The sequence below is a fragment of the Symphalangus syndactylus genome, chromosome 17, assembly GCF_028878055.3.
Source record: "Symphalangus syndactylus isolate Jambi chromosome 17, NHGRI_mSymSyn1-v2.1_pri, whole genome shotgun sequence".
NCBI classification, from domain to species: Eukaryota; Metazoa; Chordata; class Mammalia; order Primates; family Hylobatidae; genus Symphalangus; species Symphalangus syndactylus.
In genome coordinates this window covers 12574413-12695942 of record NC_072439.2, presented here as the reverse complement: position 1 = coordinate 12695942, position 121530 = coordinate 12574413, and the positions used below count along the sequence as shown (strand labels likewise).

At 48.6% G+C, this 121530-nt stretch overlaps 3 protein-coding genes, 2 long non-coding RNA genes and 1 pseudogene across 13 annotated transcripts; 3 read left to right on the top strand and 3 right to left on the bottom strand.

Moving 5' to 3' along the window:
* Positions 1 to 30461: 30461 nt before the first annotated feature.
* ZNF77 (zinc finger protein 77) lies at positions 30462 to 42895 on the top strand. Of its 6 annotated transcripts, XM_055247185.2 has the most exons (6): positions 30739 to 30764; positions 33996 to 34167; positions 35890 to 36008; positions 37256 to 37382; positions 39729 to 39909; positions 41279 to 42895. In XM_055247185.2, the coding sequence occupies exons 4-6, from the start codon at positions 37349 to 37351 to the stop codon at positions 42603 to 42605; spliced, it is 1542 nt and encodes a 513-aa protein (XP_055103160.1). In that variant the 5' UTR covers positions 30739 to 30764; positions 33996 to 34167; positions 35890 to 36008; positions 37256 to 37348; the 3' UTR covers positions 42606 to 42895. The 6 variants fall into 6 exon arrangements, with proteins under 6 accessions (XP_055103159.1, XP_063476735.1, XP_063476737.1 ...); XM_063620665.1 differs by lacking the exons at positions 30739 to 30764; positions 35890 to 36008 and adding an exon at positions 30510 to 30646; XM_063620667.1 differs by lacking the exons at positions 30739 to 30764; positions 33996 to 34167 and adding an exon at positions 30550 to 30646.
* Positions 42896 to 46230: 3335 nt separating this feature from the next.
* LOC129465317 (uncharacterized) lies at positions 46231 to 60352 on the top strand. Of its 4 annotated transcripts, none has more exons than XR_010116524.1 (4): positions 46231 to 47191; positions 55800 to 55962; positions 57701 to 57866; positions 59032 to 60352. It is a non-coding gene; the product is annotated as an uncharacterized lncRNA (long non-coding RNA). The 4 variants fall into 4 exon arrangements; XR_008651928.2 differs by having other exon boundaries at positions 46231 to 47247; XR_008651927.2 differs by having other exon boundaries at positions 46231 to 47259.
* Positions 54489 to 73123, bottom strand: ZNF57 (zinc finger protein 57). The gene is made up of 6 exons (XM_063620664.1): positions 73087 to 73123; positions 72810 to 72955; positions 62624 to 62705; positions 57345 to 57471; positions 56717 to 56888; positions 54489 to 56043 (listed from the first exon to the last, which is right to left on the bottom strand). The coding sequence occupies exons 3-6, from the start codon at positions 62636 to 62638 to the stop codon at positions 54678 to 54680; spliced, it is 1680 nt and encodes a 559-aa protein (XP_063476734.1). The 5' UTR covers positions 62639 to 62705; positions 72810 to 72955; positions 73087 to 73123; the 3' UTR covers positions 54489 to 54677.
* Positions 73124 to 75331: 2208 nt separating this feature from the next.
* On the bottom strand, positions 75332 to 90036 carry LOC129465795 (uncharacterized). The gene is made up of 3 exons (XR_008652033.2): positions 89042 to 90036; positions 82588 to 82636; positions 75332 to 75478 (listed from the first exon to the last, which is right to left on the bottom strand). It is a non-coding gene; the product is annotated as an uncharacterized lncRNA (long non-coding RNA).
* A 9389-nt stretch (positions 90037 to 99425) lies between these two features.
* Positions 99426 to 103609, bottom strand: ZNF556 (zinc finger protein 556). The gene is made up of 2 exons (XM_063620682.1): positions 103400 to 103609; positions 99426 to 102521 (listed from the first exon to the last, which is right to left on the bottom strand). The coding sequence occupies exon 2, from the start codon at positions 102347 to 102349 to the stop codon at positions 101465 to 101467; it is 885 nt and encodes a 294-aa protein (XP_063476752.1). The 5' UTR covers positions 102350 to 102521; positions 103400 to 103609; the 3' UTR covers positions 99426 to 101464.
* LOC129465963 (large ribosomal subunit protein eL33-like) lies at positions 103610 to 104737 on the top strand (annotated as a pseudogene).
* Positions 104738 to 121530: the final 16793 nt, after the last annotated feature.

The window sequence follows — 121530 nt, the reverse complement described above, 5'->3', positions numbered from 1 at the left end:
GGGAGGCATAGGTGGGTGGATCACCTGAGGTCAGGAGTTCGAGACCAGCCTGGCCAACATGGTGAAACCCCAGCATGGCCGGGTCACACCTGTAATCCCAGCACTTTGGGAGGCCGAGGCGGGCAGATCACAAGGTCAGGAGATCGAGACCATCCTGGCTAACACGGTGAAACCCCATCTCTAATAAAAAATACAAAAAAATTAGCCGGGCGTGGTGGTGGGTGCCTGTAATCCCAGCTACTGAGGAGGCTGAGGCAAGAGAATGGCTTGAACCCAGGAGGCGGGGCTTGCAGTGAGCTGAGATTGTGCCACTGCACTCCAGCCTGGGCGACAGAACAAGACTCCATCTCAAAAAAAAAGAAAAAAAAGAAACCACAGCTCTACTAAAATACAAAAATTAGCCAGGCATGGTGGTGGGCACCTGTAGTCCCAGCTACTCTGGAGGCTGAGGCAGAAGAATCACTTGAACCTGGGAGGTGGAGGTTGCAGTGAGTTGAGATCGTGCCACTGCACTCCAGCCAGGGTGACACAGCAAGACTCTGTCTCAGAAAAAAAAAAAAAAAAAAAAAATCACCACATCAGGCCAGGCTTGGTGGCTCACGCCTGTAATCCCAGCACTTTGAGAGGCTGAAGCAGGAGATCACTTGAGGTCAGGAGTTCCAGACCAGCCTGGCCAACATGCTGAAACCCCACCTCTACTAAAAATGCAAAAATCAGCTGGGCACGGTGACGTACATGTGTAATCCCAGCTACTTGAACCTGGGAGGCAGAGGTTGCAATGAGCCGAGATGGCGCCATTGCACTCCACCCTGGGCGACAGAATGCTCTGCCTCAAAAGAAAAAAAGAGGGCCGGGCGCGGTGGCTCACACTTGTAATCCCAGCACTCTGGGAGGCCGAGGCGGGCGGATCACGAGGTCAGGAGATCGAGACCATGGTGAAACCCTGTCTCTACTAAAAATACAAAAAAAATTAGCCGGGCGTGGTGGCGGGGGCCTGTAGTCCCAGCTACTCGGAGAGGCTGAGGCAGGAGAATGGCGTGAACCCGGGAGGCGGAGCTTGCAGTGAGCCGAGATCGCGCCACTGCACTCCAGCCTGGGTGACAGAGGGAGACTCGGTCTCGAAAAAAAAAAAAAAAAAAAAAAAAAGAGTTCATGACCAGCCAGGCCAACATGGCAAAACCCCATCTCTACTAAAAATACAAAAGTCAGCTGAGTGTGGTGGCAGATGCCTGTAATCCCAGCTACTTGGGAGGCTGACCCAGGAGACTCGCTTGAACCCGGGAGGTGGAGGTTGCAGTGAGCCAGGATCGTGTCATTGCGCTCTGGCCTGGGCAACAAGAGTGAAACTGTCTCAAAAAAAAAAAGGAAGGAAGGGAGGGAGGGAGGGAGGGAAAGAGGAAGGAAGGAAGGAAGGAAGGAAGGAAGGATGGATGGATCTCATTGAAGAGACCTCCCAACCCTCCCTTCCCTTCCCTATATTTCCCTTTCTTTCCTCTTTTTTTTTTTAATCAGAGGGCGAGGAGGAGGGGAGTCTCAGTACGTTGCCCTGGCTGGTCTTGAACTCCTGACCCCAAGTGATCCTCCCACCTGCACCTCCCAAAGTACTAGGGATTACAGGCATGAGCCACTGTGCCGCCACCGGGCCTGTATCTCCCTTTCTTATTTTATTTTTCTCCAAATGTGGTTTGGATTGCAGCTAATCTTGTAATCTCAGTGGCTCCTGTGGCGGGAGCCTCCCACGATAGCTCTACCCCTGCATGTTTTAAATGCAGAGAATACTGTCAGGATTCTCCTACAGAGACGCCTCCCATCCTCTGACCTCCCCATGTGACACAAACGCCCGATAGGGTCTGCTGACTTCAGATCCAAACCCAGCCAGAGAAACTCTTCCCCGTTTTCTGTTCTGTGCTCTCTCGCTGCGGGGAACTGAGGGTTTCAGTGCTGGGACAAGTAGCCCCCAAAGGTGGTGATGTGCACACAGGACTTGGGTTTTGCAGCTGGTCCATGGAGGACAAAGGGAGGAGCTGTCATGAAAGAGCTGCAGAAAAGGTTCCCAGCCACAAACCTTCCACTGTCCCATAATTATTGTTATTTTTAAATTTTTATTATTTATTTTTTTTTTGAGACACAGTCTCGCTCTGTCCCTCAGGCTGGAGTGCAGTGGCGCGATCTTGGCTCACTGCAACCTCCACCTCCCAGGTTTAAGCGATTCTCCTGCCTCAGCCTCCCAAGTAGCTGGGACTACAGGTGCCTGCCACCACACCTGGCTAATTTTTGTATTTTTAGTGGAGATGGAGTTTCACCATATTGGCCAGGTTGGTCTCAAACTCCTGATCTTGTGATCCGCCTGCCTTGGCCTCCCAACATGCTGGGATTACAGGTGTGAGCCACCACGCCTGGCTATTATTATTATTATTTTTTGTGACAGAGTCTTGCTCTGTCGCCCAGGCTGGAGTGCAATGGCACCATCTTGGCTCACTGCAACCTCCGCCTCCTGGGTTCAAGCAATTCTCCTGCCTCAGCCTCCTGAGTAGCTTGGATGACAGGCACCCACCACCACCTCCAGCTAATTTTGTATTTTTAGTAGAGATGGGGTTTCACCATGTTGGCCAGAATGGTCTCAAACTCCTAACCTCAAGTGATCCACTCGCCTCGGCCTCCTAAAGTGCTGGGATTATAGGCGTGAGCCACTGCACCCAGCCCCATAATTAAAGTGTGTTTTATTTATGGTCCAGCCTCCTCATACGGGCTTTGCTTTTTCCCCTCGAGTGTAGACTTTCAGCTGGGCACGTTGCTTTATCCAGGACTGTGTTGTCTCACAGGGTATCCACTGAGCATACTGCCTGCATGTCAGGCGTTCAGTCGTCACTGGTGTCTGGGGGTCACCATACTGGACAGCGAAGATCTAGAACATTCTGTCATCACGGAATGTCCCAGTGGACAGCACTGATTGGAGGCTCTTAGGAAAGAGAAATTCCTCCAGGGTCCGTGTAGAAATCGGAAGCATTTTCAGTAGTCATTCATTCCATTTCTACTCTTTTTTTTTTCTGAGATGGAGTCTCACTCTGTTGCTCAAGCAGGAGTGTAATGGTGCAACCTCAGCTCACTGCAACCTCCACCTCCCGGGTTCAAGTGATTCTTCTGCCTCAGCCTCCTGAGTGGCTGGCATTACAGGCACGTGCCACCACGCTCGGCTAATTTTTGTATTTTCAGTAGAGACGGGGTTTTATCATGTTGACCAGGCTGGTCTCGAACTCCTAACTTTAGGGGATCCACCCACCTCGGCCTCCCAAAGTGTTGGGATTACAGGTGTGAGCCACTAGGCGTGGCCCATTTCTCCCTGTTTTAAAACCCCGTGGGTGGGTTTGGAGGGAATTCCCTGGAGTGTGGTCAGCCTGGGTCCTTCCCTTTGGCTGTGCCCTGGCCACTCCAGCCTGGCGAACAGGGAGCAGTCTGCCTTGACCCCTCAGGGAGGACACAGATGACACAGCAGACAGGAAGGGAGGAAGCCAGTATTTCCTCCTTGTTCTTGGCTTTTGAGTTGTTTGGTTGACTTGGAAACTCAAGGTCTAGAAGGTTTGAGACAAAAGGCATTTGCATTCCAAATACTTTGGAGTTTTTGTTTTACACCAGCAAACTACCTTGCTGAGTGCCGTGGCTCCTGTCTGCAATGCCAGCACTTTGGGAGGCCGAGGCAGGATGATCGCTTGAGCCTGGGACTTCAAGACCAGCCTGGGCAACAAAGTGAGACCCCCATTTCTATAAAAAAATAAAAAATTAGCCAGGCACGGTGGCACACACCTGTCCTCCCAGTTGCTCGGGAGGCTGAGGTGGGAGGATCACTTGAGCCTGGAAAGTTGAGCCTGCTCTGAACCGAGACTGCACCACTGCACTCCAGCCTGGGCAACAGAGCAAGACCCTGTGTCAAAAAAAGAATTGCGGCCTGGCGCGGGGACTCGCGCCTATAATCCCAGCACTTTGGGAGGCCGAGGCGGGTGGATCACCTGAGGTCAGGAGTTTGAGACCAGTCTGGCCAACACGCTGAAACCCCGCCTCTACTAAAAACACAAAAATCAGCCGGGCATGGTGGCAAATGCCTGTAATCCCAGCTACTCAGGAGGCTGAGGCAGGAGAATCTCTTGAACCCAGGAGGCGGGGGTTGCAGTGAGCCAAGATTGCGCCACTGCACTCCAGCCTGGGAAAGAAAGAAAGAAAAAAGAGAATTGCTTGAGTAGATCCTGAATTCCAGCAGAACAGCTGACACCAGCCAGTTTGAAGGCCCCCACAGAGGAGCAGGATGAGCATGAGAACATAGCTTCTCCCTCCCCCGCCCCAGAACTTCACCCTGCAATCTTCAACCACTCAACAGGCGCCACACTCCAAAACTTTTTTTGTTCGTTTGTATGTTTCAGACAGAGTTTCATTCTGTCGCCCAGGCTGGAGTGTAGCGGCATGATCTCAGCTCACTGCACCCTCCGCCTCCCAGGTTCAAGTGATTCTCCTGCCTCAGCCTTCCGAGTAGCTGGGATTACAGGCACCTGCCACCACGCCCTGCTAATTTTTGTATTTTTAGTGGGTGGGGGGGGTGGTCTCACCACGTTGGCCAGGCTGGTCTCGAACTCCTGACCTCAGGTGATCTGCCTGCCTCAGCTTCCCGAAGTGCTGGGATTATAGGCGTGAGCCACCATCCTTGGCCTTTTTTTTTTTTTGAGACAGAGTCTTGTTCTGTCACCAAGGCTGGAGTGCAGCGGCGCCATCTCGGCTTACTGCAACCTTTGTCTCCCAGTTTCAAGCGACTCTCCTGTTTCAGCCTCCCAAGTAGCTGGGATTACAGGTGCCCGCCACCACGCCCAGCTAATTTTTGTATTTTAAGTAGAGACGGGGTTTTCCCATGTTGGCCAGGCTGGTCTCCAACTCCTGACCTCAGGAGATCCGATCCACCCACCTTGGCCTCCCAAAATGCTAGGATTACAGCTGCAGGCCACCATGCCCTGCCCTGTTATTGTTTTTTTAGAGACGGAGTCTTGCTCTGTTGCTCTGGCTGGAGTGCAGTGGTGCAATCATAGCTCGCTGCAGCTGTGACCTCCTGGGTTCAAGCGATCCTCCCACCTCAGCCTCTTGAGTAGCTGGGACTACAGGCGTACACCACCATGCCTGGCTAATTTTTAAATTTTTTGTAGAGATGAGGTGTGGCTCTGTTGCCTAAGCCGGTCTCATACACCTGGGCTCAAGCAATCCTCCTGCCAGGGCCTCCCAAAATGTTGGCATTACAGGAATGAGCCTGGCCAGCTTAAGCAATTCTTAAACAGAAGTATTTTGCTTCTAACGTCAGAGATCGTATCTATGTGGTGCAAATGGTCAGTGGCTAGTGCAATGTGCTTTTCTGTTACAAGGAAGCAGGTCAGAGTGCAGCCAGATTAATGCTTCATTTTAATTTTAATTGTTTTTATTTTTTTCAGATGGAGTTTCGCTCTTTTTGCCCAGGTTGGAGTGCAGTGGCGCAGTCTTGACTCACTGCAACCTCCACCTCCCGGGTTCAAGCGATTCTCCTGCATCAGCCTGCCTAGTAGCTGGGATTACAGGCGCGCACCACCACACCCGGCTAATTTTTTGTATATTTAGTAAAGACAGGGTTTCACCATGTTGGTCAGGGTGGTCTCGAACTCCTGACCTCCCGTGATCCACCTGCCTCGGCCTCCCAAAGTGCTAAGATTACAGGCGTGAGCCACCAGGCCCAGCCTAATGCTTAATTATAACTATATGTCTGTACAGAATTCTTGTTAACCCTGTGAGGACAGCTTCACCCCCACCCTCAGGCTCCACACCAACCCCCTGGCACAGGAAGAGTGAGTTTCTGGAAGTGGCTACGATTGATGAGGTTTGCCTCCTGCCACCTGGTAGAAAGAAGCTGATATTTGTTTTCTGTAGCTGCTGTAACAGATGACTGCAAACCAGGTGGCTTCAGACAACAGAAATGTATTTTCGCACAGTGACGGAGGCCGGGATCGAGGTGTGGGGAAGGGCCACTGTGCTCCCTCTGAAGGTTCCAGGGGAGGGTCCTCCCTGCCTCTTCCAGCTTCTGGTGGCGGCCAGCAGGCTTTGGTGTGACTTGGCTTCACTCCGATTTCTGCCTCCATCACTGCGTGGCTTTCTCCCGTTTGTCTCTGTGTCTGTGTCCAAATTTCCCTCTCCTGATAAGAACGCCAATTATTAGATTTAGGGGCTGCCTTGAGAATCGCTTGAACCCGGGAGGCGGAGGTTGCAGTGAGCCGAGATGGCGCCACTGCACTCCAGCCTGGGTGAGGGAGGGAGACCCTGTCTCAAAAAAAACAAAACAAAAACAACAACAACAAAAAACAACAGATTTAGAAGCTGCCTTAATCCAATGTGACCTCATCTTAACTAATCTTTTTTTTTTTTTGACTTGGAGTCTCGCCCTGTCGCCAGGCTGGAGTGCAGCCATGTGATCTCGGCTCACCGCAACCTCTGCCTCCCAGGCTCAAGCGATACTCCTGCCTCGCTCTCCCGAGTAGCTGGGACTACAGGCATGCCACCACCATGCCCAACTAATTTTTGTATTTTTAGTAGAGATGGGATTTCACTCTGTTGGCCAGGATGGTCTCCATCTGTTGCCCTTGTGATCTGCCTGCGTTGGCCTCCCAAAGTGCTGGGATTACAGGTGTGAGCCACCACACCCAGACTTTTGCCCGGCCTTTTTTTTTTTGAGACAGGGTCTAGTTCTGTTCCCCAGGATGGAGTGCAGTGGTGCGGTCTTGGCTCACTGCAGTGTCTGCCTCCCAGGCTCAAGTGATCCTCTTACCTCAGCCTCCCAAGTAGCTGGGACTCCAGGTGTCTGACACCATGCCTGCCTAATTTTTGTATTTTTTTGTTGAGGGGAGTGTTGGCATGTTGCCCAGTCTGGTCTCAAACTCTTGGCCTCACGTGATCCACCCACCTTGGCCTCCCAAAGTGCTGGGAGTACAGGAATGAGCCACTGCATTTGGCCATAACTAATCATATCTGCAATGACCCTATTTCCAAATAGGGTCACATTCCCAGGTACAGGGGATGCAGGGGGCTTTTGGACTTCAACAGATATTTTTGGGAGACAAAGTTCTACCCACTATAAGGCTCAAAAAAGAAACTGTCAACCTAAATAACAAACAAGGAGAAGCTCTCTAAAACAAAACGATGTTTATTTGGAAATAGGGCTTTGCAGTGGAAAAAAGACTCACTATAGTAAGTAAGCTATGTGTGTATTGAGGGAGGTAATAGAAGACAAAGATTTCTAAAGGAGAATGGAGGAAGATGACATAACTATTTTGAGATAATTATCCTTGGCTACAAGGATCAATAACAAGGGTAGGCGAGGCACGGTGGCTGATGCGTGTAATCCCAGCACTTTGGGAGGCCGAGGTGGGCGGATCCCCTGAGGCCAGGAGTTCGAGACCAGCCTGGCCAACATGGAGAAACCCCATCTCTACTAAAAATGCAAAAATTAACCGGGTGTGGTGGTGGGTGCCTGTAATCCTAGCTACTTGGGAGGCTGAGGCAGGAGAATCACTTGAACCCAGGAGGCAGAGGTTGCAGTGAGCTCAGATCCCACCACTGCACTCCAGCCTGGACCACAGAGTGAGACCCTGTCTCAAACAAACAAACAAAAAACAAGGATAAAGCTGGTCTTGCTGAAAAGATGTCCTGTAGAATAAGGTTGTGACAGAAAGTTTGATGCGGCCTGGCGTGATGGTTTACACCTGTAATCCCAGCACTTTCGGAGGCCGAGGCAGGCAGATCACGAGGTCAGGAGATCGAGACCATCCTGGCTAACACGGTGAAACCCCATCTCTACTAAAAATATAATAAATCAGCTGGGCGTGGTGGCGGGCGCCTGTAGTCCCAGCTACTCAGGAGGCTGAGGCAGGAGAATGGCATGAACCCGGGAGACGGAGCTTGCAGTGAGCCGAGATCGCACCGCTGCACTCCAGCCTGGGTGACAGAGCGAGACTCCATCTCAAAAAAAAAAAAAAAAAAAAGTTTGATGCAAATTTATGGGGTTTGCAGTCTTTTTTTTTTTTTTTCTTCTTTTTGAGACAGGGTCTCATGCTATTGCTCAGGTTGGAGTGCAGAGTGGCCCAGTCATGGCTCACTGTTGCCCCAACCTCCAAGGCTTAAGGCATCCTCCCACCTTAGCCTTCTGAGTAGCCGAGACTACAGGCGTGTGCCACCATGCCTGGCTATTTTTTATTTTTTATTTTCTTGTGGAGGCAGAGTCTGGCTATGTTGCTCTGGCTGGCCTCAAATTCCTAGGCTCAAGTGATCCTCCTGTCTTGGCCTCCCAAAGTGCTGGGATTACAGGTGTGAGCCCTGTGCCCAGCCATGCAGTCTTTTGTGATACTTTCTTGTTATCAGGCATTGATGCATGAGAAGCCACCATTCAAAGCTGTCCCTGGCTCTATTTGTCACTTTGTTGTTGTTGTTGTTTTGTTTTGAGACAGAGTTTCTCACCTTGTCGCCCGGGCTGGAGTACAGTGGCGCAATCTTGGATCACTGCAACCTCTGCCTCCCAGGTTCAAGCAATTCTCGTGCCTCAGTCTCCTGTGTAGCTGGAATTATAGGCACCTGCCACCATGCCCAGCTGATTCTTTTTGTATTTTAGTAGAGATGGGGTTTCACCATGTTGCCCAGGCTGGTCTTGAACTCCCGAGCTCAGGCAATCTGCCAGTCTCAGCCTCCCAAAGTGCTAGGATTACAGGCATGAGCCACCGCACCTGGCATCTTTTTTTTTTTTTTTTTTTTTTGAGGTGGAGTCTCGCTGTGTCACCCGGGCTGGAGTACAGTGGCGCAATCTCGGCTCACTGCAAGCTCCGCCTCCTGGGTTCACGCCATTCTCCTGCCTCAGCCTCCCAAGTAGCTGGGACTACAGGCACCCGCCACCATGCCTGGCTAATTTTTTGTATTTTTAGTAGAGACGGGGTTTCACCATGTTAGCCAGGATGGTCTCGATCTCCTGACCTCGTGATCCGCCCGCCTCAGCCTCCCAAAGTGCTGAGATTACAGGCATGAGCCACCGTGCCCAGCCTTTTTTTTTTTTGTTTTTAACACAAGTCACTCCATTTTGATTCTGACAACTTTCTTTCTTTCTTTTTTTTTTTTTTTTTGAGACGGAGTCTCACTGTCACCCAGGCTGGAGTGCAGTGGCGCGATCTCGGCTCACTGCAAGCTCCGCCTCCTGGGTTCACGCCATTCTCCTGCCTCAGCCTCCCGAGTAGCTGGGACTACAGGCGCCCGCCACCTCGCCCGGCTAATTTTTTGTATTTTTAGTAGAGACGGGGTTTCACCGTGGTCTCGATCTCCTGACCTCGTGATCCACCCGCCTCGGCTTCCCAAAGTGCTGGGATTACAGGCGTGAGCCACTGCGCCCGGCCTCTTTCTTTTTTTTTTTTTCGTTCACACAGAGTCTCGCTCTGTCTTCCAGGATGGAGTGCAATGGCACAATCTCAGCTCACTGCAACCTCCGCCTCCCAGGTTCAAGCGATTCTCCTGCCTCAGCCTCGCAAGTAGCCGGGACTACAGGTTCAGGCCACCACACCTGGCTAATTTTTGTATTTTTAGTAGAGACAGGGGTTTCACCGTGTTAGTCAGGATGGTCTCGATCTCTTGACCTCATGATCTACCCGCCTCGAACTCCCAAAGTGCTGGGGTGACAGGTGTGAGCCACCGCGCCCAGCCTGATTCTGACGACTTTCATATGAGTAACTATAACAACTCACTTAATGCTTTCATGAACCGCTAAATCCCATTTTACATAGGAGGAAATTAAGTCCCAGAGAAGCTAAGTGACCTACTTAGGACCACACAGTTGCTAAGTAAACTAGGATTTTATCCCAGGCAGTCTTGCTCCAGGAGGTATTTCCATAACCCTTATGCCATCATACAGAGATCCAGTTAGGATCTGCTCAGGTAGTGGCATTCGATTGGACCTCCTCATGAACCCAAGCTTGGAGGCAGGGGCACCCACATCCACTCCAAAAGTGGGTTTGAGGGCCGGGCACGGTGGCTCATGCCTGTAATCCCAGCACTTTGGGAGGCCGAGGTGGGCGGATCACCTGAGGTCAGGATTTCAAGACCAGCTGGGCCAACATGGTGGAACCTCATCTCTACTAAAAATGAAAAAACTAGCTGGGTATAGTGGCACGCACTTGACTTGTAATCCCACCTACTCAGGAGGCTGAGGCAGGAGAATCACTTGAACCTGGGAGGCGGAGGTTGCACCACTGTACTCCAGCCTGGGCGTCAGAGTGAGACGCCATCTAAAAAAAAAAAAAAAAAAAAAGTGGGTTTTGAATCTCCTGGACCTGGCTTTCCCCTCAAAAGAAATCCAGAGACATTAGTTAGCTATTGCTGTGTAACAAATTGCCCCTAAACTTGCTGGGCCATTTACATGAATTGTTGAAACAATCAATATTTATTTTCTCACAGTTTCTGATGGTCCAGAATCGGGGCAGCTTTGTTGGTTCAACATAGGGTCATTGATCAATAATTATTCATGTTCAAGCCTCTATTTTTTTTTTTTTTTTTTTTGAGACAGGGTCTCAGACTCACAGGCTAAGTGCAGTGGGGTGATCACAGCTAACTGCAGCCTCAAACTTCCAGGACCGAGCGATCCTCTGGCCTCAGCCTCCTGAGTAACTGGAACTACAGTCCCTTGCCACCACGCCCAGGTAATTTTTGTTTGTTTTTGTAGAGACAGCGTCTCCCTATATTGCACAAGCTGATCTCAAACTCCTGGGTGTTTGAGTCTTTCTTTATCCCCTCTTCAATCGAACACCCTCTGTCATCCAGAATTCAATTAACAAATCTCTTCTCAGTGATGTTTGTCTTACTGTATTTATTTATTTATTTGTTTGAGACCCAGGGTCTCTCTCTGTTGCCCAGGCTGGAGTGCAGTGGCGTGATCTTGGCTCACTGCAACCTCTGCCTCCTGGGTTCAAGTGATTATCCTGCCTCAGCCTCCTGAGTAGCTGGGATTACAGGGGCACACTACCATGCCCAGCTAATTTTTGTTTTGTTTTGTTTTTGAGACGGAGTCTCGCTCTGTCACCCAGCCTGGAGTGCAGTGGCGCAATCTGGGCTCACTGCAAGCTCCGCCTCCCGGGTTCACGCCATTCTCCTCCCTCAGCCTCCCGAGTAGCTGGGACCACAGGCGCCAGCCACCACGCCCGGCTAATTTTTTTTTTTTTTTTTTGTATTTTTAGTAGAGATGGGGTTTCACTGTGTTAGCCAGGATGGTCTCGATCTGACCTCGTGATCCGCCTGCCTTGGCCTCCCAAAGTGCTGGGATTACAGGCGTGAGGCATCACGCACAGTCTATTTTTTTTTTAGTTGAGACGGGGTTTTGCCATGTTGGCCAGGCTGGTCTCAAACTCCTGACCTCAGGTGATTCCCCCTGCCTTGGCCTCCCAAAGTGCTGGGATTACAGGTGTGAACCATCGTACCCAGCAGACACTTCTCTGATTTAAATCACTCCATCTTTCCCGAGTTTTCCTAATCGTCCCACCATCTTGTGATATTTTGTTTGTTTCATTCTTCCTTGTCTGTCCTGGATGGGCTCTGTAAATTATTGCTAGAAGGAGATGACTGAGTGGGGAGAACTTTTTTTTTTTAAGATGGAGTCTCACTCTGTCACCCAGGCTGGAGAGCAGTGGCGTGATCTCGGCTCACTGCAGTCTCCGCCTCCCAGATTCAAGCAATTGTCCTGCCTCAGCCTCCTGAGTAGCTGGGATTACGGGTGCGCACCACCACGCCCCGCTAATTTTTGTATTTTTAGTAGAGGCGGGGTTTCACCATGTTGGCCAGCCTGGGCTTGAACTCCTGACCTCAAGTGATCCACCCGCCTTGGCCTCCCAAAGTGCTAGGATTACAGGCGTGAGCCATCACGCCTGGCCAGAGTGGGGAGCACTTTAACCCACCCACATGCATGTCTTTTGGTGTCTGCTTTCCTTGGATGTCTCAGTTGCGAGGGTCCACGCTAGCTTTGCCCCTATGGCATGCCTGGGCCTGATGGGGCCCTGCACTTCCTCTGGACACTGGTTCCCATCAAGGCCAGGTATGGTAGCTCACACCCTCAGTCCCAGCTACTCTGGAGGCTGTGGCAGGAGTCTCGCTTGAGCCTAGGAGTTCGAGACTAGCTGGGCAACATAGCAAGATCCCATTGAGAGGATCCGGGCAAGGATCAGATTACACCGGTCGCGGTCAAGAGATCTTTATTGGAGGTGTCGAGCGGAGAAGGAAGAGAAGAGAAGAGAGAGAGCTGCTGGTGTGCTGGGTTTTATATCCCTTGGGCCTACGTGGGACGGGCCCAAGGGAAGGCGGGAGATGCTTCTTTCTGATTGGCCCTCCTTTGGCGGGTTCAGACAGTGCCCGGTCAAGGAGGGGAGAAGAACCCGGAACCGGCGCCATTAAGGTACCCCTGTTGCCTAACACCCATCTCTACAAAAAAAATAAATAAAAAACAAAAAAAGAAAGAAAAGGATTGGAGTCTTTTGAAGGTCAACCTATGGATCCTAGTTTACATTTTACCCTGTAAGAACCATCCCCTCGGGCCAGGTGCGGTGGTTCACGCCTGTAATCCCGGCACTTTGGGAGGCTGAGGCGGGTGGATCCCCTGAGGTCAGGAATTCAAGACCAGCCTGACCAACAAGGTGAAACCTCATCTCTACTAAAAATACAAAAATTAGCCGGGTGCAGTGGCAGGCACCTGTAGTCCCAGCCACTTGGGAGGCTGAGACAGAAGAATTGCTTGAACCCAGGAGGCGGAGGTTGCAGTACCCAAACTTATGGTCTCTGCTACCCTCTACAGGTCAAATGTTATATGAGCGCTTCGTTGACGTAATTTACATAAGATGACGTCATACATTTAAAGCATATTGTTCAATGACTTTTAGCAAATGTGTCCAACTGCACAGCCATAACCACAATCCAATTTTAGAAAATTTCCATCACCAGGCCGGGCGCGGTGGCTCACGCCTGTAATCCCAGCACTTTGGGAGGCTGAGGCGGGTGGATCACGAGGCCAGGAGATCGAGGCCATCCTGGCTAACAGGGTGAAACCCCGTCTCTACTAAAAATACAAAAAATTAGCCGGGCATGGTGGCAGGAGCCTGTAGTCCCAGCTACTCGGGAGGCTGGGGCAAGAGAATGGCGTGAACCCAGGAGGCGGAGCTTGCAATGAGCTGAGATGGCGACACTGCACTCCAGCCTGAGTGACAGAATCCGTCTCAAAAAAAGAAAGAAAGAAAATTTCCCTCATCAGAAGAATGTGCCTCTTGTCTGTTTTTTGTTGTTGTTGTTTTGAGACGAAGTCTTGCTCTGTCGTCCAGGCTGGAGTGCAGTGGTGCGATCTCGGCTCACTGCTACCTCCGCCTCCCGGGTTCAAGTAATTCTCCTGCCTCAGCCTCCTGAGCAGCTGGGATTACAGACAGACGCCACCATGCCTGGATAATTTTTGTATTTTTAATAAAGACAGGGTTTCACCACGTTGGTCAGGCTGGTCTCGAACTCCTGACCTCGTGATCCGCCCATCTCGGCCTCCCAAAGTGCTGGGATTACAAGCATGAGCCACCACGGCCGGCCTGTTGTCTGTTTTTGTTTCTCTTTTTGTGAAGATGGGGTCTCGCTATGTTGCTCAGAGTGGCCTTCAACTCCTGGCCTCAAGGGATCCTCCCACCTCGGCCTCCCAAAGACTTTCATATCTTTAAGTCAGTGGTTCTTAAATTTGAGTGTGCATCAGAATTACCTGGGGAGGGTTGTTGAAACTCAGATTGTGGGCCCCCAACCTAAGAGTTTTTGAGGCACCAAATCTGGGCCTGGGGCCTGAGAACGTGCATTCCTAGCAAGCTCCCAGGCGACAACGCTGCTGCCACAGCTCTGGAAACCACAGTTTGAGAACTGCTATTCTCAATACTAAAGCTCAGGCCGGGTGCAGTGACTCACGCCTGTAATCCCAGCACTTTGGGTGGCTGAGGTGGGAGGATCACTTGAGCCCAGGAGTGGCCAACATGGTTATCAGCCTGGCCAACATGGTGAAACCCCGCCTTTACTGAAAATATAAAAATTAGGGCCGGGCACGGTGGCTCACACCTGTAATCCCAGCATTTTGGGAGGCAGAGGCAGGCGAATCATCTGAGGTGTGGAGTTCGAGACCAGCCTGGCCAACATGGTGAAACCTCATCTCTACTAAAAATAAAAAAAACTAGCCAGAAGTGATGGTGCGAGCCTGTAATCCCAGCTACTCGGGAGGCTGAGTCAGGAAAATTGCTTGAACCCAGGAGTCGGAGGTTGTAGTGAGCCAAGATTGTGCCACTGCACTCCAGCCTGGGTTACAGAGTGAGACCTTGTCTAAAAAAAAAAAAAATACTAAAGCTCAGCGTTCTATTTTTGGATTTGCAATGGTGGAGATTTTTGATTCCATGCAATAATAGAGGACGGAGCTTTGTTACACCCCCACCCTGCCCCCCATCTCGCTACCTGCTCTCTGTCTTCTCATTTGAGACAGGGTCTTGCTCTGTTGCCCAGGCTGGAGTGCAGTGGCACGATCATAGCTCACTGCAGCCTCGACCTCCAAGGTTCAAGCAATCCTCCTGCCTCAGCTCTGCCTGAGTAGCTGCAACAACAGGCGTGCACCACCATGCTCCGCTAATTTTTGTAGAGACTCAAAAAAAAAAAAATTAGGTAAGATCCCGTCTCTCCTCTGCTGATATTCCTCTTACGGCCCCACTCACTCAGAGGCAAAACTGAAATCTTTGGAATGGCTTTTGAAGGGCCCTTGGGGTCTTTCCTTTTCCTTTCTTTCATTCTACAGAGTCTCGCTCTTGTCACCCAGACTGGAGTGCAGTGGCACTATCTCAGGTCACTGCAACCTCTGCCTCCTAGGTTCAAGTGATTCTCCTGCCTCAGCCTCCTGAGTAGCTGGGATTACAGGCGCACGCCACCACACCCAGCTAATTTTTGTATTTTTAGTAGAGACGGGTTTCACCATGTTGGTCAGGCTGGTCTTGAACTCCTGACCTCAGGTGATCCGTCTGCCCTGGCCTCCCAAAGTGCTGAGATTTCAGGTGTGAGCCACCGCATCTGGCCTGCTCTTTCTCTTTTTCTTTTTTCTTTTTCTTTCTTTTTCTTTCTTTCCTTCTTTCTTTCTTTTTCCTTCCTTCCTTCTTTCTTTTTCTTTCTTTCTTTTTTTTTTTTTGACACAGGATCTTGCTCTGTTGCTGTGTTGTGGAGGCTGGAGTGCAGTGGTGCAATCATAACTCACTGTGACCTCTGGGCTCAAGAGATCCTCCCACCTCAGCCTTCCAAAGTGCTGAGATTATAGGCATGAACCACTGTGCCCAACTGGGCTCAATTTTTGTACCAATCCTCTCTTCAGCCCTGGAGTCAGTTGGGCATCTTATTAAGTATGCAGATTTCTGACCCCAGCGTTGGGCTTCTAGCTCAGCAGACTGGGGAGTAGAACCTGGGGGATCCCTAGGAGACTAACATCTTTTTAGGGAGCTTTCTGATGGGTTTGGGGGATGGGAGCGTTAGAGGAGGTGTGTGTGATTGTAGAAGGATCTCAGGGGACATCGTTGTGGTGCGGACAAAGTTCTGTACCTTGACTGTGATGGATACACAAACTTACCCAGGTTAACTTCACACACACACACACACACACGTGTACACACACACACACGTAAAATGGGGCCATGAGAAGAAGATGGATAGATTGTAACAGCGTCAATATCAGGGATGTGGTAGTGTACTTTAGTTTTGCAAAATGTCACCATTGGAGGAATCTGGGCCAAGTATAGAAAAGATGTCTGTAGGGCAAGACTCAGTTTCAAAAAAAAAAAAAAGATCTGTCTGTATTATTATTATTATTTGTTATTATTATTATTTGAGACTGAGTCTCGCTCTGTCCTCCAGGCTGGAGTGCAGTGGCATGATCTCTGCTCACTGCAAGCTCCGCCTCCCGGGTTCACGCCATTCTCCTGCCTCAGCCTCTCCGAGTAGCTGGGACTACAGGCGCCCGCCACCACGCCCAGCTAATTTTTTGTATTTGTAGTAGAGACGGGGTTTCATCGTGGTCTCGATCTCCTGACCTCGTGATCCGCCCGCCTTGGCCTCCCAAAGTGCTGGGATTACAAGCGTGAGCCACCGCGCCCGGCCCTGTATTATTATTATTATTTATTATTATTATTATTTGAGACTGAGTCTCGCTCTGTCCTCCAGGCTGGAGTGCAGTGGCATGATCTCTGCTCACTGCAAACTCTGCCTCCCAGGTTCAAGCAATTCTCCCGCCTCAGCCTCCTGAGTAGCTGGCATTACAGGCGCCCGCCACCACGCCCGGCTAATTTTTTTTTTGTGTGTGTGTTTTTTGTAGAGATGGGGTTTTGCCATGTTGGCCAGGCTGTTCTCAAACTCCTGACCTCAGGTGATCCACCTGCCTCAGCTCCCCAAAGTGCTGGGATTACAGGAGTGAGCCACCGTGCCTGGCCAATGTCTGTATTATTTCTTAGAACTGCGTGTGATTCTACAATTATCTCAATAACAATTTCAGTGAAAAAAAGAGACATGCTAATAGAAGTGTAAGAAAACCATGTTCTGATGAGAATACCAATAGCGTTGGAAACCAGAAAAGAAAAATAAACGGATACATTGGCTGCAGCTTGCAAGCAATGGTCATTTGGAGCTAAATGAATGAATTTTCCCTGTCATTGTCCAATTACAATGCTTTACCGTGATAAATTTAAGAATAACATCCAGGATTAAATACAAAAAGAAAAGAGCTTCTGGGTGATTCAGGTTAGCAGCTTTGTTTTAGATGACCTGTCTTCAACTGCCAACAGACTATTCTAAAATTCCTCAAAGGTCTAGGCGCAGTGGTTCCTACACCTGTCATCTCAGCACTTTGGGAGGCCAAGGCAAGAGGATCACTTGAGACCAAGAGTTTGAGACCAGCCTGGACAACATATAAAAAATTGAAAAATTAGCCGGGCGTGGCTGGGCACCGTGGCTCACACCTGTGATCCCAGCACTTTGGGAAGCTGAGGCGGGCGGATCACGAGGTCAGGAGTTCAAGACCAGCCTGGCCAAGATGGTGAAACCCTGTCTCTACTAAAAATACAAAAATTAGCTGAGCGTGGTGGCAGGCGCCTGCAATCCCAGCTACTCGGGAGGCTGAGGCAGAGAATTGCTTGAACCTGGGAGGCGGAGGTTGCAGTGAGCCAAGATCACACCACTGCACTCCAGCCTGGGCGACAGAGCAAGATTCCATCTCACAAAAAAAAAAAAAAAAAAAGAAAAGAAAAAGAAAAAAGAAAAATTAGCCGGGCATGATGGCGTGTGCCTGTAGTCCCAACTTCTCAGGAGGCTGAGGTAGGAGGATCACTTGAGCCCATGAAGTCAAGGCTGTAGTGAGCTATGAGGCTGCAGGTGCATGCTGCCACACTGGCGAATTTTCATATTTTTTTGTAGAGATGGGGTCTGGCTATGTTGCCCAGGCAGATCTCAAACTCCTGGGCTCAATCGATCCTCCTGCCTCAGCCTCCCAAAGTACTGGCATTACAGGTGTGACCCACTGCACCCAGCCCAACTTTTTACTTTGATATAACTTCAAACTTACAGAAAAGTTGGAAGAATAGTACCAAGAACCCCTGAACGCATCTTTCCCCGCGCTTCCTCCATGCTATTTTTGTGCCCTCTGTTGCTTTATCCTTCTCCGTGTGTGTATGGACATGCGTGTTTAATATATGCATATTCTCCCCCTTAACTCAGAGCAAATAGCATTCTTTGCCTTCTGTGAACATTTCCACAGAACAGCAAAGTGGTGGGCTGGGTGCGGTGTTCACGCCTGTAATCCCAGCACTTTGGGAGGCTGAGGCGGGTGGATCACCTGAGGTCGGGAGTTCGAGACCAGCCTGACCAACATGGAGAAACCCCGTCTCTGCTAAAAATACAAAATTAGCCGGGCGTGGTGGTGCATGCCTGTAATCCCAGCTACTTGGGAGGCTGAGGCAGGAGAATCGTTTGAACCCGGGAGGCAGAAGTTGTGGTGAGCCGAGATCAGATTGATCGCGCCATTGCACTCCAGCCTGGGCAACAAGAGCGAAACTCCGTCTCAAAAAAACAAAACAAAAAAACCCACAAAAAAACAAACAGCAAAGTGGGACGTTTTGGGAGTAAAAGTGCGCCCTCTGGTGGTCATGCAATTTTTCCATTGACGTAATTATATATTCTGGATACAATAAGTATAATTGATTCTCGGTATCTGCGGGTTCCTTGTCCTCGGGTTCTGTATTTGTTGCTTCCATACCCGTGGATTCAGCAGAATCGAAAATATTTGAAGCCAGGCATGGTGGCTGCACCTGTGGTCCCAGCTACTCTGGAGGCTGAGGCAGGAGGATTGCTTGAGCCCAGGAGTTCAAGGCTGCAGTGAACCGCCATCCCACCACTGCACTCCAGCCTGGGTGACAGGGCGAGACCCTGTCTCAAAATAAAAAATTTTAAAAAAAGGAGAGAAAAAAACAGAAGAAAGCATTTGAAAAAAATTAAAATAAAAATAACAATACAAGAAGAAAAATAATGCAAAGTTTAAAATACAGTATAACAACTATTTACATAGCGTTGATGTTGCATTAGTTATTATAAGTAACTTAGAGCTGATCTACAGTATATGGGAGGGTGTGTGGAGGTTTTACACAAATACTGCACCATTTTATTTCATTTTAATTAATTAATTTATTTATTTATTTTGTTTAAGACGGAGTCTTGCTCTTGTCACCCAGGCTGGAGTGCAATGGCATGATTTCAGCTCACTGCAACTTCTGCCTTCTGGGTTCAAGTGATTCTCCTGCCTCAGCCTCCTGAGTAGCTGGGATTACAGGCGTGAGCCATCACACCCAGCTGCACCGTTTTATTTTATTTTATTGAGACAGGCTCTCACTCTGTCCCCTGGGGTAGGAGGCAATGGTGTGATCTCAGCTCACTGCATCCTTGGCCTCCCGGGCTTAAGTGATCCTCTCACCTCAGCCTCCCGAGTAGCTAGGACCACAGGCCCCAGCCACCACACCCAGTTAATATTTGTATTTTTTGTAGAGATAAGGTCTCACTATGTTGGACAAGCTGGTCTCAAACTCCTGAGCTCAAGCAATCCTCCCACCTTGGCCTCCCAAAGAGCTGGGAATATAGGCGTGAGCCACTGCGTCCGGTTACTGCACCATTTTATATCAGGGCCTTGAGCATCCACTGACTTTGATACCTGCAGGGATTTTGCAGTCTCCTGCAGATATTGAGGGACAACTGCATGTATACATTTCACAAATATTTTTTCTTTTTTTGTGGGGGGATGGAGTCTTGTTCTGTTGCCCAGGCTGGAGTTCAGTGGCGCGATCTTGTCTCACTGCAACTTCCGCCTCCTGAGTTCAAGCAATTCTCCTGTTTCAGCCTCTCGAGTAGCTGGGATTACAGGCATGCGACACCTTGCCTGGCTATTTTATTTTTTTTGTATTTTTTTATTTTTATTTTTTAGTAGAGATGGTGTTTCACCATGTTGGCCAGGCTGGTTTCGAACTCCTGACCTCAGGTGATCTGCCCTCCTCGGCCTCCCAAAGTGCTGGGATTACAGGCATGAGCCACCGTGCCCGGCTGGGATATATCTATTAACATGCTATTTATCAACATGGTTGACTTTCTGTCCTTCCCTACTGGAATCTAAAGGATATGGAGAAGGATATCTGTGGTGTTTACTGCTGTGTTTCCCAGTGCAGAAAACAGAATCTGGGATATAGGAGATGCTTTATGAGTATTTATTAGACAATAGGCACACATTTTTGCCAGCACACACACACACGTCTTTTTTTTTTGAGATAGAGTTTCACTTTTGTTGCCTGGGCTGGAGTGCAATGGTGTGATCTTGGCTCATGGCAACCTCCGCCTCCCAGGTTCAAGTGATTCTGCTGCCTCAGCCTCCCAAGTAACTGGGATTACAGGCATGTGCCACCATGCCCAGCTAATTTTTTGTATTTTTCTTAGAGACGGGGTTTCTTCGTGTTGGTAAGGCTGGTCTCAAACTCCTGACCTCAGGTGATCTGCCTGCCTCGGCCTCCTCGACCTGCCATGCCCGGCCTTTTTTGTTGTTTTTGAGACAGTATAGCTCAGTCACCCAAGCTGGAGTGCAGTGGTGCGATCTTGGCTCACTGCAATCTGTGCCCTCCGGGTTCAAGCGATTCTCCTGCCACAGCCTCCCGAGTAGCTAGAATTATAGGCATGCACCATCATGCCCAGCTATTTTTTTTTTTTTTTGTATTTTTAGTGGAGATGGGGTTTCACCATGTTGGCCAGGCTGGCCTCGAACTCCTGGCGTCAAGTGATCCTCCTGCCTCGGCCTCCCAAAGTGCTGGGATTACAGATGTGAGCCACTGCGCCTGGCCAGGATTTTGCATTTCTGACAACCAGATGGACACCCCTGGCCCATCCTGTGGCCTCCACCCGGAAGTGGACTCAGGGCATGAGGGCCGTGTTCCACATCCCTATGATCCCATCCCCAACTAGCCAGCAGCACCTAGACCCTAGCCTCCTGACCACCAAACTATCTTTGAAAAACCTCTGACTGGGTGCAGTGGCTCACGCCTGTAATCCCAGCACTTTGGGAGGCCAAGGCTGGTGGATCCGTTGAAGTCAGGAGTTCAAGACCAGCCTGGCCAACGTGGCAAAAACCCATCTCTACTAAAAGTACAAAAAAAAAAAAAAAATAGCTGGGCATGATGGTGCATGCCTGTAATTCCAGCTACTCAGGAGGCTGAGGCAGGAGAATCACTTGAACTTGGGAGGCGGAGGTTGCGGTGAGCTGAGATCACATCACTGCACTCCATCTTGGGCGACAGAGCCTTCAGGGAGCTTGGTTTCAGTAATGACTCCGTTTCCTGCATGGCATAGCCGGCCTCAGGCCAACTAAACTCTCTTTACTGCAATGCCATGGTCTTTGTGAATCGATTTTGTTTGTGCAGTGAGCAGGAAGAACCTGTTGGGCAGCTACAACTGTTGCTGGTGGGCTGGGCAGGCTCTTGGCTTCACTGCACAAATAATTTGAGAGCAGGCCCAAAGTGTGAGTAAGCAAAGAAATTTATTGCAAAATGAAAGTACTCTCTGACAGGCAGAGCAGACTGTTCACAGGGAGAGGCAGCAGCTAGTGCCTTAAGATACATTCCTTTTCGAGGGCTGTACATACATAGTCAGAAAATACCGGTGAGGTCAGGTGTGCAAAGGTGGACCTGCAGTTGGACTCAGCATCTGCATGCTCTAACACACATTGCATGTATCAATAGCATACAAAATCTCCACCTGGGGTGGGTTTTGTTTTTGTTTTTGTTTTTGTTTTTTTCAAGACGGAGTCTTGCTCTGTTGCCCAGGCTGGAATGCAGTGGCATGATCTTGGCTCACTGCAACTTCTGCCTCCCAGGTTCAAGCAATTCTCCTGCCTCAGCCTCGTGTTGTTGTTTTTTTTTTTTAACTATTAAAATGAGGAAAAGGTTGGCCGGGGGTGGTGGCTCACACCTGTAATCCTGACACTTTGGGAGGCTGAGGCGGGCAGATCACCTGAGGTCAGGTGTTTGAGACCAGCCTGGCCAACATGGTGAAACCCCATCTCTATTAAAAATACAAAAATTAGGCAGGTGTGTTGGCAGGTGCTGGTAGTCCTAGCTACTTGGGAGTTTGAGGCAGGAGGATCGCTTGGACCCAGGAGGTGGAGGCTGCAGTGCGTCGTGATTGTTCCACTGCACTCCAGCGTGGGCAACAGAGTGGGATTCTGTGGGTGGCAAGCCACCCAGGCACCGAGGCAAGAGACCAAGGACACGAGCTGTTCCAGTATAATAAAATATAAAATAAGAATAGTTGGCCGGGCGCGGTGGCTCACGCCTGTAATCCCAGCACTTTGGGAGGCTGAGGCGGGCAGATCACGAGGTCAGGAGATCGAGACCATCCTGGCTAAAACGGTGAAACCCCGTCTCTACTAAAAATAGTAAAAATTAGCTGGGCGTGGTGGTGGGCGCCTGTAGTCCCAGCTACTCGGGAGGCTGAGGCAGGAGAATGGCGTGAACCAGGGAGGCGGAGCTTGCAGTGAGCTGAGATCGCACCACTGCACTCCATCGTGGGTGACAGAGCGAGACTCTGTCTCAAAAAAAAAAAAAAAAAGAATAGTTATACCAGATATAGATCTTAGATGTGATTATCTATGAATATCATTAATCATTAGTTGGTAGTAATTACTCTTTATCCCAATATTATAATAATCCTCGCTCTATAATCATAACCTAGGAAAATCCAGGCCATACAGAGATAGGAGCTGAGGGGACATAGTGAGGTGTGACCAGAAGACAAGAGTGCGAGTCTTCTGTTACGCCCAGACAGGGCCACCAGAGGGCTCCTTGGTCTAGCGGTAATGCCAGCGTCTGGGAAGACGCCCGTTGCCAGGCGGACCGTGGTCTAGCGGTAGTAAAAAGTGTCAAGGAAAAACACCGGCTACTTAGCAGACCAGGAAAGGGAGTCTCCTTTTCCCCGGGGGAGTTTAGCGAAGACTCTGCTCCTCCACCTCTTGTGGAGGGCCTGACACCAGTCAGGCCCGCCTGCAGTTATCCGGAGGCCTAACCGTCTCCCTGTGATGCTGTGCTTCAGTGGTCATGCTCCTCGTCCGCCTTCATGTTCCATCCTGTACACCTGGCTCTGCTTTCTAGATAGCAGTAGTAAATTAGTGAAAGTACTAAAAGTGTCTGATATGCAGAAATAATGGTGTAAGCTGTCTTTCTCTTTGTCTTCTCTCTCTCTCTGCCTCGGCTGTCAGGCAGGGAAGGGCCCCCTGTCCGGTGGACACGTGACCCACGTGACCTTACCTATCATTGGAGAAGACTCACACTCTTTACCCTGCCCCTTTTTCTTTGTATCCAATAAATAACAGCACAGCCAGACATTCGGGGCCACTACTGGTCTCCGTGCATTGGTGGTAGTGGTCCCCCGGGCCTAGCTGCCTTTTCTTTTATCTCTTTGTCTTGTGTCTTTATTTCTACACTCTCTCGTCGCCACACACGAGGAGAGACCTGCCGACCCTGTGGGGCTGGTCCCTACAGGATTCAATCTCAAAAAAATAAAGTACAATGAGGAAAAGGTTACTATTAGCTAAAACTTGACTCTAGCTGCACATGTGGGGCCTGGAAGAAGTCCCTGGCCCCTTTTAAAGCAGGAATTTTTTTTTTTTTTTTTTTTTTTGAGATGCAGTTTCGCTCTTGTTGCCCAGGCTGGAGTGCAATGGCACAATCTCGGCTTACCACAACCTCCACCTCCCGGGTTCTGGTGATTCTCCTGCCTCAGCCTCCCAAGTAGCTGGGATTACAGGTATGTGCCACCACGCCCAGCTAATTTTTGTATTTTCAGTAGAGACAGGGTTTCACCATGTTGGTCAGGCTGGTCTCGAACTCCCGACCTTAGATGATCCACTTGCCTCGGCCTCCCAAAGTGCTGGGATTACAGGTGTGAGCCACTGCACCCGGCTTTAAGGCAGGAATTTGTAGCTAATAGCTTCTTGGGCTTTTTGGTGTTGATTGGCTGGAGGTTGGGGAAGCTGCATCAGGAATAAGGGAACTTTGTTCTCTTTCGTGGGCTGTACCGGATATGAGGAACTTGTAACCCATCTGGTGGTCTGCTGGTATCCTTCAGGACTGCTTACCTTGGGAAAGAGATAAGTGCTCAGGCATGGGAATGCAAGGGATGTGGAGCCCGCTGGGCGTCACACAAGGGGACAAGTCAGGATAGCCTTCTAATCTTACTTATCCTGCCTCACAATGGAAGGAAAAGACTCCTGCATTTTTCCTGTGTTTAAACTCTAAAGCCAACTTCTCCAACTCAGGGACTGCAGGCCGGATGAAGCCCAGGATGGCTTTGAATGCAGCCCAACACAAATTCATAAACTTTCTTAAAACATTATGAGATTATAGGCCGGGCGCGGTGGCTCGCGCCTGTAATCCCAGCACTTTGGGAGGCCGAGGCAGGCGGATCACGAGGTCAGGAGATCGAGACCATCCTGGCTAACACGGTGCAAACCCCATCTCTACTAAAAATACAAAAAATGAGCTGGGCGTGGGGGCGGGCGCCTGCAATCCCAGCTAATCGGGAGGCTGAGTCAGGAGAATGGCGTGAACCCGGGAGGCAGAGCTTGCAGTGAGCCGAGATTGCGACATTGCACGCCAGCCTGGGAGACAGAAGGAGATTCCGTCTCAAAAAAGAAAAAAACCATTATGAGATTATTTTGCGATTTTTGTTTAGTTTTAGCTCATCAGCTGTAGTTAGTGTTCTTGTATTTTATGTGTGGCCCAAGACAATTCTTCCAATGTGGCCCAGTGAAGCCAAAAGATTGGACACCTATGTCTAAAGCAGCACAACAAAATATCCGCGAATTTGAAAATGTGAGCTACGTGGCCATCTAGTGGCCAGAAGGGAACATCACAACGCACTCATTAATAAGTCACTTGTAAATACGTAAAAATGACCTTATTTCTGGAAGAAATGAGAGACATTCAAGGAAGAAAAATCCCAACAATGGGAATATCTTTGTGCAGGAGTATATTAGCACGAAGAATGTGTTGGCTGGAGGAAATGAGCATTTATTACTTATTTTAGCGTTTATTGTTTATGAGGGTAATTGTGGGCGTTGGAGGATTGCGCGAAAGACCACGCCCCCAGCCTCGTCCCGGGACCTTGGTCTGGTTTTAGCCACGCCCTGGGGCGGATCCAGTACAAGCCACGCCCACAGCGCCATTTTGACCTGAGACTTGCTCTCGAGGGGCGGATCTGCCAAAAATGCCAATCACCTCCCAGAGGGCGGGAACTAGCTTTTCCTGCTCAGCGACTGGAGGACGCAGGTCGTCCCTCCTACCTTTGACGCTCCACCAATCCCAAGCTCATTACTAGCCCACTTTCCCTCTCCCAGCCGCCCCGGAACCGGAAACGGAAGCATCCGTCTGTAACCCGTGGCGGCTGTCTCCCTTAGTGGCCGCAGCGCCTCCCGTGGGAGCGGTTTCTTCTCCCTCTACTGCTAGACCTGGCCCCGTATCTTGGTGGCAGAGGCCAAGCGAGGGGACTCCGGTGCCGGGACATAGGGGGGTTTGGGTCAAAGGATGGGGGCGGAGTTCAAAGTGCAGGGGGCGGGCTTGTTTAATGGCGAATTCCTGGCACAGCGCCCCAGGGAGGAGGCTCCGGAGGCCAGTGGAACCCCGCTGGGCTTCAGGGGTCTTGGTTGGCGATGCGGGGCGTTTTGACCCCCTAGGCCTGAGGACCTTAGGCCTGAGAACCCATCGGATTTGGAGAGAAGGGTGGGGTTTAGGTGAAATGTAAATACTGCGTGGTTTCCATTTGGCAAAGAGCAAGCTTGTAAAGGGGTCATCCTCGGGTCTGGGCTGCGAAGTGCAGCCGGGTCCTGTTTCCTTGGGAACCACAAGATAAGACCGCTGTAGATTGTTATGTCCGGAAACCCCTTATCAGAGCCCTGCACCTGGGTTGGAAGTGGAGACGGATTCTCTGTGTCCAAGGAAATCAGACCCTCCGGCCAGAGAAGGGAAGTTTATTCTTACTGATGAAATGTCAATCACTGTGTATGATTGTAATAGGCAAGGCATTTAGCGAGCTAGAAGACACTGATGGCTCAGAAAAAGGTGTCCTTGGCAAAAATACTGTTTTCTGTTAATTTTCCAACTGATATTATCTGGGTCTGCCCTCCCAGTCTGATGAATGTGTAGGCAGATACTTTCTCATTCGGAGTTGATTTTTATTATCTGGATCGCTGCATGCTGTGCACAGAGGTTTTCTGCTCAGCTGGGCTTCATCCTGGGGTCCCAGTCCTGGCCCCAAGCCTTAATCAGCTCTCGGGTGATATTAGGCAAGTTGCCAAGCCCCTCAGTGCCTCCGTTTCCACATCTGTAAAATGAAAGTACGGAACATTACCTGCATTTGTCAGATAATGAGTGCTGTGTGTGGATTATTATTGGCAGCTCATCATCACCATTATCACCCTCCTGTAAACGTCTTGGACCCCTTAAGTGAAGACAGCAGGGTTACGGCGGATAAAATGATGGACTTCGGAGAAAAGACTCTTTAAGACCAAATGAGTCTAAAGCAGTGATTATCAAAGAGGGGAGGAGAAGTTTTACGCCCAGGGGACACTGGACGATGTCTGCAGACTTGGTTGTCACAACCGGGGATGAGGTTGGGGCTATTGGCATCCAGTGGATGAGGAGGTCTAGGGTGCTGCTCAACACCCTACAATGAATAGCACGCCAGTCATTTTGAATTTGAGCCCACCTTAATCTCATTTTAATCAAATTACCTTTTTAAAGGCCTATCTCCAAATACCTTCTGAGGTACTGTGGGTTAGGCCTTCACCTGATGGATTTGTGGGGACGCAATTCACCCCTTAACACTATACATACACAAAAATTCATAGAATACACCTCAAAAGAAAAATTCAACATGACCATACAATACTATAAGATAAAAGAAGGTGCAATACTTGGTTTGGGGTTGGATCTTCGGAGGACCAGCTATAAAGAACATTTTGGGTATAATTGAAGGAAATATGATTATGGGCTAGGTATAAAGGAATGATTGTTAAGTATATTAAGTGTGAATATGAAGTGTAGACTTTTAGATAAAAATACAGATTTTTCTCTAAAATAGCATTTGGGAGGTATTTAAGAGCAGAGTGTTACAGTGTCCTCAATTTACTTTTTTTTTTTTTTTTTTGAGATGGAGGCTTGAGGTGTCGCCCAGGCTGCAGTGCAGTGGTGCGATCTCGGCTCACTGCAACCTCCACCTCCCGGGTTCAGGTGATTCTCATGCCTCACCCTTCCGAGTAGCTGGGACTACAGTTGCCTGCCACCACGCCCGGCTAATTTTTGTATTTTTAGTAGAGATGGTGTTTCACCATCTTGGCCAGGCTGCTCTTGAACTCCTGGCCTGGTGATCCGCCCGCCTCGGCCTCCCAAAGTGCTGGGATTACAGGCGTGAACCACTGCTCCCGGCCACTCAATTGACTTTGAAATCTTTTTTTTTTTTTTTGAGACAGAGTTTTGCTCTGTTGCCCAGGCTGGAGTACAGTGGCGCGATCTCGGCTCACTGCAAGCTCTGCCTCCTGGGTTCACGCAATTCTCCTGCCTCAGCCTCCCGAGTAGCTGGGATTCCAGGCATTTGCCACCACTTCCAGCTCATTTTTGTGTTTTTAGTAGGCGGGGTTTCTCCATGTTTGTCAGGGTGGTCGCGGACTTCGGACCTTAGGTGATCTGCCCACCTTGGCATCCCAAAGTGCTGGGATTACAGGCGTGAGCCACCGCGCCCGGCCTATTTATGTGTTTCTTAATGATTTAAGGTGAAAAGCTGTGCTACTGTTTACTTCTTCAGGGACTCCGATAATAGGCATGTTTTTCTTTCCTGTCTTTTGTTCCCACTACTTCCTCTCTGACAGTTATTCCATTGTTTTCCTATCACTTCCAATTTCTTTGTGGTTTCCTTGTCTCTTTGACACAATGAGTAGCCTAAGCTTCATTAATATCCATTGATGAAGGCTGAGGCAAGCAGATCACTTGAGGTCAGGAGTTCGAGACCAACTTGGCCAACATGGTGAAACCCATCTCTACCAAAAAATACAAAAATCAGCCAGGCATGGTGGCGCAACATAAGACAAGCTTTGAGTAGCAAAAGATTGGAAGGCCGGGCGCGGTGGCTCACGCTTGTAATCCCAGCACTTTGGGAGGCCGAGGCGAGCGGATCACGAGGTCAGGAGATCGAGACCACAGTGAAACCCCGTCTCTACTAAAAATACAAAAAATTAGCCGGGCGTGGTGGCGGGCGCCTGTAGTCCCAGCTACTCGGAGAGGCTGAGGCAGGAGAATGGCGTGAACCCCAGAGGCGGAGCTTGCAGTGAGCCGAGATTGCGCCACTGCACTCCAGCCTGGGCGACAGAGCGAGACTCCGTCTCAAAAAAAAAAAAAAAAAAAAAAAAAAAAAAGATTGGAAACAAGTCCGCTGTCTATTTAGAAAGACCTTGTTACATCAATTTATATCATCTTACACACATCTGTATGGAGTAAGGAAGTCACCTGTTAAGATGAAGAGAGTTGGAGGATTTATTTTTTTCATTGAGCCACGAAAACAATTGTAATGCAGTGTGTACACCATGGTACTTTTTAAACATAATAAAGCGGGGGGAAGCAAAACGTGTCGTTCAAATGGCATTTTTTTGTTTTTGTTTTGAGACGGAGTCTCGCTCTGTCGCCTAGGCTGAAGTGCAGTGGCGCAATCTCGGCTCACTGCAAGCTCCGCCTCCCGGGTTCATGCCATTCTCCTGCCTCAGCCTCTCCGAGTAGCTGGGACTACAGGCGCCCGCCACCACGCCCGGCTAATTTTTTTGTATTTTTAGTAGAGATGGGGTTTCACCGTGGTCTCGATCTCCTGATCTCGTGATCCGCCCGCCTCGGCCTCCCAAAGTGCTGGGATTACAAGCGTGAGCTACCGCGCCCGGCCCATAGAAGTTTAAATAAATTTGAACTGAACGTGAAAATTCTGAATACTTTTATTCAGTTGAGCCACAAGTCCTAAAGCCTGGAACACGACTGCTCATCTCCGAAAAGACCGTCCAGCTTGAGACAGAGTAGAAGTATAAACTCTATATCGCTTGCCATTTTACATACGAACACAATTGTCATGATTCGTGTTTTTACTGTGTCGACCTAAATAACAGGCTGTCTAAAAACGGTGGTAACAGTTCACTGCAATGGGAATATGCGCGGCATAGCAAACTATGTGCTTATTCAGGGAGGTAAAGGAAGACAAAGGTTGTTTTTGGTTTTTCGTTTTTTTGAGACGGGGGTCACTGTTGCCCAGGCTGGAGTACAGTGGTGAGATCACAGCTCACTGCAGCCTCAATCCCCACGGGCTCAAGCGATCCTCCTGCTTCGCCTACCAAGTCATTGGGACCATAGGCGCACTCTCCTTTATTCCCAGCTAATTTTTGTATTTTTTGTATATATGGGGTTTTGCCATGTTGGCCAGACTGGGACAAAGGTTTATAAAGGAAAAAAAATTTTTTAAAGTGGGGATTACATCATTTTTCAGAAATAATTATCCTTGTATACAAAGATCAGTAACAAGGGTCACACCAGTCTGAGTGTCCCTGTAAAAGTATTTTTTGTTTAAGCCTGTGGTTTTGTGGTTTTTGTAGAGTCTTTTTCATTATTAAACATATAAATGTGAGAACTCTCTCTTCATGACCTTCCGTGGTTCTATTTCTGGGAGGGCTGCCTTTTTTTTTTCTTTGAGACTCAGTTTCGCTCTTGTTGCCCAGGCTGTATGTCGTGATCTTGTCTCACCGTAACCTCCGCCTCCTGGGTTCAAGCAATTCTCCTGCCTCAGCCTCCCGAGTAGCTGGGATTATAGACATGTGCCATCACACCTGGCTAATTTTCTTATTTTTAGTAGAGACAGGGTTTCTAAAAATTATTTAGGAACACATTCAAACTCAGACCTAAAAGGTATTTCCCCCTACCCCCACGGCCAAGTGTACACTTGGAAGTTTTCTTTTCTTTTTTTTTTTTGGAGACCAGTCTCGCTCTGTTGACCAGGCTGGAGTGCAGTGTCCTGATCTTGGCTCACTGCAATCTCCGCCTCCCAGGTTCAAGCGATTCTCCTGCCTCAGCCTCCCGAGTAGCTGGGACTACAGGCGCCCGCCACCGTGCCCGGCTAATTTTTGCATTTTTAGGAGAGAAGTGGTTTTCGCCATGTTGGTCAGGCTGGTCTTGAACTCCTGACCTTTGGTGATCCGCCGGTCTCCGCCTCTCACGGTGCTGGGATTACCGGCGTGAACCACCACGCCCGGCCGAGAGTTTTAAAGAAACACAGGGAGTGCCTGGTGGGGTCCGGCCTCCTGTGCCCTCGTCGCCTGGTCTCGGGATCTCCAGGTCTCTGGACCCCAGGCGTCCGCGCCAACGCAGGACAGCACGGTGACGTCACGCACGCGGGTCCCGCCCCCACGCAGGACTCCGCCCCATGGGACTCCTAGCCCTTCCTCTTCTCCCCGAACAAGGGGCCGTTCCGAGGGGAAACTGAGAATGGAGTTCCCGCGCAGTCAGGAAGGAGGACGCCGCACCCTCCCCGGACTGGAGCGAGTTCTCCCAGATCGGCGTGTCCCGGGCTGGAGGGTCAGCCACGCGTGTTCTCGACGAGCCCGTCACTCAGGAGAGAATTATTCAATCAGGACAGGTAGGGGCGGGGCCCAGGGAACTGTCCAATGAGAGACATTAAGCCGAAGTGGAGCCCTGTCCAATCAAGGGCGCTAGGGGGACGGACTGGGGAACTCTCCAATCAGGGGTGCGGAGTCGACAGTACTGTCCAATCAGAGTCGCGACTTCCAGAGATCTGTCCAATCAGACCGCGAGGACGGTAAGCCGAGTTCCCGTCTGCCGTGCGCGCTTCTCCGCCTACCCCGAGCGGCTCAGGTGTCCTGTGGTGTTCACCTGCGCCGGCCGCTGGACCGCGGGGCGCTAACCCTGGAGATCCCAGGAGCGGGCGGGACATGGTGAGTGCGGGGCGGAAGCCGAGCCCGGGCCCAGGGCGAGGTGGGGCGGCAGGAACCGGCGTCCCCCCGAGTTCGCAGCCGGAGGAAGCTGAGGGGACGCGGTCACAGCGGCCGAGCGGTAGGGCTGGGGGCAGTCTGGGGAGACTGCAGAGGCGGTCAGGGGCTCGAGGGGTAGTTTCTGGGGACAGTAGAGGTCAAGAGTTTGGGGAGAGCTTGTGGGGACAGCAGAGGTGGTCAGGAGCTTGGGGCAATTTAAGTGGACAGTAGAGGTTTAAGGGGCACGGGGGCAGTTTGCGGGGACAGTAGAGGCGGTCAGGGACTCAAGGGCAGTTTTGGGACAGTGGAGGAGGGGAGGGGCAGTGTGCGGGAACAGACATGGTCAGGGGCTCGGCGGCAGTTTGGGGGTTCAGTAGAAGGGAGTCAGGCTCAAGGGCAGATTAGGGGGCCAATAGCAGCGGTCAGGAACTTGGGGACAGTTTGTGGGGGCAGTAGAGGCGGTCATGGGTTCGAAGGGGCAGTTTTGGGGGACAGGTGATCGGGGCTGGAAGGCAGTTTAGGGGGACAGTAGCTGCAGTCGGGAGTTTGGGGGTAGCTCGAGGGGACAGCAGAAGAAGTCAGGGGCTCAGGAGCACTTTAAGGGGGCAGTAGAGGCGGTCAGGGGCTTGAGGGCAGTTTGGAGGGACAGTAAAGGGAGTCGGGCTCGAGGGATGTGTTGGGGGACAGTAGAGGCAGTCGGAGGATCGGGGAGAGTTGGAGGAGAGGGCAGGGGCCGTCAGGGGCTTGGTGGTCAGTTTGGGAAGGTCTGCCAAGGAGGAGGTGGTGCCCTGTCCTGGAGCCTGTGAAATAAAAATAAAATCCTGGGCCGGGCGCGGTGGCTCACTCCTGTAATCCTAGCACTTTGGGAGGCCGAGGCGGGTGGATCACCTGAGGTCAGGAGTTCAAGACCAGCCTGGCCAACATGGTGAAATCCCATCTCTACTAAAAAATACAAAAATTAGCCGGGCATGGTAGTGTGTGCCTGTAACCTCAGCTACTCGGGAGGCTGAGGCAGGGAGAATTGCTTGAACCCGGGAGGCAGAGGTTGCAGTGAGCCATGATCACACCACTGCACTCCAGCCTGGACAACAGAATGAGACTCTATCTCAAAAAAAAAAAAAAAAAGTTTGCTAAAAAAAGTTTTTCTTTTCTTTCTTTCTTTTAGTCAGGTCTCACTTCTAGACTGAAGCAGGCCTCCTGCCTCAGCCTCCTGAGTAACTGGGACTACATGCATGCCTCACTGCACCCAGCTGATTCTTTTTCTGAGACAGAGTCTTTCTCTATCGCCCAGGCTGGAGTGCAGTGCCCAATCTCGGATCACTGCAATCTCCACCTCCTGAGTTCACAGCATTCTCCTGCCTCAGCCTCCCGAGTAGCTGGGACTACAGGCGCCTGCCACCACGCCCGGCTAATTTTTTGTATTTTTTAGTAGAGACGAGGTTTCACCGTGTTAGCCAGGATGGTCTCGATCTCCTGACCTCGTGATCCGCCCACCTCGGCCTCCCAAAGTGCTGGGATTACAGGCATGAGCCACCGCGCCCAGCCCCAGCTGATTCTTAAAAAAAAATTTTGTAACAGCCAGGTGTGGTGTCTGACACCTGTCATCCCAGCACTTTGGGAAGCTGAGCCAGGATGATGCTTGAGACCCGAAGTTTGAGACCAACCTGGGCAATCTAGTGAGACCTTGTGAATTTTTTCTTTTTCCTTTTTTTTTTTTTTTTTTTTTTTTTGAGGCAGAATCTCACTCTGTTGCTCACTGCAAGCTCTGCCTCCCGGGTTCATGCCATTCTCCTGCCTCAGCCTCCCGAGTAGCTGGGACTACAGGCGTCCACCACCACGCCCGGCTAATTTTTTGTATTTTTAGTAGGGACAGAGTTTCACCATGTTAGCCAGGATGGTCTCGATCTCCTGACCTCGTGATCTGCCCACCTTGGTCTCCCAAAGTGCTGGGATTACAGGAGTGAGCCACCGCACCTGGCCTTTTTTTTTACTTGTAGAGAAAAATATGTTGTCCAGGCTGGTCTTGAACTCTTGGGCTCAAATCATCCTTTCCCCTTGGCCTGCTAATGTGATGGGATTACAGGCATGAGCTATTGCACCTGGCCTTGAAGCAGTTTTTTGCTTTGTTTTGTTTTTGAGACGGAGTCTAGCCCTGTCACCCATGCTGGAGTGCAGTGGCGTGATCTCAGCTCACTGCAACCTCCGCCTCCTGGGCTCAAGAGATTGTCCTGCCTCAGCCTCCCCAATAGCTGGGATTACAGGCTTGGGCCACCATGCCTGGCTAATTTTTGTATTTTTAGTAGAGACGAGGTTTCTCCATGTTGGTCAGGCTGGTCTTAAACTCCAGACCTCAGGTGATCCGCCTGCCTCGGCCTCCCAAAGTGCCGGGATTACAGGCGTGAGCCACCGCGCCTGGCCAATTTTTGTATTTTTATTAGAGACAGGGTTCACTGTGTTGGCCAGGCTGGTCTTGAACTCCCGACCTCGTGATCTGCCTGCCTCAGCCTCCCAAAGTGCTGGGATTACAGGCGTGAGCCACTGCGCCTAACCTAGTGAATCATTTCTGTTGACAACGAATGGGACTTCAGAGGGTCTGAATCTGACCTTGTCATCTGCGTGAATCTTGTCTAAGTCGTATGGGAAGGGAGGGTCCTGGCTGTGCCCAGTTCCAGAGCACAGCAGGATGGGGTTTCACCTTTGCTGGTTTCCAGGAGCACAGAGCTGAAGTCAGTTCAACATTGTCACCTGACAGCTGTGAACAGCCTCGTCTGTGTCCACCTCAGCACTGGTATTGTTCCTATTTCAGCCCCAAGTTTTAGTAAATGTAAAATAATGAGGCTGGCCTTGGGGATACGCATCTGTGGTCCCCTGTGGTCCCAGCCAATTGAGAGGCTGAGGGGGAAGAATTGCTTGAGCCCATACCACTGCACTCCAGCCTGGGCAATAGAGCTAGACCCTGTCTGGAAAAAAAAAAAAAAAAAAATGCTGGGCGCGGTGGCTCACACCTGTAATCCTAGCACTTTAGGAGGCCGAGGTGGGCGGATCACAAGGTCAGGAATTCAAGACCACCCTGATTGACATGGTGAAACCCCGTCTCTACTAAAAATACCAAAATTAGCCAGGCGTGGTGGCAAGTGCCTGTAATCCCACCTACTTGGGAGGCTGAGGCAGGAGAATCGCTTGAACCCGGGAGGGGGAGGTTGCAGTGAGCTGAGATCATGTCACTGCTCTCCAGTCTGGGTAACAGAGCTAGACCCTGTCTCAAAAAAAAAAAAAAGAATAAATGCTTTTTGCCTTTTTTTCTTGTCCTTAGCGAGGGCAGTCAGTGTCTCGGATGTGTTCTTTGCCTTCTGCCACTGCCTGGTGTTATACCATGGCTTAGCCCGAGAAGCCTGCTGTGGAAAAACTCTCAAACTCGGAAAACGTTGCATGTTCCATTAGGACGAGGGGAAAGGCGCACACACAGCCCCATGCCTTATTGTGAGGTAGGCAAAGGTGTGGATTGAAAACATTCATGAAACTAGCACTGACTTAGGCAGGGTGCAGAGTTTGTGACAATGTGTGACCCTGCTCCGTCTCCTGTTAGTATCTGTACAGCAGATGGATGCGCATTCTGTAAAATACGACCCACAGTACTGAGACCCACAGTACAGAGAAGCGGCAATTCCGATTAGGGGCTTGACGAAGAATTTATCATAAGGATAATCATTAATTGATACCTGTTTTCTGCATGGACCCTAATCATTAACTGATAGCTGTTTTCTGCATGGGACCCTTTGTGGGATAGAAAAACTTCTAGATCTTCTAGAATCCACCACTCACCCCTTTGTCCTTTAACACGGGCTGAAAGTGGTGATTTGGCTGGCTCTTACTTATTTTTATTTTTTTTTTGAGACAGTCTCACTCTGTCACCCAGACTAGACTGCAGTGGCTTGATCTCGGCTCACTGCAACCTCTGCCTCTGGAGTTTAAGTGATTTTCCTGCCTCAGCCTCCCGAGTAGCTAGGATTACAGGTGTGCATCACCACGCCTGGCTAATTTTTGTATTTTTAGTAGAGGTGGGGTTTCACCATGTTGGCCAGGCTGCTCATGAACTCCTGACCTCAAGTGATTCTGCCGCCTTGGCCTCCTAAAGTGCTGGGATTATAGGTGTGAGCCACCTAGCCTGGGCTTTTTTTTTTTTTTTTTTTTTTTTGAGGTAGGGTGTTTCTCTGTCACCCACGCTGGAGTGCAGTGGCGACATCTTGGCTCACTGCAGCCTCAACCTCCTGGGCTCAAATGATCCTCCCACCTCAGCCTCCGGAGTAGCTGGGACTCCAGGTGTGCACCACCGTGCCTGGCTAATTTTTGTATTTTTTGTAGAGACAGGGTTTCACCATATTGCCCAGGCCGGTCCCAAGCTTCTGGGCTCAAACAGTCCTCCCACCTCAGTCTCCCAAAGTGCTGGGAGTATAGGCCTGAGCCACCAAGCCCAGCTGCTGATAGCATTTTATTGTAAAATAGAACACATGTAGAACTTTTGTAAGACAATTACAGAGTCAACGGAAACATCCTAAAGTGAGCAGTGTGTAACGACACCCAGGCCGTGCCTTGAGAGAAGCCTTGGCATCCAATTTGAAATGAGACGTAATGGTAGGCTTCTCCCTCCAGATCAGGCCAGTATTCTACATTCTTTTTTTTTTCTCTTTTGAGATGGAGTCTCACTCTTTTGCCAGGCTGGAGTGCAATGGCGCCATCTCAGCTCACTGCAACCTCTGCCTCCTGGGTTCAAGCGATTCTCCTGCCTCAGCCTCCTGAGTAGCTGAGACTACAGGTGCCTGCCACCACGCCCAGCTAATTTTTGTAATTTTAGTAGAGATGGGGTTTCACCATGTTGGCCAGGATGGTCTCGATCTCTTGACCTTGTGATCCGCCCGCCTCAGCCTCCCAAAGTGCTAGGATTATAGGCGTGAGCCACCGCACCTGGCCTATCCTAAATTCTTTTAGCCTTTTTTTTTTTTTGATAGAGACAGGGTTTCACTGTGCTGTCCAGGCTGATCTTGAGCTCCTGAGCTCAAGTGATCTGCCTGTCTCAGCCTCCCAAAGTGTTGGAACTACAGGCATGAGCCACCACACCTGGCTAATATCCTAAATTATAAGGAAATAATCTCCTTGCTTTTCTTCATAGTTGTATTTTTAAAATTAATTTAATTTTTTTTTTTTTTAAGAGACAGGGTCTTCGCTCTGTCACCCAGGCTGGTCTTGAACTCCTGGCCTCAAGCAATCTTCCCACCTTGGCCTCCCAAAGTGCTGATATTATAGCTGAATAAGAAATAATAAAATTTCAGTAAGTCATGTCAATTTCCATGTCACCTGAATGATGGATTTATTTTGTTTTTTTGAGAGCGGGTCTCACTCTGTTGCCCAGGCTGGAGTGCAGTGGCACAGTCATAGTTCACTGCAGCCTTGAACCCCTGGGCTCAAGCGATCGTCCTTCCTCACCCTCCTAAGTAGCCGGGACTACAGGTGTGTGCCACCATGGCTGGGTAATTTATTGTATTTTATTTTATTTATTTATTTTTTTTTTGAGAAGGAGTCTCGCTCTTTCACCCAGGCTAGAGTGCAGTGGCGCGATCTCGGCTCACTGCAGGCTCCACACCCCGGGGTTCACGCCATTCTCCTGCCCCAGCCTCCTGCGTAGCTGGGGCTACAGGGGCCTACCACCACGCCTGGCTATTTTTTTGTATTTTTAGTAGAGGCGGGGTTTCACCGTGTTAGCCAGGATGGTCTCGATCTCCTGACCTCGTGATCCACCTGCCTCGGCCTCCCAAAGTGCTGGGATTACAGGCATGAGCCACCGCGCCCGGCCTGTATTTTATTTTTTTTGTAGAGACGGGATCTTGCTATGTAGCCCAGGCTGGTCTCTAACTCCTGGCCCTAAGCAGTCCTCCCACCTGAGCCTCTTGGAGGGCTGGGATTGCAAGCAGGAGCCACCAGCCTTAGCGTAATTACGTTTTCAGAGTTTTCAGTGTTTCCCCGCCCTCAGACCTGCCGTTTCTCAGTAATTCTTTGTAAGTCTCCCGCAGAGGCCGTCATTGCGCTTTGCTCCCTTTTGGGAAGGTACCCACGGCATTGAGTGTACCGCACTTTTTCATACTGTTTGTCACCTCTCACTAGAACATAAGCTCCAGGCCAGGCGCGGTGGCTCACGCTTGTAATCCCAGCACTTTGGGAGGCCGAGGCGGGCGGATCGCGAGGTCAGGAGATCGAGACCAGGGTGAAACCCCGCCTTTACTAAAAATACAAAAAATTAGCTGGGCGTGGTGGCGGGCGCCTATAGTCCCAGCTACTCGGAGAGGCTGAGGCAGGAGAATGGTGTGAACCCGGGAGGCGGAGCTTGCAGTGAGCCGAGATCGCGCCACTGCACTCCAGCCTGGGTGACAGAGCAAGACTCCGTCTCAAAAAAAAAAAAAAAAAAAAAAAGAACATAAGCTCTGTGTGGCTCAGTTCCCCAGGCTGTCAGCCTTACCCCTCTTCCTGCGCACATGGGGGAGGCGGTGCCTTTGCTGAAGTGGGATGTGTGGAATGTTTTAGGACTCCGTGGTCTTTGAGGAAGTGGCCGTGAACTTCACCCCAGAAGAGTGGGCGTTGCTGGATCATGCTCAGAGGAGCCTCTACAGAGATGTGATGCTGGAGATCTGCAGGAACCTGGCCTCCTTGGGTAAGGATGGCATCATTCCCTCACTGCGTCCTGGAGAGCAAAGAGACCTTGTTTTTCTTTTTTTTTTTCTTTTTTGAGACGGAGTCTTGCTCTGTCGACCAAGCTGGAGTGCAGTGGCACGATCTCGGCTCACTGCAAGCTCCGCCTCCCGGGTTCATGCCATTCTCCTGCCTCAGCCTCCTGAATAGCTGGGACTACAGGCGCCTGCCACTGCGCCCAGCTAATTTTTTGTACTTTTAGTAGAGATGGGGTTTCACCGTGTTAGCCAGGATGGTCTCGATCTCCTGACCTCGTGATCTGCCTGCCTCGGCCTCCCAAAGTGCTGGGATTGTACAGGCGTGAGCCACCGCACCCGGCCTAAGAAACCTTGTTTTTCTTTTTATTTGAGCTCAAAAATTGAAATATGTTGGAAAAGAGATAGCCATGATCCCAACACCCATGGAACATGGGAGTCAAAACGTTTCTCCATGGAAACAAAGTTTTGTGTATTATTGATATTTAGGTTTTCTTGATCACCAGTCTTGGGCTGCTCACATTTCGTAAGTATGAGGAGAGTATTCTGTGTCACGTTGGGGCAACAGAAGCAGCTTTGTGGTTCACTGCACAGAGTAAGTGTACTTTGAAAATGAAAGTACACTGTGATAAAGTAAATCAGTTACACTGTGAGTAATCCATGTTTGACATGGTAATTTTGCTGCAGTTAAAACTCACACTCAGGCATCATCGGTGATCTGGGAAGTCAAAGTGTTGGCCTGTCTCAGGGGAACATTTGTTGCCCTTCACAATCCTTCCTCATCATGTGATTCTCCAGGAGTGGGCGGTGCTCACACCTGAGGGCAGCCGGGCACAGTGGAGGAAGGACTGCTGTAAGGGCCCTGTGCCTGTGAGCACCAGGAGAGCAGCAGCCCTCGGCCGGAGTGGGTTCTGGATAGGAAGGTTCTGTTTGGCAGTGTGGGTTAGAAACACAAACCCTTGGTCGGGCGCAGTGGCTCACGCCTGTAATTCCAGCACTTTGGAAGGCCTAGGCGGGTGGATCACCTAAGGTCAGGAGTTCAAGACCAGCCTGGCCAACATGGTGAAACCCCGTCTCTACTAAAAATATAAAAACTAGTCGGGCGTGGTAGCGGGTGCCTGTAATCCCAGCTACTCAGGAGGCTGAGGCAGGAGAATTGCTTGAACTCAGGAGACGGAGGTTGCAGTGAGCCAACACAGTGCCACTGCACTCCAGCCTTGGTGACAGAGTGAGACTCTGTCTCAAAAAACAAAACAAAAAAAAGAAACACAAACCCCTCTCTGAGAAGGAGGAGGTGTGTCCTGTCTCAGCTGCCCTGTTTGACTTTTCCTCCACCTTCCTGCACTGTCCTCCTTCGCAGGGGAAAGCCTCTGTATTTCCTCGTATACAAGGAGCGTTTGTGCATATGCATTTTGCCCACCAACTTCATACTTTGCTTTTCTGATAATAAACATCAGTCTCCATCTGTTTGGAACTATTCTATTTCTTAGTAAAAGTAAACAGGTTGCCGTGTTCATCTCTCTTTTTTTTTTTTTTTTTTGCGACAGTTTCACTCTTACTGCCCATTGCCCAGGCTGGAGTGCAATGGTGTGATCTCGGCTCACTGCAACCCCCACCTCCCAGGTACAAGTGATTCTTCTGCCTCAGCCTCCCGAGTAGCTGAGATTACAGGCACGTGCCACTATGCCTGGCTAATTTTTTGTATTTTTAGTACAGATGGGGTTTAACCATGTTGGTCAGGCTGGTTTCGAACTCCTGACCTCAGGTGATCCACCCGCCTCGGCCTCCCAAAGTGCCGGGATTACAGGCGTGAGCCACCGCACCCAGCACTATTCTTTTTTTGAGAGAGGGTCTCACTCTGTCACACAGGCTGCAGTGCCTTTGTGCGATCATGGCCTACTGCAGCTTTGACCTCCTGGGCTCAAGTGATCCTCCCTCCTTGGCTTCCCAAGGAGCTGGGATTATAGGCACACAACACCACGCCTGGCTAATTTAAATTTTTTGTTGTTGTTTAGAGATGAGGTCTTATTTTCCTATGTTGCCCAGGCTTGTCTTGAACTCCTGGGCTCAAGCAATTCTCCTACCTTGGCCCCGCAGTGCTTTGGGATTGCAGGCATGAGCCACTGCACCCGGCTCATCTGTTTTTTTTTTATTGCCAAATTCTCAAATAGATGAGGTCCTCAGAGTCTCACTTCGATAGCATGTCTATTCTTCCTTATAAACTGTGGGTACATCTTTGAATTACTATATGAAAAGAAATCCGTATGTGGTCTATTTTATTTCCTTTATCCCACCATATTTCCCCTAAGAAATTGTGTAATTGATTGTTGCAGATTGTTGCATTTATGTTAGAACCAGTGGATCAAGTTCTCAGAGGGACGTTTTTGGGAATGGAATATCCGATGATGAAGAAATTGTAAAGTTCACAAGAAGTGATTCCTGGTCTATTTTTGGAAAAAATTGGAGATTTGATAACATTGGAGATCAGCACCAAATGCCAGAAAGGCATTTGAGGTGAGTGCCTCTCAACCAGAGGGATGGGCCTCTCCGCAGAGTGTCAAACTAACTTGCAATTAAAAGAAAAGTATCGGCCGGGCACAGGGGCTCACACCTGTAATCCCAGCACTTTGGGAGGCCGAGGCAGGCGGATCATCTGAGGTCAGTAGTTCGAAACCAGCCTGGCCAACATGGAGAAACCCCATCTCTACTAAAAATACAAAACATTAGCTGGGCGTGGTGGCACATGCCTGTAATCCCAGCTACTCAGGAGGCTGAGGCAGGAGAATCGCTTGAACCTGGGAGGCAGAGGTTGCGGTGAGCCGAGATCGCGCCATCGCACTCCAGCCTGGGCAACAAGAGCAAAGCTCCATCTCAAAAAAAAAGTATAAACCAGCTACACAATTGCAGACTCACAAAGATATTTTTTTTCTTTTTCTTTGTTTTCTCTTTTTAAAAACATATTTTAATAATTACTTTTATTTTATTATTATATTTATTTATTTTTGAGATGGGGTCTCACTCTGTCAACCAGGCTGAAGTGCAGTGGCACTGATCTTGGCTTACTGCAACATTTGCCTCCTGGCCTCAAGCAATCCTCTCACCTCATCCTCCCAAGTAGCTGGGACCATAGACACACACCACAGCACCTGGCTAATTTTTGTGTTTTTGTAGAGACGGAGTTTCACCATGTTGCCCAGGCTGGTACCAAACTCCTGGACTCAAGCAGTGCACCTGTCTCGGCCTCCCAAAGTGCTGGGATTACAGGTGTGATTCACCGTCCCTAGCCGAGACTTTTCCTAAGAGTATTTTCATAAATGTGATGTCAATGTCACGTGTCTGAAACAGTTGGAAACAATATCAGGAAACCTCATCTATAAGAAACACTGTGGGCTGGGCGCAGTGGCTCACGCCTGTAATCCCAGCACTTTGGGACGCCGAGGCAGGTGGATCATGAGGTCAGGAGATTGAGACCATCCTGGCTAACACGGTGAAACCTTGTCTCTACTAAAATACACAAAAATTAGCTGGGCGTGGTGGTGGGCACCTGTAATCCCAGCTACTTGGGAGGCTGAGGCAAGAGAATGGCATGAACCGGGGAGACGGAGCTTGCAGTTAGCTGAGATGGCGCCACTGCACTCCAGCCTGGGTGACAGAGCAAGATCCCGTCTCAAAAAAAGAAAAAAAACACAGTGAAATTTATGGCTGCAATTGAGCCTTCAGCTAGAGCATTAAGCTTGTTCTCCATAGAAACCAGGCAGACAGTGCTGAAAATAGACCCATTCAGTGAAATTGGCAAATATGTAATCAAAATAATCACTAAAAACCATTAATAAATTAATCACTTATAATTCATGACTAGTAGTGTGCTTCCCATTTTGAACAGAAGTCAATTGGGGAGCCTCTGTGAAAGTAATGAAGGTCATCAGTGCGGAGAGACCTTGAGCCAGACTGCGAACCTTCTTGTGCACAAGAGTTACCCTACCGAAGCTAAACCTTCTGAGTTCACTAAGTGTGGCAAAGCCTTCGAGAATCGGCAGAGATCTCACACCGGACAGAGACTGTATAAGGAATGTGGGGAAGCCTGCAGCTGCCTCTCCTGCCAAAGCCCTCCTATGAAAATGCAGACTGTAGAGAAACCCTGTAATTGCCAGGACTCAGGGAGAGCATCTGCAACATACGTGAAAAGTCTCAGCAGTAAAAAGTCTTATGAATGTAAAAAATGTGGAAAAGCTTTCACTCGTCCCTCATCTTTCAGGGGACATGTGAATAGTCACCATGGGCAGAAAACCCATGCATGTAAAGTATGTGGGAAGACCTTTATGTATTACTCCTACCTTACACGGCACGTAAGAACTCACACAGGAGAGAAACCCTATGAATGTAAGCATTGTGGAAAATCATTCAGCTGTCCCTCATACTTTCGAGAACATGTCAGAACACACACTGGAGAGAAACCGTATGAATGTAAGCATTGTGGAAAATCATTCAGCTGTTACTCCTCCTTTAGGGATCACGTGAGGACGCATACTGGAGAGAAACCCTGTCAGTGTAAACATTGCGGAAAAGCATTCACTTGTTACTCGTCTCTTCGAGAACACGGGAGAACGCACAGTGGGGAGAAACCCTATGAGTGTAAGGAATGCGGCAAAGCCTTCAGGTACCCCTCCTCTCTGCGAGCACACGTGAGAATGCACACCGGAGAGAAGCCCTATGTGTGCAAGCAGTGTGGGAAGGCCTTCGGATGTCCCACTTACTTTAGAAGACATGTGAAAACACACAGCGGGGTGAAGCCCTATGAATGTAAGGAGTGTGGGAAAGCCTACAGTTTTTCCTCCTCCCTTCGAATCCACATGAGGACGCATACTGGAGAGAAGCCCTTTGAGTGTAAGCATTGTGGGAAAGCCTTCAGCTGTCACTCCTCCCTTCGAGAGCACGTGCGAACCCACAGCGGAGAGAAACCATACGAATGTAATCAATGTGGGAAAGCCTTCAGCCACGCTCAGTACTTTCAAAAGCACGTGAGATCACACAGTGGGGTCAAACCCTATGAATGTACTGAATGTGGGAAAGCCTACAGTTGTTCCTCTTCCCTTCGCGTGCACGTGAGAACGCACACTGGAGAGAGACCGTATGAATGCCAGCAGTGTGGGAAAACCTTCAGGTATCTCGTGTCACTTCAAGCCCATGTGAGAACACATGCTGGAGCGTGAATCTATGAATACGGTGGACCTGGGAGAGTGTTCAACTGCAAAACCTTGTTGTAAATGTGAGAAAACACTGGTGAGAGACCTTATTTATGTAGAGCATGTAGGAAAACCTGGTATAGCCCTTATTTTGTACCTAAAAACTCAAGAGTAGGAGAGAAATCTCTTAATTATGATTAATATGGTATTGCCTTTACATGCCTCAGCCTTAATAGTGATTCCTTGTGTATTAATTTCTAGTGTATGTTTGTGATGTAAACATTTAATAAATATCCTGTTTTGTATGCTTTCAGCTATACTATGTGTATTTTGTCATTTAGGACTTTAAATAATTGTAGTTATATAAAATTTGTCTCATTTCCATTGAAATGTCTTTTGGACCCGGGGTGATTTTTTTTTTGTTTTCATGCACAACTTGGTGTGAGTTTAGATGAAACGCTTTTGATTCTTTTCTTTTTTTTTTTTTTTTTTTTCAGACAGAGTCTCGCTCTGTCGCCCAGGCTGGAGTGCAGTGGTGCAATCTCGGCTCACTGCAAGCTCCGCCTTGCAGGTTCACGCCATTCTCCTGCCTCAGCCTCCTGAGTAGCTGGGGACTACAGGCGCCCACAACCACGCCCGGCTAATTTTTTCTATTTTTCAGTAGAGACGGGTTTTCACCGTGTTAGCCAGGATGGTCTTGATCTCCTGACCTCGTGATCTGCCCACCTCGGCCTCCCAAAGTGCTGGGATTATAGGCGTGAGCCACGGCGCCTGGCCATTTTTTTTTTTTTTTTTTTTGAGACAGTCTTGCTGTGTTGCCCAGGCTGGACTGCAGCGGCATGATCTTGGCTCACGGCAACCTCCACCTCCCTGGTTCAAGCAATTCTCCTGCCTCAGCCTCCCAAGTAGCTGGGACTACAAGCATGTGCCATCATGTCCAGCTAATTTTTGTATTTTTAGTAGATATGGGGGTTTTGCCATGTTGGCCAGGCTGGTCTCAAACTCCTGACATCAGGCGATCTGCCCGCCTTAGCCTCCCAAAATCCTGGGATTACAAGTGTGAGCCACTGTGCCTGGCCTGATTCCTACTTGCCATTATATTTCCAGTGTGTGATCATGAGACTGTTATTTCTTTTCCAGTCCACTATTGCAGGTACTGGAATTTGCTGTCACTCTGCCTTTCCCTTCCATCATTTTTTTTTAAATTAAAAGTTTTATTTTATAGAGGTGGTGTCTTGCTGTGTTGTCCATAGGCTCGAACTCCTGGGCTCAAGCAGTCCTTTCGCCTTGGCCTCCTGAAGTGCTGGGATTACAGGCATGAGTCTCCATGCCCAGTGTCCTTCAGTCTTTATTATTTAAAGATGTGTCTTCCAGCTGGGTGCGGTGGCTCATGCCTGTAATCCCAGCACTTTGGGAGGCCGAGGTGGGCGGATCACAAGGTCAGGAGATTGAGACCATCCTGGCTAACACAGTGAAACCTTGTCTCTACTAAAAATACAAAAAAATTAGCTGGGCGTGGTGGCGGGCGACTGTAGTCCCAGCTACTCGGGAGGCTAAGGCAGGAGAATGATGTGAACCCGGGAGATGGAGCTTACAGTGAGCAGAGATCGTGCCATGGCACTCCAGCCTGGGCAACAGAGCAAGACTCCATCTCAAAAAAAAAATAAAAGATGTGTCTTCCACATTTGTTCCTTGTGGATACCACTTGTGTGTAACTCAGATACATTAGTCCTTATAGAAGACTCTTGACAGACATCATTCTCTATGACCGGTTTCTGGTCATATTTTGAATTACAGGCGTGAGCCACCACGCCCGGCCCTATTTTCTTGTTCACTGTCCTTGATCTTGGTTGGGAATTGGACAAACTGCATTAAGAAGAAAGACCTTTTTTTTTTTTTTTTTTTTGAGACGGAGTCTCGCTCTGTCGCCCAGGCTGGAGTGCAGTGGCGCAATCTCGGCTCACTGCAAGCTCCGCCTCCCGGGTTCACGCCATTCTCCTGCCTCAGCCTCTCCGAGTAGCTGGGACTACAGGCGCCCGCCACCACGCCCGGCTAATTTTTTGTATTTTTAGTAGAGACGGGGTTTCACTGTGGTCTCGATCTCCTGACCTCGTGATCCGCCCGCCTCGGCCTCCCAAAGTGCTGGGATTACAAGCGTGAGCCACCGCGCCCGGCCTGAAGAAAGACCTTTTGACATGAAGATGGAAGTTAGTGTATAGCTTGTTCTACTTGATTGTATTGTCAGCCCTAATAAGGTTGGAAACTATATATCCCAGAGTCCCTTCTGTTTATGGTTCTGAGTTAATGTTCATGAGAAGATGAAGGCACATGAGTTTTGAAAAGTAGAAGTGAAGAAGGCATTGTTCTCAGTTCTTTTTTTTTTTTTTTTGAGATGGAGTCTCACGCTGTCACCCAGGCTGGAGTGCAGTGGCGTGATCTTGGCTCACTGCAAGCTCCACCTCCTGGGTTCACGCCATTCTCCTGCCTCAGCCTTCCGAGTAGCTGGGATTACAGGTGTGTGCCACCACAACTGGCTAACTTTTTTGTATTTTTAGTAGAGACGGGGTTTCACCATGCTGCTCAGGCTGGTCTCGAGCTCCTAACGTCAGGTGATCCACCTGCCTTGCCCTCCAAAAGTGCTGGGATTACAGGCACGGGCCACCACACCCACCCTTTCTTTTCCTTTTTGATACTGAGTCTCACCTGTTGCCCAGGCTGGAGTGCAGCGGCACGATCTTGGCTCACTACACACTCTGCCTCCCAGGTTCAAGTGATTTTCCTGCCTCAGCCTCCTAAGTAACTGGGACTACAGGTGCACACCACCACACCCAGCTGTTCTGTATTTGTATTTATCTATTTTTGTTTTTGAGACAGTGTCTCACTTTTTTGCCCAGGCTGGACTGCAATGGTGTGATCTTGGCTCACTGCAACCTCTGTCTCCTGGGTTTAAGCCATTCTCCTGCCTCAGCCTCCCAAGTAGCTGGGACTTCAGGCATGCGTCACCACACCCGGCTAATTTTTGTATTTTTAGTAGAGACGGGGTTTCACCATGTTAGCCAGGCTGGTCTCGAACTCCTGACCTGAAGTAACCTGCCCACTTCGGCCTCCCAAAGTGCTAGGATTACAGGCATGAGTCACTGCACCTAGCCTATTTACTAATTTTTGAGACAAAGTCTCGCTCTGTTGCCCAGGCTGGAGTGCAGTGGCACAATCTCGGCTCACTGCAACCTCCAATTTCCGGGTTCAAGCAATTCTCTTGCCTCAGCCTCCTCAGTAGCTGAAATTACAGGAGTGCACCACCACACCCAGCTAATTTTTTGTATCTTTAGTAGAGATGGGGTTTTGCCATGTTGGCAAGCTGGTCTCAAACTCCTGACCTCAAGCGATCCACCTGGCTCGGCCTCCCAAAGTGCTGGGATTATAGGCATGAGCCACAAATGCCTGGTCTTCTTTTTAATTATTAAAAAAAAAAAATAGAGACAGGGTTTCACTATGTTGCCCAGGGTGGTCTCGAACTCTTGAGCTAAAGGGATCCACCCACCTTGGCCTCCCAAAGTGCTGGGATTACAGGCATGAGCCAGCGTCCTTGGCCTCTATTTTCTTTTTTCTTTTTTTTTTTTTTTTGAGATGGAGCCTTTCTGCTTCACTCAGGCTGGAGTGCAGTGGCGAGATCTTGGCTCACTGCAACCTCCACCACCCGGCTTCAAGCGATTCTCCTGCCTCAGCCTCCTGAGTAGCTGGGATTACAGGCGTACGCCACCACGCCCAGCTAATTTCTGTATTTTTAGTAGAGACGGGGTTTCACCATGTTGGCCAGGATGGTCTTGATCTCCTGACCTCGTGATGCACCCGCCTCAGCCTCCCAAAGTGTTGGAATTACAGGCGTGAGCAGCCACGCCCGGCCCTATTTTCTATTTTGGTTATTTCAGACTAGGAATACAGAGACGCAGAAAACCACAGCTGTGCACTGAGACCACTGACACTTGGGAGTCACCACACTCCAGGCACAGGGACCGCCACGAACAAGCGAGTCCTCCCAGACACGCAGGAGTAGCCCCCAAGGCTGACAAAAATCACAACATTTGTTCCGGGGACAAAAGGATGGACACATCCAGAGACACGGACACACCCACAAATCATCGCCCCCACTCTTCAGCCTCACAGCGCCCCCCTGGTCCCTCCAGAATCTCTGTCATCAGTCACCCCCATACACACAGCATCATCCATCGGGGGTGGGGGCCCCGCCACACAGATGCCACTCCCCAGACCCAGAAGATGACCGCAAGCTGCTGCAACGCAGGGCAGGGGTTCAGGGTGTCCGTAATCTCCCGCCTCGCCCTGTCTGAGTCCCCTTTTCTGTCGCCTGGAAAAACCACAGCAGCCGCCCTCGCAGAAGTACGGACCTTCGCCCGTGCCTCAGCGGCTTCCGTAATCCCAGGGGGTCCCACGGCACGAGGCTTAAGCGGCAGGGCGCGCTGCATGCCGGGAGGAGCTCGATGGGCGGGGCTTTGAGCGTCTGCGCAGCCTCCGTTTGAGGTCGCCGTTTCCCACAAGCCCCCGGGGCAGGGACCTCGCCGGCGCAGTTGTCTGGCCAGGACTGCCCGGGTGCTGCGGTGAGCTTCGGGGACTGGTCTGGCTAGTCCTTGTGCAGCCACTGCCTCCGGCCTCGGTGATTGCGAAAGTGAGGGGCAGTGGGTGCAGGTGTGAGGGACCGAGGGGCAGTGGGTGCGGGTGCGCCTGCAGGTGTGAGGGATCGAGGGACGGTGGGTGTGGGTGGGCCTGTGGGTGTGGGGGACCGAGGGGCAGTGCATTTGGGTACGGCTGCTGGTGTGGGGTGCCGAGGGTGGGTATGGGTGCGCCTGCAGATGTCGGGGACCGAGAGGCAGTGGGTCGGGGGAACCTAGGGTGGGTGTGGGTGCTTCTGCGCTGGCCGTGGTGGGGCGCCTTTGAGGTTGGTGGTTGCGGTTGTCCTGGGGAGCCGAGGTGGCTACGCGGTTGTGGGGTGGCTGTGGCCGTGGTCGGCGGGTGTCCGTGGAACATGGACCCAGCCACTCTTTTTCCAGCGCTTTCTCCCCGCAGCGGCAACTGTGCTTCCGAGAGGGTGCAGGTGCAGGTCTTTAATGAGGCTTGTGGGGAAGGAGTCGTGGAACTGGGTTGTTATGGGAGCTGGAGGGTCGAAACTGGCCTGAAGCCAAGTCCTCGGCTGATGCCTGAGGATTAGGACCCCCCACTAGGTAGGGTCCCTTTTGGGAGAACTGGAGTGCGCCTCTAGGTTTCAAAACCGCAGCATCTCCAAAGATCTGACCCTGGGGACCTGAATAAACTCAACTCTCACAGAAGCGTTCTTGGCAGGTGCGGCCCGAAAGGGCATTTCCTAACATCAGTACAGGCAAGTTTGGGGCATGAACCCTCCTTCCTCAGACCTTCAGTGCTTCCTGAGTATCCAAAGGTGGTGAAAGAAACGTTGCACGTTTTCTTTTCTTTCTTTATTTCTTTATTTTATTTATTTATTTATTTATTTATTTATTTATTTATTGAGACGGAGTTTCGCTCTTGTTGCCCAGGCTGGAGTGCAGTGGCGCTATCTCGGCTCACCGCAACCTCTGCCTCCCAGGTTCAAGCGATTCTCCTGCCTCAGCCTCCCGAGTAGCTGGGATTACAGGCACCTGCCACCACGCCCGGCTAATTTTTTGTATTTTTGTAGAGATGGGGGTTTCACCATGTTGGTCAGGCTGGTCTTGAACTCCTGACCTCAGGTGATCCGCCCACCTCGGCCTCCCAAAGTGCTGGGATGAGAGGCGTGATCCACTGCGCCCAACCACATTGCACGTTTTCAAAGTTCAGGAGGGTTTACATTTTCTCTTAGTAAGCGAAAGCGGTTTGTTGTTTATTATTTTTAATATACAGTAAAACACTTTTAAGCATATTTCTATGAGTTTTCATAAATGCATATTTACACCACCAAAATAGAGAACATTCTGTCACTCCCCAAATACTCTTGGGTTGCTCATTTGTACTCAACCTTTCACCCCTAACCACTGATCTGCTTTAGCTACCTGTATCTTTGCCTTTTCCAGAATGTCATGTTATGTGAAACATGTAGCCTTTTAAGCCCTGTTTGTAAAATTCAATGCCATATTTGTAAAATTAGCTAATTATACTTGTCATTTATTGATTGATTGAGACAAGGGTCACATCCTGTCACCTAGGCTGGAGTGGGAGGGGCACAGTCATAGCTCACTGCTGCCTCAAACGTCTGGGCTTAAGTGATCCTCCCACCTCAGCCTCCCCAGTAGCTGGGACTCCAGGCATGCATCACCATGCCTTGCTAATTAAAAAAAATTTTTTTTAGTAGACAAGGTCTCCTTATGTTGCCCGGGCTGGCCTCGAACTCTTGAGCTCAAGCAATGCTCCCACTTTGGCCTCCCGAAGTGCTGGGTTTACAGGCGTGAGCCATGGCGCCCAGCCTATTATTGTCTTGTAGAGTTCTCAGTTTAAAACTTTTGACGGGCCAGGCACAGTGGCTCACACCTGTAATCCCAGCATTTTTAGGAGGCCGAGGTGGGTGGATCACCTGAGGTCAGGAGTTGGAGACCAGCCTGACCAGTATGGAGAAACCCCGTCTCTACTAAAAATACAAAAAATTAGCTGAGTATGGTGGCACATGCCTGTAATCCCAGCTACTCGGGAGGCTGAGGCGGGAGAATCGCTTGAACCCAGGAGGCAGAGGTTGCCGTGAGCCGAGATTGTGCCATTGCACTCCAGCCTGGGCAACAAGAACGAAGCTCTGTCTAAAAAAAAAAAAAAAAAAAACTTTTGACAGAGCTAAGTAAAAGAGGTGGCAGATAACAGGCCTTCAAAACTGAGAGGTTAAATTACTATGTTTACATCAAGATATGTGAGTTAAGTTTAAGATTCTGTGTTCCCTGTGCTTAACTTTCTTCATTTGTATGATGGGAGGGAAGCTGGGAATAGGAGGTGCAATGAGATGATAAACCATATTAATCTCCGCAGTACTTAACTCGAGAAATTGACAGAATTTCATTTGCTTTCCTTATTAACAAAATGCAAAGCTATTGGCCAGGGATGGTGGCTCTCAACTTTAATCCCAGAGCTTTGGGAGGCTGAGGCGGGAGGATTACTTGAGTCCAGGAGTTCCAGACCAGCCTGGTCAACATAGTGAGACCTCATCTCTACAAAGAAACAATGCCCCCCCCCTACCACACACACACAGAAAGCTATTAGATTTTCTTCTCTTTCCTATGAGCCCATTTGGTGGAAGTGCAAACTTACGAAAATGGTATCTTTGAAAAGCAAAATGGGCTTTTTGGGCTTTGCAGATCATTAAAACACAAAGCTTCCATCCACTCTTATGAAAATGCATTTAAAATTTCCCAGTTTCAGGATGTCAAGTGTGCTGGGAGGCCTCAAGGCCACCCCCAGTGGTTCAGTGATAAGGGTACTGAAGGGAACTGGCATATAGTCAGCCTTACAGCTAAGATTTATTACAGTGCAAGGAAACAGAGCCAACTATTAGCAAAGGGATGAGGCACGTGGGGTGAAGTCGGGGAAACCAGCCATAAGCTTCCAAGGGTCCTCCCTGGTTGGCGGCATACAAGATGTCTTTACTGCCGGGGAAACTAATTGTAACAGCATGTGTGACTATTTACCAACCTGAGCAGCTCAATAGAGACTCTGCCAGGGTTTTTTATTGCCAGCTGGTTATGATGCACTCACTGCTTGGCAAATACCAGGATTCCAGATGCCTGGAATGAAAGGTGTTTTGCATAAACCATATTGCTTGTGCAATTTTGACACAGCTGTCCTTGTAAACAGGACTTTCAAGGGATAGGACTCAGGCCTGCTTTGCTAAGTTTTTTGCAGTGCAGCCTATTGGCCCCTGCTTTCCAGCGAAATAATTATCAGTAGGACCGTCACAGCATGGGGAGAGGGGAAGGAGCTTACAGGAATGATTCCAGCTATGCCCTTTAGGGGTTTCGGACTTACTTAGTTAAAATAAAGGGCTGTTTTAGAAAGCTACCTGGCTTCCTCCTTAAAGTTATGTATGAATCCTTTTTACCTAAGTTACCAAGTGTGTGGTAGAACAGAACTCTTGCCAGTAATTTGAAGCTTCCACAGCTCAGACGGTGTCACCGTAGGTTCCACACCTGATTACAGTCCCACAGGACACACAAGGTACTGCCGGAAACTGAGTTTACAATTTTCAGGGCAACCTAAGCAAGACATCCATTAGTCAGCAGTGAAGGTTAACGGACACTCAGTGCGGACTCCCTCTGTAGGGAGAATTCTCAGTCCTGTCCAATGAAGTTAGTTGAGTCCCTGATTTCAGAGGGACTGCCTGAGACAGGCAGTTCCACATGGTTTGTCTGTGACGACAGATCATCACTTTCACCAGTGTGGCCCTCAGGGTGTTCTGCAGGGCAGGTAGAGCAGCTGGGCGGCTCCCTCACAGCGTGTCAGGGTGGTCTAGGCTCAGCAGTCAGTTTGCATTCAAAGAACTTACAGGGTCCGGGCACATTGGCTCACGCCTCTAATCCTAGCACTTTGGGAAGCTGATACAGGTAGATCACCTGAGGTCAGGAGGTTGAGACCAGTCTGACCAACATGGTGAAACCTCGTCTCTACTGAAAATACAAAATTAGCCGAGGATGGTGGCGTGTGCCTATAATCCCAGCTACTTGGAAGGCCAAGGCAGGAGAATCGCTTGAACCCGGGAGGTGGAGGTTGCAGTGAGCCAAGATCACGCCACTGCACTCCAGCCTGGGCAACAAGAGTGAAACTCTGTCTCAAAAAATAAATAAAATAAAAAGAACTCATGGGAGTTTGGAAAGCAGCACAGAGGGTTTTCCTTCAGGAGGAAGGAAGAGGATGCAGGAAAGATTCTGAAAAATAAGATGAACACTGGCCTCTGCCCTCCCCCAGCCACCTCCTCAGATGCTTTTGGATATTTCCTCCTGTTACAGAATCACTGTGTCCCATTGGACAATCATTTTACATTTCAAAAATCATCCCTTAATGTTATCCAGACCTTTCTTCTGGAAGGGTTGTATGGAATAGGAACAAAGTTTTTCCACAGAAAAACCTTTTAATATGATTCACTCAAAGACACAGGTTTAAAAATTGGTTGTGATAAAATCTGAAATTTTCAAAAAAATTTCAAGATGGCTTTACATAACCTCCCATCCCTTTTGTCCTGATCATTTATCCAGTGCGCAGCTCAGAAAAGATCAGTCTGTTTCCAAGCGATAACTACCCTACTAAGTTGTGTGTACCAGGAGACGGTGAGGGAAGCAGGGTCAAACTGTCCATCCACTGTTACAAACTGCAGTGAATCCAGAAAGCCAAACACAAGCCGTCAGCAGTGAGACATCCCCCAGGTGGGGGGTCAAGAGCCCAGTGTCAGGAATGGGTGCAGGTCACAGTGCCTGGGCTATGCCCTTGCCAAACTCCAGCTTTTGGCAGCAATCACGTTTGCCATGCAGTCATTCTCCGTATCAGATGAACCATCTACTATTTATGAAATTTCAAAAATTTAATGTTTTATGTCAATTTTTAACATTCAGATGCAAGAGCCACATACTACAAAGACTTTTATGTTGTTTTTTTTTTTTTTTTTTTTTGAGACAGAGTCTTGCTCTGTCACCCAGGCTGGAGTGCAGTGGTGCGATCTCAGCTCACTGCAACCTCCGCCTCCCGGGTTCAAGCAATTCTCCTGCCTCAGCCTCCTGAGAAACTGGGATTACAGGCATCCATCACTGCACCCAGCCAATTTTTGTATTTTTTAAGTAAAGATGGGGTTTCACCACGTTGGCCAGGCTGATCTCAAACTCCTTACCTCAAGTGATCTGCCTGCCTTGGCCTCCCAAAGTGCTGGGATTTACAGGCGTCAGCCACCGGGCCTGGCCATGCAAAGGCTTTTTTTTTTTTTTTTTTGAGACGGAGTCTCACTCTGTTGCCCAGGCTGGAGTGCAGTGGCGCCATCTCGGCTCACTGCAAGCTCTGCCTCCCAGGTTCACGCCATTCTCCTGCCTCAGCCTCTCCGAGTAGCTGGGACTACAGGCGCCCGCCACCACGCCCGGCTAATTTTTTTTTTTTTCTGTATTTTTAGTAGAGACGGGGTTTCACCGTGGTCTCGATCTCCTGAACTCGTGATCCGTCCACCTTGGCCTCCCAAAGTGCTGGGATTACAAGCCTGAGCCACCGCGCCCGGCCGAAGAGCCCCCCCTTTAAAATAATTGCAATTGTGCCCCTAGTATTAATTTCAGCATTTGTAGCCTTAACAGCATAGCTGTCAGATGTTGGATGTCCTCCAGCATCCAGGTTGGAATGCAGGAGAGGCTGGGAGAGGGAGCTGCTGCAGCAGGAGTTAGGCTAACACGCCACTTAACAGCTCGTGCAGGTAACATGCTCTGTGGTCCACATCAAATGGCAACCCTCTGATCAGTGACACCCGTGTTCAAATTCATGACCACATATCCCATGGCCTAAAAGTTTAAACCATTGCAAAGATGAAGCTGAAGCATACCCCTGTGTTTATTGTTACGGGGAGTCATTACTGTTAACTCCAAGAATGCACAACTGTGTATCTATTGCTCCCCACCATTTAAACACCTCTCAGTAGTTCTTTGGTTAAGATTGTTAGGTAGAAGTGCCGGGCGTGGTGGCTCACGCCTGTAATTCCAGCACTTTGGGAGGCGGAGGCAGGCGGATCATGAGGTCAGGAGATCGAGACCATCCTGGCTAACATGGTGAAACCCCATCTCTACTAAAAATACAAAAAATTAGCCGGGCGTGGTGGTGGGCGCCTGTAGTCCCAGCTACTCAGGAGGCTGAGGCAGGAGAATGGCGTGAACCCAGAGGTGGAGCTTGCAGTGAGCCAGGATGACCCCACTGCACTCCAGCCTGTGTCACGGAGTGAGACTCCATCTCAAAAAAAAAAAAAATAAATCAAAAATTTTAAGTATATGAAAAATTGACCTTTAAGAAGAGTGCATGAGCTGGTACATATCCGGTAAGACTAATAAGTAGTGCCTAAATTGACAAAATTACAAAGTTGATTTCATATTCCATAATTGCAATGGAATATTTATATCTTCAGAGGAAAAATATTTGTTAGTATACAATTTATCTGAACATGGTTGACAGAATCTAAGAAACAACTACAGAGGAATTTGACAAAAAGTATCTTGTTCTTAATAGCATATAATTAAACATAGTATTGAACATATACTGAAGGATTGCACTCAGCTCTGAGTAATAGTAAACTCCAACAGTCTGCCTGATATGAGAGAGGTGATTATTCTTACATGGACCAAGTAGTCATTCAGTGATGCTGTATGTGATCAAATGTGTGTGTGTGTGTGTGTGTGCTTTTTGGCTGGTGCATAGGCTGTCATGGTTGTGTCTGCACACAGAACCATAAGCAGTACTAGAGAACAAAAGAACAAATGTTTAGTATAAAAATAAGGTAAGACCTGGGCTGGGCACAGTGGCTCACGCCTGTAATCCCAGCACTTTGGGAGGCCAAGGCGGGTGGATCATGAGGTCTGGAGTTCAAGACCAGCCTGGCCAACATAGTGAAACCCCATCTCTACTGAAAATACAAAAGTTAGCCGGGCATGGTGGTGCATGCCTGTAGTATCAGCTACTCAGGAGGCTGAGGCAGGAGAATTGCTTGAACCTGGTAGGCAGAGGTTATGAGCTGAGATCACACCACTGCACTCCAGCCTGGGCAACAGAGCAAGACTCTGTCTCAAAAAAAAAAAAAAAATTATGTCATGTTCAAAGTACACTTCAAATCACCATGTGTCTAATACGGTTCAAAGTGAAAATATTTAAGAGATAAAACACTTAACTATTAAAACTTAGGTACTATAGCTGAAAGAGGACTTACAATAAATAAACATTTATTTTTGAAAGAGCTGGAAATTCACGACTAATGGGTCTGTTTTACAAATGAGGTGTTGGCAAAGACAATATCATTACTTGTAAGATTTCTCTCCTGGTGTGAATTTTCTGGAGCATTATATATGAATTAATGTGAGGTTACCCCCTGTTACTGAGTTATAGAATTTCTCTTTAGTGTGTGCTCTCACTGGTTTTAGAAAGAATGACTTGGCAACTGAAGGGTTTTGAGTGTGACTGACATTCGTGGGATTTCTGTCCTGTGTGCATCCTCAGATGGTTCCGGAAGGAGGAGGGCCACTTGAAGGACATCCCACATTGTTTACATTTGTGAGGTTTCTCTCCAGTGTGCATCCTCACATGATTATGTAAGGTTGAGGACCAAGTGAAAGTTTTCCCACATTGTTTACACTCATAAGGCTTCTCTCCAGTATGCATCCTCAAATGACCTTGGAATGCTCTGGAAGAGGTAAAGGCCTTCCCACAGTGTTCACATTTATAGAGCTGCTCTTGCGTGTGAATTCTCACATGTTCTCTAAACGTTGAGGACCAAGTGAAGGTTTTTCCACATTGTTTACACTCATAAGGCTTCTCTCCAGTGTGCGTTCTCAAATGACCTTGGAATGATCTGGAAGAGGTAAAAGCTTTCCCACATTGTTCACATTTATAGAGCTGCTCTTGCGTGTGAATTCTCACGTGTTCTCTAAATGTTGAGGACCAAGTGAAGGCTTTTCCACATTGTTTACACTCATAAGGTTTCTCTCCAGTGTGCGTCCTCAAATGACCTTGGAATGATCTGGAAGAGGTAAAAGCCTTCCCACAGTTTTCACATTTATAGAGTTTCTCCCCAGTGTGGATCCTCATGTGGACTCGCAAGGTTTCAGACCAACTGAATGTTTTCCCACACTGCTTGCATTCATAGGGCTTCTCTCCCGTGTGCGTCTTCTCATGTCTTTGAAAAGCCTGGGGGTAAGTGAAGGCTTTCCCACAGTGTTGACATTTATAGGGCTTCTCTCCAGTGTGTGTTGTCATGTGTCTTTGCAATGTAGAGGGATAAATGAAGGCTCTCCCACATTCCTGACATTTATATGGCCTGTCTTTTGTGTGAGTTCTCACATGTCTGGTGAAGCTTGCGAACCCATTAAACGCCATCCGACACTGCTCGCATTTATAGGTTTTCTCTGCTGTGTGAGTCTTGACGTGGTGAGAGAGGGAACGGGGATGTTGGAAAGTTTGCCCGCATGCTTGACACTTATACGGCTTCTCCTCAGTGTTGGTTCTTCCGTGACTGTGTAGGTGTGAGGGACAAATGCAGGCCTGCTTACATTCCTCACACGGAGGTGCTGTTCGTCCACAGTGAGACTTGACGTGCCTTTTCAGAGAAGAAAGATGCGTGAAGACTGTCCTGCACTTGGTGCATTCATATGGTTTTTCTCCATCAGAAATTTCCTTGTACAGGGTAAGATTTGGCATTTGATGGATGGCTTCTCCATATTGATTACCTTCATTATTTTTACAGAATCTGTCCACCATATGATTTCTGTTAAAAATGAGAAACATTTTTATTTATGGTATGTTTAGTAATGATTTGTTGATATGTATTAACAAGTATTAGAAATACATTTCTAACTACATTTCAGCATACATGAAGTTTTTCTATTCTGAATTGTTTGAAGAGACATATTTATTAATGCAGTATTTATTATATATGGGGTTTTCCTGTAATTTCTTCTTCTTTATTTATTTCTTTGAGACGGAGTCTCATTCTGTCACCCAGGCTGGAGTGCAGTGGCGCAATCTCAGCTCACTGCAAGCTCTGCCTCCCAGGTTCACACCATTCTCCTGCCTCCGCCTCACAAGTAGCTGGGACCACAGGTGCCTGCCACCACGCTCGGCTAATTTTTTTGGTATTTTTAGTAGAGACGGGGTTTCACCGTGTTAGCCAGGATGGTCTTGCTTTCCTGACCTAGTGATCTGCCTGCCTCAGCCTCCCAAAGTGCTGGGATTACAGGCGTGAGCCACTGCGCCTGGCCCCCTGTAATTATTTCTAACAATTATGTTTCAAATTCTCAATGTCTAAGTCAAAAACAAATTTTTTTTGTTGTTAAAATTCTGAGAAATAAACAAATTTGGAGCAATGCTTATATTTGGAGCAATACTTATATATATATTTAATTGCATACAAGGATTTTTCTCTTGTGAGTGTAACTCACCTCAGATTTTTGTGGTGGTCTTTAGTGCCATAGCCTTCACAATTTTTTTCTAAAGTGTAGGCACAGGAATTATTTCCTGTGAAGTCTGGTATTGTCTGTTCCTTAGATTTTTCTTGCCCGTACATATCCTGCTGAGAAACTGACCCATTGGCTTTAAATTGAGTCTCATCATCTGAAACAAAAAAGTAAACAAATCTCATAAGGAATAAGACACTTATTAAGCAAAGGAAGACACTGAGGAGTTTAGCATTTTGACGACTTCATCAATAAAAGACATAAGGGGTCAAAATGTTAGGTATTTCACAAACACAGTAAGTCACAGGTATCTGTGAATCACAGATACAAGGAACACAGAGATCAAGGAACCACTCTGTGATCCTGAATGACCAATGAAATCTATACGCATACTAATGACACTAAAGGAACTTCAGGTCTTTTAAACCGAGAGAGAAATAACATCTGTTTCACACACGTTTCACTGTCAGGGAATAATGATTAGATTCTAGGTCCACGGTGGCTGTGAATATGTCTGTCTTAGTCCTTTCCCACATTTCAAATCTTGCAACAGAACTGATGAGAAAGAAATGAGTTCATTAAAAACCAGGTGAAGGAATGATGTCATCTTTACCTACTGAGACCAGGTTCCGGAAGGTCTCCAGCATCACATCTCTGTAGAGGTTCCTCTGAGCAGAATCCAGCAAAGCCCACTCCTCCAGGGTGAAGTCCACAGCCACATCCTCAAAGACCACTGAGTCCTAAGACAAACCACATAGGTGCGCAAGAGGATTGGTGACACTGAAAGTACTGGGGAACTGGACTCAATTCATAAATTCAAACAAGATTCTGTGGTGTCCCAACACCTCCTCTATGACGTGAATGTTAGATCTTCTACTTAGTCACTTCCTAATAAACTTCATAGCACCACTAACAGTCTGAACTTACTTCTACCTTTTTACTGTGACTGCTCTTATTTTCCTCTACCAGCAGGGTCTAGAGAGATGCTATGAAGATGAAGTAACTTTTCCATTTGAAATGCTGCATAACGCAGCAGGCCTCAGTTGTCCAAACGATGCACATTTCATTAGGTCTTTCGGACAAGCCTTCGATCGGCTACTGGAGAAAACCGTACGTCCTTGGAATCCACTGCCTGGTAAGGGGATCTTTGTATAGACAGGCCTGAGGCCAGCCAGAGAGTTTCTAACAATGTGACTTAAGAATTCCTGTTTTTGTCTGCCTGGAGCCCTGGGCAACATTGTATCAGTTTTTTCCCCCTTTATTTTCTTAAATTATTTTAAAGGCAACTGTATAAATAATGTTTGTCAAGTACTGTTGGATGTATAACACATAAGAATACTTACCTATTTGCTAGTAACAGTACAGAGGAGGTGGGTGGGAGGGAGCAAAGGCATATTTAAGCAAGGGACATGACTATAGATGGTAAAGTACTAATTAAAATGCACTGTTTTAGCGTATAATATTCATGGACGTAGTATGTATTAATAATGCCATAAAAGTTGGGGGGGGCAGGAAGGAATAGAGCCACACAGATGCAGCATTTCTGTATCTCACTGGAATCAAGTCATTAATATAAACCTGAAGCTCATCTGATAAGCCTCACATTTATAATACAGTAACCCCTAAAGAAACCAACAAATAGTAAAAAGTTAAACAATTGAAAGGTTTCATTAGAAAATACTTAATGAAAATGAAATTAGTGGCCGGGCACGGTGGCTCATGCCTGTAATCCCAGCACTTTGGGAGGCAGAGGCGGGTGGATGTCCTGAGGTCGGGAGTTTGAGACCAGCCTGACCAACATGGAGAAACCCCCGTCTCTGCTAAAAATACAAAATTAGCTGGGCGTGGTGGCACATGATTGTAATCCCAGCTACTCAGGAGGCTGAGGCAGGAGAATCACTTGAACCCAGCAGATGGAGGTTGTGGTGAGCCGAGATGGCACCACTGCTCTCCAGCCTGGGTGACAGAGCGAAACTCCATCTCAACAACAACAACAACAAAAATAGTAAAGGAGTATAGCAACAAGAAAGACATAAAACCCACAGAAAACAAAAAGATGACAAACCTAAGTATGTCCACGTCAATAGTGGCACTAACTGGGAATGAGTTACAGAACCCAATGAAATGGCAGAGGTTGTCAGAATATGGATAACAAACATAATCCAACTACATACGCTGCATAAGACACACACTTTTGATTCAAAGATACAAACAGATTGAAAGTAAAGGATGGACTTCCTTCTCTCTCTCTCTCTCCCGCTCCCTCCCTCCCTCCCTTCCTTCCTTCCTCTGTTGCCCAGGCTGCAGTACAGTCGGCTCACTGCAGACTCCCTGCCTCTGATTCTGCTGCCTCGGCCTCCGGGCTGCCTGGGATTGCTGGCGCGCGCCACCACCCCTGCCTGGTTTTTGTCCTTTGGCTGGAGGCACGGTTTCGCCATGTCGGCCAGGCTGGTCTCCAGCTCCTGACCTCGAGTGGTCTGCCCGCCTCGGCCTCCCGAGGTGCTGGGACTGCAGACGGAGTCTCACTCACTCGGTGCTCGGTGTTGCTCGGGCTGGAGTGTGGTGGCGTGGTCTTGGCTCGCTGCAGCCTCCGCCACCCAGCTGCCTGCCTTGGCCTCCCAGGGTGCTGGGATTGCAGCCTCTGCCCGGCCGTCACCCCGTCTGGGAGGTGGGGAACGTCTCTACCTGGCCGCCCATCGTTTGGGATGTGAGGAACGCCTCTGCCCGGCTGCCCCATCTGGGAAGAAGTGAGGAGCGCCTCTGCCCGGCCGCCCCGTCTGGGAAGAAGTGAGGAGCGCCTCTGCCCGGCCGCCCCATCTGGGAGGTGAGGAGCGCCTCTGCCCAGCCACCACCCTGTCTAGGAAGTGAGGAGCGCCTCTGCCCGGCCACCCCGTCTGGGAAGTGAGGAGCGTCTCGGCCCGGCCGCCCCGTCTGGGAAGAAGTGAGGAGCGCCTCTGCCCGGCCGCCCCGTCTGGGAAGTGAGGAGCGCCTCCGCCCGGCCGCCCCGTCTGGGAAGTGAGGAGCGCCTCCGCCCGGCCACCCCGTCTGGGAAGTGAGGAGCGTCTCGGCCCGGCCGCCCCGTCTGGGAAGAAGTGAGGAGCATCTCTGCCCAGCTGCCCCGTCTGGGAGGTCTACCACGGAGGCCAGAAGCAATGTGGGGGCTGGACGTGGTGGCTCACGCCTGTAGTCCCAGCACTTCGGGAGGCCGAGGCGGGTTGATCACTTGAGGCTAGGAGTTCGAGACCAGCCTGGCCAACATGGCAAAACATGAAAAATATAACAGACCAACCAACCAACCCAGTGACAACAAAACAGGTCTACCCTGGAGTCATACTCTAATTTTTTCTATTTTCCTCCCTTTCTAATCCTTTATCCCACTTTCTTTTTCTTCCTCTTCCTTCTCCTTCTTCTTTGTCAAATAGAGGATTATTATCACTGATCCATATAAAGTCCCTCTCTCGTTTATTTTCAATTCCCACCCCCATTTCTATTCCCCGTCTTCCCATGTGCAACCTTCCTAATATGTTTGATATGCATCTTTTTGTTTGTATGTATTTTTAGAAAATGTTTATTGTTTTGTGTGCAAAAAAAATTAATAAAAATAAATAAAGAAAAAGTAAAGGATGGGACTGGGTGCGGTGGCTCATGCCTATAATCCCAGCAGTTTGGGAGGCCGAGGTGGGCAGATCACTGGAGGTCAGGAGTTTGAAACCAGCCTGACCAACATAGTGAAACTGTCTCTACTAAAAATACAAAAATTAGCCGGGCATGGTGGCACATGCCTGTAATCCCAGCTACTCAGGAGGCTGAGGCAGGAGAATCGCTTGACCCGGGAGGCAGAGGTTGCAGTGAGCCAAGATTGCGCTCTCCAGCCTGGGTGACAGAGCAAGACTCAAAAAAATAAATAAAAATAAAAGAAATGGATAATTAAAAGTTGGAACATAAATACCCTTTTTTTTCTTTTTTAGTTGAACACAGAATCATCAATTACCCCACTTTTTAATGATAGAACATCTAGGTGAAATACAAGGAAATAAAATAATTGAACACTGTAAGTCATTTAGACATAACAGACATCTGCAGAACATTCAACCCAACAATAGCAAAACATACATTCTTTTCAAGTGCAGGAAGAACGTTCTGTAAAAGAGACCCTTTGCTAGGCCATAAAAGAAACCTCAACACATTTTAAACAATAGAAATACGAAATATTGGCTTGGCTCAGTGACTCACACCTGTAATCCCAGCATTTTGGGAGACCAAGGCAGATGGATCGCTGGAGCTCAGGTGTTCGAGACCAGCCTGGGCAACATAGACCCGGTCTCTACTAAAAATGCAAAAATTTGCTGGGTATGGTGGCACACACATGTAGTCCCAGCTACTTGGGAGGGTGAAGCACGGGAATTGCTTGAACCCAGGAGACAGAAGTTGCAGTGAGCTCTGATCACACCACTGACAGAGTGAGAGTCAGTTTCCCAAAAAAAAAAAAAAAAAAAAAAAAAACAGAAATAAGTATGTTCTCTGACCACAATGGAAGGAGAAATGAAATTGGAAACGAATATAGAAAATTTTGCAAATTCACTAATATGTGGATATTAACACACTCCTCCATAACTAACGGATCAAAGAGAAATCACAAGGGAAGTCCTTTGAGATGGATGGAAAATAAAGACACTATATACCAAAACTTATATAAAGGAAATTAATAGCTATAAATACTTGTCCTAAAGAGTGCAAATCAACAACCTAACCTGGTCCACCTCAAGACAATAGGAGAATAAAACTAAACCTAAGCAATTAGGAGTAAGGAAATAATAAATATTACAGGCAAATTAATGGAATAGAGAACAGTAAAACAATAGAGAAAAATCAATGAAACCAAAGCTAGTTGTTTGAAAAGATCAAACAAAACTGATTTAGTGGCCGGGCACAGTGGCTCACACCTGTAATCCCAGCACTTTAGGAGGCTGAGGTGGGTGGATCACAAGGTCAGCAGTTTGAGACCAGCCTGGCCAATATGATGAAACCCCATCTCTACTAAAAATACAAAAATTAGCTGGGCATGGTGGCAGATGCCTGTAATCCCAGCTACTCAGGAGGCTGAGGAAGGACCATCACTTGAACCCAGGAGGCAGAGGTTGCAGTGAGCCGAGATCGCACCATTGCACTCCAGCCTGGGCAACAGAGCAAGACTCAGTCTCAACAACAACAACAAAAAAGTGGGGGGAAGGATGTAAATAGACATTTCTCCAATAAAAATAAACATTGTCAGTAATTAGTCATCAAGGAAATGCAAATAAAAACAAAAAGGAGATACCACTTCTCACCCATTAGGATGGGTAAAATAAAAAACTAAAAAGGAAAATAAGTTTTGGCAAGGATGTGGAGAAACAGGAATCTTCACACATTGCTGGTGGGAATGTAAAATGGTACAACCAATTAAGAAAACAGTGTGGCAGTTCCTTTTAAAAGTTAAATGACTTCTAGTTTTTGGTCCAGCATGTAAGGAGCTTGGAAGTTATTACTCCATTGTAACAACTAAAAAGCTGAACAAACTGAAACCTCAACAAGCTCTTCTTCAATCTTTCAGAGAACTGATGTCACAAGGCAGGCTCTGCCCCCTCAAACTGAAGAGAGAGGTGGATACAGAGAATCACAACTTACCAGAACACGCAACCATGAGCAGAAGCCTCTGTGGGAACCGTTACTTAGATGGGAAACCCTGAGCTGTAACTGATGAATTCCTGGGGGTACAGCGGGCCCAAGTCTGAGTTAGGAATCTCAGGGGGCCCAGTCTTGTAGAGAAGAAAAATAATGATTTTGAAATAGGCCAGATATTTCTGCTCTTTCTCAACGGGCCCTTCCCTGAAAACTATTTGATCAGAGCCTCACCTGTTGGGGTTTCATCAGAGTCTAAGTGACCTGTGGAAAGAGACGTATCCCTCATCAGCTTCCTCTATTCATCTTGTCCCACCTAAGTGGGAGGAGAAGGAAGAACTGAGAAGCACTTGTGAAGTTCAGTGTCGCGGGGCACAGGCTCACGAAAAGACAGACCTCATCAAAGGATCAGGGAATCCTTGCCCTCTGTCCACACCTCACCACTGCGTTACTAAAGGTCTATTTACTTCAGTGCCTTTCACCCAGTACATTGCGGCTGGCTTTCCAGAAAGAAATGACAAGGCACACCAAAAGGCAAAAGACACAGCGTGAAGAGATAAAGCAGAACCCCTCAGATACGGCAGGGACGCTGGAAGTATCAGACTGGGAATTTAAAACAAGTATGATTAACAGGTGAAGTGCTCTAATGGAAAAAGTAGACAACATGCAAAAACAGGCAATACAGGCCGAGAAGTGGGAATCCTAAGCATGAAAAAGCCCTGGGAGAGATTTGAAAAGCACTGTAACAGAAATGGAGAACGACTTTAACGGACACAAGTCGACTTGGTGTGGCTGAGGAAAGACTCTGAGCCTGAAGATAGGTAATGAAAGCTTCTAGGTTGGGCGCGGTGGCTCATGCCTGGAATCCCAGCATTTTGGGAGGCTGGGGCGGGAGGATTGCTTGAGGCCAGGAGTTCAAGACCAGTCTGGGCAACATAGTGAGACCCTGTCTTTAAAAAGTTTTTTTTGCACTTTGGGAGGCCGAGGCGGGCGGATCACGAGGTCAGGAGATCGAGACTATGGTGAAACCCCATCTCTACTAAAAATACAAAAAATTAGCCAGGCGTGGTGGCAGGCGCCTGTAGTCCCAGCTACTCGGAGAGGCTGAGGCAGGAGAATGGCGTGAACCCAGGAGGCAGAGCTTGCAGTGAGCCGAGATCGCGCCACTGCACTCCAGCCTGGGCGACAGAGCGAGACGCTGTCTCAAAAAAAAAAAAAAAAAAGTTTTTTGTTTTTGTTTTTGAGACAGACTCTCCCTCTGTCGCCCAGGCTGGAGTGCAGTGGCGCAATCTCAGTTCACTGCAACCTCTGCCTCTCGAGTTCAGGCGATTCTCCCGCATCAGCCTCCGGAGTAGCTGGGACTACAGGCACCCGCCATCATGCCTAGCTAATTTTCTGGTATTTTTTTTTTTGAGACAGGGTTTCACCACATTGGTCAGGCTGGTCTCGAACTCCTGACCTCAGGTGATCCACCCACCTCAGCCTCCCAAAGTGCTGGGATTACAGACATGAGCCACCGAGCCCGGCCACAAAAAGTTTTTAAAAATAAGCTGGGCTTGGAGGCATGTACCCTGTGGTCCCAGCTACTTGGGAAGCTGAGGTAACAGGATGGCTTGAGCCCAGGAGATTAAGCCTGCAGTGAGCCATGATTGTACCACTGCACTCCAACCTGGCTGATAGAGCAAGACCCTGCCAAATAAATAAATAAATATCTCCAGGGCCATCACTAAAAAAAGGAAAGAGAAGCATACCTGACTTGCTAAGAAAGGAGAAAAAATGGAATCACACAAAACATGCAATTAAAACCAAAAAAGGCAGAAAAAGAGTGGAAGACAAAACAAGGAACAACGAACCAGGCTAACAAAAATAGAAAACAGTAACGTGGCCGGGCGCGGTGCTCACGCTTGTCACCCCAGCACTTCCGAACCAGGGTAACAAATAGAAAACAGTAACGTGGCCGGGCGCGGTGCTCACGCCTGTCACCCCAACACTTCAGAACCAGGGCAACAAAAATAGAAAACAGTAACGTGGCCGGGCGCGGTGCTCACACCTGTCACCCCAGCACTTTGGAACCAGGGTAACAAACACAAAACAGTAATGTGGCCGGGCGCGGTGGCTCACGCCTGTCACCCCAGCACTTCGGGAGGCCGAGGCGGGCGGATCACGAGGTCAAGAGATTGAGACCATCCTGGCTAACACGGTGAAATCCCGTCTCTACTAAAAATACAAAAAATTAGCTGGGTGTGTTGGCGGGCGCCTGTAGTCCCAGCTACTCAGGAGGCTGAGGCAGGAGAATGGCGTGAACCCGGGAGGCGGAGCTTGCAGTGAGTCGAGATCACGCCACTGCACTCCAGCTTGGGTGACAGAGCGAGACTCTGTCTCAGAAAAAAAAACCGAAAATAAATAAAATCTATTATAAGGAAAAAAAGTTAACATAGTATTATCAAATGGAAATTCTACTCCTAAATATATACTGAAGAAATTTGAAAACATATTTAAAGAAACATTTGTACCCAAATGTTCACAGCAGCACTATTCACAATAGCCAAAAGGTGGAAACAACTCAAAGTTGATCAGCTGATAAAATGTGGTACTGTCCACACAGTAGAGATGACTCAGCCATGTAAGGAATGCGGCTCCGACAGGCTAAAACACGAATGGCCCCTGAAAACCACACATTAGGATTCCATTCATATGAAATGCCAAAAGAACAAAAGGATAAAAAGGAAAAAAAAGAAAACAAACAACATACGAAACGTCAAGAACAGCCAAGTCTCTGGAGACAGAGGCAGATGAGTCATTTCTTAGGGTGGTGGAGGGGTTCTGGGCAATAGGAGAGTGATCACTGAAGGGTCTGGGGGCTTCTTCGTGAGGTGATGGAAATGTCCTCAAGTTGACTGTGGTCTTGGTTGCAGGACTGTGACTCTAAAAACCAGTGGCCGGGCGCGGTGGCTCATGCCTGTAATCCCAGCACTTTGGGAGGCCGAGGCGGGTGGATCATGAGGTCAGGAGATCGAGATCTCCCTAGCTATCTCTACCGAAAATGCAAAAAATTAGCCGGGCGTGGTGACAGGTGCCTGTAGTCCCAGCTACTGGGGAGGTGGAACTTGCACACTACTGCACTCCAGCCTGGGCGACAGAGCGAGACTCCGTCTCAAAAAAAAAAAAAAAAAAAAAAAAAAAAAACGAAACAAAAAACAAACAAAAAAACAATGAAATGTACACGTTAAATGGCTGTACGTTATATATGTCACTAAAGCTGGTTTTTAAAAAACATAAAGAATGTGAAGTTCACTGTCTTCCTCAAAAACATGATACACAAAATGAAGATGCCCATGACCTCACCTCCAGTCAACGTTATACTAGTTCCAGCACCACCAGAAAATTATAAAACGTAAACTTGTCTTTATGCAAATTTCTAAGAATTATGCACATAAAACCCCAACAGAACAAAGAGATAATCCTAGAAAAAGATTTTTACAAAGATTCCAAGAAATTGCATTATGTTTCTACTTCATAATAGTTGGAAAATTCATTTTTTTTTTTTTTTTTTTTTTTTTTTTGGGACGGAGTCTCGCTCTGTCACCCAGGCTGGAGTGCAGTGGCGCGATCTCGGCTCACTGCAAGCTCCGCCTCCCGGGTTCACGCCATTTTCCTGCCTCAGCCTCTCCGAGTAGCTGGGACTACAGGCGCCCGCCACCACGCCCGGCTAATTTTTTTTTTGTATTTTTAGTAGAGACGGGGTTTCACCGTGGTCTCGATCTCCTGACCTCATGATCCGCCCGCCTCGGCCTCCCAAAGTGCTGGGATTACAAGCGTGAGCCACCGCGCCCGGCCGGAAAATTCATTTTTAAAAGCTGATACATACTATGGGAAGATCCAAAGTTAAATAAGTACTTAAGGCTAGTCAAGGGTTCCAATGGAGAAACAAATCTTGATCGGGGCCCTGTGAGGTGGTGCACGCCCGTAATCCCAGCATTTTGGGAGGCCGAGGCAGGAAGACTGCTTGAGGCCAGGAATTTGAGACCACCCTGGGCGACATAAGGAGACACAGTCTACAATGTTTTTTGTTTTTTATTTTTAAAATTAGCCAGGCATGATGGCCTGTGCCTGCAGTCCTAGCTACTAGGGAGGCTGACGCAGCAGGATCACTTGAGCCCAGGAGGTTTAGTGAGCTGTGATCACACCACTGTACTCCAGCCTGGGCAACAGAGTGAGATCCTCTCTTAATGAGACTTTTTAGGACTTAACAAAACTACTTTCCAAACCTAACAGGAAAAAAAGTCTAAAAATAGCCAAAACTTTCTGCAGAACAGGGTGAAGGTTACCTACCACACGGCAAGGATTGTAGAGCTGTCAATCTTGCCAGTACGGTATTAGCAGAAGGATGGACAAACGAAGCAATGGAAAAGAATGGATCTCTCTGTGACATAACGATAATGAAAACCCTACTGAAGTGTAGGATGGGGGGAGATAATTCCTATGACATTATGAAGTGGAAGAGGGTAGCTGGCCTTGGGGATGAGAGGGTTTTAGATTTTAGAGATTTAATTTGCGCTTTCGGAAGAGCCAGGTGCGGGGACAGGCTCGTGGGCGTGCTGCAGAACTTTCCAGGTGGGGCGAGCTGCTGCACCCCATTAGACTCAAGTCCCCACCACTCTGTTCATATTTCTGGTCGTTATTTGAAGCAGCAGCCCAGGGAGGAAGCATCCCTCATTTATCAACACCCATGGCCAGAGCGAGCCTAACACTTTTTAGGTCTGTCTGGGTTTTGGAGAGAAGGTATTCCTCACTTACAGGTTTTACTCTGACCCATCTGTGTGACCACAAATCCGCCTAGTTGTGGGACAACAAGAGGTTCTAGATTCTGTGCAAAATGCAATGGCGACAGGATTCCACTGTGCCCCCAGCCTGGACTCCTTCTCTGGAGAGGCTTTCAAAGCCTCCGCTCCAGCCTCAGGGAATCTCAGACCAGTCCCGGTGGCGGTGAATTGGCCATGGGGATCTGGTGCAGGACACTGTCCTCCCATGTGGCCTCCACAGCCCACTAGAGATGGAGGCTCCCACGGGCCCTGTGCCTCTCTGCCCGGAGCTGCCCTGATGCCTCTGATGGTGAGACTCACGGGTCCACAGAACCTCCTTCCTGAAATGGAAATGACGCTTACGGCACCGAGGCAAACCTGGGCCCTCTGGCCCATCCCCCGAGGACAGTCTAGTGCACACACAACACGGATGTCCAAATCATTCTAACCACACACAGCGGACAGTGACTGTCTGGAAGCTTCACAGGCAGGACGACGCTCCCTGGTAGCCACGCGGCAGATGACTGTGTGGCTTTGGACTGTTTACTGGCCAGCCAGGGAGGGGCGGTTTCGACAAAGGGACTTCTTGTTGCCTATGGGTAGACCAGTACGGCTGCACACTCAACTCCACAATGACAAAAAGAGTAATCAACGCTGCTAAAATACTTGATCTGAGCCCCACTGGCATATTTTTCTCGCCCTGTCTTCAGTGTTCCAAAGCTCCTTCAGGGCCTGCTTGTCCTTAATAAGATACACTGCTTGGGCATTAGCCTTTTAAAATTCACACTCAGGGCGGGGCACGATGGCTCATGCCTTTCCGCCCAGCACTTTGGGAGGCTGAGGCGGGAGGATCGCTTGAGCCCAGGAGTTTGAGACCAGCCTGGGCAACACAGCAAGACCCCAGCTCTATAAAAAAATTTTTTTTTAATTAGCTGGGTGTGGTGGCATGAATCTGCAGTCCCAGCTACTCAGGAGGCTGAGGCCGAAGATCACTTGAGCACAGGAGTTTGAGGCTGCAGTGAGCCATGACTGCATCACTGCACTCCAGCCTGGGCAACAGAGGGATTTTATATCTTATGAAGGATATAAAATAATCATCATGGAACAATTATAAAACACTACTGAGGCCGGGGGCGTGGCTCACGCCTGTAATCCCAGCACTTTGGGAGGCCGAGGCGGGCGGATCACGAGGTCAGGAGATCAAGACCATCCTGGCTAACACAGTGAAACCCCGTCTCTACTAAAAATTTAAAAATTAACTGGGCATGGTGGCACGTGCCTGTAATCTCAGCTACTCCGGAGACTGAGGCAGAAGAATCGCTGGAACTCAGGAGACGGAGGATACAGTGAGCCAAGATCGCGCCACTGCACTCCAACCGGAGCAACAGAGCAAGACTCCATCTCAAAAGAAGAACAAATAGTAATTAGAGGATGGTATCGGCAGGATGGACAAATAGACCAACAGAAAAGGATGGGAAGCTGTGTTTATGGTGCATGAATATATGACAGAGCAAGCGTTGCGACAATGCTGGAAACGAGGGGCAGTTTAACACCTGCGCAAGGAGAGATGCTATCTATGGGAGAATAAGGAATGTCCACATCAACTGCAAGTTCAATCATCGGCATAATGCACATCTCACTGTGAATGACAAAAGCAGAACCCATTCAGAAGTTAGTTCTTACAACGTCCAGGCATGGCAAGTGCTCACATATGCCCACACACAGACGTTAGTAAGCTACAAGGAAGGCCAGGTGCAGTGTGGCTCATACCTGTAATCCCAGCACTTTGGGAGGCTGAGGCAGGTAGATCACTTGAGGCCACGAGTTTGAGACCAATCTGGCCAACATTATGAAACTCTGTGTCTACTAAAAATATAAAAATTAGCCAGGCTTGGTGGCACATGCCTGTAACCACAGCTATTCGGGAGGCTGAGGTAGGAGAATTGCGTGAATCCAGGAGGCGGAGGTTGCAGTGAGCCAAGATGGTGCCACCGCACTCCAGCCTGGGCGACAGAGCAAAACTCTGTCTCAAAACAAACAAACAAAAAACTTTGGCTGGGTGTGGTGGTGCACACCTGTGGTCTCAGCTACTTGGAAAGCTGAGGTGAGAGGATTATTTAAAGCCAGGAGTTTGAGACTGCAGTGAGCCGTGATCATACCACTGCACTCCAGCTTGGGCAACAGAACAAGACCTTGTCTCTAAAAATAAGTACATAAAATAAATGAACACACTTGAATTAACCCAAGCCAGACAAACGCTGGAATGATTGAACTAACTGGGTCACCCACTGTCTCAGACACCGGCATGTGTGCAAAGGAAAGAAACCACAGAAAAGCCTTTCGAGCTGATATTCACGGTGCATTAATGGTAACAGTCACTTATTGTAACAGTCACTTATTGAAATTTCAGGCCAGCTGCAATGGCCCATGCTTGTAATCCCAGCACTTTGGGAGGCCAAGGAGGGCAGATCACTTGAGTCCAGGAGTTCAAGACTAGCCTGGGGCAACAGCGAGGCCCCTGTCTCTACAAAAAAATATAAAAATTAGCCAGGAATGGTGGCATGCATGCACCATTGGTGGTGAGCTATGCTCATGCCACTGCACTCCAGCATGGGCAAAGAGTAAGACCCTGCCTGAAAAAAAAAAAAAAATTTCAAAGAAGGCAAAATTAAAACTCTGTATGGTGATAAATAATAAATGGTAAAGGTAGAGAGAATGAAAAAAAAAATCATGACAGTGGTTACCCTGGGGGCAGAACAGAGATGAGCGCTGGGAGCAGCACAAAGGTGTTGAAGAGAGGCTGAAGGCCTATTTATGCGGGCAGTAAGGCCACTGGTGTTTATATTAAAACTTAATCCAGGCCGGGCGCGGTGGCTCACGCCTGTAATCCCAGCACTTTGGGAGGCCGAGGTGGGCGGATCACCTGAGGTTGGGAGTTCCAGACCAGCCTGACCAACATGGAGAAACCTCATCTCTACTAAAAATACAAAATTAGCTGGGCGTGGTGGTGCGTGCCTGTAATCCCAGCTTCTCGGGGGGCTGAGGCAGGAGAATTACTTGAACCCGGGAGGCGGAGGTTGCGGTGAGCCGAGATCCTGCCATTGCACTCCAGCCTGGGCAACAAGAGCAAAACTCCGTCTCAAAAAAAAAAAAAAAACAAAAAAAACTTAATCCAGGCCGGGCGCGGTGGCTCACGCCTGAAATCCCAGCACTTTGGGAGGCGGAGGAGGGTGGATCACTGAAGGTCAGGAGTTGAGACCAGCCTGGCCAACATGGTGAAACCCCGTCTCTATTAAAAATATAAAAATTAGCCGGTTGTGGTGGCAGGTGCCTGTAATCCCAGCTACTTGGGAGGCCGAGGCAGGAGAATTGCTTGAACCCGGGAGGCGGAGGTTACAATGTGTGGAGATCATGCCACTGTACTCCAGCCTGGGAGACACAGCTGTCTCAAAAAAAGAAAAAAAAACACTTCATGCATAAACTAAACCAGCTGCTTAGAAACTGCTCCAAGACAACCACAGGTGCAACCTCAGAAAGGCTAAAACGCCCACAAGCACATCTCCAGGACAATCGTCTTTCCAATGCTCAGCAGCCTCAATCAGCATGAACAGTTCCCGCTGTGGCTGTTCTACGAGACAGGAGGTCTGAGCAGGGGGAGGCTGCCTAGCCAGACCCCACTGCACCCTCAGCGGCCTCCCATGCAGGCTCAACTGTGGGCTCAGCTGGAGTCACTGGTCTTGGGGCTCACCTCCCTGCTCCAGGTGCTACACTTTAAATGCCACAAAGACCCTCATCCCCTAGAGTAAGAATGCAGCAGAATCACTGCTTCCAGCCCGTGTGTAAGTAGGGGAAGGGAGTTCCAAAGCAGTCTTTATGACTCTACATGGCCAGAAACTGCTTTTCCTGGTCAGCAAACATGATGCATCAGTGAAGCAATACTCTTGGTGACAAACTGGAAATTAACCAGAATGGAACACGCCTCAGTTGTACAGGTTTTTGCAGAATGTGCATTAATCTCACGTCTAGCTGAACTGAAATGGAACACGATCACGCGCTGTCGCAAACTCTGCACCTTGTATGGAAGAATAACTACTATTATTTTTTGTCTGATTGCTTGGCGTTTGAAAAACTACTATTTTTATGAACATTTTAATCTATCTCTAGCTGTTATAAGATGTGGAACTGCGCACCCTTTCTCTACAATTCTGGTGGGAGAGAGAATATTCCTGAGAGACTTCCTTAGGCCATTCTTAGCCTGTACCCCAGAATAAACAGGTGTTATCCTGACGGACCAGAAGGCAGAAAACAGACTTGAACATTTTCCTGTTGTCACTAAGGAGAAGAAAAAAGGCAAACAGGAGACAGTATATTTACTGAAACCAGCTGCCCGAATAAAGATTTCAGGGCATTAGTGATACCCTGCAACAAAACCCCACAGGGCAGGTCACTCCCACCGCCGAGGTCATCCCCCAAACTGCCTCCGACCCCCGGACCGTCCCTTGCTGTCCCAAGCTGTCCCCTGTAAAGTGCTCTGAGCTGGCCGCACCATGGTCAAGCCCCCCGCCCTTGTGATAATGTACTCCGTGATATTCCCCCGCCCTTGTGAATGTCCTTTCTAGGATACGTCTTCCCCGTCCTTGTGACAATACACGCTGGCGCCCTTGTGAAGGTATTCTGTAATATTCCTCCCAGCCCTTGTGACAATATATCCCCCACGCCCTTGTGAGTGTACTTTGAAACATCGTCCCCGCCCTTGAGAATATACTTTGTAACACCCACCAACTGTCCTCAAAAAAACCGCTCCTAACTCCGATGCCTATCCCAAACCTGTAAGGACTAATGATTGCCGGGCGCAGTGGCTCACGCCTGTTATCCCAGCACTTTGGGAGGCCGAGGCGGGCGGATCACAAGGTCAGGAGATCGAGACCATCCTGGCCAACACGGTGAAACCCCGTCTCTACTAAAAACACAAAAATTAGCCAGGCGTGGTGGCGGGCTCCTGTAATCTCAGCTACTCGGGAGGCTGAGGCAGGAGAATCGCTTGAACCCGGGAGGCGCAGGTTGCAGTGAGCCGAGATCGCGCCATTGCACTCGAGCCTGGCGACAGAGCGGGACTCCATCTCAAAAAAAAAAAAAAAAAAAAAAAACCCAATAATAATCCCATCACCCTTTGCTGACTCCTTTCTCGGACTCACTTGCACTTCCTTGCACCCAATTGAGTAAACAGCCTTGTGGCTCAAACTAAGCCTGCTCAGGTGATCTCTTACACGGACACGCGAAACATCCCCAACCTGCTGACCGTCGCTTGCCGTCCCCCCGAAACTGGTCCCTGACCCCTGACCGCCCCTACCGTCCCCACAAACTACCTCCAGCCCCCCTCCTGCCCAGGCCTCCCCCTAAATTACCCCCCAGCTCCTGGCCGCCCCTTTCGTCCCCGCAAACTGCCCCCAGCCCTCCAGCCCGGCTGCTGTGATGGCGTCCCCGGGTCCCAGGCGCTAGTCCTGCACCGCCCCGCGCGTCCCTCAGCCAAGCCCGGGCGCAGACTTCGGCGGACTCTGGTTCCAGCCGGTTCCCGTAGCTCCGACCGTCCCCCGGCTCGGCTCCTGCCCCGCACTCACCATGTCTCGCCTGCTCCTGGGGTCTCCAAGGCGAACTCCCCGTGGCCTCGCGGCCGGCGCAGATGAAAGTTACAGATACTCCCGGGCCGCTCGGGGTAGGCGGGGCACGCGCGGCAGGGAGGACCAAACGTCCCGCCCTCGGGGGCCTCGGAGCGAAGGAAGCGGCGCCCCTGATTGGACATTTTCTAAGTCCCCGCCCTTTCAACGCTCTGAGTGGACAGCGTTTTGGACACGCCCCCTTCATCCCTGAGGCCTTCGATTGGACACTACTCCAAACCTGCAATCCGCTTCCTGGTGCCCGCCCCGTGCCTTGAACGGACAGTTGTCCGGACCCGCCCCCGAGCGCCTGATTGGAAGATAACTTCCGCGCCGCCCCGCCTCCTGTTGCCTGAGTGACCGGCGCGTAGCCAACGGCTAGTGGCTGACCCGCCAGCCGTGGACTCTCGCGTTTGTGCGAACTCGCTCTGGCCCGGGGCGAGCCCAGCCTCTCCCCGCAGCTCGGCCGCCCCTCCGGCGTCCTTCTCCCGAACGGGCACGAGAAGTCCGGACTCAGTTTCCCCACGGAGCAGCCCGAGTGCTGGGTGGAGGGGAGGGGCGAGCGGACGGCCTGGGTCGCGTGGGGCTGAGCCCTTCATGGGACGGGGTCCTCAGCCGTGACGTCACTGCGCTGCCCCGCGTGGGCGCGGACCCCATGGAGGCCCGGCCCCGTGCTGGAGCACGTGCTGTCAGTGTCCTGATTTTTTTTTTTTTTTTTAAGACGGAGTCTTGCTCTGTCACCCAGGCTGGAGTGCAGTGGCGCAATCTCGCTCACTGCAAGCTCCGCCTCCCGGGTTCACGCCATTCTCCTGCCTCAGCCTCCCGAGTAGCTGGGATTACAGGACCGCCACCACGCCCGGCTAATTTTTTTGTATTTTTAGTAGAGACGGGGTTTCACCGTGTTAGCCAGGATGGTCTCGATCTCTTGACCTCGTGATCGGCCTGCCTCGGCCTCCCAAAGTGCTGGGATTACAGGCGTGAGCCACCGCGCCCGACCAGTGTCCTGATTTTTTTTACCCAAACGTTTCCCAGTCTCCTGTCCTTCCCACAGGCCCCTGCACTTTGGCTCGCCCCCCACATCTGAGCCTGCACTAAAATAAGGACCAAACCTCGAGTCACCTGATCCCGAAAATGGGCTGACCCCGGGGAGCCCCCTATCCTGTGTGGCCTCGCTGGATTTGTTTTTGTTGGACATTGTGTTTTGTTTTATTTATATATCAATTTTGAGGCGGAGTCTCGCACTGTCGCCCCGGCTGGAGTGCAGTGGCCTGATCTCGGCTCACTGCAACCTCCGCCTCCCGGGTGAAAACAATTCTCCTGCCTCAGCCTCCCCAGTAGCTGAGATTACAGGCGCCCGCCACCACGTCCGGCTAATTATTGTATTTTTAGTAGAGACGGGGGGGTTTCACTATGTTGGCCAAGCTGGTCTCGAACTCCTGACCTCGTGATCCGCCTTCCTCGGCCTCCCAAAGTGCTGGAATTAGAGGCGTGAGCTACCGCGCCCTGCGGACATTCTTTAGATCAAGAAATCCGGGGCCGGGCACGGTGGCTCAAGCCTGTAATCCCAGCACTTTGGGAAGCTGAGGTGGGTGGATCACCTGAGGTCAAGAGTTCGAGACCAGCCTGGCCAACATGGCGAAACCCTGTCTCTACTAAAATACAAAAAAAAGCTGGGCCTGGTGGCGCGTGCCTGTACTCCCAGCTACTCAGGACGCTGAGGCAGGAGAATCGCTTGAACCCGGGAGGTGGAGGTTGCAGTGAGCCAAGATCCCGCCACTGCACTCCAGCCTGGGCAACAGAGTGAGATACTGTCTCAAAAAAAAAATTAAATTAAAAAATAAAAATAAATAAATTTGGGATAAACCAGTTAAATGTCTCTCAATCTTTCTCTCGTTTTTTTTGTTTTCGTTTTTTGAGACAAGGTCTTGCTCTGTTGTCCAGGGTGGAATGCAGTGACAAGATCACAGCTCACTGTAAACCAGAACCCGTGGACCAGTTAACTCTGTTTTTTTTTTATTTTTTGTAGACAGGCTCTACCTATTTTGCCCAGGTTGATTTTGAACTCATGGCCTCCCGTCAGGCCCCCAAAATGCTGGGGTGACAGGCATGAACCACCGTGCCTGGCCCACTTAACTCTTAATATGCTTACAGAATGCAAATGCATTTGAATTGAGGAGTCTCCTCCCCCCCCCACAATGTTGTTTATATACCCATGGGCGACCTCTCTGTCACCTTCTCATGAGATACCTGAAATTGTCCTCACACAGACCCAGCAGGTGGTTTTTAGCCTATTCCTCAATACTTTATATAGTTTTTCCAGAAAATGGAATTGTAGTCCACCAATACATTTAATTATGTATATTGCACGTATTTTATCAAGTTCTGGCAGTTTTGCAGTTATGTTTAGTTTCTCAGAAAAGCAGTATTATCACTTCCAATAACAAGATTTACTTCTACCGTTAGTCTTTTTATCGATCATGGTGATTTTTGACGATGTTACACATTCAAGCAGGGATAAATAATTGAAGTGAAAATGGTGTTCCTTTCACTTGGAAGCCTGCCGGCACCTGTTCTTCTCATGTTCTGCAGACAGACCTTCTATGAGTAGCAGCCTGGCCTGTCAATCATTGTGTCTGAAATTGACCAGAGAAATTTTAGCAATGGAAAGTAATTGTAAAAAATGTGGCTGCCGACTTAGAAGAGTTTATGCAAGTTGGGCCAGATGTGGTTGCTCACACTTGTATTCCCAGCGCTTTGGGAGGCCGAGGCAGGAGGATTGTTTCAGTCCAGGAGTTCGAGATCAGCCTGGGCAACATAGGGAGAGCCCATCTCTATAAAAAATACAAGCCGGGCGCGGTGGCTCATGTTTGTAATCCCAGCACTTTGGGAGGCCGAGGCGGGTGGATCATCGGAGGTTGGGAGTTCAAGACCAGCCTGACCAGCATGGAGAAACCCTGTGTCTACTAAAAATACAAAATTAGCCAGGCATGGTGGCATGTGCCTGTAATCCCATGTACTCGGGAAGCTGAGGCAGGAGAATCGTTTGAACTTGGGAGGCAGAGGTTGCATTGAGCCGAGATCGTGCCATTGCACTCCAGCCTGGGCAATAAGAGCGAAAATCCGTCTCAAAAAAAAAAAAGGTCGGGTGCGGTGGCTGACGCCTGTAATCCCAGCACTTTGAAGGCTGAAGCGGGTGGATCACCTGAGGTCGGGAGTTCAAGACCAGCCTGACCAACATAGAGAAACCCTGTCTCCACTAAAAATACAAAAAACTAGCTGGGCATGGTGGTGCATACCTGTAATCCCTGCTACTCGGGAGACTGAGGCAGGAGAATCGCTTGAACCTGGGAGGCAGAGGTTATGGTGAGCGGAGGTTGCACCATTGCACTCCAGCCTGGGCAACAAGAGCGAAACTCCATCTCAAAAAAAAAAAAAAAAAAAAATACAAAATTAGCCAGGCTTGGTGGAGTGTGCCTGTGGTCTCAGCTACGTGGGAGGCTGAGGTGGGAGGATCACTTGAGCATGGGAGGTGGTGAGGTGAGATTGCACCACTGCACTCCAGCCTGGGCAACCAAGTGAGACCCTGTCTCAAAAAATTTTTTTTACCCAAATATAAAAAAGATCTATTACCCAGTGGGTAGTTTAATGAGAGTAGCGAGAAAAAAAAAAAAGTTGTTTGTAGTCACATAAAGAAGGCCATTCCAGTTAAGGAACCATTTGTTCTAGTTTTTAATAAGACGGCAGTGTGTCTAGTGGCTAAAATTGTAAAGTAATAGCCACACACTCGCCCCGCCCTCGGAGGCGCTTAAATTGGGTGGGGAAACAGACAAGAAACACCTAAATGAGCTAATAAAAAATGATGCAGGCACGATCTGAAGAAATTCCTAATAGAGTGGCGAATACAAGGAAAGATAGTGCTTGCAGGGAATGCTCCTCAAAAGGCAGTCTGGTAAAGGGACCTTAGAACTGCGAACAAAGAGTAAAACTGGAGGCGCCAGACTTGTGGGGAGATAGCGGAGGGGATGGATAGTTCTTACACCGAAAAACTCGTTGACTTTGTAACCAATTGATAGAGGTAAGAGGGAGAGTGTTGGTGTGGATATATCCAGACCTCTGACTCCAGACTTCCAAGCAGAAATTGCACAAGCCACATACAGGGAATAAAAAAAATAATGGAGGGAAGGAACAAGAATCTAAATAGAAACATTGGCAGGAAAAATGCTGATCATAGGTTAAAGTGATATGTATTTCAGATAAACTAACCACAATCAGATCTGTTTTTTTGTTTGTTTGTTTTTTTGAGACGGAGTCTCGCTCTGTCGCCCAGGCTGGAGTGCAGTGGCATGATCTCGGCTCACTGCAAGCTCCGCCTCCCGGGTTCACGCCATTCTCCTGACTCAGCCTCCCGAGTAGCTGGGACTACAGGCGTCCGCCACCACGCATGGCTAATTTTTTTTGTATGTTTTTAGTAGAGATGGGGTTTCACCGTGTTAGCCAGGATGTCCCGGATCTCCTGATCTCATGATCCGTCCGCCTCAGCCTTCCAAAGTGCTGGGATTACAGGTGTTCACCACCGTGCCCGGCCAAGAGATAACCACCTTTAACTGTAATTTTCCACTACCTACCTGAATCCTATAAAACTGTCCCACCCCTATCTCTCTCTGCTGACTCTCTTTCGGACTCAGCCCACTTGCACCCAAGTGAAATAAACAGCCTTGTTGCTCACACAAAGCCTGTTGGTGGACTCTCTTCACATGGACGCGCGTGACATTACCTAAATAAAGAACAAACAACACATTTCGAGACCAAACTGGAAAACAGGTTTTCCCTGAAAATTCGGGAATAATACCAATGTTTAGCACAGGCGGTGACATAGTAGAGGCAAAGGTTCCTAGGAAGGCCCGCAGCCGTGCCCGTGGTCCCCAAAGCCCAGGCCCACCCCTGATCCTACAGTCACTTGTGCCCTGTCCCCTCCTCCTCCAAACAAGGGCTGCTCGGTGGCGAAACTGAGCCTGGAATTCTATGCACACTTAGGTCCCTGGGTCTTCGAAGAGGACGTGGGAGACGCTGTCCCGCTGTAGGAGGCCGTGTCCGCTAGGGGGCAGCGCAAGCTCTGCCCAGGTGAGAATGTTCCTAGGCGGGCAGGTAGCGGTCATGGGGAGAAAGCCAGGCAGAGCAGGGCTGAGGCCGAGAACCCGCATTTCCGCCCAACGCCGCCGCGTGATCTCACATCCGCCTGTCACTCAATGTACACATTTGAGGTGGGTCACATGCACACAGGAGAAAGCAGGATCTCAGGAGAGAGTATTAGTGTGCCATTTTAGTATGTGTGTAGCTACAAGTCAGAGAGTATGCAGTCACAGAAAATTTTCGCAAGACAGTTTAGAAAAGTGATACAGATGTTGATTGAGACATAGTTCGCTTGTAAATAAATGTCAAAAAAAAAATCCTCATATTAAAAAATAAAAAACAGGGGCCGGGCGCGGTGGCTCACGCTTGTAATCCCAGCACTTTGGGAGGCCGAGGCGGGCGAATCACGAGGTCAGGAGATCGAGACCCTCCTGGCTAATACGGTGAAACCCCGTCTCTACTAAAAATACAAAAAATTAGCCGGGCATGGTGGTGGGCACCTGTAGTCCCAGCTACTCGGAGAGAGAATGGCGTGAACCCGGGAGGCAGAGCTTGCAGTGAGTCGAGATTGCACCACTGCACTTCAGCCTGGGCGACAGAGCAAGACTCCGTCTCAAAAAAAAAATAAAAATAAAAATAAAAAAATAAAAAATAAAATAAAAAACAACACTGCAAATGATCCCTGTGGTAGAGCCCTCTGTCCGAGCATTCCACTTATAATATTTTTGTTTTGTTTTCTTTTGTTTTGTTTTTTTGAGATGGTGTCTTGCTCTGTTGCCCAGGCTAGAGTGCAGTGGTGCGATCTCGGCTCACTGCCAGTTGTGCCTCCTGTGTTCAAGCGATTCTTCTGCCTTAGCCTCTTGAGTAGCTGGGAATACAGGCGTGCGCCGCGATGTATGGCTAATTGTTTTTTTGTATGTGTACATTTTTAGTAGAGACAGGGTTTCACCATGTTGGCCAGGATGGTCTCGATCTCCTGACCTCAAGTGATCTGCCTGCCTCATCCTCCCCAAGTGCTGGGATTAAAGACATGAGCCACTGCACCCAGCCCCACTCATACCACTTTGAAGCAATTCAGAGGTGAAAAAACATAATATTCACTGGAAATGGTGGAAATGTAGTCATACTAATCAGTAAAATCCATCAGCAAATCATTAACAAATAAATAATAATATGATCTTTATTTTTGTTTTGTTTCGTTTTTTTTTTTTTTTTTGAGACGGAGTCTCGCTCTGTCGCCTAGGCTGGAGTGCAGTGGCGTAATCTCGGCTCACTGCAAGCTCCGCCTCCCGGGTTCACGCCATTCTCCCGCCTCAGCCTCTCCGAGTAGCTGGGACTACAGGCGCCCGCCACCACGCCCGGCTAATTTTTTTTTTTGTATTTTTAGTAGAGACGGGGTTTCACCGTGGTCTCGATCTCCTGACCTCGTGATCCGCCTGCCTTGGCCTCCCAAAGTGCTGGGATTACAAGCGTGAGCCACCGCGCCCGGCCTTCGTTTTGTTTTTTGAGACGGAGTCTCGCTGTGTCGCCCAGGCTGGAGTGCAGTGGCACGATCTCGGCTCACTGCAAGCTCCGCCTCCTGGCTTCACACCATTCTCCTGCCTCAGCCTCTGGAGTAGCTGGGACTACAGGCGCCCGTCACCACGCCCGGCTAATTTTTGCTATTTTTAGTAGAGACAGGGTTTCACCATGTTGGCCAGGATGGTCTCGATCTCCTGACCTTGTGATCTGCCCGCCTTGGCCTCCCAAAGTGCTGGGATTACAGGCGTGAGCCGCCGCGCCAGGCCATGATCCTTGTTTTTAACGGAAGTCTTGTGGTAGAGATGCCTCCAGAAACTAATGAAAGTAATCACTATGGAGAAACCTTCGACCAGGTTCCAGGACGTAGTGCGCATCAGAGACTTGCTGCTGGAGTAAAAAGCTTTGGAAAGAATCAGTTTGAAAAAGCCATCATGGATACTTCATCCCAGCATCACCTCAACATGGACAAAGACCCTGTCAATGTAAGGAATGTGGGAGAACTTTTCTCATTACTCATCCTTCAGGGCACATGTAAGAGCTCACACTGAAGAGAAGCCTTATGCGTGTAACGAATGTGGAAAAGCCTTTATATACCTCTCCAAACTTCCAGTCCACATAAGAACTCACACTGGAGAGAAACCTTACGAATGCAAACGATGTGGGAAAACCTTTCAATCTCCCTGAAATCTCTGGACACACAGAGAAACTCGTACTGTAGAGAAACCCTATGCTTGTAAAGAATGTGAGAAATCCTTTTCTTCTCCCTCTTAGAACACACATGAAAGGCCGGGTGTGGTGGCCCACGCCTGTAATCCCAGCACTTTGGGAGGCCGAGGCAGGCGGATCACCTGAGGTCAGTTTGAGACCAGCCTGGCCAACATGGCGAAACCCCGCCTCTACTGAAAATACAAAAAAATTAGCCGGGCATGGTGGCCCATGCTTGTAATCCCAGCTACTCGGGAGGCTGAGGCAGGAGAATCGCTTGAACCCGGGAGGCAGAGGTTGTGGTGAGCTGAGATCAAGCCATTGCACTCCAGCCTGGGCAACAAGAGTGAAACTCCATTTCAAAAAAACAAAACAAAAAACACACACACAGGAAAGTTCACGGGCAGGCTGGGTGCAGTGGCTCACCCCTGTAATCCCAGCACTTTGGGAGGCCGAGGCGGGCAGATCACGAGGTCAGGAGATCGAGACCATCCTGGCTAACACAGTGAAACCCCGTCTCTACTAAAAATACAAAAAATTAGCCAGGTGTGGTGGCGGGCGCCTGTAATCCCAGCAATTTGGGAGGCAGAGGCAGGTGTATCATGAGGTCAGGAGATCGAGACCATCCTGGCTAACACAGTGAAACCTCATCTCTACTAAAAACACAAAAAATTAGCCAGGCGTGGTGGCGGGCACCTGTAGTCCCAGCTACTCAGGAGGCTGAGGCAGGAGAATGGCGTGAACCCAGGAGGCGGAGCTTGCAGTGAGCCAAGATCGCACCACTGCACTCCAGCCTGGGCGACAGAGCAAGACTCCGTCTCAAAAAAAAAAAAAAGTTCATGGTCCAGAGAAAGCCTACAAATGCAAGGAATGTGGGATGGCCTTCTTTCGTTCCTTCTACCTGATCATACATGCCAGAATGCACACGGGAGGAAAAGCCTACAAGTGTGTAGAATGTGGGAACACCTACAGTTGGCCCTCGGACCTTAGGGTTTACATGAGAACACACTGTGGGGAAAAGCCTTATGGATGCAAGCAGTGTGGAAAATCCTTCAGTTCTCCCTCCTCCTTCAAGGGACACATAAGAACTCACACTGGAGAGAAACCATACGCCTGTGTGGAGTGTGGGAAAGCCTTCAGTAGTCCCTCACACTTCCAAACACACGTGAGAATTCGCACTGGAGAGAAACCCTATGTGTGTGAGTAGTGTGGGAAAGCCTCCAGTTGGTCATCATCTTTTCAAGGACATTTGAGAACTCACAGTAGAGAGAAACCCTACGAATGTAAGGAATGTACAAAAGCCTTCGATAGACTCTCGTCCTTACAAAGACATAAGGATTCACATTGGAGAGAAACTCTCTAAATGTACACAGCGTGGAAAAGCTTTCTGTGGTCTCCCATCCTTAAAATAACACATGAAGCCGGGCGCGGTGGCTCACGCCTATAATCCCAGCACTTTGGGAGGCTGAGACGGGCGGATCATGAGGTCAGGAGATTGAGACCATCCTGGCTAACACAGTGAAACCCCATCTCTACTAAAAATACAAAAAAATTAGATTGGTGTGGCGGTGGGTGCCTGTAGTCCCAGCTACTTGGGGGGCTGAGGCAGGAGAATGGCGTGAACCTGGGAGGCGGAGCTTGCAGTGAGCCGAGATCGCGCCACTGCACTCCAGCCTGGGCGACAGAGCGAGACTCCATCTCAAAAAAAATAATAATAATAACACATGAAAACTCACACTGGAGGGAAACCGTATGTTAGTAAGTAATGTGGCAAAGGTTTGGTGCAGATGACTTACTGTATTGAATAAATTCAATTCTGTTAGAAAATGTTTATAAAGGTCTTAAGTCTAGCCATGGGTTTATTAGTGCCTTATGTTAAAGTTGACCTCTAGCCCATTATTTCTTGTTCTTTTTGAGAGAAACACAGCTGGTAAATACTCCTTTAAGAGTTTGCAAGGGGTGCTGTAACAAATCACCACAAAGCTGGTGGCCGAATGAAACAAATTTATTATCTCATAGTTCTGGAGGCTGAAGGTTTGAACTTAAGGTTGTTGTTTTGTTTTGTTTTGTTCTGAGATGGAGTCTTGCTCTGTCGCCCAGGCTGGAGTGCAGTGGCGCGATCTCGGCTCACTGCAAGCTCCGCCTCCCGGGTTCATGCCATTCTCCTGCCTCACCCTCCCAAGTAGCTGGGACTACAGGCACCCGTGACCATGTCCGGCTAATTTTTGTATTTTTAGTAGAGATGGGGTTTCACTGTGTTAGCCAGGATGGTCTCGATCTCCTGACCTTGTGATCCGCCCGCCTCGGCCTCCCAAAGTGCTGGGATTACAGGCGTGAGCCACCACACCCGGCAGTTACGTGTTTTGCATTTACCAGAAATTCTTACCTGAATTATTCCAAATTGGAGTTGCCCAGAATCAAAAATTGCATGAGATCTGGAAGGCAGAAATGAAGAATATGTCACACTTAGTTTTTGCACCTATTGTACAGGAAGACTAACATAGAGGGTGCAAGGTGCTTAAAGGGTTTGATGGGCACCAGTTTCCACGTTATTTTCGCGCTTTCTGGCCACACTGATAACGGATGTCCACAAACCAAACACCCAGTATTTGACTCCATCCCTCCTGTGTCAGTGCCTTCCACAGACATCCTCGGGAACTCTACTGCCATAGATCCACTTCCACGCTCATTCAGCCAGCGTCCACCCTGGCCACTGGTTTGTACTTCAATCGTTGGTGGCTGTCTCTGATGCTCTGACTCCCCTTTCTCTAATTCTTACCATACTTGTATTAGGTTTAATTTGTAGTGAATATCTTCTTCCTGTGTCTACTGTCCTCATTTTCTTTCTTTCTTTTTCTTTTTCTTTTTTTTTTTTTGAGACAGAGTTTCACTGTTGTTGCTCAGACTGGAGTGTAATGGTGCGATCTCGGCTCACTGCAACCTCTGCCTCCCGGATTCAAGCAATTCTCCTGCCTCAGCCTCCCGAGTAGCTGGGATTACAGGCATGCGCCACCACACCTGGCTAATTTTGTATTTTTAGTAGAGACGGGGTTTCTCCATGTTGGTCACGCTGGTCTTGAACTCCCAACCTCAGGTAATCCACCCGCCTCAGCCTCCCCAAGTGCTGGGATTACAGGCGCGAGCCCCCGTGCCCGGCCTGTCCTCATGTTCTTGACTGTACCCTGAAAGTTACAATTACGGCATCAGGAAATTGTTTCCTGATTGTAGTGTTGAGTGGTTGCATTTACCCTGTACTTTTTGTTTCTGGACAATTCCATATGAGAAATATCCACTTTGTAGATACACGAAGCAGATTATAGGAGTCTTCTGTCATTCAGGGCTGAATGCAGTTTCTAAATGATAAACCTAATATGTGTTAATCACAATTTTTATGTTTGCAAAAATAATCTACTTTTTTGCCAAACACAAGATTCTGTATGTATTTCTTAGAACAACCCTAGAACTGTTTTTGTATTTGCTGTAAACTTAAAATTTTAACTATCTTTCATGTATTGAGAAGGGATATGTTAAAATATTCCAGTACAATTATGGATTTTTAATGTATAATTGTATATTTTTAAATATGTTCTGATGCTATAGTGCATGTTCTAGAATTTTTATGTGAATTTTTAAACTCTTATAATGTTAAACATGTTTCTTATTAAAATGACTTATTCGTAAGAAGACAAGCTCACACATTGATTACGACAATGCTCACCAGCCCAAACCCATGAGAAACACAACTGCAGTTGAACAAAGTAGGATCTGTTGACTTATTTCACAGTGAGGTGACCACACAGCATGAGGAATGGGAATCTCAGAAATTGCATGTTAGAAGGTTAGGCGGTGGCTCATGCCTGTAATCCCAACACTTTGGGAGGCTAAGGCGGGCAGATCACGAGGTCAGGAGTTTGAGACCAGCATGGCCAACACAGTGAAACCCCGTCTCTACTAAAAATACAAAAATTAGCTCAGTGTGGTGGCAGGAGCCTGTGATCCCAGCTACTCGGGAGGCTGAGGCAGGAGAACCACTTGAATCTGGGAGGTGGAGGTTGCAGTGAGCTGAGATTGCACCCCTGCACTCCAGCCTGGGCAACAGGGTGAGACTTTGTCTCAAAAAAATTTTTTTTAATTTTTTTTTTTTTTTTTTTTTTTGAGACGGAGTCTCACTCTGTCACCCAGGCTGGAGTGCAATGGCACAGTCTCGGCTCACTGCAACCTCCATCCCCCGTGTTCAAGTGATTCTCCTGCCTCAGCCTCCCGAGTAGCTGGGATCACAGGCGCCTGCCACCACACCCAGCTGATTTTTGTATTTTTAGTAGAGACGGGGTTTCACCATGTTGGTCAGGCTGGTCTCGAACTCCTGACCTCGTGATCCACCTGCCTCAGCCTCCCAAACTGCTGGGATTACAGGCGTGAGCCACAGCGCCTGGCCTGTTTGCATAAATTGTTATTCTATGTAATGACATGATTACACAGTACTCTTTGTGAAGCAGATTCAGGGTGCACTGGTTAGCAACTTGTCTGACTCTGGTGAGAGAGAACACCCACATACAACGAGTTACATGGAAGTCGTTGAGTTACGTGGAATTTTTTTTTTTTTTTTTTTTTTTGAGACGGAGTCTCGCTCTGTTGCCCAGGCTGGAGTGCAGTGGCGCGATCTCGGCTCACTGCAAGCTCCGGCTCCCGGGTTCACGCCATTCTCCTGCCTCAGCCTCCCGAGTAGCTGGGACTACAGGCGCCCGCCAACACGCCCGGCTAATTTTTTGTATTTTTAGTAGAGACGGGGTTTCACCGTGTTAGCCAGGATGGTCTCGATCTCCTGACCTTGTGATCCGCCCGCCTCGGCCTCCCAAAGTGCTGGGATTACAGGCTTGAGCCACCGCGCCCGGCCTGAGTTACGTGGAATTTCATGGGTTTATTACTTACAGATAGGCAGCAAGGGACAACAGAAGCCTACAATTCATTGTGAGCTGCTCTTCCAAGGCTCAGACAGCTGCCTGGAGCAGATGGAGTCTCAGCTGGAGCAGATGGAGCCTCACTTGCACTCCAGATTAGGGACCCCAAAAGGCAGCCTGCCCCAGGTTATATACCTCAGGGGCAACAGAGCATGCTGGGCTAAAGCACAACATCCTGTTTTTGCCAGGACCAGGGCAGAACCTGTGTTCTAGCCAGCTCCCTGCTTATCTCAGAATGTTGCATTCCCAGTACATTCCTTTTTTCTTTTCTTTTTTTTTTTTTGAGATGGAGTCTCACCCTATTGGCCAGGCTAGAGTGTGATGGCGTGATCTCGGCTCACTGCAACCTCTGCCTCCCGGGTTCAAGCAATTCTCCTGCCTCAGCTTCCCAAGTAGCTGAGATTACAGGCATGCACCACCATGCCCGGCTAATTTTGAGTTTTTTGTTTTTTGGTTTTTGGTTTTTTGAGATGGAGTCTCGCTCTGTCGCCCAGGCTGGAGTGCAGTGGTGCGATCTCGGCTCACTGCAAACTCCACCTCCGGGTTCACGCCATTCTCCTGCCTCAGCCTCCCAAGTAGCTGGGACTACAGGCACCCCCCACCACGCCTGGCTAATTTTTTTGTATTTTTAGTACAGACGGGGTTTCACCGTGTTAGCCAGGATGGTCTCGATCTCCTGACCTCATGATCCGCCCACCTTGGCCTCCCAAAGTGCTGGGATTACAGGCGTGAGCCACCGTTGCCGGCTAATTCTGTATTTTTAGTAGAGACGGGGTTTCACCATGTTGGCCAGGCTGGTCTTGAACTCCTGACCTCAGGCGATCCGCCCACCTTGGCCTCCCAAAGTGTTGGGATTACAGGCATGAGCCACGGCGCCCAGCCGCATTCCCAGTACATTGTAGTTATTCTTGAGAGCTACAGTCAAGAGTGGGGAGGACTGGGTCAGTCTCAGGCCTCCTGAAGAACTTCCCTGCATCCTTGTTTTCGCTTTGCTCGTTCGTGATCACCCCATGGCCCCATCTGATGTTGGGTTTGTGTAAAATCATTTCTGTTCCACAGAATCATGTGGCGTGGGGTGAATGCCAGGCCATGTTCCAGTTCTCAAGGGCTGATTTTTCTTTCCATGTAAAGAGTTGAATATTGCTTACCATATATCTGGCACTGTTTTGTTTCTAATAAATTAATTCAATAAACATACACAAATTCACTTAATCCTCCAAAACTACAATGTAGATACATTCATTGTCTCCTTTTGTGAGTAACAGACTTACGGATTACAAAGCTAGCAAGTTATAAGGTAGGATCAGGATTCAGAACAAGTCTTTCTAGGCTGGGTACAGTAGCTCACGCCTATAATCCCAGCACTTTGGGAGGCTGAGGTGGGTGGATCACTTGAGCTCAGCAACTCAAATCCAGCCTGGGTAACATGGAGAAACCCCAACTCTACAAAAAATACAAAAATTAGCCACATGGAGTGGCATGTGCCTGTAGTTCCAGCTACTTGGGAGGCTGAGGCAGGAAAGTCACTTGAGCCCGGGAGGCGGAGGTTGCAGTGAGCCGAGTTTGCACTACTGCACTCCAGCCTGGGCAACAGAGAAAGACTCTGTCTCAAAAAAAAAAAAAAAAATAGTCCTTCTAGCCCAAAGAACATGATTTTTACCTGATCCTAATTTTTGAGCCTCTCTTATATACCAGGCATTGTAAGCTCAAAGCAAAACAATTAGGCTGAAAAGTAATCAAGGCATAGTAGGCTCTCAATATAGAATAAGTCCTTGTAGTTCGAGTGCATGTATTTTTCTGGGAAAAGAGATTTTTTTTAAAAAGTAAAGATTTTAATGTAAAAAGTAGAGACTCAATATAAAAAATATGGGTCTCAGGGACCAGGCTCAGTGGCTCACGCCTGTAATCCCAGCACTTTGGGAGGCTGAGGCGGGCAGATCATGAGGTCAGGAGTTCGAGACCAGCCTGGCCAACATGGTGAAACACCGTCTCTACTAAAAATACAAAAATCAGCCGGGCCTGGTGGCAGGCACCTGTAATCCCAGCTACTCAGGAGGCTGAGGCAGGAGAATCACTTGAACCCGGGAAGTGGAGGTTGCCGTCAGCCGAGATCCTGCCACTGCACTCCAGCCTGGCGACAGATCGAGATTTCGTCCGAAAAGAAAAAAAATGGGTCTTGGAAGAAAATAATCCACAAGGGAGGTAACTGGGAAAACAGAGGGATGTATTTTGCATTTTTTCTATTGATGGTGGGGCATTGGAGAATGAGGACGTATTTATTCATTTATATTTCCATCACTAAGTATGTGTTAAGTAAACACATTATTAGTGATTACACTAATAGTGAAACACTATTAGAGGGACTGCTCAGGATGTTTGTAAATAGTGTGGAGTGATACCCAGTCCTGCATTCATGGAGTTAACAGAGTAATAATTCCCTACAAAATAAAACCCTCATGATCCATCTTTATTTATTTATTTATTTTTGAGATGGAGTCTCCCTCTGTCGCCCAGGCTGGAGTGCAGTGGTGCAATCTCGGCTCACTGCAACCTCCGCCTCCCGGGTTCAGCTGATTCTCCTGCCTCAGCCTCCCCAGCAGCTAGGATTACAGGCACGTGCCACCACGCCCGGCTAATTTTTTGTATTTTTAGTAGAGACAAGGTTTCACCGTATTAGCCAGGATGGTCTCGATCTCCTGACCTCGTGATCCGCCCGCCACGGCCTCCCAAAGTGCTGGGATTACAGGCGTGAGCCACCATGCCTGGCCGGTCCATCTTTATTTTTGCAATGCTCAAAAGCTTTAGGTCATATGATATGTACCTATGAAGTGAAAAGGTCACCAGACTCTCACCAGTTATTCGGGCCATCAAGTGTGGCTGTGTATAGAGTCCTTTTGAATGAATTGTAAATTGTATTAAAGAGGTGGCCTTCCCAATTTGCTGCTAGTCTAGTCTGAGAGAATTTGTAGCCTAGGAAGCCACAGAGTTGCCCCTGGTTTGTAAAAGGATGTGGTCATCTGCACAGTTTTATGCCAGCATGTACCCTTTCCTACAAGCAGAATGATAGCTGTGCAAGTTCTTGGGATCTGGTAGATGCAAGAAGAGCTGTGGATGGTAAGGGGGATTCTAGGAATAATGAAGGTGAGCTGCAGACACTGTGTCATTTTCAACACCGTCCCAATTTAGTATCAAAGGATATTTGGCATTCTCAAAAATACTTTGATACTAAATTGGGACGGTGTTCAAAATCCCAAATTTTGGAAAATTTTAATGCCCTTTCCTAGGAGACGGTAGTTTTTGTTTTGTTTTGTTTTGTTTTGTTTTGTTTTTTGTTTTTAAGGCAGAGTCTCACTCTGTCACCCAGGCTGGAGTGCAGTGGCACAATCTCGGCTCACTGCAACCTCCGGAAATGGCAGATTTTTTTTCTAATGATGCATAATGCCCAAACAGGAGCACATACTGCTCTTCACATTCATTATTTCCATATGCTCAATTTTCCAATACCTGTCACAGCAAAGCAGAAATGTAACACCTTTTTGCTGAATTAAACAGCAAGTCAGCCAGGTATGGTGGATCGTGCCTATAACCCCAGCACTTTGAGAGGTGGAGACGGGTAGATCACATGAGTTCAGGAGTTCAAGACCAGCCTGGTCAACATGGTGAAACCCGCCTCTACTAAAAATGCAAAAATTATCTGGGCGTGGTTGCGAATGCCTGTAATCCCAGCTACTCGGGAGGCTGAAACAGGAGAATCGCTTGAACCCGCGAGGCGGAGGTTGCAGAGAGGTGAGATTGCACCATTGCACTGCAGCCTGGGCGACAGAGCTAGGCTCCATCTCAAAAAAATAAATACATATAAATAAATAATAAAAATAAACTCACCTGAACCTTTTTAGGTAAGCAAAACCAATTTTTTCCACTTCCTTGGCAACCGAACAGAGAATGGCACACGTGAGAAAGAAGAAATCACGAGCTGTCATTGCTTTCTTGGAAACCAACCTGAAATTAAAAAGGCCACCAGGGCCACGCCTCTCTCACCTCAGACACAGATTCAGAGAGAAGCGAGAAGGCACCTCTGTCCCCAAGTTCCTGGGGCCTGAGCTCTGCACACACCGTAGGTCTGAAATGTGAACTTCCCTTTGAGGGTCGTCCTGGGCGGAATTCCAATCCTTAGGTATCTGCATGTATTCCCAGGCTTGAGGCCATTTCAACCCTAAATCAGGAATTCCAAGTCTGGTTTTGTGTCTTCTGACTACGAATCTTGGCTAGAGATGCAAAGGTGTGACCGGGTGCGGTGGCTCACGCCTGTAATCCCAGCACTTTGGCAGGCCGTGGTGGGTGGATCACCTGAGGTCAGGAACTCGAGACCAGCCTGGCCAACATGGTGATACCCCGTCTCTACTAAAAATACAAAAATTAGCCGGGCATGGTGGTGCGCGTCTGTAGTCCCAGCTGCTCGGGAGGCTGAGGCAGGAGAATGGCTTGAACCTGGGAGGCGGAAGTTTCAGGGAGCCAAGATGAGGCCACTGCACTCCAGCATGGGTGACAGAGCGAAACTCTGTCTCTGCCGGGCGCGGTGGCTCACGCTTGTAATCCCAGCACTTTGGGAGGCCGAGGCGGGCGGATCACGAGGTCAGGAGATCGAGACCACGGTGAAACCCCGTCTCTACTAAAAATACAAAAAATTAGCCGGGCGTGGTGGCGAGCGCCTGTAGTCCCAGCTACTCGGAGAGGCTGAGGCAGGAGAATGGCATGAACCCGGGAGGCGGAGTTTGCAGTGAGCCGAGATTGTGCCACTGCACTCCAGCCTGGGTGACAGAGCAAGACTCTGTCTCAAAAAAAAAAAAAAAAAAAAAAAAAAAAAAAAAAAAAAAAAAAAGAAACTCTGTCTCAAAAGAAAAAAAAAAAAAGAGGCCAGGCGCGGTGGCTCATGCCTGTAAACCCAGCACTTTGGGAGACCAAGGCGGGCGGATCACGAGGTCAGGAGATCGAGACCATCCTGGCGAACACGGTGAAACCCCGTCTCCACTAAAAATACAAAAAATTAGCCGGGCGTGGTGGCGGGCGCCTGTAGTCCCAGCTACTCGGGAGGCTGAGGCAGGAGAATGGCGTGAACCCAGGAGGCGGAACTTGCAGTGAGCCGAGATCGCACCACTGCACTCTAGCCTGGGCGACAGAACGAGAGTCTGTCTCAAAAAACAAAAGACAACAAAACAAAAAGAGATGCGCAGGTGTCCCATCTTAAGAGTATTCCCCTGGAGGCCTGCCATGTGGCAGTGAGGTGACCGGAAGTAGAAAACGAGGACAATCAGACCTCGAACTCACACCCCTCAGCTACAGGAACCAGCGATGCCACCTTGTCATTTCAGCATCAGTCCTGCAGGCGTCACGCTACGTCACATCCGGGAGAGGCCGCGCTGCCCACAGGTGCAACGTGCGGCGGCGTCCGGAACACTAGCCTGAGGCTCGGGATTGCAAATGCGCATTCCACACCAAGGCCACCGCCCCCGGGCTTCCTGGTAGTCCGTGGACACCAGGAGGTGTCTATAGTCTCCTCCTTCTCAGGCACCTTGCTCGTCCACTGCTTGGGGCACCACTGGGGGAACCCAAGCCCCTTGGAAATGTGGTTCAAAAAAGGACAGCCCTTAAACGCTAGGGTCCCGTCCCTCAGATTGCTCCCAGCATGCAATGCGGCCCCTCCTCCAAAGCCTCTGTGTCCTGGAGGCCGCTGGGAGCTCCAACCGAGCACAGTGCGCAGGTGCAAGCGGGTTGTGCTTCATGTTGGGGGAGTTGTGTGGCTGATTTTCCGGAAAGCTCCGAAGGAAGGGGCTCCACCACAATAGGGACTTGTGTATCTAAACATATCGAGCCATGCAAAAGGCATAGTTTTCCAAAGACGTTGTAGCAACTTAGCATTTTTTTGTTTTGTTTTGTTTTTTCTTTTTAGAGATGGGGGGGAGGGTCTCACTATGTTGCCCAGGCTGGTCTTGAACTCCTGGGCGCAAGCGATCCTCCCGCCTCAGCCTCCCAATATGCTGGGACTACAGGCGTGAGCCACTGTGCCAGCCACAACTTAGCATTTCTGTTGCACGTATTCAGCAACAGCATTTTCCTGGATGTTTTGGCCTTTCAGCCAGTATGGTAGGGAGGAGTAGTATGTCATTTTTGCTCTAATTTGCATTACCCTTACGAAAAAACTGAATTATCATTTAAATATTAGCCACTCGGACAAGCTTCCTTTGTGAATGATTAATCAAATCTGTAATTTTACTTCTCCGTTGTTCTGCCTGCCTTAGTAATTTACAGGAGGGTTTATACTGTGTACGCAAGCCCTTTGCCAGATTTGTGTATCGCACGTGTCTGCCTCCATTCTGTAGACTCTCTTTTCAGTCTCCTATGGTGCCCTTTGTTTTGTAGCTTCTATTATCTCTTCATTGTGTTTTATGGTGTTTTTATGTTTTCAGAAATGTTTGCCTATTCCAATTCATGATCTCTTATGTTTTCACATTTATCTTCAGTGATAAATCTGGAAACAATTTTCATTTATGGCATGATGTAGAGGTCTAGATACATTTTATGCTTGTGTAAAGTTCCTGGCTAAGGGGCAGAGGCAAGGACATGACCAAGCTGACACATATTGGCTGGAAATGCTCTCAGAGAAAGGAGGAGAAGCTCAGCTCAGATCCACGTGGAGATGCACTGAAGAGTTCCGGTGGATCGCGGGTGGTACCAAAGTGGAAAAAATGGTTGTGACCATCAATAAGGCCACGCAGCACTAAATGCCAGCCTACACTGACAGCCACTTGGCAGGACACAAGGTGCAACGGTAGAGGACCTTACAAAGTTTCCTGGGCCCCACAAGTGTGTAGAATGGGTGGGCTGCTTCAGCCATAGCCTTGGTCTGAGCAGCTTCCTAAATACTACAGCCATTGGCTTCGCTTGCTTGAGCTGGTTTAACCCTTTTATTAATTCCGACAGATGCTCTCTGCTACCCTCTAGTGATAACTAATGAAAACGCAGACTACTTAAAACCTTAAAACAACTGATGTCAGGCTATTTACAAGACTGCAGAGGACAATGACTTGTACATTTTAGAGCTCAAGTCAGAATAACCTTGCTCTTTTTTGATGGGTTTGACTTTCTTTCATATTGGATTAAATCTAGACTTACTGATGGTGCAGTAAAAATTGACACTTCTGTGCACAAAAAGAGAAAAATGATACCTTACTGTTTTATGTGTTAACATTGTTACTTGCTGTAAAATTTCCTACGGTTCCTAAGATAAAAAGACACAGTAAAAGTCCCTATAGAAACGAATGCGAAAAAAACCACCCCAATTTGTGCCCGTGTGGAACTGGAGAACCAAAGTTGAGCTGCCTCTGCCCAGTCCTGGATAAATACCAGGTTCCTCAGCAAAATAAATGTGGTTATTGTAATCTAAATTTTAGGGGGGCGGAGACAGGCGCGGTGGCTCACGCCTGTAATTCCAGCACTTTGGGAGGCCAAGGCGGGCGATCACATGAGGTCAGGAGTTTGAGACCAGCCTGACCAACATGAAGAAACTCCGTCTCTACTAAAAATACAAAATTAGCCGGGCACGGTGGCACATATCTGTAATCCCAGCTACTCAGGAGGCTGAGGCAGGAGAATCGCTTGAACCCGGGAGGCGGAGGTTGCGGTGAGCCGAGATCGCACCATTGCACTCCAGCCTGGACAATAAGAACAAACCTCCGTCTCAAAAAATAAAAAATAAATAATTTTGGGGGCGGCATTATGCAGCCATAGAGAGTCAGAACACTGACATAATATGACATGTCCTTCACCACGCCAGGTGACCCTACTAATGTATGAAGTATTTGAATTTGGCTCTGATTTTGAGATAGTTGTATTTTTAATCACTTTAAGGAATTATTTTCCTAAACAAGTATGTTTACACTTGATCTTACCCAAAAGACCGAGAAGCGATCTAAACAAGTATTTCTAAGCAGAAATAGAAATTTAATTATGTACAAATACAGCCTTACCTCCCTGAGGATATTTCTCATCTCCTTGGTGAATTATATGAAGATATTTGGATTTTCCAATATGGAAACATTTAAATTCCTGGAATAAGTCCCACTCCTTTATAAATATATAAACATGTGGGGCACCCTATTGTCCCATTAGGATTCATGATTCTTCATTCAAATGTGAGATTACTTTATTCATTTATTTATATATATATATTTTTTTTTTTTTTTTGAGACGGAGTCTTGCTCTGTCACCCAGGCTGGAGTGCAATGGTGCGATCTCGGCTCACTGCAAGCTCCGCCTCCCGGGTTCACGCCATTCTCCTGCCTCAGCCTCCCGAGTAGCTGGGACTACAGGCACCTACCACCACGCCCGGCTAATTTTTTGTGTTTTTAGTATAGACGGGGTTCCATCGTGTTAGCCAGGATGGTCTCGATCTCCTGACCTCGTGATCCGCCCGCCTCGGGCTCACAAAGTGCTGGGATTACAGGCGTGAGCCACCGCGTCCGGCCGAGATTAAATGTCATAGGGATGACGTTTGATCTGCAGAGTAAAGGGTTGTCTCCCCCGATCCAAATAGTGCAGTGTGTTCGCTGGCCCCAAACGAATTCCCAAAGGATCCTTTGCCAACCCGCTGGGCAAGAAGCTTCATACTGCCGGACTCTCACTGTGCTCTAGCCCATCTGTGCCCACCCTAGCTCCACGGCTCCATAACAACCCGCAGGGCGCGGTGCTTTTCATGGCCACACAGTGGGAGCCCGGCGCCCCCTGGAGTCAGGAGCCCGCCATGCTCCAGTCTGCGACGGGCTGATTTGGTTTCTGATGGTAAAGGTCCCCTTACTCCCTGGCGTCTCATGAAGTTCTCTTGCTTCCTGTTTTGCACCGGGAGCTCCGTCGTGAGAGTGTCTGTTCCCTCGCTTCACCGCCATCGTGTCCCATGCGGTCCCCTCGTGTGTTCCCGTCCCAACACAACATCCCTGGGTCAGATCCCACCGTCCACCCTGCAGCCTTCAGTCTGTCTGCGGAGGCCCCAGTGGATCTGTCAGGGGAAGTAGGACGCTTCTTTTTTTTATTTTTATTTTTTGAAACAGAGTCTTGCTCTGTCACCAGAGCTGAAGTGCAGTGGCATGATCTCGGCTCACTGCAACCTCTGTCTCCCAGGTTGAAGCAATTCTCCTGCGTCAGCTTCCCAAGTAGCTGGGATTACAGGCGTATGTCACCATACCCGGCTAATTTTTTTGTATTTTTAGTAGAGATGGGATTTCACTATGTTGGTCAGGCTGGTCTCGAACTCCTGACCTCAGGTGATACACTCACCTCGGCCTCCCAAAAGTGCTGGGATTACAGGCGTGAGCCACCACGCCTGACTTTTTTTTTTTTTTTTTTTGAAACAGAGTCTCACTCTGTTGCCCAGGCTGCAGTGCAGTGGCAAGATCTCGGCTCAATGCAACCTCCACCTCCCGGGTTCGAGCGACTCTGCTGCATTAGCCTCCCGAGTAGATGGGACTACAGGCATGCGCCACCACGCCCGGCTAATTTTTGTACTTTTAGCAGAGACGGGAATTCGCCATGTTGGCCAGGCTGGCCTCTAACTCCTGACCTCAAGTGATTCGTCTGCCTTGTCCTCCCAAAGTGGTGGGATTATAGGCGTGAGCCACTGTGCCCGGCTTGGACGCTTCTAAAGCTCTAACTTCACGTCTCTTGGCCACAGGCAGGTGTTTTCCACGACCAAGTCGCTAACTGGAAGCGTAAGCAACAGTGTGAGGGGCGGGACTAGAAGGAAAGCTCCTCAGCACTTCCGGTTCTGGTTCTGAACTTAGCCGTAAGTGTTCCAGATCTCCAAAGATATGCAGGTTCAACTTGCAGGCCCAATTTTTAATTTTGAGGCAGGAGAATAGGGAATTAGGACAACCAAGAGTTAAGGCATAATCAAAGGAACAGCAGGTGCAGCCACTTCTAGGCAAGATTAGGCAGAAACAGGCCACATCCTCACTCCTGTGATAACAAGATAGAAGTCTCCACTTCAGACCCTGATTCGACAGGGCCAAGTCTCCACCTCAGCCTCTGATTGGCCATGGCCAAGTCTTCACTTCAGCCTCTGACTGGTTGCAGGTGAATCCTTCATAGGGGGTAACCAATTGGAGTTCTCTAAAGGGCACCTAGGGGTGTTACAAAATTCTTGTAGCTTTATAAAAACCCTGAAGAAGATTGCAACTGCGGCCCTTAACTGCCCACTAGAGTGCTCTCACTCTGTGGAGTGTACTTTCATTTAAATAAATCTGCGCTGTCATGGCTTTGTGTGTTTTGTTCAGTTCTTTGTTCAATGCATCAAGAACCTGGACAACTCACAGTCAGCACTTTCCATCTGGTACCAATTTGTACAATGAGAGGAATGTAGGAAAGGAGTGATCAAATAAGCTAACTGTGATTGTGAAATGACACGAAGTCTTTGCAGTGCTATCAAGACTATTTTTTTTTTTTTTTTTTTGAGGTGGAGTTTGGCTCTTGTTGCCCAGGCTGGAGTGCAGTGGCGCCATCTCGGCTCACCGCAACCTCCGCCTGCTGGGTTCAAGCAATTCTCCTGCCTCTGTCTCCCAAGTAGCTGGGATTACAGGCACCTGCCACCACGCCCAGCCAATTTTTGTATTTTTAGTAGAGACAGGGTTTCTCCATGTTGGTCAGACTGGTATCGAACTCTCGACCTCAGGTGATCCGCCCACCTCGGCCACCCAAAGTGCTGGGATTACAGGCGTAAGCCACTGCGCCCAGCTCTCTATCAAGACTATTAACAATGCAAATGGACACAGACTAGATTTCATTTGCCTTTAACTAAACACAAAGCTGTTACATATCGTTCTCTTCTAATAGCTGCTGGAAATCTAAGTATATGGAAACGATACCTATGAAAATCAAATGGACATTTTGGGCTTTGTAGGTCATTAAAAGTTTACACTTAAAAATTATTTTTTAATTAAAAAATAAAAATTAATTAAAGGATGACTAATAAATTGGGACATTACTCAAAATGATAACCCTGTGTGCAGCTCACTTCAGTTATTCCTTGACTAGTTCTCTCACCATCCATAGATTTTATCTTCACCAGGAAATCATGGCGGACTTGCCTAGATATCACTGTGCACATGGGAAGACACAATGGGCTAGAACTGTCAGATGACCATAACTCTTCCTCACCCTGTGAGGAACTCTAGTTTTCTGCAGAACACAATTTTTCCATCAGTGTGTAGGGGCAGCAAAGTGACAATGCCAAATATATAAGGCAATTTAAAATTATTCCACAAAGATATTAAAAACAAACACCTATATTGTGGTTCGAATCCAGATGAAGTACCTGGTCTCAGAAGCCAACGTCTAAACTCATAAAAACATATGACATGGGCCTGATGCTGTGGCTCATGCCTGTAATCCCAGCACTGTGGGAGGCCAAGCCGGGCAGATCACGAGGTGAAGAAATCGAGACCATCCTGGCCAACAAGGTGAAACCCCACCTGTACTAAAAATACAAAAAATTAGCTGGGCGTGGTGGCGCACGCCTGTATTCCCAGCCACTTGGGAGGCTGAGGCAGGAGAATCGCTTGAACCTGGGAGGCGGAGGTTGCAGTGAGCTGCTATCGCACCACTGCACTCCAGCCTAGCAACAGAGCAAAACTCCGTCACACACACACACACACACACTATATATATATATATATATATATATATCATGCCCTAAAATTTTTAATATTTGCAGAAATGAGGCTGAACCATAAATACACCTTTTGTTTCTTTTTTTTTTTGAGACAGAGTCTCACTGAGTTGCCCAGGCTGGAGTGCAGTGGTTCAATCTCTGCTCACTGCAAGTTCCGCCTCCGGGGTTCACGCTATTCTCCTGCCTCAGCCTCCCAAGTAGCTGGGACTACAGGTGCCCGCCACCACGCCCAGCTAATTTTTTTGTATTTTAGTAGAGACGGGGTTTCACCATGTTAGCCAGGATGGTTGCGATCTCCTGACCTTGTGATCCTCCCGCCTCGGCCTCCCAAAGTGCTGGGATTACAGGCATGAGCCACCACGCCCGGCCTGTTTTTTTTTTTTTTTTTTTTTTTTTTGAGACAGAGTCTTGGTCTTGTTGCCCAGGCTGGAGTGCAATCACACAATCTCGGCTCACTGCAACCTCCGCCTCCCAGGTTCAAGCGAGTCTCCTGCCTCAGCCTCTGAAGTAGCTGGGATTACAGGTGCCTGCCACCATGGCCAGCTAATTTTTGTATTTTCAGTAGAGACGGGGTTTTGCCATGTTGACCAGGCTGGTCTCGAACTCCTGACCTCGTGGTCCAACCACCTCAGCCTCCCAAAGTGCCGGGATTATAGGTTTGAGCCGCCGCTCCCGGCCAAGTATACTTTCATTTTTATGGGAAATAATTATTGTTTCTTTTTTTTTTTTTTAATTTGACATCGGGTCCCATTCTGTCATCCAGGCTAGAGTACAGTGGCAAGATAGCAGCTCATTGCAGCCCGGACCTCTTGGTGTCAACCAATCTTCCTCCCTCAGCCTCCTGAGTAGCTGGGTCTACAGGTGCACATCACCATGCCCAGATACTTTTAAAAATTTCTTTTTGTAGAGGCTGTGTCTCACTATGTGCCCAGACTGGCCTCGAACTCCTGTGCTCAAGTGATCCTCCTGCCTCAGCCTCCCAAAGCTTTGGAATTACAAGTGTGAGCCACTGCCCCTGGTCCTACTGTTATTTCTGTATTACTGCTCACTACTTCCTAACACTCACGAGCAGTTCTTGAAATAGTATTTAAAAAAAAGAAACAGTATTTAAGACATACTACATGGTGGAAGTATAAATGAATTCATGATGAGATTCTCACTCACTGAAGCCCGATCCTTTATTCTGCATTCCCTATTATCTACCTTGTCATGGTTGATACTATACTTTATTCTGCCTTGATATTATCTAAAAAGTTTTTTTTTTTTTTGAGATGGAGTCTTACTCTTGTCGCCCAGGCTGGATTGCAGTGGCGCAATCTCAGCTCACTGCAACCTCTGCCTCCCGGGTTCAAGTGATTCTCTTGCCTCAGCCTCCCAAGTCGCTGGGATTACAGACGCCCGCCACCACGCCTGGCCAATTTTTTGTATTTTTAGTAGAGACAAGGTTTCACCATGTTCACCATGTTGGCCAGGGTGGTCTCGAACTCCTGACATCAGGTGATCCACCTGCCTCGGTGGATCCTGGGATTACAGGCGTGAGCCATTGCTACTGGGCTCCAATAAAGTTTAAATTTGTTTTATTAGTTATCTTTTTATGTCTTTTGCTAGACTTATTTAATACTTAAATTTATAAAACTGTTACTTAAGTTTTTGCCATTATGAATAAACAAGAATTTATTACGCTGGGTGTGGTGGCTCACACCTGTAATCCCAGCACTTTGAGAGGCCGAGGTGGGCAGATTGCCTGAGGTCAGGAGTTTGAGACCAGCCTGGCCAGCATAGTGAAACCCCGTCTCTACTACAAATACAAAAATTAGCTGGATGTGGTGGCAGACACCTGTAATCCCAGCCCTTCAGGAGGCTGAGGTAGGAGAATCCCTTGAACCTGAGAGGCGGGGGTTGCAGTGAGCCAAGATCATGCCACTGCACTCCAGCCTGGGTAACAGAGCAAGACTCTGTCTCAAGAAAAAAAAAAAAAAAAAAAGAATTTCTTAGACAAAATTATAATAATATAGGAAACAAATGTACTAGAAAGAAAATGTCTAAATCCGAATGCATCTGGTAATATTGATTCAGAAGTATAATTTTTTTTGTGAGACAGTCTCGCTCTGTCACCCAGGCTAGAGTGCTGTGGCGTGATCTCGGCTCACTGCAAGCTCGTCTTCCTGGGTTCATGCCATTCTCTTGCCTCAGCCTCCTGAGTAGCTGGGACTGCAGGCACCTGTCACCACGCCCAGCTAATTTTTTGTATTTTTAGTAGAGACAGGGTTTCACCGTGTTAGCCAGGATGGTCTCAATCTCCTGACCTTGTGATCCACCTGCCTCGACCTCCCAAAGTGCTGGGATTACCGGCGTGAGCCACCGCGCCCAACCCAGAAGTATAATATTTAAAGTCACCAAGTTGATTTGGCAATTAAGTTTCAATATTTTAATACATTCTCCCAGTAAATAAAAAACAGAGATTGACATTTGTTAGTATAGAACTTATTTGAAAAACTCAGTTAAATAGGCTATTTCTCAGAAACATTTTATCCATTTGTATAGAATCCAACTTCTTTGAAAACACAAACACAGTAAATAGATATTTCTCAGAAACAGAAACTTTTGTTTTAATAATACATAACCAAACATAATAACTGAACACATACTGAGAGACTGTATTCAGCGCTATGTGACAGGAAATTCCCAGAGTGTACCTGATAAGCCAGTATCGTCTTTCATTTTCTCAGGAAAGGTAAGATTTATCTCATGAACAATACTAGGTCACGGTAGTTTTCAGTGATGCAGTAGGGAAACAATCCCTGTGCTTTTTTTTAGTATTTCTTTATTTATTTAGTTAGTTAGTTATTTTTGACACAGTCTTGCTCTGTCGCCCAGGCTGGAGTGCAGTGGCACGATCTCGACTCACTGCAAGCTTCGCTTCCCGGGTTCACACCATTCTCCTGCCTCAGCCTCCTGAGTAGCTGGGACTACAGGCGTCCGCCACCACGCCTGGCTAATTTTTTGTATTTTTCATAGAGACGGGGTTTCACCGTGTTAGCCAGGATGGTCTCGATTTCCTGACCTTGTGATCCGCCTGCCTCGGCCTCCCAAAGTGCTGGGATTACAGGCGTGAGCCACCGCACCCGGCCACAATCCCCTGTGTTTTTATGGTTGTACCGTTGTATCTGTCATGGAAGCAGGAACACAGAAGCACAAGAAATACTGAGAGAATGAGGTATTAAGATAATGATAATACGGCCAGGCATAGTGGCTCACGCCTGTAATCCCAGCACTTTGGGAGGCCGAGGTGGGCAGATCACCTGAGGTCAGGAGGTTGAGACCACCCTGGCCAACATGGTGAAACCCCATCTCTAGTAAAAATACAAAAATTAGCCGGGCACGGTGGTGCATGCCTATAGTCTCAGCTACCTGGAAGTCTGAGGCAGGAGAATCGCTTGAACCTGGGAGGTGGAGGTTGCAGTGAGCCAAGATCGTGCCACTGCACTCCAGCTTGGGCAACATAACAGGACTCTGTGTCAAAAAAGAAAAAGAAAAAGAAAAAAAACCCCAAAAAATCTATTTTCCAATTCCAACCCAGAAGCCAGGTCAAAGAGCAAACAGCAACAGATGAAAAAAATAGTTTCTACGAGACTACCCTTCTCCAAGACTTTACATACATACGTATTTCTACCAACTACTTATTAGCCCAAAAGCAAAACGAATAAGGATTTTCTGACCAATAGCATAAAGCTGCTGAATTACTTGCCTGTATAAGTAGAAAGTATTAACATTAAAAATAGTTTTTCCTTGTAAAATGGAAAGGTAGAATAAAAGTAACATGTAAGTAATATCCAGCTTGGAACACACAGGGCCAGTCAGAAAATGTCAACAAACACCAATATTTCATTGGTCTAATGGCCTCACGCTGAGTAACAAAAAAATTATATAAAAATGAAAGTTAATGCATATTAAAATACATTTCAAATCACCCATGGGTACAATACACTTCTAAATGAAAAGAGAAACATTAGTAATTTATAAGAAAAAAACATTATGTATCAAAATTTCAGTACTATAGATGAGAAAGGACTTACAGAATTCTCCCCTCAACTTTATCTGCAAGAGAACTGCAAATTCATTGGCTAGAGGTCCACTTTTAGGATGAGGTCCTGATAAAGGCAATACCATATTTATAAATGTCATGAGATTCTTCTCCTGCTGTGAATTTTCTTTTTTTTTTTTTTTTTTTTTTGAGACAGAGTCTCGCTCTGTCACCCAGGCTGGAGTACAGTGGTGCCATCTCGGCTCACTGCAAGCTCTGCCTCCCGGGTTCATGCCATTCTCCTGCCTCAGCCTCCCGCACAGCTGGGACTACAGGCGCCTGCCGCCACGCCCGGCTAATTTTTTGTATTTTTTTGTATTTTTTTTTTTTTAGTAGAGATGGGGTTTCACCGTAGCCAGGATGGTCTCGATCTCCTGACCTCGTGATCCACCTGCCTAGGCCTCCCAAAGTGCTGGGATTACAGGCGTGAGCCACCACACCCGGCCCTCCTGCTGTGAATTTTCTGAACCACAGTTGTGAATTAATTTGCAGAGGTTTTCCCCCATTACTTAGATGTACAGGGTTTCTTTCCTGTGTGACTTCTCATGTGACCTTGAAAGGCTTTGGGACAACTGAAAGCTTTCCCACATTTTTCGCATTTATTGGGCTTCTGTCCAATCTGCGTTCTTACATTTCTGGAAGAGCAAAGCCCGCCTGAAGGTTTTCCCACACTGGCTGCATTTACAGGTTTCTCCCCCATGTGCTTTCTCTCATGTTTGTGTAAAGATGAAGACCAACCATATGTTTTCCCACACGTTTCACATTTATAGACTTTTTCTCTAGTTTGCAATTTGACATCTGTGGAGGGGCGAGGCCTCACGGAAGGCTTTCCCACACTGCCCCCACTCACAGGTTTCTTTTTAGCGTGCGTTCTCACGTGTTTGTGTAAGGATGAGGGCCAACCAAACGCTTTCCCGCATTTTTCACACTTATAGGGTTTCTCCCCGTTGTGAATTCTCACGTGTCGTTGAAAGGATGTTGCCCAGCAGTAGGCCTTCCCACACTGCTTGCACTCAAAGGGTCTCCCACCGGCGTGCATGATCATATGGACTCGAAAGGATTTCTGACACCTGAAGCCTTTCCCACAGTGCTTGCACTCATACGGTCTCCCTCCGGCGTGCATCATCACATGCGCGCGAAAGGATTTGGGACAACTGAAGCCTTTCCCACACTGCCCACATTCATAGGGTTTCTCTCCAGTGTGAGTCCTTACATGTTCAGTGAGAGAGTGGGAACGAAGAAATGTCTTCCCACAAGACTGACAGGCATAGGGTTTCTCTCCACTGTGAGTTTTCTCATGCATCTGCAGGTAGGAAGGACGACTGAAGGCTTTCCCACATTCCTTACATTTATATAATTTTTGTCCAGAGTGAGCTCTTTTGTGCCTCATCAGGGATGAAGAATGGGTGAAGAGTTTTCCACACTGACTGCATTCATATCGTCTTACACCAGTACGATGATTCTTGTGCAGATGACGATTACAATTTCGAGTCTTTCTGAAGGTTCTTCCACGTTTATTACCTTTACTGCTTTTACATGGTCTCTCCACCCTTGGATTTCTGCTAAAAATGGGCAGCACATTATTAATGGTTTATGCCTTAATAATTTCTTTTTTTTTTTTTCCTTGAGATGGAATTTTGCACTTGTTCCCCAGGCTGGAGTGCAGTGGCACAATCTTGGCTCACTGCAACCTCTGCCTCCCAGGTTCAAGCAATTCTCCGTCTCAGCCTCCTGAGCAGCTAGGATTACAGTCACACGCCACCACGCCCAGCTAATTTTTGTATTTTTAGTAGAGATGGGGTTTCACCATATTGGTCAGGCTGGTCACAAACTCCCCACCTCAGGTGATCCACCTGCCTTGGCCTCTCAAAGTGCTGGGATTACAGACATGAGCCACTGCGTCCAGCTAATTATTCCTTAATATATATTAATGAATATTAGGATAACATTTTTGCCATTTTCTGTACAAGGGTAAGTTTCCTGTACTGTTGAAATTATTTCAAACTGGAATAAACAAAATACCCTGGTAGAAAGTTCAACCACAGCCCATTACAAAATCAATAGTAATATGTGCTGTTCTCTGATAATTGTTTCTAACAGAATTATCTTTTTTTTTTTTTTTTTTTTTTGAGACAGAGTCTCACTCTGTTGCCCAGCCCAGGCTAGAGTGCAGTGGCACGATCTTGGCTCGCTGCAACCTCCACCTCCTGGGTCCAAGCAATTCTCCTGTCAGCCATCTGAGCAGCTAGGATTACAGCCACATGCCACCACGCCTATTTTTGTATTTTTAGTAGAGTTAGGGTTTCACCGTGTCGGTCAGGCTGGTCAAAAACTCCTCACCTCAGGTGATCCATCTGCCTCGGCCTCCCAAAGTGCTGGGATTACAGGTATTAGCCGCCGTGCCCAGCGATACTGCCTTTTTCTTCTAAGTGCCACTCACCTCAAATGTCTCTCTGTGGTGGTGTGCTTGTCTTTAACACTACGTTCTTCCCAATTTTTTCCTAAAAGGGAGGCCCATGCATTCTTGCTTGTGAACTTTTCTATTTTCTGTTTAAGGGATAATTTTTCTCCACAAGTATCCTGCTGAGAAATGGACCCATTGGTTTTAAGTTGAGCCTCATTATCTGAAACAAAAAAGTGAACCAATAGGATGAGGAAGGCATCTGCAAAGAAAGAAGTAATTCAGGTGTTTAATTGTTTCATGACTTCATTATGTTATGTTATTTTATTTATTTATTTTTGAGACAGAGTCTCACTCTGTCGCCCAGGCTGGAGTGCAGTGGTGCGATCTCAGCTCACTGCAAGCTCCGCCTCCCAGATTCAAGCGATTCTCCTGTCTCAGCCTCCCAAGTAGCTGGGATTACAGACGCCCGCCACCACGCCCAGCTAATTTTTTGTATTTTTAGTAGAGATGGGGTTTCACCATATTGGCCAGGCTGGTCTCAATCTCCTGACATTGTGATTTGCCTGCCTTGGCCTCTCAAAGTGCTGGGATTACAGGTGTGAGCCACTGTGCCCGGCCTGACTTCATTAAGAAGAAGTACAAGAGCTCTCTTTCTGCCATCTTGGAGCCTGTGGAGGCCTGAAGGGAACACGACTTCCAAAAGAAAATGTGTCTGGAAGGTGGTGGTCCAAGGCCATTTTGGCTGCCTGTAAGCAGGGTCTCCAGAACCAAAGGGAGCACACAGCTCTTCTTAAAACTGAAGGTGTTTGGCCAGGTGTGGTGGTTCACGCCTGTAATCCCAGCTCTTTGGGAGGCCAAGGCGGGCGGATCACGAGGTCAGGAGATTGAGACCACCCTGGCTAACACGGTGACATCCCGTCTCTACTAAAAATACAAAAAATTAGCCGGGCGCGGTGGCAGGTGCCTGTAGTCCCAGCTACTCGGGAGGCTGAGGCAAGAGAATGGCATGAACCCGGGAGGCAGAGCTTGCAGTGAGCTGAGATCGCGCCACTGCACTCCAGCCTGGGTGACAGAGCGAGACTCCGTCTCAAAATAATAATAATAATAATAATAATTGAAGGTGTTTATGCTGAAGATGAAACTGAATTCTATTTGGGTAAGAGACATGCTTATGTATACAAAGCAAACAACAACACAGTGACTCCTGGTGGCAAACCAAACCAAACCGGAATCATCTGAGGAAAGATCATTCAGGCCCACAGAAACAGTGGCATGATTCACGCCAAATTCTGAAGCAATCTTCCTGCTAAGGCCATTGGTCACAGAATCCCTGTGATGCTGTCCCTCTCAAGGACTTCAATTAATGAGAAGTGAAAAAAAAAAAAAAAAAGTACAAGCAGTCAAAATGGTAGACAATTTTAAATGCACAGAAAAATCAACACAAGGTTTCAAACAATTAACCTCTCTGTGTCCCCAATATATAACCGCACTGGTAACACAAAAGGACCCTAACTCTTTTCTTTTTCTTCTTTTTTTTTTTTTTTTTGAGACAGAGTCTCACTCTGTTGCCCAGGCAGGAGTGCAATGACGCAATCTCGACTCACTGCAACCTCTGCCTCCCAAGTTCAAGTGATTCTGCTGCCTCAGCCTCCCGAGTAGCTGGGACTACAGGTGCCCGCCACCACACCTGGCTAATTTTTTGTATTTTTAGTAGAGACGGGGTTTCACCATCTTGGCCAGGCTAGTCTCAAACTCCTGACCTCATGATCCGCCCGCCTCGGCTTCCCAAAGTGCTGGTATTACAGGCGTGAGCCACCGCACCTGGCCGACCCTAAGTCTTTTCAACAAGACAGAAAGAAAAGTACAGATCGATAGGTAGATTTTTATTATCACAGAGAAGCTACCGAATTTTAGGTCCAGGACATCAATGATTATAACTGTCTTATTAACCAATGTATTCCCCTTCTACATTCTAAATCTTACAATAGGCTTAATGAGCAAGAAATATTTATTCTATTTTTTTTTTTTTTTTGAGACAGAGTCTCGCTCTGTGGCCCAGGCTGGAGTGCAGTGGCATGATCTCGGCTCACTGCAACCTCTGCCTCCCGGGTTCAAGTGATTCTCCTGCCTCAGCCTCCCAAGTAGCTAGGACTACAGGAGCATGCTACCACACCGGGCTAATTTTTGATTTTTTTGTAGAGACAAGGTCTCGCTATGTTGCCCAGGCTGGTTGTCAACTCCTAGCCTCAAGTGATCCTCCTGCCTTAGCCTCCTAAAGCACTGGGAATACAGGCATGAACCACTGCAACCACACAAAACATTTATTATCTAATAACTAAATACAGAAATAATGCCATCCTTACCTACTGAGACCAGGTGCTTGAAGGTCTCCAGCATCACATCTCTGTAGAGTTTTCTCTGAGCAGGATTCAGTAAGGCCCATTCCTCCAGAGTGAAATCCACAATCACGTCTTGAAAGACCACTGTGTCCTAAAACAAACCACATATGTGTACATGAGGATGGGTAAAACTCACAGCACTGGGGAACTGAACTCAGTTCATGGGACACTCACACAAGATCCTGCAGTCTCCCAAAATCTATTTAAGACTCAGTCCTCAGACCTCTTCCCCTCTGTCTCTAATCACTTCCTGTGTCGTAGGTTTTTTTGTCTTTGACAAGTAAAAGTTGCATACATTTAAGGTGTAGGTGATGATTTGATACACATATACTCTGGGAAATGATTGCCATGAAGTTAATTAACACATCTGTCACCAGCTACCTTTTTAAAAAATCTGATGGTAAGAACAGGTAAGATTTATACTCTTAGTACATTTCATTTTTTTTTTTTGAGACAGAGTCTCGCTCTGTCGCCCCAGGCTAGAGTGTAGTAGGGCCATCTCGGCTCATTGCAAGCTCCGCCTCCTGGGTTCAAGCGATTGTCCTGCCTCAGTCTCCCGAGTAGCTGGGATTACAGGTGCACACCAACATGCCTAATTTTTATATTTTTAGTAGAGATGGGGTTTCACCTTGTTGGCCAGGCTGCTCTTGAACTCCTGACCTCAAGTGATCCAACCGTCTTGGCCTCCCAAAGTGCTGGGATTATAGGCGTGAGTCACCATGCCCGGCCTTTTAGTATTTTTTTTTTTTTTTTGAGACGGAGTCTCGCTCTGCCACCCAGGCTAGAGTGCAGTGGCACGATCTCAGCTCACTGCAACCTCCGCCTCCCGGGTTCAAGCAATTCTCTTGCCTCAGCCTCCTGAGTAGTTGGGATTACAGGCGCCCGCCACCACGCCCAACTAATTTTTGTATTTTTAGTAGAGACGGGGTTTTACCATGTTGGTCAGGCTGGTCTCGAACCCCTGACCTCGTGATCTCCCCACCTTGGACTCCCAAAGTGCTGGGATTACAGGCGCGAGCTGCCGCGCCCAGCCCAGTGTATTTCAAGTGTACATTACAGTATCCTTAAATACAGTCACCATGTTGTACACTGAATGTAGAGAATTTATTCATCTTACAGTGGAAAGTTGCTTCACTTTGACAACATCTCTCCCCACTTCCCCTGCCCCTCAGCCGCAGGCAATCACTCTTCTACTCTCTTCCTCTAGGAATCTGGTTCTTTTCGATTCTCCATTTGAGTAAGATCATCCGGTATTCATCTTTCTATGCCTGGCTTGTCTCACATAGCATAATGTGCCCCAGGTTCATCCTTGCTGTCGCCATGGCAGGATTTCCTTCTTTATTATGACGAAATAACATTTAACTGTATATATGCGTATGTCATATACTTTTTTTTTCTTGAGACGGTGTCTCGCTCTGTCGCCCAGGCTGGAGTGCAGTGGTGTGATCTCGGCTCACTGCAACCTCCGTGTGTCATATATTCTTTATCCTGTGTCACAGTCTTTAGAAAAAAAAATTTTTTTGAGATAGAGTCTCGCTCTGTCACCTAGGCTGGAGTACAATGGTGCGATCTTGGCTCACTGCAACCTCCGCCTCCAGGGTTCAAGTGATCCTCCTGCTTCAGCCTCCCAAGTAGCTGGGATTACAGGCACATATCACCACGCCTGGCTAATTTTTTGTATTTTTAGTAGAGACAGGGCTTCACCGCATTAGCCAGGATGGTCTCAATCTCCTGACCTTGTGATCCACCTGCCTCGGCCTCCCAAAGTGCTGGGATTACAGGCATGAACCATTGCGCCCGGCCTTTTTTTTTTGAGATGGAGTCTTGCTCTGTCACCCAGGCTGGAGTGCAATAGCGTGATCTCGGCTCACTGCAAACTCCGCCTTCAGAGTTCAAGCGATTCTCCTGCCTCAGCCTCCCGAGTAGCTGGGATTACAGGCGTGTGCCACCACGTCCAACTAATTTTTGTATTTTTAGTAGAGATGAGGTTTCACCATGTTGGCCAGGTTGTTCTCAAGCTCCTGACCTCAGGCGATCTGCCTGCTTTGACCTCCCAAAGTGCTGGGATTACAGGCGTGAGCCACCGCGCCTGGCCAGAAAATTTTTTAGAGACAAGGTCTCACTCTGTTGCGCAGGCTGGAATGCAGTGGCGAAATCAGAGCTCACTGCAGCCTTGAACTCCTGGGCTGAAGCCATCCACCTGCCTCAGCTTCCCAACTAACTGGGATTACAGGTGTGTGCCACCATGCCTGGCTAATTTTTATCATTATTATTATTTTTTAGTAGACTCAGGGTTTTACCACGTTGGTCAGGCTGGTCTCGAACTCCTGACCTCAACTGATCCACCTGCCTCGGCATCCCAAAGTGCTGGGATTACAGGCAATGGCCCCAACCCAAAATAGTAAAATGTCATCTGCTCCCTGAAATTAGCAACAAGAGAAGCTTTCAGAAGTGATCCAATTTAAATCAATCATGGCGAATGTAGTATACAATGAAAAAACATAGAAACGAGAAAATTGTTCTGGGTGGGAGAAACAGCCAGAGGTTAGGCCCTAAGGAAGGAGTGGGCCTTGGCTTTTTCAGGCACAGCCAGAGCCTGTGTGACTGGACAGAGGGGGATGGGGAGTGACAGCCAAGGGGGGTCGAGTGACGTGAAGTGAGGCACATCACTTTGTGGGGAACTCATCAGCCACAGTAAGGACTTTGGCTTTGGCTCTGAATGACTCCAGGCCTTTGCGCAGAGCAGTGATCTCATCTAACAGCTGACACTAGATCACAGGGGACAGATACAGACACCGGGACACCTGTTAGGAGGCGAAAGCCACACTAGGTGAGAAGTAGGCGTGTCAGCTTGGGTGGTCACAGTGTAGTCATGTGCAGGACCGGCATAAGAGGAGATACAGGCTGGGCGCGGTGGCTCATGCCTGTAATCCCAGCACTTTGGGAGGCCAAAGTGGGTGGATCACAAGGTCGGGAGATTGAGACCATCCTGGCTAACACCGTGAAACCCCGTCTCTACTAAAAATAGAAAAAAATTAGCCGGGCATGGTGGCGGGTGCCTGTAGTCCCAGCTACCCAGGAGGCTGAGGCAGGAGAGTGGCATGAACCCAGAAGGCAGAGCTTGCAGTGAGCTGAGATCACGCCATTGCACTCCAGCCTGGGTGACAGAGCAAGACTCCGTTTCAAAAAAAAAAAAAAAAAGAGGAGATATAAAATTTCCTCATGGGCTCAAGTTGGGGCAAGACAGGACAGGAAGAATCAAGCAAGACTGATTATTTCACGCAGGAAAACTGGAATAACGGAGTTACCAGCAACTGAGATGTAGGCGGTAATATGTGGACCAGGCTCTTGGGGAGAGGCTGAGGATATACCGCAATGCAGCTGAGAATAAGACATTCAACTGGACACACATATAATAATGTCTTTAGGGGCACTGGTCACAATGGAAAAAATTTGAAAATACCCAAATGGTCACTAGCAAGCAGTGGAATAAACACTAACAATATATCCCTATGAGTGAATATAAAAGAGTGATAAAGGGGCCGGGCGCGGTGGCTCATGCCTGTAATCCCAGCACTTTGGGAGGCTGAGGTGGGTGGATCAGCTGAGGTCAGGAGTTCGAGACCTGCCTGGCCAACATGGTGGAACCCCGTCTCTACTAAAAATACAAAAATTAGCTGGCTGTGGCCACGCGTGCCTGTAATCCCAGCTACTCGGGAGGCTGAGGCAGGAGAACCACTTGAACCCAGGAGGTGGAGGTTGCAGTAAGCGGAGATTGTGCCATTGCACTCCAGCCTGGGTGACACAGCGAGGCTCCATCTCAAAAAAAAAAAAAAAAAAAAAAAATAGCCAGTCATGGTGGCACATGCTGCCTGTAATCCTAGCATTTTGGGAGGCCGAGGCAGGTGGATCACCTGAAGTCAGGAGTTCGAGACCAGCCTGGCCAACATGGTAAAACCCTGTCTCTACTAAAAATACAAAAATTAGCTGGACATGGTGGCATGCAGCTGTAGTTCCAGCTACTGGGGAGGCTGAGGCAGGAGAATCAATCGCTTGAACCCAAGAGGCGGAGGTTGCAGTGAGCCGAGATCGCGCCACTGCACTCCAGCCTGGGTGACAGAGCAAGACTCCGTTTCAAAAAATAAAAACAAAAAATAAAAGAACAGAACTATCATCTGTCACAAATTCTCCACCCTGGAAAAGGAGAATAACTGATATTTTAGCGAGTTTTTGTAATTCACCAAATTATATACCAAACATTTTTTTCTTGTAGCAATGTATTCATTTCGGCCGGTGTCATAATAAAAGAGAGATTTTCTCTCTTTCTCTGCGATTCTTTTTCCCGGGTGCCCCGTCAAGGGCTAAGCCCTGGAATCCCATTTGTCATCACCGAAAATAAAACAACAGATGTGAGAAACTTAACCACACATGCAAAAAAGGAACGGAAAAAAAAAAAAAAAAGGCATGCTAGAATTTTTAACAAATGGAATGTAAGACGAGAGCTTTATTTTTTTTCTTAAATTCACCTCCTTGGAAATATTTTATCTTTCAAAACTGTATTCTTTACTGTATGTTCTATTGACTGAAAAAATCTGAGGCTCAAGAACCAAATCAGTCTTTAGAAGGAGAGAAACCCAGGCAGGGGCGGCTGGGCTGGAGTCCGGCCTGCGGGCCTTTGGGGTCAGGCCCGGCCGTCCCGCCACGTGGAGTGCCCGCACCACCTGTCCACCCCTCGCCCCTCCCAGGGACGTGGGCCTGGGTCCGGGCCCAAAGCCTGCATCCAAACGCATTCTGCTTTGGGATTGTTGCACCGCCTCGCTGGGGTGAGTTTTTTTTTTTTATTTTGTACTTGGGTTAGTTTTTCTTCCAATTAACTTTGTGAGACCCCACAGGGCAGGAGTCATTTCTGTCTTTTTTTCCCCTCCATCCCAGCGTCCTGACAACTACAACTTTCCAGGGAATGAAGACTGGGGCAGGGGAAGAAGCTCCCCGCAGGACCCGGGGGTGAGACGGGGACAGAGGCTGCATGGGGGCGGGGGGTCCCCGGCGGCTCCCCTGGGAGTTTCAGCGTGTTCTGGCCGCTTCCAACCCTCCCCTCCCAGGGCTCCGGCTCAGGCTTGGCTCCTGCCCTGCACTCACCATGTCCTGCCCGTTCCTGAGCTCTTTGAGGAGCTCCCTGCGCCTCGCAGCCGGTGCAGGTGAGCACGATGGGGACACCTGTGGTCACACAGGGCAGGCCGGGTGTGCTCAGCAGGGAGGACAGCAACGCCCCGCCCCTGGGGCTGTGATTGGACGGTTCTCTTCTCTGTTCATCTCTGATTGGAGACTTCACCAGTCACATCCCAAATCCCCTGATTGGACAGTTCTTTAGACTCTGCCCTTCCTCTTCTGGTTGGTCAACTTGCTATCCCCTGAGCTCCCCTGATTGGACAGTTCTTCAGGCCCCACCCCAGCTTTCCTAATTGGTCAGGTTTCCAGGCCCTGCCTCAGCTCCTTTGATTTGACAGGTCTCCAGGCTCTGCCCCAACCCCCCTGATTGACAGTTCTCATCTGGATTCTCCACCTCAGCTCCCCTGATTGGTCAGTTCTCTAGGCCCCACCCCAGCTTCCTGATTGGTCAGTTCTCAGGTCTTGGGTCCTGCAGGCAGCAGCCCCCATCCACAGTGGTCTCCTTCCTGAAATGAAAATAGTGCTGACTTAGAGGGAACCCTGGGCCCTTTGGGTATCCACCTGTAGAAAAAAGCAGCTTCTTCTGTCCTCAGTCTATTGCCAGATTCCATGACGCTGGAGGAGGTCCCCTCTCTCTCCTGACCAGTAGACACCTGGGGAGGCCCATGGGGTCAAGTGAGTGACCAAAGAAAGGTTTACCATTCCCTAACTAGGGTCAGCACAATTGCTAGAACTGAACTCTAGAGCCATTAGCAATGGTCTAGCCGGCCGGGCGTGGTGGCTCATGCCCGTAATCCCAGCGCTTTGGGAGGCCAAGGTGGGTGGATCACCTGAGGTCAGGAGTTCGAGACCAGCCTGGCCAACATGATGAAACCCTGTCTCTACTAAAAATACAAAAAATTAGCCGGGTATGGTGGCAGGTGCCTGTAATCCCAGCAACTCGGGAGGCTAAGGGGGAAGAATTGCTTGAACCTAGAAGGCAGAGGTTGTAGTGAGCTGAGATTGCCCCCCTGCACTCCAGCCTAGGCAACAAGAGGGAAACTCCGTCTCAAAAAAAACAAAAAAAACCCCCACAAAAACCAAAACAAAACAAAAAAACTGAAAACACACACACACAAAAAACTGTGGCAACAACTCTATCCTAGGTCAATATTTTGAGGTTAAAGCACTCTGGGGATATTTTGCCTCACAGTTTCCCAACTAAAAATTAAGGTCATGAATATCTGTGTACCTATGAAAACTCAAACTCCAGAGCTGAGCACTCAATGTGCAGGCAGATGAAACAGCTTGAATATTCTAGAAGCAAACGACATATAATCAAGGAGGCATAATCCCTGGAAGCCTGTTGGTAGGGTGGAGAGCAAATAGATTTTATAGGGTCCCCACCGAACTTTGCAGAGGGTATTCCCTATACTGTGATCATGGTAGCCACTTAAATGCGCATATTCCTTACCAATCCCACCAGACATTCTCCTGCTGAACCACAATACAGGGTTTCACCAAGACCCGCCCTTCCCTTGGGGTTACAGATGCTACTGACAGTGATCAAGGTGCTCAGTTCTTTTCTCAAACTACACTGTAGCGGGATTGATAAGGAATCAGAGAGACTGATGGGGTTCAGGAGGACATTTATTATTGAGATGCACCAGCCCAGTTGGATTAACATCCAAAAGACTGAGCCCTGAACAAAGAGTTAAGTTACCTTTTAAGCATTTTGTGGGGCAGGGGGAGATCTGTGCAGGGGGAAGCATATTACAGAAGCGAGAGACAAAGACAGTTATTCAATTAATTGAGACGTGCATTACATCATTTCTTACTTTTCAAGGCAAAACATGTTTCGCAACTTGAGTTTATCTGTCTAGTGACCTTGCAGCTGCACAACTAGGGAAACAGGGTCTTCACAATGCCTGGGAAGGGAGGAGAGATAAGGCTCACTAGCCACAGAGAAACAGGCCGTTAATTTTTAAAGGACTCCAGCTCTTTCTTTCTCTCAGGGGGAATTGGGTTTTCTTATATGCAACTGAGTTTCTGCTGACACATTCTTTAATTTTTTTCTTTCTTTTTTTTTTTTTTGAGACAGAGTCTCGATCTGTCACCCAGGCTAGAGTGCAGTGGCACAATCTCGGCTCACTGCAACCTCTGCCTCCCGGGCTCACGCCATTCTCCTGCCTCAGCTTCCTGAGTAGCTGGGACTACTGTGCCCACCACCACACCCGGCTTATTTTTTGCATTTTTAGTAGAGACGGGGTTTCACCGTGTTAGCCAGGATGGTCTTGATCTCCTGACCTCGTGATCCTCCCGCCTCGGCCTCCCAAAGTGCTGGGATGACAGGCGTGAGCCACCACACCCAGCCTCTTTAATTTCTTTTCATTCCTATTCCAACACAACACTGGGCTCTTTTATTTATTTATTTATTTATTTATTTATTTATTTATTTATTTTTGAGATGCAATCTCGCTCTGTCACCAGGCTGGAGTGCAATGGCACTATCTCAGCTCACTGCAACCTCCACCTCCCGGGTTCAAGTGATTCTCCTGCCTCAGCCTCCCGAGTAGCTGGGATTACAGGCGCCCGCCACCATGCCCAGCTAATTTTGTATTTTTAGTAGAGACAGGGTTTCACCGTGTTGGTCAGGATGGTCTTGATCTTTTGACCTCGTGATCCACCTGCCTTGGCCTCCAAAAGTGCTGGGATTACAGGCATGAGCCACCATGCCTGGCCAACACTGGGCTCTCGAACAAGGCATTCAAAGCAACTTTCTGCTCTCTTACACTCTCAGGCTAGAGGCCTCCTAGAACTGATGGCTCAAACAAACCTTGCTGACATTACAGACCACACATGGTCTTCTAAATGGGTCTCCTCCACTGTGTGCAGCTTTACTTAGGCTCAACCCCAGCCTTTAGGACCCGTTACTTTGTCCTGATCTTCAGATTTATTGGCACCTTAGAGTACAGCCATAACACATGCTTCTCTCTTTCTTTTTCTTTCTTTTTTTTTTTTTTTTTGAGACAGAGTCTCGCTCTGTTGCCCAGGCTGGAGTGCAGTGGTACGATCTGGGCTCACTGCAAGCTCCACCTCCTGGGTTCACGCCATTCTCCTGCCTCAGCCTCCCGAATAGCTGGGACTGCAGGCTCCCGCCACCATGCCTGGCTAATTTTTTTGTATTTTTAGTGGAGACAGGGTTTCACCGTGTTAGCCAGGATGGTCTCGATTTCCTGACCCCATGATCCGCCTGCCTCGGCCTCCCAAAGTGCTGGGATTACAGGTGTGAACCACCGTGCCCGGCCACCATCTTTAGTTTCCATAGGAGAACTACACATCCGATGCTTCTAGCTTCCTTGGCAATTGTTTTAGGCTACTGTTACCTTCTTGCTTATCAAGTTGCATATTTACTTCTTGGGGCTAAGTGACTGAAATTTACCTTGAAGAAACGCAGGATTGTTCTTTATTTCTATGCTTGGTAGCCCCGCAGGCCGTGAAGAGGGAGTCCCTGCTCCATCTCACACCCACTCCCAAACCTCCTGTTGACACAAGTGTGCTAATTTTCTGCTCATTGCACATACTTTTCGGGCCATCTCAGGCACTGCCTTAGGCACACGTGATGTCATCCTGTCAACTCAAACCATGAAGCCCTCGGAAAACGTTCAGCACACCCTAACCACACGCAGCAGAGAGCTAACGCTTTAGATGCTTTCCGTGAACGACAGCGCTCCCTGGCAGACGCGACAGCTGATGACTGCTTGGCTCCGGACTATTTGTTGGCCAGCCAGGGAGAGTTATGTTCCCTTAAAGGGGCTGCTGGCTATACGTGGGTACTGGAAAGTTTTCACAAATAACAATTGTTGGGGACCAGCCTCAACATCACCCGTAGGGTACACAAAGTCCAGTGGCGACGAAGGAATGAGAAGAGACAGCTTGAGTGCACAAAGAGGCCGGGCGCAGTGGCTCATGCCTGTAATCCCAGCACTTTGGGAGGCCAAGGAGGGCGGATCACGAGGTCAGGAGATCGAGACCATCCTGGCTAACATGGTGAAATCCCGTCTCTACTAAAAATACAAAAAATTAGCCGGTTGTGGTGGCGGGCGCCTGTAGTCCCAGCTACTCAGGAGGCTGAGGCAGGAGAATGGCTTGAACCTGGGAGGCAGAGCTTGCAGTGAGCCAAGATCACACCATTGCACTCCAGCCTGGGAGACAGAACAAGATTCTGTCTCAAAAAAAAAAAGAGTGCATAAAGAGTGGGGGCCAGGGGGCCAATTGTAAAATGGAGGCTGGAAAAGGCACCAAGCTCTGGTCTCCTCACTATATATTGAGTACAGTCACTTATATCTAAGAAGCAGACGTGGCCAGGCGCGGTGGCTCACGCCTGTAATCCCAGCACTTTGGGAGGCTGGGGTGGGTGGATCACGAGGTCAGGAGATCGAGACCATCCTGGCTAACACGGTGAAACCCCGTCTTTACTAAAAAAAAGAAAAGAAAATTAGCCAGGCGTGGTGGCGGGTGCCTGTAGTCCCAGCTATTCGGGAGGCTGAGGCAGGAGAATGGTGTGAACCCAGGAGGCGGAGCTTGCAGTGAGCCGAGATCGCACCACTGCACTCCAGCCTGGGCAACAGAGCCAGACTCCGTCACAAAAAAAAAAAAAAAAGAAAGAAAAGAAAAAAGCAGACGTAGGCCGGGCGCAGTGGCTCATGCTTGTAATCCCAGCACTTTGGGAGGCCGAGGCGGGCGGATCACGAGGTCAGGAGATTGAGACCACGGTGAAACCCCGTCTCTACTAAAAATAGAAAAAATTAGCTGGGCGTGGTGGCGGGCGCCTGTAGTCCCAGCTACTTGGAGAGGCTGAGGCAGGAGAATGGCGTGAACCTGGGAGGCGGAGCTTGCAGTGAGCCGAGATTGCGCCACTGCACTTCAGCCTGGGCGACACAGCAAGACTCCGTCTCAAAAAAAAAAAAAAAAAAAGAAAAAAGCAGACGTTCAGGGCAAAACGGTGAAAGGGAGGCAGTGCATCATACTCGTAATCTGTAGCAGTGGCAGTTTAAATGAATCTCCTTTGCGCTCAAACAGCATATCTTTAACTTATTGGAGAGTAGCTAGTGGGAGCAGGCTTCACTAGGAGCCTGCACATCTGGCCACATTCCAATACTTCAAAGGAGTGTCTTTCTCCTTGAACACAGTGTTTACAGATAAGAGAGCGGGTCTCGCTCTGAGTGTGGGAACATGGTGGCAATTAGGAGGCTTTCCTCCTCAGAGGCCGCTTGTGGCTTTCCACAACTTCTTGTCCCATTTTTTTTTTTTTTTTTGAGACGGAGTTTTGCTCTGTCGCCCAGGCTGGAGTGCAGTGGTGCGATCTCGGCTCACTGCAAGCTCCGCCTCCCGGGTTGACGCCATTCTGCTGCCTCAGCCTCCCAAGTAGCTGGGACTACAGGCGCCCACCACCACGCCCTGCTAACTTTTTATATTTTTTTTTAGTAGAGACAGGGTTTCACCGTGTTAGCCAGGATGGTCTCGATCTCCTGACCTTGTGATCTGCCTGCCTCAGCCTCCCAAAGTGCTGGGATTACAGGCGTGAGCCACCGCACCCAGCTATTGTCCCATATTTTTATGGCCAGTTTATACAGGCCCCCCACAAGCCTTTCCCCCAACAACAATAAATAAGACAATAGACCACAGTGGTCTACAACTTTACTGAAATATTTGATAAGATTTCATGGAACTGCAACGACATATTTTCCTGGCTCTCTCCAATGTCCCGAAATGACTGCATCTGAATGCTCTTTCAAGTCCCGCTTTTTAATTTTTTATTTTATTATTCTTTTATTATTATTATTTTTTGACACGGAGTCTTGCTCTGTCACCCAGGATAGAGTGCAGTGGCGCAATCTCAGCTCAATGCAATATCCACCTCCCAGGTTGAAGCGATTCCCCTGCTGCAGCCTCCCAGGTAGCTGGGATTACAGGCACCTGCCACCACATCCAGATAATTTTTTGTATTTTTAGTAGAGAAGGGGTTTCATCATGTTAGCAAGGATGGTCTCAATCTCCTGACCTCATGATCTGCCTGCCTTGGCCTCCCAAAGTGCTGGGATTACAGGCGTGAGCCACCGTGCCCAGCCTATTTTTTTTTTTAGACAGAGTCTCACTCTGTTGTCGCCCAGGCTGGAGTGCAGTGGTGTGATCTCGGCTCACTGCAACCCCTGCCTCCCGGGTTCAAGTGATTCTCATGTCTCAGCCTCCCAAGTAGCTGGGACTACAGGCACCCGCCACCACACTTGGGTAATTTTTGTATTTTTAGTAGAGACGGGGTTTCACCATGTTGGCCAGGCTGGTCTTGAACTCCCAACCTCAGGTGATCTGCCTGCCTCGGCCTCCCAAAGTGCTGGGATTACAAGCGTGAGCCACCGTGCCCAGCTGGTTAATTTGATTTTTGATGTTTGGCCACTGACACATCCACAGCCCTTTCCCTGCCCACCCATCATGTAACCGGAAAAGAAGGTCCATGGGTACCACTCACCCTGTGGTTCCAGTAGGTGGGAAGGTCAAACCTCACAAAACCCCCGCCCCTATAGAGGCCAAACTCACTAATGCACTGTTTCTGCTTCCTTCAAGCCACCTGGACCAGCTCTCACCTCCCCAGATCTCTGCAGAATACCCTTGCCTAGGGATTTTTTTTTTTGTCCTTTTGGTGGGTGTGGCATGAAATCCAGACCCATTTTGGTGGGTGGGGGCTGGTACTACCATTCGAAGGCCAATTACAAAACAGAAGGACACACATAGAAAATGCTATGGGGACTGGGTGGGGTGGCTCACGCCTGTAATCCCAGCGCTTTGGGAGGCTGAGGCAGGTGGATCACCTGAGGTCGGGAGTTCAAGACCAGCCTGGGCAGCATGGTGAAACTCCGTCTCTACTAAAAATACAAAAATTAGCCAGGTGTGGTGGCACATGCCTGTCATCCCAGCTACTCAGGAGGCTGAGGCAGGAGAACTGCTGGAACCTGGGAGGCGGAGGTTGCGGTGAGCCGAGGTTGTGCTGCTGCACTCCAGCCTGGGCGACAGAGCGAGACTGTCTCAAAAAAAAAAACAAAAACAAAAACAAAACATGAAAATGGCATATTCTCGCAAGGGGGCACTTTTTATGTTAGCAACAAAAGTGAATGAACTACCCTCCCACCATTATGCTAATCTTTATAACTGGAATGGTAGTTCACGATAAATAGTAGTACTCACAATGTGATACCATCTGCATAAAAAAATAAGTGAACAAAATATATATTAACTTAAGGACACGTACATGAGTAATAAAACTATGAAGAAGAGGCCGGGCATGGTGGCTCATGCCTGTAATCCCAGCGCTTTGGGAGGCCAAGACGAGCGGATCACGAGGTCAGGAGATCGAGACCATCCTGGCTAACACGGTGTAAACCTCATCTCTACTAAAAACACACACATAAAATTAGCCGGGCGTGCTGGCAGGTGCCTGTAGTCCCAGCTACTCGGGAGGCTGAGGCAGGAGAATAGTGTGAACCCGGGAGGCGGAGCTTGCAGTGAGCCAACATCGTGCCACTGCACTCCAGCCTGGGTGACAGAGCGAGACTCCGTCTCAAAAAAAAAAGAGTATGCCTCAAGTGTTTCTCGTGGGGAACCTATGGCATAACTAGTTATTATGTTTCTCCAGGAATTTCATTTGCAAGAGCCTGTAAACCAAAAATAAAATTCTAAGCCCCCCCACTTCTCCAACCATCTGAATGGACGTTCTCCTTGGCCAGGGTGCTCTTAAAATTTAACCTGAGAGGCTGGGCACAGTGGCTCACACCTGTAATCCCAGCACTTTGGGAGGCCAAAGTGGGCAGATCACCGGAGGTTAGGAGTTCGAGACCAGCCTGACCAACATGGTGAAACCCCATCTCTACTAAAAATTAGCTGGGCATGGTGGTGGGTGCCTGTAATCCCAGCTACTCAGGAGGCTGAGGCAGGAGAATTGTTTGAACCCAGGAGGTCCAGTTTGCAGTCAGCCAAAATCAGGCCACTGCACTCCAGCCTGGGTGACAGAGCGAGACTCCGTCTCAAAAAAAAAAAAAAAAAAAAAAAAAAAAAAAAAGGCTGGGCGTGGTGGCTCACGCTTGTAATCCCAGTACTTTGGGAGGCCGAGGCGGGCAGATCACAAGGTCAGGAGATCGAGACCACAGTGAAACCCCGTCTCCACTAAAAAATACAAAAAAAAAAAAAATTAGCCGGGCGTGGTGGCAGGCGCCTGTAGTCCCAGCTACTCAGGAGGCTGAGGCAGGAGAATGGTGTGAACCCGGGAGGCGGAGCTTGCAGTGAGCTGAGATCGCGCCACTGCACTCCAGCCTGGGCGACAGAGCAAGACTCTGTCTCAAAAAAAAAAAAAAAACAAACCGAAGTCTGGGTTGTCTAAGGGGATGTCTAAGAGATCTCCTGGCTTTGAAATCATTTCTATTTCTGCAAGGTAACCATGTGGAATAGAGTAGGGCGCTCCACCATCGGGGGTGGGGGTCGTAGATGGATTTAAAGTGTTACAAAGATGCGAGATGATGGATTGATTTGTTAATAGGGCTTCTTCATAGGCTCTCAGAGTGTACAGAGGTGTTATGTTTTGTGAGCTTGTAAGAGAGCAGACATGGCATGGGGAACATAGAGATGAATGGGAGAGCCTAATGTAAGAGTGTGGCTTTGTTAGTTGTTGGGGCAGCTGATAGTGGCAGGAGGCAGGCAACTCATAGGCAGACAGGGGCAGGTCCACAGTGAAACCCAACCTTCAAGCCAAAGACAGTTTAAAGCCTGAAGGCCAAGCTACACGTCTTGGATAAATCCACGGACTGGATTGAGAATCTCTCTTCCCGTTTGTGAGCTTTCCTCTGATTGATGCCACTTTTCACCTATTACATATACCTACCCTTCCCTAATTGGTTTTTTGGCACCGTTGTGCCCATCTTTGAGTGGTGCCTCTTTTTTTTAGCCTTTTTTGCATACTCACAAACCAATCAGCACGTGCTCTGCCATTCTGAGCCCAGAAAAGCCCTGGGCTCAGACAGACTTTGGGACTACCCACCTTCCGGTGGGGGAGACTACCCGACTTCAGGTAGAGGGCTGCCCAACTCGGGTTCCCCTCTCTGCTGAGAGCTGTTGCTCAATAAAACTCTCTGCCCTGTTCACCCTTCAGTTGTCAGTATAACCTCATTCTTCTTGGACACAGGACAAGCACTTGGGACCCACTGAACACAGGTACAAAAAAGGCTCCGTCTAAAAAAACAAAAACAAAAACAAACAAAGAAGGTCTGTATCTCTGAGGGGCAGATCATAGGCTCTGAGGCAGCATGTGAAAGGACGGCATACAGAGGTTTAGCAAAGGAGCATAACTAGGAATTCTCAGTGAAGAGAGCAGCCAGCTGCTCCTAGAATTATACATCTCTGTTTTTTTTTTTTTTTTGAGACGGAGTCTCGCTCTGTCGCCCAGGCTGGAGTGCAGTGACGCAATCTCGGCTCACTGCAAGCTCCGCCTCCCGGGTTTGCGCCATTCTCCCGCCTCAGCCTCCCGAGTAGCTGGGACTACAGGCACCCGCCACCACGCCCGGCTAATTTTTTGTATTTTTAGTACAGACGGGGTTTCCCCATGTTAGCCAGGATGGTCTCAATCTCCTGACCTCGTGATCCGCCCGCCTCGGCCTCCCAAAGTGCTGGGATTACAAGCATGAGCCACTGTGCCCAGCCTTTTTTTTTTTTTAAAGACAGAGTCTTGCTCTGTTGCCCAGGCTGGAGTGCAATGGCACGATCTCGGCTCACTGCAACCTCTGCCTCCTGGGTTCAAGCAATTCTCCTGCCTCAGCCTCCCAAGTAGCTGGGACTACAGGCGTGAGCCACCATGCCCAGCTAATTTTTTGCATTTTTAGTAGAGACAGGGTTTCACTGTGTTAGCCAGGATGGTCTCGATCTCTTGACCTCATGATCCGCCCACCTTGGCCTCCCAAAGTGCTCGGATTACAGGCGTGAGCCACCTCACCCGGCCCATATCTGCTTTTATTTTGTGGACAGCGATGGATAAAATTGATTCAAGTTGTTCTGGGTGAGCTTTGGGTGCCCTGAGGTATCTCGCATCCTAAGTCATAGCTATCTACACCCACTGAAATTTAGATTGGGAGACTTTATGGCTTAATTCAGCTAGTGTCTCTAGGAGAATGAGGAAATCCGTAAGACCACCTTGCTTAGTTTGGCTACAAAGAGATCATCTGTATACTGAACAAGAGTAGAGCCTTGGATACATGTTACAAAGTCTGAATAGGCCTTAAGGGCTTGGGAAAATATTGATGGGGTACCAACAATATTCCTGAGGTGTGCAGGCCATACCCACTGTCCTCCTTTAAACAGAACTGCAAAGAGGAACTGTGAACCAGGGTGCAAAGAGGAACTGTGAGTCAGGGTGCAAAGAGGAACTGTGAGTCAGGGTGCAAAGAGGAACTGTGAACCAGGGTGCAAAGGAATGGAAAAGACAGCTGAGCAGAGGTCCATTCATGCAAACCAGGCTGCATAAGCAGGAACTGGGGTAAAAGTAGTGGTTGTATTGGGAACTGTAGGGTGGTGAATAACTAC

Coding starts and splice junctions, on each gene's coding strand:
- ZNF57 (XM_063620664.1), bottom strand. Junction 56,889..57,344: donor CCGGAACCTGGTCTCAGTAG/GTAAAGATGACA, acceptor TTTTTGTTTCAG/ATGATGAGACTCAATTTAAA. Junction 56,044..56,716: donor GACCACCACAAAAATCTGAG/GTGAGTTACACT, acceptor CATTTTTAACAG/AAATCATATGGTGGACAGAT.
- ZNF77 (XM_063620665.1), top strand. Junction 37,383..39,728: donor CAGGAACCTGGCCTCCTTGG/GTAAGGATGGCA, acceptor TGATTGTTGCAG/ATTGTTGCATTTATGTTAGA. Junction 39,910..41,278: donor ATGCCAGAAAGGCATTTGAG/GTGAGTGCCTCT, acceptor CATTTTGAACAG/AAGTCAATTGGGGAGCCTCT.
- ZNF556 (XM_063620682.1), bottom strand. CDS start 102,349: ATGAGGCACAAAAGAGCTCACTCTGGACAAAAATTATATAAATGTAAG.